The sequence below is a fragment of the Rhineura floridana genome, chromosome 2, assembly GCF_030035675.1.
Source record: "Rhineura floridana isolate rRhiFlo1 chromosome 2, rRhiFlo1.hap2, whole genome shotgun sequence".
Lineage (NCBI taxonomy): Eukaryota > Metazoa > Chordata > Lepidosauria > Squamata > Rhineuridae > Rhineura > Rhineura floridana.
In genome coordinates this window covers 74,144,189-74,270,464 of record NC_084481.1, presented here as the reverse complement: position 1 = coordinate 74,270,464, position 126,276 = coordinate 74,144,189, and the positions used below count along the sequence as shown (strand labels likewise).

General features: G+C 41.0%; 1 protein-coding gene across 11 annotated transcripts; it reads left to right on the top strand.

The window, feature by feature from the left end:
• Window positions 1-6,566: 6,566 nt before the first annotated feature.
• Window positions 6,567-65,420, top strand: SLC35F5 (solute carrier family 35 member F5). Of its 11 annotated transcripts, none has more exons than XM_061608955.1 (18): window positions 6,569-6,783; window positions 10,285-10,352; window positions 11,894-11,955; window positions 12,686-12,767; window positions 19,068-19,209; window positions 24,286-24,429; window positions 31,680-31,742; window positions 37,682-37,763; window positions 39,370-39,560; window positions 41,261-41,342; window positions 44,560-44,647; window positions 45,563-45,627; window positions 49,350-49,454; window positions 56,105-56,264; window positions 58,447-58,537; window positions 63,079-63,233; window positions 64,075-64,166; window positions 64,800-65,420. In XM_061608955.1, the coding sequence occupies exons 5-17, from the start codon at window positions 19,075-19,077 to the stop codon at window positions 64,157-64,159; spliced, it is 1,446 nt and encodes a 481-aa protein (XP_061464939.1). In that variant the 5' UTR covers window positions 6,569-6,783; window positions 10,285-10,352; window positions 11,894-11,955; window positions 12,686-12,767; window positions 19,068-19,074; the 3' UTR covers window positions 64,160-64,166; window positions 64,800-65,420. The 11 variants fall into 11 exon arrangements, 9 of the variants coding, with proteins under 9 accessions (XP_061464946.1, XP_061464942.1, XP_061464944.1 ...); XM_061608957.1 differs by lacking the exon at window positions 10,285-10,352 and adding an exon at window positions 10,057-10,165; XM_061608954.1 differs by lacking the exon at window positions 10,285-10,352.
• Window positions 65,421-126,276: the final 60,856 nt, after the last annotated feature.

Here is a 126,276-nt window from a genome sequence, read left to right as displayed (position 1 = left end):
TTGCGTTTTTCCTGTCAAATGCATGAATGTGCTTGTTGAGATGTTGTTCCTCCCAGATACTTGGTCAGTTTTCCCCTAACACTACCAACCACTGCAAATGGCATATATCTCCCGGAGCAAGGAGACTGGGGACAGAACTATCTCACCTCTCCATACCCCTTCGGAAGCACAAGCACATAGCCTTCTGTCCCTCATTTCTCTGTGCTGACAGAGATGCTATAATGTTTGTAAACATTCCAGAACACCATAGCAGTATCACCAGTGGTTGAAGGAGTGCTCATTTCAATTAAATGAAGCCAAAGCACTATCTAGCAGCCCTGCACTGTAGGTTTGACACCACAGCAGTTCAGCCAATGACTCAGGAGAGTTTGGAGACTGCTACTGTAATAGCCAGCTTGTATGTTTTTTCACATTTTGAGACCTCATTCATATTACTTAGTGCTGATGTAATGCTCATAGTCTTCAAACTAGTTATGATATCCAAAGTGCTATGGACCTGAATGCTTCATTCTACTCTCTCTCCCCCTGGATGAGCCTTGGGCACATGTATTCCTCCACTCCTTTTCCAGGATGTCTGCAAGGAAGGGATTGGAAGCATTCGCTTTCTTATTTAAGTAACTGTGCCTTAGCACCATGCCCAAACCTGGACAACTCTGGTTAGTCTTAAATATGGTTTGCTAGAAGAAGACTTCAATGCTTGGTTTATGAAACTGATTTGTTTCAATAAACCATAGCTAAGATTAGCCATAGTCAGGATTCAGATGTAACATCCAGTCTCCTCATGGCCACACCAGGAGTGAGGGGAGGGGAAAGCACATGAGTCCAAGACTTATTCATGTAAAGAAAAAACATAGTTTATTGTTTCATTCAAATGCAGTCACTATATATGTTATCTAGCATTCTGTTCTGTGTCTCATGAGAAAACTGTGCTTCAATTAGAGCTAGAACTAAGTAACTACTAGATTTTATATTTTCAAAAATGGGGAAACAACCATTATGGCTTGATAGTCCTGGGGTTCATCTTTCACATCTGTGTAACTCCTCCTGCATTCCCATCTTGTCAGAAACTACAGACTTTGCGCTACAGCTCAACTTTATATTTCTCTCTCCCCCCCCCCTTTTTTGTTTAATATACCAGACTGATGAAAAGATTCAGAGAACTTGAAAGCTTCGTTGACTTGGTAATATTTTGAACATTCTTAATGAAGATACTACCACACTGTGGTTTTTGGATTCCTAGTTCTATGGGTTGTATCCAATAAAGTCATAACTCAGAGTATACCCACCAAAATCAATGGGCATGACTAGTCCATTGATTTTAATGGGTCTTCTCTGAATTATGACTTAGTTGGATACAGTCCTATATCTTTCACACTCTTTTTGAGTGTACCTGTGCAATCTTAACCATGTTTACTCATATGTCCCAATGAGTTCAGTGGGACTTCCTTCCTAGAAATTGTATTTAGAATACATACTTAAGAATAACAGGTTTCCAATTTCAGGATGTCAGTTGGTGGAAGTTTGGAGAACAGGGTTACTAGTGAAAGGATCAGGGCACTGTGAGTCATAGATTTTATGCTCAGTGTTTAACTTTGTTCTTCACTTGCTATCCAACCTTGGTTTACACACATTCAAATGTTCAGTGACTCAATACAGGCTTTTGAAAGTAAAACTAAATGTACTCAAGATCTAATTTTAAAAGTTGTTTCACCTAACCCTGTGCAGTTTGTTTTCTGATAACTTACCCTATATTACTTTCAAATCTTTGACATTTCTCTAAAGTTTATTTTGGAGGGGAATTTTCAACCGTATAATCAACTGGTGTCCATGATCCTATTTTACAGCTATTGGTTTAAAATCTCCTTTAAGCATTTTTGGGTCTTTGTTAAAAAGTATTGTAATATAAATGAAGACAGCTATTTCTTAACATAATGATCATGAGCACCAATGTGGTGTAGTGGTTAAAGTGGCAGACCAGGACTGGGGAGACCCAGGTTGAAATCCCTGCTCAACCATGAAACTCACAGGATGACCTTGGGTCTGTCAGTCTCTCAGCTTAACCAAGCTCACAGGGATGTTGTGACGATAAAATAGGGAGAGGGAGAACCATGTACAGTATGTTAACTTAAGCTCCATGGAAGAAAGGTGGGATATAAACACACAGTAATAACTTAGTTAACGAAGTAAATGCGTTCCTGGACATTACTACTTTAACAGAAATTTTGGTACCAGAGGTAGGAATAACATGGAAAGAATAGGGATAGGTTCCTACACCATAAAAAAGACTAGTCCAACATGCTTCAGCAAACGTTTTATTCAAAACTAACAGTACACAAGTCTGAAATGAAACAACCAGGTCAAGTAAGCCTTGCGTACAGGCCACTTGAAGGCTTCTCCAAAATGCATCCAAGGATACCTTCCTTGCCTTTTTTCTTTTATCATGTAGTCTAAAGCTTTGAACACTGTTCTCTCCGTACACTTGAGCAGGCAGGCAAGGGGCAGATGCCACCCTACCCTGTGCTTGGTCTCTCTGTCTCTCTCTACCATCCCCTACACTCAAGCAGATGTGTCTACAGTAAACAGTGCTTCCAGGGCACCCAAAGCACTGTTTACTCCAGAGGTGCCTGCGCCACCTGGCAAGGAACACTATTTCAGCCATGCATGAGAGAGCTGCCTATAGCAGCCGCAATCCAGTAGACAAGGAACCACATTCTGACTATGTCAGAGTGTGCACCCCCAAGCCCCCAAAAACTTTGTTAAAAGGAGCTTCTTTCCTGGAGGATTTGTTAACTGAGGTATTACTGTAATAATAAATACAAATATAATTTGCAGTCTGATCCTACACATTTACTCAGAATTAAGTACCACGTAGTTCAAAAAGGACAAGCAGAAGGACGAGTACGAAAGCAATCTGAGTGTGCAAAGACAGTGTCAGGAAGGCTAAAGTCCAGAATGAGCTAAGGCTTGCATGGGGAAAAGAGGACGACTTTGTCTATGTTCAGAGCAAGAAGAACAAAGAAGAGGCAGGCTTGTTGTCTGTGTAAAATGGTTAAGTGACAAAGAGAAGGAGGGACTACTCAACTTCTGTTTGGCCATTGTGTTCTGCCACAAGAATTGTGCCTAACCTGGGAAAAGTAGAACAAATGATATGAGGGATTTGCAGCCCAAGATAGGTAAGGTGGTCAGAGAACATCTTGCTACTTTAAATGAGTACAAGTCCCCAGAGCTAGATGAATTGCATCATAGGGTGCTGAAGGAGTTTGCTAGTGTTATTTCAGCTGCTAACTGTGATCTCTTGAGAATTCTTGAAGAACAGATGAGGTGCCAGAAGCCTGGAGATGGGCAAATGTCTCTGTCACCAAAAAGAGGAAAGGGGGATCCAAGAAACTACACACCAGCTTGATGTTGATACCTGGCAAAACTACAGAACAGATTATTAAGTGGTCTGCAAGCATCTGGAAAAGGATAAACTGATTACAATGAGCCACATGGGTTTATCAGCAATAAGTCATGCCAGACCAATCTTTTCTTTCTAGAGTTACTAGTCTGGTAGATCACGGGAATGCCACGGACATGGTGTTTATTAATTGCAGTAAAGCATTTGTCAACATCCATATTTACAAGATTGTTAAGATGTGGGCTGGATAAAACTGCTGTTAGGTGAATCTACAACTGGTTGAACAGCCATATCCAGTGTTCGTTAATGGCTCTGCATTCATGTGGAGGGAGGTCTTAAAAGAAGTGCTACAGAGCTCATAAGTCCTGCACTGTTCAACATTTGTATAAATTATTTGGATGACAGCATACAGGGGATATTTATCAAATTTGCAGACAACATGGAGCTTAGGAAACAATTAACAGAATGGTACAATCAATATTCAAAATTATTTTGACAGTTTGGGACACTTGAACAAAACCAACAATATGAAATTCAACAGATTAATATAAAATCTTGCATTTAGCTACTCAGGAATAAAGACAAATACAGGACTACAAACTTTGGTTTGTAGCAGTCCATGTGAAAAGGATCTTGGTGTCTTAGCCTGCAATCCTATACACCCTTACTGAGATTAAGTCACACTGAACTCAATGGGGCTTACCTCTGAGTAGACATACATAGTGTACTGCATGTTGCTCATAAAATGAACATGAGCCAGCAGTGCAAGATCACAAGATGCAGCTGCTTAAAAAAAGGAAATGCAATCTTAGGCTGTATTAATAGAAGTGCAATGTTCAAATCACAAGTGATAGTTCCACTCTATTTTGTGCTTCTTCATATTCATCTGGAATACTGTGTCCAATAGTGGGTACCACATTTTAAGAACATTACGGACACTAGCAAACTAGAGCACTTCCAGAGGATGACCAGGATAGCAAGGGGTCTGAAAACCCAGGAATGGTTGAAAAAGCTGGATATGTGGCATTTAGCCCCATCTGCACTATATACTTAAAGCCTTATCGTACCACTGTAAACAGTCATGGCTTCCCCCAAAGAATCCTGGGAACTGTAGTGTGTTAAGGGTACTGAGAGTTGTTAGTATACTCCAGTTCCCAGGAATCTTTGGGAGAAGCCATGCCTGTTTAAAGTGGTATGATACTACTTAGGGCTGTGCACACCCCTCCCAATCCACACCGTGGCCTCGATGTGAGGGCCCCGAGGACCAAACTGCCATCCCGAAGATGGGACCACCCACCCTGCCCCATATCCATCCCCTTTGGAGATGGGGCTAATGAGGTTTTTTGAATTAAAAATATGGTTGGGGGACAAGGAGACACTACATCTCCTCCCCCCCCAAAGCAGGTGGGTGCAACCAGTATCAGAAACAAGAACTACTTCATACCCAGCGCGGGCACATTTATGGGGTGGCATGCAACCCCAGGAGCAATGGGAAGGAGATTTCTCCTCCCGCCTATACTTGCTCTCACGGGATCGCTAGTGATCTCAGGTTATCCCAAGTCAAGGCCAAGCCTTAGGCCTAGGCCTGCCTGAAACTGGCCTCATCCTTTGCCTGCTACCTTTGGGAGGACATGTGAACTGTCACTGAGCCAAGAAAGAGGTTTGTATTGGTTAGGGGGATCTCTGGCAGCTGCTTGGTGGCCTCCTCCCTCCAGAGGCTGGTGCCCTGTGTTAGATATTGCCACTCACCTTTCCCACGCCCCGCCCCGATAGTCCTGGATTACTCTGGGCTACCATGCCTGACCCATAGTGATCTGGGGCTATCTGAACTCGACTCAGCAGAGGCACAGAAGCCTCCAAAGAGGCCTGATTCAGCTCAGGCAAATATGGAGCGCAGCCCTTACTGCTTTAAATGTATAGTGCAGAGGGGGCCTTAGTCTGGAGAAGATGAAAGAAGTCAAGATCTTCAAATATCTGGGCAATCCAGATGGAGCAGATTTGTTATCTGTCTCATCAGCAGGCAAGATTACAAGTAATCTTGGGTGGACACTGCAAAGAAGTAGATTTTGGCTATGGCAAGGGCTGTTCAATAATAGAACAGACTGCTGCTGAAGGTGGTGGTCGTTCTTTTCCTAGACATTTTAAACCTGAGGCTTGATAGTCATCTGTTAAGGATGCTGTGGTTGCAAGATTCCTTCACTGAGCAGAGGACTGGACCAGATGACCTCCAATTCAACTTTTGAGCCCCTTTCAGCTCAGAAATTCTACGATTCAATTCAATTTTTCCCAAAAACATGCATAGGATTGCAATTTTACAGTGTAATCCTAGTCAGGTTGATTTGTATTTAACATTGCCAATATTCACAGAATTGAAGCCTTGCATCTTAAGGCTGCAATCCAGCTCACACTTGGAAAAATGAAATGGACTGCCTTCAAGTCGATCCCCACTTATGGCTACCCTATGAATAGGGTTTTCATGGTAAGCAGTATTCAGAGGAGGTTTACCATTGCCTCCCTCTGAGGCTAGTCCTCCCCAGCTGGCTAGGGCCTGCTCAGCTTGCCACAGCTGCACAAGCCAGCCCCTTCCTTGTCCGCAACTACCAGCTGGGGGGGGCAACTGGGCTACTTGGGACTATGCAGCTTGCCCATGGCTGCACAGGTGGCAGGGCACATAATCCCTGAGACACTCGCTGTGGGGGTGATTTTTAGCTGGCCCTTTGCACACAACCAAGAAACACGAGCCGGGATTTGAACTCACAAACTCTGGGCTCCCAGCCAGGCTCTCCTCCCACTGTGCTATACCAGCTGTTAGTTCACACTTACATGGGAGTAATTCCCAATGGAGCTTACTTCTGAGGAAACATGTATGGGATTGCCTATATGCATTTACCCAGAAATAAGTCCCAATATGTGGCCTTATTTTTTAAAGTTTGTACAGTGAGGCGGGCAATTGCAGCCTGAAACATCTCTCCCCCTTCCAATCAATTTCAATCATTATCGGTTTGGGGAAGTTTAGACTTTACATCAAAGGCAGAAACCCCCGTTCCCTTGCTACCTCCACTTCTACCGACCACTTGCTCCAGCCCCCACATCATGCCCCTTCCCTTCCTGAAACCTCTACGCCGGCGTGCGGAGGGGAAAGGAAGTATAAAGGTCGCCTGTTTGAAAGCCGCAGAAGGGAAGCGGCAAAAGTTTAGGACAGCGAATGGAGCCCTGAGTGTATCGATGACGAACCGTGAGCGTGTTTTCTTTCGGCGATCGATTCACTTCGGCCCTGGCAAGCGGACTCTCGAGCCGAGTCAGCTGTGACTGTGAAAGCGGACGGGGCTCGCCACCATCTTTGAGATAGGGGGCTGCGGTCACGCGCAGGCTGGGGCTTGGCGCAGGTACTTTTATCTTTCCTTTTCCCCCCATCCTGTGCAAAACTCGGGCTGTTCGGGCAGCTTGACCGGGGAGCGGGAGGAGCACCGAGGGGGGCGCTCGCGCTTTTCAAACAGCTGTCTATCAAGCTCTCACCAGTAGCCTCTGACCCAGTGCTGTGGCAGGGTAGCCTCCTTTTGCTGCTGCGGCTGGAGGCTCGGTAAAGCTGGGTCGGGTGGAGGGCAGAAGAGAAGCGGACCCGTCCCCGAATAGGGAGGCATAGCCTCTTCTTCTCGCCCCCGTGGTCCGCGAGCTATGCAAATAAACTTTAATTGCGCCACTTAATTAGTATTATGATCCCACCCTCGGGCACGCCACACATACGCTCGCTACTTGTGGTCGTGGAGATGACTAATCTGCTCGCACTCTCCCCACCCTACACGCACACACACTTGAGGGTCAGCGAGTAACTAGGTTTGACGCGTGTTTATATAAAATCTTGCACTTCCTTCTTGGCCGCGAAGGCTTTGTAGGTCGGAAGAGCCACGCTTTCCTTCCTCGTGTTTAGGTGTGTTAAAAACAGCCTGGCTCGCTTTCTTTCCCGACCCTCTCCTTCTTTTGCGTTTGTGGGTTAAACGTCCTCTTCTCCAGTGGTCAAAGCTTCCCGCTGCCCTTTTCACCCAGAAATGGAAGGGGGGACTTCTCCCGGTCCTGTGTCTCCTTTCTTCCAATACAACATAGTTAAAGCTGTGGAATTCACTACCTCAAGATGACCGCAAGTTTAGATGGTTTAAAACGAGATTCGACAAACTCATTGCGATAGGTCTATCGATCGCTGTGTAGTCACGATGTCTATGTGAACACTCCCAATATCAGAGATAAAATACTTCTGAATGACACCAGCTGGGAAGCAGCAGTATGAAAGCATTGCTTTCCTGCTTGTTGGCTTTCCAGAGGTGTCTGCCTTGTTGGCTGCTATGAGAACAGGATGCTGATAAGTTGGGCCTTTGGTCTGATCCAGCAGAACTCTTATGATGTGTTGGCTCCCCATGCCCCCATTATTTGTTTTAAGTTTGGGGAAGGGATGGAGCTCAGTGGTAGAACATCTGCTTTGTTCAATCTCCAGCAGCTCCAAGGAGGCCTGGGAGAGACCCCTGTCTGAAATTCTGTAGAAACATTTCCAGTCAGCTTATAGATCGATGCACCAGTGGTCTGACTTTTTTATATAATGCTGCTTCCTATATTCCAGAGTTGGTCCTAAATTACTTATTTATTATTTGTTACATTTATATACCGCATGTCCTCCAAGGAGCTCAACGTGGTGTACATAGTTCTTCCCTCTCCATTTTATCCTCACAACAACCCTGTGAGGTAGATTAGGCTGAGAGACAGTGACTGGCCCAAGGTCACCCAGTGAGCTTCATGGCTGAGTGGGGGTTCGAACCCTAGTCTCCCAGGCCCTAGTCCAACACGCTAACCAGTATGCCACACTGGCTTTTTTTTTTAGGGGCAGGGGCCTGTCTTTCGTGCCTATTTAACTCAGTAAATATACTCCATAATCTACAGCTGGGCAACACCAAAGTGTCACAAAATTGTGGCCAGTTTTGGTTTTTGGTTTTGGTTTTTGGTTGGTCCTAATAAAAGTACTGCCCGTCTTTAGATTATTGTTTTATGGACCAACTTGGCTATCTTTGCTATTCAGTCAGTGTACGCTATTGTATAACTTGACAGTGCTGTGTAAGCAATAACAGGGACAAGGCTTAACTTGTACTTGTATGAAGGAGAACCATATGCACCACCTTGAGCTCCTTGGAGGAAAGGTAGGATATAAATGTAATAAATAATAAATAAATAAATAGACCACTATTGGGTCTATAGCCCAATATTGCACATTCTGACTGGCAGTTGCTTTCCAGGCTATTGTGTAGAGGTCGTTCCCTCTTACCTGAGTTTCTTTTGCAGTTAGACATGCCCAGGGGCTAAATCTACAATCTTCTACATCCAAAAGATGTGCTGTGCTGCCCTTTTCCTCAGAGTAATCCAATGCACACTCTACAGATGAATGTGTGCAGGTCTGAAATGGAGCTGGCGCAAATGTGGATGTTGGGGCTACGTAGTTTTAGCCCACATGCATTCAGGTGAATGCCTAAATAAGACTAATAGCAGTACAACTAACAAAACATAGAATAGTAGTTCACAGAATTGTGATGTACATGGATCCATGTTGGAAAGAAGCAGCACATTATATTGTGCAATGAATCTGGTGAGGGGTTTCAGGAGGTGTTTTTTGTATAATTTTGAAATTCGTCACTTAATGTAGACTGGTATTATCATGCATCTTTAGATCTTAAAAGTACAACCAGTTGTGTATTGACACATTGGTCTGCAGCTTTCTGTTTCCTTGGTAGGCATGAGCTTCTCTGCGTTGTAGTAGCACCTGCTGTTTGTTATTGATGACTCTGAAGTTGATGTGCTTTGTACAAACACAAGGACAAAGTATTTTTCAGTACAGCATTAGGAAGTTGCTCTTAGTGTCAATTGTGAAAATAAAATAAATGTCCAAGTTAGTTGGTGAGTTTTTCAGACTGGAATATGTATGGTAACTTTAGTAACTTTAGTAATGAATTAAACAAAATTATAATTCCTTTCTAATTTAAAGTACCTATAATATTCTCTTCCTATCAAAGAAAACTGGATATCTATTTATAGAGGAGCCAATTCCTAACCTTGTATAACACTCTGTCAAAGAGTCCAAAATGGGCCTCTACAGGGAAGCTAGGTTGATTCTTATTGCCTGTCGTCTCCAGAACAGCAAGGCAAGCTTAGTCCACACCCTAACTGTATCCCACGGTTCCTTTTACATTTTTCCTATATAGGTGAATGGCTCTGACTCATTGCTTTGGGGAAAATATGCTGCTGCACTGGGACAGTGTGATGGTAGTTGCAGAACCTGCTCACACTGGGTGCCTCAGTCATTGCTACCAGGGACCCTACTGGGATCCTGAATCTCCTTCATCTTTTGAAACTAGATCCAGAGTTGCAAGAGATGAGAGCAATACATTTCTTAGCTTCCCATTTAATAAGCAAATACAATGCCACTTGAGAATCAGATTGAGGAGGAGAAAAGGTGAAACTTTTAGTTCGGCAGGGGCATTCCTTTCCTTCTACTCAGGGTCAAGAGGTTATATTTGGTTTGAAGAAACAGGAGGATGGGCCTTTTGCTACCTGACGCAGTAGCTTGAATGTTAGGTTAAAGAGGGTGGGAAGTGAGATTGCCAAGAACTCTCTCTTCTTTGCAGACCAAACCTGGGTGTGCCTTTTTCCTAATGAATCACGACCATGTATACATGCAAATATATAGTGATTTAGGATCCAATCCATAAAGGCTGGATTGTACGTAACCACAACGTAAGTGTCATAATTGTAAAAGTGTGATTATGTAGTGGTAAAAAAAAGAGAAATGTGACTGAAGTTAATTTGAATGCTGAGAACTTCAAAAATAATGTCAGGTATTCTTACTTCTTTAGACAGTTGACAACTAGTTATACCAGTAGTTACAGAGTACACTTTGATGTCATGGCAATAACATATCCAGGTAAGGATCAAACAACAGAGATTTACAAAATCTGTTCATATTGTCTGAGCACACAATATTTTTAATACTCGGTACACTGTTTTGTTTAATTTTGTTTGGACAAGAACTTGAAGCTTTGGGGAAATTGTTATTTTTAAATTGTTTTAATAATGTTTAGACACTTTAAAAAGATAATGTGTGATATAGGTGGTTTACACTGCCAGTTTACAAGTCAGATCCACAGAATTGGCATTGGAAAAAATCCCTAGTGGTTGGTCACTCAGGCTGCAACCCCATACCCTCTTACCTGGTAGTATGCGCTGCTGAACTCACTCACTTCTAAGTAGGCATGTATACAATTACGGTGTTAGGTTCATAAACTGTGAAATATTTTTTCAAATATTTCAAATCCGTATCTTTACATAGAATGAATTTATTGACTTTTGTCATTAAAAGATAAAAAAGTGTGATCTTCATTTTTGGTTGAACTTTTGATGAACTATAGGAGGGAGGGGAAACAAATCCTTATTGAGCAATAGGCAGTTACTTACCTTGTCACTTTTAAGTAGCAAGGTTTTCTTTAAGCGTTGCAAATATAGAAGGCTGCAGAATTCTTGGCGGTGGCTTGACTGTGTACATTCTCCGTCTGTGAGGTCACCACGCCATCGTGAGCAGTGATTACTGGCAAAAATGAGTCAGCTTCTGCATGTTTTCAAGGTTGTGAGCCAACTTTATCAATATTTGATGTTCTATTAACTTAAGAATAGATGTTAAGATACTGATTTCAATTTTGTTAATATACAGAACGGAGTTTAAAACCTATGTGCTTAGCTGTGCTCTAACATGGTTATTTTTAGGAACCTTGGTTTACAATAATTGGCATGATTCATAACAAATTGTTACTAATTTGCTGTGTTTTATTATGCAATGAAACAGGTTATTTTTTCCTTAATTAACAATAATAAAGATATGGGAAAAAATGGAATGACATAAGACTCTGGTTGAAGTCATTACTGTACTTATTTCAGCTCTGATAAAAAAAAAGCTCCTCTGCTGAACAGACATTTTATAAACAGTGGAAAGCAAGTAAGCCATTACTGTGTCATACAAGTATATTGCTACGTCCTATACAGCCCAAGTTCATGATCTTAAAGAGTTGTTGTAGAATTGAAATACTCCCACATATTAGAATAATTATTTTTAAACCCTGGTCATCTACTGAAAAGTATCTTACATGCTTATATTAATACATCCTGGATAAAATAATCTTGTAATGAAAGAGGTGTGACAGTTAACATATCAACATCAAGAAGAGAGAGGAGTGAATTTTTGCTTTGTGATTTGTTAATGTATTTTATTGGATGTTGTAACTGCTGCTTTTTGTAAATTGTATTGTTTTTATTGATGTATTTTTATATTTGTGGTGGGGTTTTTTGTAAGCTGCCTTGAGGGCCTTTTGGCCAAAAGGTGGGATAGAAATAAACAACAGTAATAATGACATCTTATAAAATTGCTAAGCAGCACAGTTGCTGAGGACTTACTTTCTTTTGAATTTTTTGTAGAAACTGCCAAAACACAAAAATAAAAAAGGATGTTCCATAGGATATGTGTGTCTGTCCAAGAGGTAAGAAATACTGTATTGTGGCACAGTTATTTTTAAGAATGTGTTTTTACCATGCAATATTTGTCTTACAATTTTAAAAAGCAAATAATGCATTTAAAACCTGATGTTAGCATGTGGTTCTCCCCGCCATGAGTTCTGAAATTCAGTTTTATAGTTTTTCCTGCAACTCACTTTTTATTTGCTACATTACCACATTATGGGATGAGTTATAAGGGGGATATTTTATTATTAGAACATGATTTTGGGGGTTACATTCATGTTTTGTTTGTATTTATCTCATGGTTTTTTTAAAAACATGTTGATCTTTGCAAACCTCTGTAAAAATCTTAAATGTATTATTTCTGATAGCACTGTATCTTACTGTCCTAGTCCAGAATGGTCTGTAGACTTGACATATTGTACTGTGTTGTCATTGTTGTTAATAAGCTTATGCTCTGCATTTCTGCCTGAAACCAGGAGTTTACTGTCCATATATACTTCACACTCCTATCTTAACTGAGCTGCTGTTTTATGGATGGGATTTGTGTTGATTTTATTTTGTTTATATTCATGCTATGTTTACGCATAGTCAGCCTCCTGTCTAAACTGCTGACTTTCTTGAGAGAAAATATTTTGATTGCAGAATAGGTGTCTGTGTAAGGTTAAATGACGTACTTAAAGCATGATGGCAAATTAGAACAGCATAGTGTCCCTGTAGCCTTTGACACTCTTTATTTCTGTGTTTTTTCAGGAGGCAGTCTTCATCTTAACATGATGCCATGAAGCTTTTCAGAGACCAGCCATTATTTTAACTGTAAAAGGTTTTTGAGCAGGTATGGAAGCAGTTCTGTGGATAGCTGGTGATCCTTAGTTTCCTTATTCAAACATAGTGCTATCAGTTTAATAAAGCCAAAGAGAATCTGTTCACTCTCTTCTGTCAAACTAAAGCCAAACTAGTTGTGGAACAAAAGATCCATGAAGGTGTGTCCCAGTGTTTTTCTTTTCCCTTCCTAAAAAATTGCAAACTGTGGGGTGCTGCACCCAGTGGCTCTGTGTGTGTGTGCCTAAGCATGCTTTCCTCCTTCTGCTGCTCCCACAATCAAATTCAAAGATATATACTTTCTGCTCTACATTAAAGTGTGTTTTATAACTTCACAGGTCCCCTGTAACATATCTAGATTGGCCACCAAATACTTCTCTTCCTGATAATAGAAATATATTTGGGCTGCAATCCCAACTCAAGCTGCTTGAATTCTGATGATGGTAGTGTGATACAAATGATACTACCAATGTAGTATTGCAGCAGCCTTGGTGTTTTATTTTGGTGAGGTGCAAAATGGATATGTTGCATCCAGAGATTTGAACTTGGGAGTCACTAATATGCAGATAGCACCCATCTCTCTCTCTCTCTCTCTCTCTCTCTCTCTCTCTCTCTCTCTCTCTCTCTCTCTCTCTCTCTCTCTCTCTCTCTCTCTCTCTCTCTCTCTCTCTTCTCTCTCTCTCTCTCTCTCTCTCCTCTCTCTCTCTCTCTCTCTCATATATCATGGGCATACAATGAAAGCACTGAACAGCTGGATTTTACTAGATGAGAATAATCTTTCTCGAAACACGCAAGGGACTCTGTTGAGAGAGGAAAAGGTGAAAACTTGTTCCTTGTGGGGTGTACTCCCCCTTTAGCAGCAGGTTAACATTTCAGGCGTACTAGATTCTGCCCTGCTTCTGAATGACCAGGTAGCAGCAGTTGCCAGGTTTGCTTTCTACCATACTTCATCTTATGGTAACTGCACCTTTTATTGGACAAACCAATCATACCAGCTTTAGTTACTTCCAGGTTATACTGCAATAATGTATATTATGTCTATATGGGGCTCTCTCCTGAAGACAATCTGGAAGTTTAGTTGGCTCAAAACGTCCAACGTCTGTCAGACTTCTGAATGGAGAAATCCAAAAGATTATAGTATACCAATCTTGTATCTGTCTCACTGAATGCCAAATTGTGCCTGGAGCTGTGTTTGACTATTAAAGCCTAAGTAGTTTGAAACCAACATATCACAACAATAATCTTTCCATGTGGAGCCTCCCAATAACTGTGTTAAGTTCCTCCTTTGAATCTCCATGTCATTAGAAGTATTGCAGGTGGGCATCCGAGACAAGACCTCTTCAGTGGTAGCACCAAAAATGCAGAAAAACTTCCCAAGTTGCGTGGCTTACTTTGCTCCTTCACTGCTCATTTTTAAACAAGCAGGAAACATTCTTTTATTTTACCAAGCTTTTATAGATTTTCATCATTAAGATTGTTTTATGTTGCTACTAGCTTTTGTTTTGTTAGATTTTTGTTGTTTGTTTATTTTTTAAATTATTTTTTAACATAAGGCATCTTGCATATCTGTTAAGATAAATACTGGGAAATTTTAAAAAATTTCTGACTAAAATATAAGATCTTACTATAGCTACCACTCTGTACTATGGTTCACACACTAGCTAGTTAAGCAGTTATTCATTGTTCCATAGTAACAGTTGGTTTATGTTTAATTTAGTATATTAATCTATATTATATTTATTATACTATAATATATGCCCCCCTCTAGGATGCACACCTTAACATGGTGAGGGGGTTTGAGAGTGTTGAAGAAGCTGAGAGCAATGCCGTCAGGAGTCTAGACCAGGAGGCTAGACTCCTAGCAGAGAAATCCAAGGCAGAATGGTCAAAGCCGAGACACCAGACTAAGGTGCATCCAAACTCAGAGGAAGGCAATGGTAAACCACCTCTGAATATCTCTTACCACGCAAACCCTATGAACAGAGTATCCAAAATGCAACACGAGATAGTGCTGGAAGATGAGACCCCCAGGTCACTCACCTAGCTACTGGGGAAGAACAAAAGACAAGTATGAGTAGCGCTGCGAGTAATGACGCAGCTGGGTCAAAGCAGAAAGGAAGCTCAGAGGCTGATGTGCACAGATGCGAAAGGAGAGTCCGGAGTTGTACGACACACACAATAGGAACATGGAATGTCAGAAGCCTGAACCAGGGAAAGTTAGAATTTGTCAAGCAAGAAATGGAACGTATCAACATTACAATACTTGGCATGAGTGAATTAAAATGGATGGGAATGGGACATTTTCAACCAGGCAACTACAAAATATTTTATGCAGGAAATGAGGGGTTAAGAAGAAATGGGGTTGCTTTAATCGTGAGAAGTGATGTAGCAAAAGCAATTAGGAGCTATAACGCAAGGTCTGAGCAAGTGATATCAATGAGATTAAACGGGAAACCTATTAACATAACCATCCTCCAAGTCTTTGTCCAACAGCAAACGAAGAAGAGGAATTGGAGATATTTTGTGCAGAAGTACAGGAAGAAATTGATCACACACCAAAACAAGATGTGCTGATAATCATGGGGAACTGGAATGCAAAAGTAGGGAAGAGAGAAGAACTAGGAATTGTTGGGAAATGGGGGTTAGGAGACAGAAATGAAGCAGGAGAAAGATTTATTGAATTCTGTGAAGTCAATAATTTCTTTCTTGCAAACACATTTTTTGGACAACCGAAAAGACAACTGTACACATGGACATTACCAAATGGTCAATATAGGAATCAAATTGATTATATAATTAGTAGCAGAAGATGGAGAAGTTCCATACTTTCTGCAAAAACAAGACCAGGAGCAGACTGCAGTACAGATCATGAACTGGTCGTATCAAAAATCAGAGTAAAGCTAAAGAAGAACAACAAAGCAATCATAATGCCAAAATACAATTTAAATAACATCCCAGAAGAATATAAAGATCAAATAAGGAACAGATTTGAGGCTTTCAACTTAGTTGACAGAGAACCAGAACGATGGAGTGAAGTCAGAGACATTATCAGGGAAGAATGCAAAAAGACAATACCTCTAGTTAAAAAGAGAGAACGACCTCAATGGATAACTGAAAAAACTCTTAAAATGGTTAAAGAGAGAAGGAAAGCAAAAGCAAAAGGAGATAGAAATACGGTCAGAACCCTAAATGCAACAATACAGCGACTAGTACTTAGGGACAAAAAACTATTACAATAGTTATTGTATGGAAAAGGACAACAAAAAGGTAGAACAAGAGCCCTATTCCAAAAGATTAAAGAAATTAAAGAGAAATTTAAACCAAGAGTAGGGATGTTGAATAATCAACAGGGGAACACACTGACTGACCGAGATGAAATAAAAGGAAGATGAAAGCAATACATTGAAGAACTCTACAAAAGAGGTGCCAGGATGACAGAGTCATTCATGGAGGAACCGTATGATGAAGAACCAGAAATTCTAGAATGTGAGGTGAAAGCTGCTCTTAAAATACTTGGAAGAAACAAATCACCAGGAACAGATGGCATACCAATAGAGTTGCTACAAGCTGCTGAGACTGAATCTGTCCAAATTTTGACTAAAATCTGACAAGAAATATGGAAAACTAAACAATGGCCCACAGACTGGAAGCATTCCATATACATCCCAATTCCAAAGAAAGGGGATCCCAGGGAATGCAGTAATTATCGAACTATTGTCTTAATATCCCAAGCAAGTAAAGTAATGCTCAAGATTCTGCAACAAAGGCTCTTACCATTTATGGAGTGATAAATGCCAGACGTCCAAGCTGGATTTAGAAAGGGAAGAGGCACCAGGGATCATATTGCAAACATACATTGGATAATGGAATGGACCAAGGAATTTTAGAAGAAAATCACCCTGTGCTTTATAGATTACAGCAAAGCCTTTGACTGTGTAGATCAGCCTTTCCCAACCAGTGTGCCTCCAGGTGTTCTTGGACCACAACTCCCATCAGCCTCAGCCAGCATTGCCAATGGCTGAGGCTGATGGGAGTTGTGGTCCAACAACATCTGGAGGCACACCGGTTGGGAAAGGCTGGTGTAGATCATGAAGAACTATGGAATGCTTTAAAAGAAATGGGAGTGCCACAGCATCTGATTGTCCTGATGTGCAACCTATACACTGGACAAGAGGCTACTGTAACGACAGAATATGGAGAAACCGATTGGTTCCCCATTGGAAAGGGTGTGAGACGGGTGCATTTTGTCATCCTATTTATTTAATCCATACACAGAACATATCATACGGAAAGCAGGATTGGACCAAGATGAAGGAGGTGTGAAAATTGGAGGAAGAAATATCAATAATTTAAGATATGCAGATGATACCATACTACCAGCAGAAACCAGTAATGATTTAAAACGAATGCTGATGAAAGTTAAAGAGGAAAGCACAAAAGCAGGACTACAGCTGAATGTCAGAAAGATTAAAGTAATGACAACAGAAGATTTATGTAACGTTAAAGTTGGCAATGAGGGCATTGAACTTGTCAAGGATTATCAATATCTCGGCACAGTCATTAACCAAAATGGAGACAATAGTCAAGAAACCAGAAGAAGGCTAGTACTGGGGAGGGCAGCTATGAGAGAACTAGGAAAGGTCCTAAAATGCAAAGATGTATCACTGAACACTAAAGTCAGGATCATTCAGACCATGATATTCCCAATCTCTATGTATGGATGTGAAAGTTGGACAGTGAAAAAAGCAGATAAGAGAAAAATCAACTTATTTGAAATGTGGTGTTGGAGGAGAGCTTTGTGCATACCAGGGACTGCGAAAAAGACCAATAATTGGGTGTTCTAATTGTTAATTTGTTAATTGTTAATTTGTTCTAATTAAACCAAAACTACCATTAGAAGCTAAAATGATGAATCTGAGGTTATCATACTTTGGACACATCATGAGAAGACTTGATTCACTAGAAAAGACAATAAGGCTGGGAAAAACAGAAGAGAGTAGAAAAAGAGGAAGGCCAAAGAAGAGATGAGAGCCAGTGCGGTGTAGTGGTTAAGGTGTTGGACTACGACCTGGGAGACCAGGGTTCAAATCCCCACATAGCCATGAAGCTCACTGGGTGACCTTGGGCCAGTCACTGCCTCTCAGCCTCAGAGGAAGGCAATGGTAAACCCCCTCTGAATACTGCTTACCATGAAAACCATATTCATAGGGTCACCATAAGTCGGGATCGACTTGAAAGCAGTCCAACACACAAAGAAGAGATGGATTGATTCCTTAAAGGAAGCCACAGACCTGAACTTACAATATCTGAACCGAGTGGTTCACGACAGATGCTCTTGGAGGTCACTGATTCATAGGGTCGCCGTAAGTCGTAGTCGACTTGAAGGCACATAACAACAACAAAAACATATGCTATATTGTATTATACTAAAATTACATTATACGCAAACTTGTAAATTGCTGCCCTGGGCTCCTCCTGGGAAGAAGAGCAAGATATAAATTTAATAAATAAATAAAATTTAAATACTTGTTTTGTCAGATAGTTGACAAATTCCACTCTGTGACTTTATTAGCATGACACAGTAAACCAAGATATGGCTTATTGGAACTATACAAATGTACAGTCTCCTGGAGCATTGCTGCTCCCTGGTCTTTTTTATGGCCACATTGTGCTGAGGTAAGCCAGGGTTTCGTTTAGCATGTCATCCAAACCCAGGTTTGTGGTCAAGTTGTCCTCTTGCTGACCTGAAACTGCAGCCAAAAATAATCGTGTTGTGCAAACCAGGCCAGTATATTTTAATAACGTAGTTTGGAAATGTGACTTCAAAAGCCCAATTCTGTCCTTGATCTTGATATTGCTTGTACTCCTAATGCACTCAGAAGTGCACAAGCAGCTTATATTTCCTTCTCCTAAAGGAACACCTGCTCCCATATTAATCTGCCTATGTCTTTCTTCAAGTGCATATCCTATTAAAAGTGAAAATTGAAATCAACTGCTATAGCATGATATATAAATCTTCTTTTTAAAAAAAATCTCTGAGAACAAGGCCCAGTTCCTGTGGCAAAATAACATTGCCATGGATTGAATGGATTTTTAACACAAATATCAGCAGGAATAGAATTGGGCCAGTTGTAACAATCTGTTTGTGGTATAATTCCAAGTGCTTCATATTTTGAGTCATATCATGCAGACTGGCTTATTAGCTTGAATTTTAGCTGCCGTTCATTATTTGAATTTCTGTGCTTTGCGGATGTGAAGCATAAAGTTTGTTGCTACATAGATTTAAAACTGTCTTTTTTTACTGCTGTTGTAGAGTGCAAATGGTGTGGATTTTTATCATGAACCGGACGAACCTGCAGAGTAGTTCTCCCAGTCAGCGTAGACGAATGGCTCTTGGAATTGTCATTCTTCTCCTGGTTGATGTGATATGGGTTGCTTCTTCTGAACTCACTTCGGTAAGTATCTTTTATGTAATACTGTGATGTCAAAGAGTTGTGACCTTAATGTAGCAGCACTGTACACTTTTAACAGGGAACAATTAATGCTCGCTCCATTAACATGTACAGTAAGTACTTGCTTGCTAGAAGCAGATGGTTTGGTTGTGGATGAACAGCTTTTCATACCTGACTAACTACATTTCAGGTCTAGCCTGAGGCCTTTCCCAGCACTTGCTGTTGTGAATTATAATTAAATGCAATTAATCTTGCCAATCCTATTTCATAATGCCAGATCCTCTAGAAGAGTAACTTTTAAACAGCAAACCCTAACAGAACACAATTTTTCATAGATTAGCTGGTTCCAGCTTTTTAAGGCAGAAATTCCTAAAATAGAGGAAGGAGGGAACAAATTGACAATTCCAAGAACCATTCATCTACAGTAATGTGAACTTGAGTAAAATTTGTGGATAGTTGACAGTCTAGAAATGAGGACATTAGTAGATCCTTTTTGGCTGGATACAGAATAAAATAGATTAAGGCAGCAGTTCTCTATACAGATCAGCGGGACTTGCTGACTAAATCTCTGAAGGTGGGCTTAGCAAAGTTTCTAAAGTCATCCTTAGGATATATATTTTCTCTTTCATAAAGGGCAAATCTGTAGTCCTCTATAAACAATACATATTATACAGCCACGAGAGTGGCTGTATACTATAGCCAGCATGGATTTTTCACATTCCGCAATGTTAAATGGAAAATTCCCCTCATGCCATTCTGATGCTTCCCATAAACTCAGTTCAAAACAAAACCTTACAAAACGTATAGTTCTGAACTCAGAAACGCTTGCTTAACAACCCTGTCAATTTTCATGGCGATACACAAAACAGTCAGAGAGAATTGAGAGTTCAAAGTCTAAAAAGAGAGAGAAAAACCTCAGAGCCCTTTTGGACTTTTTTCTGCCAGAGTTCTCATAATCTGTTGAAATTCATTAAAAATCAGCCATGTTCACAGAGTACCTATAATCCTAATACTGACCTTGCCCCATACTCTGACCTTCATCTACTGCAGTTTAAAAGTTAAAAAAATGCCTGGTTGATTTTTAATTAATTTAAGAAATTTTGGCTGGAAGCCTATTATAACACGGGACATGCTCAGTAAAGACCAACTGTCAGTGTTCTAAAAGCCTCACAGCTGCTGGGCTTGGCTAATCAGAGGGCCACACCCACACCAGACTTGATTTCACTTGAGACAGTCATGGCTTCCCTCAAAGAATCCTGGGAAGTGTAGTTTGTGAAGGGTGCTGAGAGGAGACTCCTATTCCCCTGAGAGAATGGTTTAACAGCCACTCTGATTGAAGGTCTGTGAGAGAAACAGGGCATCTCCTAACAACTCTCAGCACCCTTCACTAACTACACTTCCCAGGATTCTTTGAGAGAAGCCATGATTGGCTTTGAGCCATGGCTTTGAGAGAAGCCATGATAAATTCTTTTAAATTGTTTTTAAAAGATGTGTTTTTAAATTTGTATATTTGTTTTTAATATTTTTAGTTATTGTAAACCGCCCAGAGAGCTTCAGCTATGGGGCGCTATATAAATAAACTAAATAAATAGATAAATAAATAATGATCGTCCAAAGTGTAATAGAGGCCTGGTGTGGATGTGGCCAGGGACAGCTTTGTTTTAAATTTGGGTGGGAGGTAGGGTTGCCAGGTTCAGGGCCTGAGACTGATCCTGTATCTTTAGGAGAAGAGAAAGTCAGCCAAGTGCAGGTGTTCTTGCAACAATGTAATGGGAAAAACCACAAGGTAGAATTCTTCCTTCCCCCTGCCCAACTTTGAAAGATACAGAAGACATCTTGGTTGCCAGGCCCAGCCTGTTCAGTTTTACCTATCGTAATCATTATTGCATAGGAGTATATCCGATTCAACTCAATAATTATACAAATGATCAGACTTACCTTTTCCCTCCTTCCCCTTTCCTCTCCCCTTCTCCTCCCTTTCTCCTCCCTTGCCCTCTTCCTTCTTCCGCCTCCCCTGCCCACTCCATCCCTCCCCCCCCGGTCAGTTTTACCTATCCTAAGCATGATTGCACGGGAGTAAATCCCACGGAACTCAATAAACATGCAAATGACCACATCTGTCCTTCTTCTCCCCTCCCCCTCCTGCCTGCTCCCATCCCAGTCCTCCCCTCTGCCTTTCCACCCCTCCCTCCTCCCCCTCCTCCCTTCCCCATCCCCTGTGGTCAGTTTCACCTATCCTAAGCATGATTGCCGTGTGTGTGTGTGTGTGTGTGTGTGTGTGTAAATCCCACTTAACTCAATAAGCATGCAAATGATCAATCAATTCTCAGCAAACTTGCGCAGGATCCCATTTCTTACCTCCCGGATTTAAAAGCAAGGAAATTCACTAATACGCAAAAACCTTGCGGTTTAAGAATGTACCTATAGCCCACAGATATTTCTACCAAACTTTAAAAAGCAGGGAAATTGGGCAGCTATAGTGAATGCACCAGGGGAGCAGGAGACCTGACCTCTTCTCTGAGATATTGGACTGCCCTACAAAGTTGTCAAAATGCAAACACAATTTGGGTTGGTCTTTCACAGTCCAATAGGCACATGTTACCAAATTCTTCCAAGCTACACAGCAAGTGGATTGGACTGTGAAAGACCAACCCAAATTGTGTTTGCATTTTGACAACTTTGTAGGGCAGTCCAATATCTCAGAGAAGAGGTCAGGTCTCCTGCTCCCCTGGTGCATCCACTATAGCTGCCCAATTTCCCTGCTTTTTAAAGTTTGGTAGAAATATCTGTTGGCTATAGGTACATTCTTAAACCGCAAGGTTTTTTGCCTATTAGTGAATTTATTGTAAACTAGCCATGTATATTGTTAGGTTGGTACTATGCAATAGGTTCCTTCTGCCAGAGGGGTCGTTTCTAGGAGAACATAAGTGATTGGGGCCTGTCTCATCTCTGTGTCGCTTTGACTATTATATTAGCTTACTGTGGATGGGAAAGTGCCAGAAAATGTCTCAAGGTGCATCCTGCTAAGGTCAAAAGAACTATGCATTAATGCATAGACTCCACAGGTGGGCAACCTGTGGCTCAGGGGCCATATATGGCCCCAAACCTCCATTTTATGTAGCCCCTTACAAACCCATTCTTCCATAAGAATTTATTTCTTCATGTTTGTTGGCTCTTTTTCCCCCCTGAATTTTTAAAATGTTTTTTCAGAACAATTGGGACAGTATTCTTTTGATTTAAAAAATTGTGGGTTTTTTACTCCTCCATAACCCAGTTGTATGGCTTGAGGAAAATGCATTGGCAGCCTTCTCTGCCTTTGCTCTGCAGCCTGATGGAATAGCTGCCAACAGATGGAAACTGTTGTTACTTTCAACACTGTCTGACAGCAGAACACATTGGTAGGGGTCTCCTCTGTGTGTGTAGAACTCTAGAGTCAGAAATAAATTGCTTTCAGTTGCCTTCCAGAACATTAGCTGTATTGATCTGCTGAACTAAAAAAAAAATCCCTGTGTACACTTAGTTGCAAATAACCTCATCAAACCCAATCGGGCTTACTTATGAGTAGGCCTGCATAAGTTAGGAATTCTAATCTGAGTGGTGAAAATTGAAGCAGGGCAGTTTTTATTCCACATTAGTTAATCCAAAGCATTTATATAGTATTCCTGGCTGTGGCTGCCACTGACATGTGGCTCTCAAGGGAATGCAGCCTTAAGAGAAAAAATGTTGCCCACCCCTGCTCCACAATATACTGATCCTTACTAGTCACATTCAATGATTTTACAAAGCACGTCTTAAACCAAAATGGTAATCTTAGGGAGCAGTTCTCAGTAACATGAATGAGGTGGACATTTCTTAGTCTTGCTGTTAGCCATTGTTGAAAGTTAAAAGCAATTTTCATCGATTGGCAGCCACTCCATCAGGCTGCAGAGCATAGGGAGAGAAGAGAGCAAATGATTTCCATCACGTCTGCTGAGAGGCTAGCTGCCTTTTGGCCTCCTTAACTGTCACCTAGCAGCAGCAGCCATTTCATCAGGCTACCTGAACTGTTTCAATCTCAGCTGGTTGTTTTGGTGACTGAGCTTGCTTCCCCCCCCTCCCCTTTTGGGTCATGGCTTTTAGATTATAAACCTGAAGGCTGGAGCTATTTTACTACTTATTTTTGTAAGCTGCTTTGGCAGCCTTATTGGCAAAAGAGGAGAGTAAAAATATTTTAATTTTTCTTACCAGAGTTTCTTAGCTTCAAACAGCTTGTGGGTTCCTCCTATCCTGAAAGAACTGTGTTCTTCCCTCCCCGGGTGAGGGAAACGTTGCAAATGGATTGTAGCTTTCCTTTGTAAGATTTGAGATTTTGGGAGCAGAACAATATTGTAAAGTCTCTTTCTGTTTAATCTCTGATGCAGTGAGGGAGGTTGCCAGCCGCCATTCCTGCCCAGGACAGCCCACTGCCCCCCTTACGTCCTCCCTTTTAAGGGGTTGATGCTGTTGACCTCAACTGCTCCACAGGAGGTTCCACCCAAGCTTTTAGACTATTTTTGCTCTCTGTCTAACATATGTGGCCATTGGAATGAGTCATCTCAGGTCTGCCCAGCCTCCTTGAATCTAACTTGCAGCAGGTAAAAGATGCAAGGACCCAGAAGCCTCATATCAGAACTGCCACGTTCTAGAACCGTTTTTTTCTTCTGTTAACTCTCTTGGCTTGTGGTCTGGGGTACTCCTGTGATACAAACCCAGGAATACCACATCATCCCTTTCCAGCAAATATAGCTGTTTCTTGTTTGGACTGCAGCTCTTCTGTGTTTGTGTGTGTGTGCGCACCCGCGCACACTGCAGGGAGCTAACCTATGGACCTGCAGATGTTGTTGGAGTCCAACTCCCATCAACCACAGCAAGGACGGCTAATGGTCAGGGATGATGAGAGCTGTAGTCCAACAATATCTGGAGAGCTGCAGGTCAGCCACTTTTGGACTACTGATAGTGATGTTTAAGACACTTCGAAGTGGTATCAAAGACTTGGTAAGTAAAACTGATAGTCATATGATGGGCCTTCATTTAACAATAGCTTTTCTTTTCTGTTTGCAGTATGTTTTTACTATGTACAATAAACCATTCTTCAGTACATTTGCAAAAACATCCATGTTTGTTCTTTACCTCTTTGGATTTATTGTTTGGAAACCGTGGAGGCAACAGTGCACACGTGGGTTTCGTGGCAGGCATGCAGCTTTTGTAAGTGTCTATTTTTCCGTTTAATAATTTTGTCATCACTTTGGCTTCAGTAAATTACACAAAATCAAAGCTTATTTTGGAGAGAAAATCCTGCATAAACCAGCTTAAGTTAACCCCCCAGATATTCAGTGAGTAAACTAATGCTTTCATTACTCTTAACATTTCAAAGTGAATTATTGCATAAACAGAAGTGGTAATTACATCAGCATTTATTTATTTATTTATTTATTGCATTTGTATACTGCCACATAGCCGAAGCTCTCTGGGTGGTTTACAACAATTAAACAGTAATGCTCCTTAGTGGAATTGAAATGGAATAAATGATATAAAATTTAATTTTTGCCTAGAATCAGGACTTGGACATGTGGTTTATCTTTTTTGCTATGTTCTGCCACTTTTCAAATGTTCTTATTAGCCTATTTAAAAAGATGTCAGTAAATGTCTTCTTGAGATCTAGTTTCCTTGAATTGTTCTACAAAAATTCTGTACAGTTTTTCCTACTGTTAAAATAAAATGGTAGTGAATGAATTCCTTCTTAAACCTAATTTTCAGTCTCAACAAGACATAACTAATTCATCACTCTTGGACCCTACCAGTGAGCTGAAACCCTTTCTCCCTCCAGTGGAGAGTGCTTTCTTGATGAATAGGGAATCATACAGCACATGGACATGGAAACCCATTGTGTTAACACTGCAATCCTTTGTGTCCTGTGATCTCTTAACAGATGACGGCAAGGAATAGGTGGGTTTTCCCCAGGTAGCGTGCCATCAAGAGGGTATTAGCACCACCTAGTGTCCAAAGGCAGGAATGCACAGGAGTCAAGACCAACTGCTCTTTCCGGTCTGATCCCATTCCATTCCTGCCTTTGTCTTAGGTTGGATCCTCCTGCCTTAGCTCTGTGAGTTTGTTCCTGTACCTCTTCTATACTGTGTTTTCATGTTTTTCTTTGACAGGCCTTTGTGTGACTTTGGTTTTTATATCGATTTTAAAAAAAATGTTTTCTCATCGATGCTATCCTGTTCTAGCTATCTCCCTGTTTGGGGTTGGCCACCCACCTAGCAGCTGTAGGACCTTCCCCCTTCGTCTCCCCCCCAGTCACTTAGAGGCTGTTGCTCCCCTCCCCCGCCACTCGATCACACCTGTGCTGATCACAGCCTGTCTGAGGTTTGCCCTGACCGCCACCACGGCTCATGGTTGTGGGCAGCCCATCAACCACTGCCTTCCCTACCAGCATTGGAGCCCACTGCCATAGCCCTGGTCACATTCTTGCGGTTGCTTCTCTCAACCACCATTTTGTTCTCTCTTTTTCCTGCAGTTGCAGTCTTCCTCTCTGCTGACCGCCATTTTGATTTTTCATGCTGTCCTCATTTTTCAAACAGTTTCTCCCTTTAGTCACATTAATTCCTTCTTGCATTTTTTTCTCTTGTATTATTTTCCTTGATGTGTGTAAAATAATACTAATAAAATTTTGATCATCTTCTCGGCTGTTCTGTATTTAGACTTTGCCTTTTTTGTGTTTTCTTCTTTTCTGCCTCTCCTCTTCTGGCAAGGCAAAAAACCCACATACCCTCTTTATTTGGCCTTTTGGCTGCATACTCAGTGCAGTTAAAATTATTCCTGACTACTTTTAGAACATTTTTGTGGCAGCAATTAGAGCTGTTCTTGGCTGCATTTAGAGTTCAAACCGCTCCCCTCTACCATGTGTGGTTATTTTTGGCCTTGCTAATCCACCGCACCCCTCTACCTGTGCATGTGTTGATTACCTAGTGCTTACCCAACTAATGCCTTGTACCACTCCCCTCTACTGTGTGCGTGTAACCATGGCTGGGACAGCCCATGCTGCTTTTATGGACATCTCAACTGAACAGCAGCACTCTGAAACGCAGCAGCAGCCATCTCAACAGCCATCAATTCCATCAATCTCACAGTCATCAAGAGTCCAAATCTCATAAGCACAAAGCCTCTAAGCCTTCTAAATGTACCAAGAAGTTGATTCTCTCAGCTAAACAGGAGTTAAGGAGAGCTCACTACGTCAAGTGTCCCTTCTTCCCAAGGCGGCTCATTGGAGGCTGTGGTGGAGGAGTGGTCCCATGGGCAGCACAGGCTGGAAGCACTATTTCACTCTCCTGTTGATTCCTCTGATGAGGAATTTGAAGGTTTCCAGCCCAGTCAGCTGGGAAGGGCTCTGCTACCCTTTCCTGCTGAACGCTCTCCAAGGCATAGCATACTGCACAAGCTTCTATACAGCTCACTGATCCACAAGCATCTCTTGATCCTCAGTCTAATTATGCTCCCTTGCAGGGTCTTTTCCTGAATCAGACCTTTGTTTTTCAATTTAGAGATGCCCTGCTTGGGTCACTTACTGCTGAGCTTCAGCTGCCTTGTCCTGTGCCTACTCCCCAAGATTGCCCTCTACATCCCTCTTAGGAACAAAGGGCATAATCCCCCAAACCCTTCATTTCCCGGGGAAGGGTCCAGCATTCTGTGAATACTATGGCTGAACCACTGGATCCCTTCATCATGCCTGCTGATGTAGAGACTGTGTGGAGTGGTGAGTTGGAAGGGGAAGATGACCTATCACATCTTCTTTTTCAGGCTTTGGATTACTGCACACTATTCTGCAAGGTCCTAGCCACCTTGGAGCTGGAAAGTTCGGAACCTGAGCTATCACTGCTCCTGTCAAGGGGGTGCCAGGGTGTTGAGAGTTCCTTAGTCCACTGTCCTTACCTTTCTGGACCCCCTGGACAGACTGGCACATGAGGAATGGGGTCATCCTCTCCAGACCTGCTGGGTGACGGCCTTTGCAAACAAATTCTATTCTTTAGCCTTCATGGATTTCCTCAAAGTTCAGATAGTGGATAGGCCCATTTCAAGTCTCATCTCCAAATCTCTTCTCCCCAAAGAAGGGGATTCTCAATTCAAGGATACTTTTGAGTTCAGGCTAGATTTTGCCCTCTGGAAGACCCTGTCCTGCCCATAGTTGAAGGACTCAGTCTCAGACGTGTCTGTGGTTTTTTTCTCTTTTCATTAAAATTATAGATACATCAAAAGTATGGTGCCTCATTAACCTAACTTCTCTTGCTTTGGCCCTAAACTAACACTGAATAAGCATACTATTACAGCACTAAGACATAGACTCAGCAACTGGGTTCCGCCCCCCCAAAAAAGCTCCCTTAAGTAGGCTTAGATTGTGCGTGCACACGCAGACGACTCCTCAGCTCAGTCTGTTGAATTTCCCGCCTCAAACACCTCCAAGCATGCGGTGAAGGTGGTTTGACCTCAGCTTCCGTCTCTGACAGAGGGGGGCTGCTAATTTATTTATTTATTTATTTTTAAAACTTATATACCGCCCGACTAGCAATAGCTCTCTGGGCGGTGAACATAGATACAATAAAATACAATATAATACAAAACATCAGTCTAAAATCAAATTTCACAATCTAAAAACAGCAAAAGCTAAAATCAAATTACACACATTACAATCATTAACAAAAAATTAAAATGCCTCGGAGTAGAGAAAGGTTTTAACCTGGCGCCGAAAGGATGATAGTGTCGGCGCCAGGCGAACCTCCTTGGGGAGACTATTCCATAGTTCGGGGGCCACCACTGAGAAGGCCCTTGATCTTGTCACTGCCCTCCGGGCCTCCCTATGAGTCGGGGCCCGGAGGAGGGCCTTCGTAGCAGACCGTAGTGTACGAGCCGGTTCATAGCGGGAGAGGCGTTCCGACAGATATTGAGGTCCCGGGCCGTATAAGGCTTTATAGGTTAATACCAACACTTTGAATTTGGCCCGGAAGCGTATTGGAAGCCGGTGCAAGCGGGCCAAAACAGGTGTTACATGGTCAGACCGCTTCGTTCTTGTTAGCAATCTGGCCGCCGCATTTTGCACCAGCTGTAGCTTCCGAACCGTCTTCAGAGGTAACCCTACGTAGAGCGCATTACAGTAATCCAAACATGAGGTTACCAGAGCATGTACTACTGATGTAAGATCCTCCTTACTCAGGTAGGGACGTAGCTGGGCTACCAATCGAAGTTGGTAGAACGCATTCCATGCCACAGAGGCTACATGAGCCTCAAGTGACAGGGAAGAGTCTAGAACGACTCCCAGACTACGAACCTGTTCCTTTAGGGGGAGTGTAACCCCATCCAGGACAGGATATGTATCCACCATCTGATTGGAAAAACCATCCACCAACAGCATCTCAGTCTTATCAGGATTGAGTCTCAGTTTGTTAGTTCTCATCCAGTCCATTGTCGCGTCCAGGCAACGGTTCAGCACATTGACCGCCTCACCTGAGGAAGATGAAAAGGAGAAGTAGAGCTGCGTGTCATCAGCGTACTGATGACAACGCACTCCAAAACTCCTGATGACCGCACCCAACAGCTTCATATAGATGTTAAAAAGCATGGGAGACAAAACCGAACCCTGCGGGACCCCACATTGGAGTACCCACGGTGTCGAGCAGTGTTCCCCAAGCACTATCTTCTGGAGACGGCCTGCCAAGTAGGAGCGGAACCACTGCCACACAGTGCCTCCAACTCCCAACTCCGCAAGCCTCTCCAGAAGGATACCATGGTCGATGGTATCAAAAGCCGCTGAGAGATCAAGGAGAATCAACAGAGTTACACTCCCTCTGTCTCTCTCCCGACATAGATCATCAAACAGGGCGACCAAGGCCGTCTCAGTGCCGAAACCGGGCCTGAAACACGATTGAAATGGATCTAGATAATCGGTTTCATCCAATAGCGCCTGGAGCTGGTCAGCAACCACTCGTTCCAAGATCTTGCCGAGATATGGAACATTTGCCACTGGTCTGTAGCTGCTGAAATCCTCTGGGTCCAGGGAAGGCTTTTTCAGGAGTGGTCTCACTGCTGCCTCCTTCAGACAGCCAGGGACCACTCCCTCTCGCAAGGAGGCATTTATCACTTCCCTGGCCCAGCCAACTGTTTCCTCCTTGCCAGTTTTTATTAGCCAATTAACTCACAGTTTGGGTGGGAGAAGCTGGACAGTGCTTGGCTGGGAAACGTCTGATATGCAAGGTTGATTCTCTGGTGGTGGCAGCGCTTCCACAGGGGGGTCAGGAACTGAGGGGTCTGACCTGTCCAAGATGGGGGCTGGGGCACCCTATGAGTCCAACCCACTATCTGCCCCCTCCCCAGGTTCCCAGTCCACGGCCTCATCCTCTGTTTCACTCTCTTCTATCCGCCCCCTCCCTGCTTGGCTCACAACATGTCCGTGATGTCTTTGTGTACATGATTTAGACGACCTGCTCTGCTTCATTGCTCAGCAGAACCTCGATGTGGTTGGTTGAGCTACTGGATGATCCTCAGTCCGATCCAGCTTGGCACTCTCTGGATGTTTGACATGCCCTCATACTCTATCCTGCCAGGACAAGGGATATCCGATTGACAGAGTCTCTGTTCATGTCCTTTCACCTGAGGACATTAGGCAAGAGGGTTACAGTTCTACCCTGTCACTGTGGCTATGAGCCCGTATCGCCCTGGTCCATGACTTACTCAAACTTTTAGTGCCTGAAAACATTACAGCCTGTTCAACTAGGTTGGCGACCACTATGGCTGCCTTTGTGACCAGTGCTCCTATTGGACATAGAAGGGCTGCTGTTCGGTCCACACCTAATTCCTTCATTAGGCACTATAAGGTAAATCGCTAAGCTTCTGCAGACGCCACCTTCGGTAGGCACATATTACAACAGGTATTGCCCTCCTCTTAGGCAGCCTGGGCCCACTCTACTGGGACTGCTTTGGTACATCCTTCCTGATGGCATGCTACCTAGGGGAAATGAACCATTGGTCTCATCTGAAAGGTGGCTTTCCCATTCCCTTCCTGCTTGGTGAGGGGGTACCTATTTGTTCTTGAATGAAGTCTGTTATGTTTTCATCTTGCAGTGTTCTAAATTGCTCTTCTGACTGTTACTAAAGCTGTTTTTCTCACACTGTTATTAAGTTGGGAGTCAAGATGGGCTACAGTTGTTTTTGCTGCTCCTTCTAACTGTTTTTTTCTTTTGAGTTCTTTTGAATTCCTGTTTGCAACCCATCTGGAATGGGCTGGGATCAGACTGGAAGCAGCTGAAGTCTTGACTCTTGTGCATTCCTGCCTTTGGACACCAGGTGGCACTAATACCCTCATGATGGCATGATACCTGGGAAAATCTCCTTTCAGGTTTGACCAATGGTCCACTCCCAGACATTTACCTGGTTCACATGACATGGTAACCCAAACTATGGCTTAATGTGACTGCATGAATGAACTTATCTCAGCCTCTTTTCTTGTCCTTTTCACTGCCAGTCTGAGCTAAGCCATGGTTTGATTTAGCATGTTGTCCAAACTGGGACTCATTCTTAAGCCCTCTCTTTGCTAACCACAAGCTGTAGCCAAGGTTTTGAAGATGAGGAAGTTACCCTTCTCTTCAGTCTCTGTCTTTGACACCTTGGATAGGGAAGATAGAGGCACAGTAATATAATATGTGCTGTGTTGTATTCTTATCCCTCTTTGCTCTGAGGTCTGGCATCTGAACAAAATAGTAAGAAGTTTATGGGTAAACAATAACTCAAAAAACTCACTTCCTCAAAAGTTCTTGTTTGCAGTTCCCAAATATTACTTGTGAGGTCTGAGGTTGCCAAGTGATGTTGTGAAAGTCTGAATGACTACTAACTAGTTCTCAAGCTGTTTGAAGAGGAACTATTCAAACAGTAATTTTAAATGTTTAAAAAACTAAATTTGCTTGCTGGAATCCAGATGGACTTGGTGGACTCAAGTTAGTTCAGGCTGCTGGGTAATTCCTGGTTAATCGTAGGAATATGTATGTATGTATGTTTGCTTGTTTTTGACTGTTCACAAGATTGGCCTCTGACTCCAGGCTGAAGCCATTCCAGAAAAGAGCATAATTGGGGAAATCAAACAGCCGATGGTTTGCAGTCAGTTTAATCAAGTGCTGCCTATCACATTGGTTTTGAAGCACTAAGCTGTTTCCCTACCCTTTCTTAGAAAAGCCTTCATGCCAAAGAGTCTTGGCTTTGAAGCTGTAGCAGCTGAAACTATCCTAGCACCAAGCCAAAGGGCAGAAAGGAGATGGATCTGTCTTTTTTGCCAGCGGGGGGAGGCAGCTTTCCTGGGTGCCATCTTACCTGAAGTTATTGATAATGCCCTATGGTATAAGCATACAGTATGTTTAATCTGTATGTGCATAGTATTGTCTCAGCTGAATTTTAAACGTTAAATCTCTGATTAGTTTGCAGATGCTGAAGGCTATTTTATGGCCTGTACAACCGACAATACTGTAAACAGTTCTTTGGTAAGCTCTCGCATTTAAGTGATAGTAATATTTTGTGTGGTAACAGATAGGGATGCAATGCTTACCATTTTAATTGTATTGTTTTAGTATTCACATGTGAGAGCCAGTGTGGCGTAGTGGTTACAGTGTTGGACTATGACCTGGGAGACCAGGGTTCAAATCCCCACACAGCCATGAAACTCACTGGGTGACCTTGGACCAGTCACTGCCCCTCAGCCTCAGAGGAAGGCAATGGTAAACCCCCTCTGAATACCGCTTACCATGAAAACCCTATTCATAGGGGCGCCATAAGTCAGAAATGACTTGAAGGCAGTTCATTTCAGTATTCACATGTTTGCTGTCCTGGGCTGCTTTGGGGGAAGGTGTGAGATATCAATCAAATAAATAATACCACCTGATCTCCCAGCAGGTAGGTTACTGCTGTTTACTGGGAGGGGAAAGGCAGCAGATAGGTCAGCACTGTGGAAAAGCACTAGCAGGAAAACTGAATTGGCTCTGCTGGTGCATTTGCACAGCAACAATCTCCCTGCCACCTTGCCCCTCCCACTCATCCTCCTGGTAAGCAGCAGAGACCCACCTGCTGGGAGGTCAGGTAAGTACCGCCACACTACTTCATTGTCCTCCACTATGTGATGGTATCCATTTGTTGTTTGGTTTTAATTAGTATTGAAAGTAAGCACTGAGATCTGTAAAAGACATAGTGCCATTTTATATAAGAACTGAACTAGGGAGGTATACTTATTCACCAATAGGCAAAAAATCTTGCAGTTTAAGAATGTACCTATAGCCAACAGATACTTCTATCAAATTTTAAAAAGCAGGGAAATTGGGCAGCTATTGTGAATGCACCAGGGGAGCAGGAGACCTGACCTCCTCTCTGAGATATTGGACTGCCCTACAAAGTTGTCAAAATGCAAACACAATTTGGGTTGGTCTTTCACAGTCCAATCCACTTCCTGTGTAGCTTGGAAGAATTTGGTAATATCTGTTGGCTATAGGTATGTGCTTAAACCGCAAGGGTTTTTTTTTTTTTGCCTATTGGTGAATTTCTCTGCTTTTTAAGAAATGGGAGGTAAGAAATGGGATCCTGTGCAAGTTTGCTGAGAACGGACTGATCATTTGCATGCTTATTAAATTCAGTGGGATTTACTCCTGTGCTATCATGCTTAGGATAGGTAAAACTGACTATGGGGGAGGAGCAGAAGGAGGGAGGGATGGAGTGGGCAGGGGAGGAGGAAGAAGGAAGAGGGGAAGGGAGGAAGAAGGGAGGAGGAAGGGTGAGGAGGGGGGAAGGAAGGGAGGGGGAGGAGAGGGGGAGGGGAAAGGAAGGTCTGATAATCTGCATGCTTGTTGCGTTCAATGGGATTTACTCCCATGCAATCATGCTTAGAATAGGCAAAACTGACCATGGAGGAGGAGGGGGAGCAGACAGGAGAGGGAAGAAGGGAGAGGAAGGAGGAGGAGGGGATTGGAAAGATAGGGGGAGGGAATGGGCAAAAGGGAGGAGATAGGAGGAGGAGAGAGCAAGTTTCATCATTTGCATGCTTTTTGAGTTCAATAGGATTTACTTATCACACTTGGGATAGGTGAAACTGACTGGAGGGAGGAGAAAGGGAGGGGAGGAGATAGGGTGGATGGGCAATGGGTAGACGTAAAGCTACATTTCACAGTCCAATCCACTTCCTGTGTAGCTTCGAAGAATTTGGTAACGTGCAGGAGGGGGAGGGGAGGAGATTGGATGGGTGGGCACTGGGCAGAGAGGAAGCCCCTTTCATTTCCAAAAAGAAGACGTGAACAGTATCATTCTTTTTCAGGGTTTCCCCCACCATTTTATTTCACAGCAGGCACATGTAGCCTCCCACCCAAATTTAAACCAAAGCTGTCCCTGGCCACATCCACACCAGACCTTTATTTCAGTTTAGACTGTCATGACTTCTCCCAAAGAATCCTGGGAAGTGTGGTTAGTGAAAGGTGCTGAGAGTTGCTAGGAGATGTCTTATTCCTCTCACAGAGCTTCAATCAGAGCAGCTGACTGTGAAACCACTCTGGCCACTGGAGCTCTGTCAGGGGAATAGGAGTCTCCTCTCAGCACCCTTCACAAACTACACTTTTGTAGATTTTTGGGGGGAAGCCATGACTGTCTCACGTGAAATAAATGTCAGGTGTGGGTGTGGCCCCCTGATTAGGCAAGCCCAGCAGCTGTGAGTCTGGCTTTTAGAACACTGACAGTTGGTTCTTACTGAGCATGCCCAACATTATCATTAAGTTCAATGCTAAATTTCTTAAATTAATTAAAAATCAGCCAGGCATTTTAACTTTTAAACAGCAGAAGATGAAGGTCAGAGTATGGGGCAAGGTCAGTAATAGGTCCTCTGTGAACATGGCTGATTTTTAATGAATTTCAACAGATTATGAGAACTCTTGACAGAAAAAAGTCCAAAAGGGGGCTGGGTTTTCTCTCTCTGTTTTTATACTTTGAACTCTCTATTCTCTTTGTTTTGTGTATTGCCATGAAAATTTACAGGGTTGTTAAGCAAGCGTTTCTTAGTTCAGGACTATAAGTTTTGTAAGGTTTTGTTTTGAAATGAGCTTATGGGAAGCATCAGAATCGCATGGGTGGTATTTTTGATTTAACATTGTGGAATGCAAAAAATCCATGCTGACTACAGTTTACAGTCACTCCTGTGGCTGTAAAATCATACGAGCAAAAATGTTTCTGATTTACAAGGTAATATCCTTAGCCTAGGGAAATATTAAAGGCATGTCATTCAAACACTTCTTCAATCATTAGTTTTCAAAATGCTGTCTCAGTTATAGTTAAATGTATTGGTGGGCTGAAATGCCAGAGCCATTGTGGTGTAATGGTGAGAGTGTTTTTTAAGTTTTTTATCTTTTATTTTTATCTTTTAAGTTCTTTTATTCTCACTCCCTCATATGCATGTATCTATGTTTGTATGGGTGTGTATGTGTATGCATAATGCATTTTATGTATTTTAATTTACTGTAATGTTTGTGTTTCAATTGTGTATTCTATTATATATGTGTGCAATTTTATTGTAGCCGCCTTGAGTGCCCTATTGTAGGGTAAAAGGGCGGGAAATAAATATTTTAAATAAATAAATAAAGTGTTGGACCTAGGAAACCAGGGTTCGAATTCCCACTCAGTCATGGAACTCACTGGGTGACCTTGGGCCAGTCACTGTCTTCCAGCCTAACCTAGTCCCAAGATTGGGCACCAGCCTTCCCCTGGACCACGGCACTGAAGGCCAACATCCTCTCCCAGTACAGGCTGTGTGGGGATATTAAGCCAGCCCATGAACCCCACATACCTCTCACATCAGCGTACATGGCATGTGCATGTAGTTTGCACACCTGCATCAACCAAGATGGGGGGGGGGATTTAAACTTACAGGAAGCCAGATTTCAACTGAACATCAGGAAAAGCTTCCTGACTGTTAGAGCGGTATGACAATGGAACGAATTATTTAGGGAGGGTGGTGGGCTCTGCAATGCTGGAGGCATTCAAGAGGCAGCTGGACAGCCACCTGTTGGGTATTGTCATGGAAATCCACCATAGACTTTGGAGACTGGGTCATGCAAGAAACTTTTATTATAAACAGAGATACAAGCATGCAGGGAGGGAATGGAAATGACAGTTAGCAACCCAGACTGTCACCACCAGCTCTCTGCCTGCTGAAGTTAAAAACATCTTTTAGAGGTATATGATTTGTATAGAAACAAGCAAACTTTCCCTATATTATAGGCAATGGAAAGTTACAAAAACATGTGTTTCAGTAAGCAGGGCACCTTGCAGTTACAGCAGTTAGGCAGTTTAAATATCACAGAAGTTCTGTGGTCTTTTGTTTTTCTCACTTTTTGCACCTGGTACATATAGGTCAGAGCAGAACAAAGATGGAAGCTCTGAAGCATAGGGTCAATGAAAATGATTCCACAGTATGCTTTAATTTGGATTCCTGCATTGAGCAGGGGGTTGGACTCGATGGCCTGATAGGCCTCTTCCAACTCTACAATTCTATGATTCTACTTGCACTTGTGTTTATATTTTTTCTGAATTCAGTAATCATTAATCTAGCCAACATTAATATTGCTATCTATATACAGTTTAATTCATTCTACTCAAGTGAGTGGGCTTTAAATGAGGAGGTGAAAAAAAATAAGATTTATAATTCTGTCAAACTTCTTCATTTGGATGAATACTATTGATATCAGAGCTAGTAAAGATCAGAGCTAGTAGCCAGAACCTGTATAAGGGACATCTTATATTGCCACTTATATCCAAAGAAGTGTAAGCAGAATGAGTTCACTTATTGCTGTTCTGTGAACATTTGATCACTCAACTACATGTCTGTATCTGGGGCATATGCAGTTTCCCATTGCGGTGCAGGACCCTAATATTTGCATTTCCCCATTGGAAAACACTTGCAGCAATTGCTTGTAAACATGGTCTTTTTAAGCCCCAGCTGCAACTGTACAAAGAAAAGAAGATTTCTGATTTTATTTCAGTTTTCTTGTTCAGTGCTCTACCACTGGGTCAGAAACAGTTCTTCTGTATGCAGAAGATACTTCTTGCCTGAGGAAGGCCATCATTGAATCCAAGCCACTGAACAATAAATGCATGCTGAGTTGGCAGTTTTAACAGGAAGATGTAGTTGGGGCTCCATGGGCCTGAAAAGCAAGCTAGACATATTTTAATCAATGAAATGGTTACTATTATCTTACCAATTTAAAGTTGTGGAAGGTTTCTAATGAAGGATACCCATCACTATATAGGGAAATATATGAAATATTATATTGGGGAGTGGGGAAAGGGCAAGTATGTTGAAAAGTAAATTCTCCTTGGCCAGGAACAATAACTCAATATTGTTGATTACAAATAGATCACCTTTAGTAACTTTTTTAGGATGACCTTGAATGCATGCCAAAAAAAAGGTCTGTCACTGGCAAAGATGTAAATTTTAAAAGGGAAGAAATTATATATTTCAGTGGGTTGTATTCAGTGCACCTCTGCTCACAGAATCCCATGGTCCCTGAAAAGCTGCTCCTGAGGGCTGCAAGCACGTAGGTGGATCAGCAAAAATCTGGTGGCTTGCCTTGCATGTGCAGAAGCATTTTTTGCTAGTGTAAAGCAGAATTTGATATAACCCAATATTTGTAAACTGTTATATTTGTAAACATTTATTTTAATTCAAAGAATAAAATTTTTACCCTGAGATGTAATTCCCATTTTTTGCCCAAAATGGCAAAAATCAATATTTAGCAGTTAAAGATCAGTCCCGTGTTTAGCTGCTGCTGCTGCTGCTGTTTTTGGCATGTTTGTAGCTATAAAAGATTCATGAGAAGATTGTTGCTATGTGCATAAAGTACTTCCGTGCACATGTGGAAGTCTTTCATTTTTCCTTCAAGCTACAATCCTTTGTCTTGTGTCTGGTGCAATACCAGGGCATCCCATTATCACTTTGGGGGAAGGAGCTTGCAGGAGACTGCTGTAGAGAGCAGAAGCCTTAAAAGCCCAGGGCCATAGGAACAACCTTATGGTTCTTTGAATCATGGCCTCTCTGTTAACATGTTTACAATGTGAGATATAGCATAAAACAGGGTAAAGATTTATGCTTCTAGTTTTTGAACTAGAAAAAGAAGTTTGGTAAATTCAGTTCATTTTATTGAGATTTTGTTTTCTGCATTTGGTTAATAGATTTATTGCAAGTTAGCAAGCTGTGCTTGCATTCCTATACACATTTCCCTAGCATTTAGTTCAACTGAACACAGTGGAACTTAATTTTGTTTGTTTAAACAATTTATATCTCTGCTTATACTTCTGAGTAAATACTGCACTGAAAGAATTGTACTGTTAGTACATTTTATTTTATGATTTTGGTAACTATGATACATAATTGGAAACTTGTTATACTGCATTTCAGAGTGAACCTTTATATGTTCCTGTAAAGTTTCATGACTTGCCAAGTGAAAAATGTAGCAGCACTAATGGTGATTCTGAAAAAAGTGAGTGAATACTTCAAAATACTTGCTATCTAACATCTTATATGTTCATTTAATGTTAAAATGTTAATGTTAAATCTGTTGATACCTAAAAACTTGGGTTTGGGGTGCCCTTATGTTCTGAAATACAATATTGTCCAAAATATGATCTTGTGATAATTAGGTCAGGGGTTCCCAAACTGTGGTCCATGGGTTTCATTCAGGTGGTCCACAGCATGACTATAAAAATACAATTAAAAATCATACAACTGAACTAGGTAAAGATACTAAATACTAAAATATGGATATTCTGTTAAATCAAAAAATAAAGTAAAAGCTTCTAATCTGAGAATTAACAGATTGCATCAATGTTTGGATTTCATGCAGAAGGCAAATACTGAAACAAGCAATTGACCAGCACCGTGTTGAAGTAGGGAGCATGCAAAGGATATCTTAACATCAGAAGTTTCATATGGTTTCACAAAGTTTAGTGAAATTTTTGCGAGATTCTAAGAAAATACAGCTTGCTATTTTTGCACGCTACCACAAATAGGCAGCATCTGCATGTTATGGTAAACCTTAGTTAATGGTTTAGCATGGACACACAAAAGGCTCCTGCTTCACTTCTCCTCCTGGTTAATGGGAACAACAAACCACAATTCCAGGCTTTAGTGCTACATCTGAGCTGGTGGTTTTGGTTTGTTTCGCTCAAAACAAACCATGATACAAAGCCAAAGTTTGTTCTTGGTTACTTACTATTCATGTCTTGTTTGAGCAAAACAAACCACAATCCCCTATTGCGATGTAACAAAATAGTTTCCCTTTACGTTCAACCTGGGCCTCATTCTCTTGGTGCAGAATTTGATCTTGTACTTACAAAGGGTTGGTCATCTTACAATAATGTGAACATTCCATGACTTGACAAATTCAGCCATTTGCTGCCAGACACTTTACTGCAGTGTATAAAACAAAATACAATAGTGCATTGCAATATAGATTCTAAACTTAGTCTTCAGATTCTGTTGGTCCCTTTTACGTGTGTTTATCTGTATTTGAGGAATGAAAGTTGAATAGTGCAATGTATACTTGACGCCTAAGAACTCTTCATTGCTATAGCCTAATATCTCTCGGAAACAGGTGTGTAGGAGTAGAAATAGACTAATAGTTTTTGTTACTTGGCGTAGCCAGTGGCTGATCTAAGCCTTCTATTGGTTTAACCACAAGATGGTATAGTAGCTTTACTTAAACTATCTTCAGGACAAATTTTTAATATTAAATCCCTAACTTTGCTTTTCTTCTAAGAACAAGTTCATTAAAGGTGTGTACTTGAAAATACAAGTAGCTGCCCCAAAATTGAGGAAGTCTTGTGTTTTCCTTAAATATAATGAATGTGTTCAGTGGAGATGGAAACTCTGAAGGCGCAACTTTTAATTACAGCTCTTTTTTTGCACCAAATGGGTAGTCCATAAACACAAACCATTTTGCTCTAGTAAAACTAATTGTGCAAGTAGTTAAACATGGGTTTAGTCTCTGAATTGTAATTTGGAAGTCTTGGCCTTATACTGTGGATTATTTTTCTGTTCCAGTCTACTACGTATAATGACCTGCACTACTCTTTCCCCCCCTTAAGCTCCCAAAAAGCCTCGTGTAAGGTTCAGTAATATTATGGAGATTCGACAACTCCCATCAAGCCATGCATTGGAAGCAAAGCTGTCTCGTATGTCTTATCCAACACTTAAGGAACAGGATTCAATATTAAAAGCTGTAGGGAAGCTTACTGCATCTCAAGTAGCCAAAATCAGCTTTTTCTTTTGCTTTGTGGTATGTCACCTATTCTTTTTTAAATATTGTTTTTAAATATATAAAACTGGAAAGTCAGTTATTTTGTATTCTTTTTGCCCTATTTAGTTTTTTTAAAGCTTGTCTAAAAATAGAGTAGATAATTTGGGTGTTGACCTAGTCATTTAATTTATTCATGCCATTTCAAGAGAGGGATAATTATGGGGCTGTCCATTAATTAATTGCCTTTTAACTGATTGAACTGAAATGTGGTTGTTTACACAAACTTCACCATAGGTGACTTATTAAAGGCAGAGTGAGAGAACTTACAATATTATAAACAAAAGCTGTCATTCATTATTAGAAGGAAAGGCCATCTTTAATGTTTTCATTCTCTGTTACAATAATTCACCAGAATGAAAAGAGCTTTAAAAATGTGCTTTTAATTTTCAGCTCCATTTATCTACACTGATTAAAATTGGCTGGATCCAATCAGAGAATTAAAGTTGCAGTTGTAATATTTTATCTAGCCACGTTTTAAAATTAAATGCAAAACTGCCATCTAGAGTATAAGATGCAGTAGATTTTTTACTATATAAAGGCGACACTGAAGTGTATATTTTCCATTTCGCTACTAGCACAACAGTGTCTAAAATCCATTATAATTTGTACAGATTCTAGCATTATAGATAGATGGGACAGGCTTATATGACCTTTTGGGTCAGAAGGAGTGTTGCATTTAGTTTTGAAGTGTATTGTACCTTTATATATGAGTACATTTAGTTGACACGTAGTGGTATTTAGAATTTGGGTATATAATTGCAGACTTGATGAATTGCTGTTGCTTAACCCATCTTGTATGACTGTATCTAGTAATATTGGGAAATGTGTCTAGCAGTTTCCAAAGAGGAACTAGAGAGCCATAGATCGTTATTTCTTTCATTGTTTTCGACAAATAGTGTGTGATGCAATGTATGTGGTTTTTCCCCCAGTTATAGAGAGATTCAGCTTTCCAGCAAAATACATTTCTTTCAAGCTATAGAGAGATATAGTGGCATCAATACAGAGAAAGTTAGTTGCTCAAGTTAATCATGTTTTAACTTGTCCCGTGAGACTTAAGTCCAATTGAAATGAATCAACTTTAAGCATAATTACCTCTCTCTTTTTTGGAGCCAATATGTTTGTATTTGATAGTTCTAAACTTTTTATAACTATGTGTGCATGTGTGTGAAAAATCATTGTTGCTTCCAGAATATTCCTCTGATTTTTTTAAACAGCTGCAAAACATTAGGGCAAAATTCAATGTCATACAGATATATCTCCACTTGTGCAACAGGACTTCCTCTCCTTCACCCATGTCTCCCATCTGCTTTGGAGGATTGGTGATCCTCCGGAATAGATTTGTCAGGGAGAGATGATGGGTGAATTCCCATTGCATGAGTGGAAGTCCATTCTGCTTGTGCACTGACACCATTAGATTTCACACTTTGTATATAAATGCCCTAAATTATTTTGTTTTCTGGTTGCCTAATTCTTTTATTTCCTCTTAATATAAATTGATTCCCTCCATTCCCCTGAGCATGCTCTCATTATAGCCTAAAACTAGATTAACCTTTTATGTTTATTTTTTTAATGGTTTATGAGTTTCTTCTAACTTTTTGAAACACAAAATGGAAACTAAAATTCACAGGAATGAAAACAAGAAACGTGTTTATACTAATACATGTTGTTTAATATCCTAGTGGTTCTTGGCAAATTTTTCTTATCAAGAAGCACTCTCGGACACCCAAGTGGCCATTGTTAATATTCTGTCTTCAACATCTGGTAAGAAATGAAACATATATTCAAAAACTGTTGACACACTTAACTTTAGCACCTACAATATTATCTCATTCATTGCATGTTTTAAGAAAATTATTCTGTATTTTTGTGTCAAACTATACCTGATGATTGGCTTTCTTTTCTCCCCATCTCCCCCTTTTTACTGGAATTTCTGTCTTCTATTATTTACTTATTTAGTTATTATTTTATTTATATCCTGCTCTTCATCTCAGCAGGAGCCCCCCAAAAATATACCCATGCCCCATCCCCAGATTGTATTGCTGCAAGCCCTGATCAAATAAGCAGAATTACCTCTAGCAATTTATCTTAGTGACATTGTTTAAAAGCTGCCCTGAATATTTTCTAGAAAGTTGGGATATACAGTGCCTTGCAAAAGTAATCAGACCCCTGACCAGTGCTCTCATATTGCTGAATTACAAATGGTACATTGTAATTTTGTTCTGTATCTTTTATTTTGAAACACTGAAACTCAAAATCAATTATTGTAAGGTGACATTGGTTTTATGTTGGGAAATGTTTGTAAGAAACATAAAAAACTGAAACATGTTGGTTGCATAAGTATTCAACCCCGGTGCTGTAGAAACTCCCAGTTTACACAGATGAAAGAAATTGCCCTATCGAGGATGCATTTACCTTACAATTGGCCTCCACCTGTGAACCATCAAAGTTGCTGTCACATGGTCAGGATAAAAACACCACTATTGAAGGATCATTGGTCAGGCTGTGGATCTGAAGGAAAATGAAGACCGAAGAGCAGAAGTTAAAGATAATGTAATACAAATGCATTGATGAGGAAAAGGGAACAAACTAATATCCAAGTGTTTGGATATCCCAGTGAGCACAGTTGGATCAATAAACAGGAAGTGGAAGCTGCATCATACCACCCAGGCACTGCCAAGAAAAGGCCGTCCCTCAAAACTCAGTACTCAGACAAGGAGGAGACTTGTGAGAGAAGCCACCGAGAGGCCAACAATCACTTTGAAGGACTGTTCAGTGGCCGGGAGTGGAGTAATGGTGCACCAGTCAACCATATCAAGAGGTCTGCATAACACTAGCCTGTATGGGAGGGTGGCAAGGAAGAAGCCATTACTCAAAAAGTACCATCTGAAAGCATGTCTGAAGTTTGCCAGAAGCATGAGAGTGCCCCAGCTGCGATGAGGGAAAAGGTTTTGTGGTCAGATGAGACCAAGATAGAGCTTTTGGCCCAAACTCAAAGCTCTATGTGTGGTGCAAACCTAACACTGCCCATGCCTCAGGACACACCATCCCTACAGTGAAGTATGGTGGTGGCAGCATCATGTTGTGAGGATGCTTCTCATCAGCAGAGACTGGGCATCTTGTTCAAATTAAGGAAGAATGGATGGACTAAATTACAGGGAAATACTGCAAGAGAACCTGCTTCAGTTCACTGAAAAACTGAAGCTTGTGAGGAAATTCACTTTTCAGCAGGATAATGATCCCAAGCACAAGGCCAAAGCAACATTGGAGTGGCTCAAGAACAAAAAGGTGAATGTTCTACAGTGGCCCAGTCAAAGTCCTGATCTCAATCCCATTGAGAATCTGTGACGCTATTTGAAAATTGCAGTCCACAAGCGACGTCCAACCAACTTGAACAACCTGCAGTGAATCTGCCAAGAAGAATGGGCCAAAATCCCTCCAACGCAGTGTGCAAAGCTGGTACATACCTACCCCAAAAGACTTAAAGCTGCTATTGCAGCGAAAGGTGGCTCTACCAAATATTAACGTGTGGTAGCTGAATACTTATGCAAGCAACATGTTTCAGTTTTTTATGTTTCTTACAAACATTTTCCAACATTTCTTACCAACATTTCCAAACATTTCCCTACATATTTATCTTGTTCTAAATAAATAAACATAAAACCAATGCCACCTTACAATAATTGATTTTGAGTTTGTGTTTCAAAATAAGATATCATACAGAACGAAATTACAATGTACCATTTGTAATTCAGTAATATGAGAGCCTTGGTCAGGGGTCTGATTACTTTTGCAAGGCACTGTAAATTTTGATAATAAAAAATGAGTTTGATGGACTGCTAGTTACATTCAAAACAGTCTCTCCCCGTCCACTTCACTAACTTACTGTTGTCTCAGCATGAAAGGACAACATGAACAAAAAGACTTCAATAACAAAGCATTTTTATTGTACATAATTATGAACCTAGAAGGAGCTAAAGGATTAAATACTTTTTAGAAAACCATCTGATATGGTCAATCTACATTAAAGAATTAATTGTTTTAATAGGATAAGTATTATTAAATTATACAGGCACAAGAGTGGCTGTATACTATAGCCAGAATGGATGTTTTGCATTCCACCATGTTAAATTGAAAATACCCCCAGTCACATTCTGCTGCTTCCCATAAGCTCATTTTCAAAACAAAATCTTAGAAAACATAGTCCTGAACTCAGAAACACTTGCTTAACAACCCTCTAAGTTTTCATGGTGATACACAAAATACACAAAACACTCAGAATCCACAGTTTAAAGTATCAAATAAGACACTTAGTTGATAAACAAGTCTTAAACAAATCCAGAACTCTGTTGGACTTTTTGTTCAGTGGTCTCATAATTTATTGGAAATAATTAAAAATCAGACACACACACAGAGTACCTCTAATCCTATTACTGACCTTGGTCCATATTCTGACCTTCATCTTCTGCAGTTTAAACGTTTTTTTAAAAAAATGCATGGCTGATTTTTTAATTAATTTAAGAAAAATAATCTTGGAGTCTATGATAGCACAGGACATGCTCAGTAAAAAACAAAGTGTTGGTGTTCTAAAAACTGAACTAACAGCTGTTTCACTTTGCTAATCAGCGTCAACTTTGGTTTAAATTTGGTTGGGAGACCACATGTCTGCAATCCTAACCTCACATATGTGGAACTAAGTCCCATTGAACTTCATAGGACTTCTGAGTACATCTGTTTAGGATTGTGCTGTAACAGCTAGAGCCTACTGAAATCAGTGAAACTTCAATTGATTAGGACTAACTTTTTCATATTAATTTCAATGGGTCCTACGTGAGACTAATTTATTCTGCATCCCACCCTTTCTTTCTTTGATTGTTATATTTTTCAATTTAGTAGGTTTTCATCTGATAAGGCATTGGAGTACTTCTTTGCACTGTGTATTAAATAATTTTTTAAAAGTTTAAATTCTCTCTTTGTGCAGGATTATTCACCTTAATCCTAGCTGCAGTGTTTCCAAGTAACAGTGGAGACAGGTTTACCCTGTCAAAATTGTTAGCGGTCATTTTAAGGTAAGAATATAGACTCCTTAATCTCCAATTTTCTTCTCTCCCACAGGCTTGAATTTTCTTACATTCTTTTAGATAGCTGGATTTAGTAGTGAAGGCTTTGTCACTATTTTTAGATGCAGTAGATCGTGTACAGCTGTAGGGGGGGGAAGTTTCAGAATGCCTGCTAAGGTATTGCTCTTGTTCTGACAGTTGTTTTGTCCATGGTTCCATTTTACTATAAGCAATTCATGACTAGAATTGTCATCCAGTCCTAATCTGAGCTACTTAAGTTAATAATGCCAAGCAAACATTGTTAAATCACTGTGTGACATGGAAATGGAAATGGCCTGCCTTCAGGTCGATCTCGACTTATGGCGACCCTATGAATAGGATTTTCATGGTAAGCAGTATTCAGAGGTGGTTTACCATTGCCTTCCTTTGAGGCTGAGAGGCAGTGACTGGCCCAAGGTCACCCAGTGAGCTTCATGGCTGTGTGGGGATTCGAACCCTTGTCTCCCAGGTCGTAGTCCAGCACTCTAACCACTACGCCGGCTCTCATTATCAAAGGTTAAATTTTCTATAGACTATTTTGATTGCCTTGTGTACTTAGTGACCAAAACCATATATTAAAATGGCTTAGACTTTATGCTTAGGGCTTCTTCACATATTATTTATATATCTGTGTATACTTCCCATAAACAAACTTAAAAGAGTTCTCCTTGAACTTGATTTATCTGAGCCATTAAGATGGTTTGCCTTTCAAAGTATTGTTAATCCTGGTTTGTCTATTTTTGAGCAGTATAGTAAAGAAAGAAAACAAAATATTATTTTAAATAATCCATATTTGTAAATAGTCACACAATACATCTGAGTGATTTCTATACAGAATGTCTTACTAAACTTAACTTGAACATAATAACTTTATTTCTTAAATAGCATTGGCGGCGTTGTCCTTGTGAATCTGTCTGGGTCTGAGAAATCTGCTGGAAGAGATACAATAGGTACATTTTCCCAACAATTTGATAACTGTTTTATTAAGATGCCTGAGTACATACTGTATAGATTGTAGTGCACTGCAATTTTAGAAGACTTAGTGTTTTCTTTAATAAAGTTCACTAATAGGCAAAAAAAACATTTGCGGTTTAAGAATATACCTATAGCCAACAGATAATTCTGTCAAACATAAAAAGCAGGAAAATTGGGCAGCTATAGTGAATGCACCAGGGGAGCAGGAAACCTGACCTCCTCTCTGAGATATTGTACTGCCCTACAAATGTGTAAAAATGCAAACACAATTTGGATTGGTCTTTCACAGTCCAATCCACTTCCTGTGTAGCTTGGAAGAATTTGGTAACGTGCCTCTGAGCATATGGTGAGTGGTGGCAACACCTGCAGTGAGGAACTGCATTTCCAAAGATGGACAATTACATTTTTTGTATGTTTCTTGGTGTTCTTCTTACTTTGCTTCCTTCCTGTGTTACTACTGTTTCTACAGAGTCTAACCTAGAAAATTATATTTCTCTCATTCATCCTAGAAATCTGTATCAAATTTATTTTTATTAGTTTCAAAGCCTTTTTATTGATTAATGTCATATGATGGTGAAGACAGCCCTTTGTGTTTCAAACTGGAGGTTATGTTCTATTTTGGGTGCATTAACAGTTGAATTTGAAACTGCAGTTTGATGTAAAATCAGACTGATTACAATTTATTGATACTTAAGCAATGACTCTAGCTGTTGGAAAAAACAAAGTTGGTCTGCCCAAGATGCATGTTTTCAGCCTGCTATGCTTAAGCTACTCCACTTAAGGAAGGATGCGCATGGTCAATTAAAAACATAGAGCACACCTAGAAATTTGCTAGAATATATTTCACCTCCCGCTGTTTTATCTTGTGCAAACTGAGACACTCCTCATGTCCATTTGATACTATTCTGCAGAATAGTCAGTGCCATTATTCCACAATTGTTAGTGGTTAAGGTGTTTGACTATGACCTGGGAGACCAGGGTTTAAATCCTCACACAGCCATGAAGTGCACTGGGTGACCTTGGGCCAGTCACTGCCTCTCAGCCTCATGAAAACTCTATTCATAGGGTCGCCATAAGTTGGAATCGACTTGAAGGCAGTACATTTACATTTAGTGTAAATTATGCAAAGAGTTGCTGTACTTCACATATTTACAGAAACAGGAGCAAAAGAAAATGATTTACTATAGAAAACTTCTCTAAAATTGCAAACTAAATCAAACATATATAAAGTGACTATCTGAACTGTATCATCTGCCTTAATGCTTCCTCCCTGCTAAAGCAAGATCAGCACAGCACGTGTCTTGTTTCTGTTATTTGGGCTGACTGCAGGTTTTGCTGCCACTCACCATCTGCTCAGAGGCATATGTTACCAAATTCTTCCAAGCTACACAGGAAGTGGATTCCACTGTGAAAAACCAACCCAAATTGTGTTTGCATTTTTACAAATTTGTAGGGCAGTACAATATCTCAGAGAGGAGGTCAGGTCTCCTGCTCCCCTAGTGCATTCATTATAGCTGCCCAGTTTTCCTGCTTTTTAAAGTTTGAGAGAAATATCTGTTGGCTATAGGTACATTCTTAATCTGCAAGGTTTTTTTTTTGCCTATTAGTGAATTTCTCTGCTTTTTTTAATTCGGGAGGTAAGAAATGGGATCCTGTGCAAGTTTGCTGAGAATGGATTGATCATATGCATGCTTACTGAGTTCAATGGGATTTACTCCCCTGCAATCATGCTTAGGATAGGTGAAACTGACCACGGGGGAAGGGAGGGGGAGGAGAAAAGGGAGCAGGCAGGAAGGGAGGAAGAGGGCAGGTTTAATCATTTGCATGCTTATTGAGTTCAGTGGGATTTACTCCTGTGCAGTCACGCTTTGGATAGGTAAAACTGACCATGGGGGAGGAGGAGAAGAGGGAAGGAGGTCTGGAATGGTCAGGGGAGGAGGGAGAGGGAGAGGGGAGGCAGAAGGAGAGGAGGAGGGAGGAGAGGAGGTGGGGGAGAGAGGGGAAAGGAGGGGAGGGAAGAGGCAGGTCTGATCATTTGCATACTTATTGAGTTCATTAGGATTTACTGCCATGCAGTCATGCTTAGGATAGGTGAAACTGACGATGGGAAGGAGGAAGAGGAGGGGAGAGGAGAGGGAGGGAAGGGGCAGGAGGGGTGATGGAAGGGGCAAGAGAGAGGAGGGAGGAGAATGAGTGGGCAGGTTTGATCATTTGCATGCTTTTTGGGTTCAGTGGAATTTACTCCTGTACAATCATGTTTAGGATAGGTGTAAGTGACCTGAGGAAGGGGAAGGGGAGGAAATTGCGAGGGTGGGCACTGGGCAGACGGAAAGCTCCTTTCATTTCCAAAAGAAAAACATTGTGAACAGTATCATTTTTTTCTGGGTTTCCCTCATTGTCTTATTCTACAAGAGACGTATGTAGTCTCCCACCCAGATTTAAACCAAAGCTGTCCCTGGCCACATCCACACTAGACCTTTATTCCACTTTAAACAATCATGGCATTCCTCAAAGAATCTTGGGAAGTGTAGTTTGTGAAGGGTGCTGAGAGTTGCTAGGAGACACCCTGTTCCTCTCACAGAGCCACAATCCCCAGAAGAGGAACTGACTGTTAAACCATTCTGGCCACTGGAGCTCTGTCAGGGGACTAGGAGTCTTCTAACAACTCTCAGGACCCTTTTTAAACTACACTTCCCAGAATTATTTGGGAGAAGCCATGACTGTTTCGAGTGGAATAAATGTCTGGCGTGGGTGTGGCCCCTTGACTAGCCAAACCAAACAGCTGTGGGTCTGGCTTTAAAACACTGACAGTTGGTTCTTACTGACCATGCCTGTGCTATCATAGAGACCAGTGTTAAATTTCTTAAATTAATTAAAGATCAGCCATGCATTTTTTTTAACAAACTGCAGAAGATGAAAGTCAGAGTATGGGGCAAGGTCAGTAATAGGATTACAAGTACTCTGTGAACATGGCTGATTTTTAATTAATTTCAACAAATTATGAGACTACTGACAGAAAAAAAGACCAACAGAGATCTGGATTTTTTTTTCTCGTTTTACACTTTGAACTGTAGATTCTCTCTGACTGTTTTGTGTATTGCCATGAAAACTTAGAGGGTTGTTAAGCAAACATTTCTGAGTTCAGGACTATAAGTTTTGTAAGATTTTGTTTTGAAATGAGCTTATGGGAAGGAGCAGAATGTCATGTGGGGGTATTTTCAGTTTAACATTGTGGAATGTGAAAAATCCATGCTGGCTATAGTATACAGCCACTCTCGTGGCTGTATAATACTTTTGATGATATCCAGCATCATGTTAGGAAACTCCTATGAGTGGAATGAGACTTCACCTTCTCCTCTCATTTATAGCCACTTGCATGTCCTCCACAATGTGTTTTGGAGAGTCCCCTAACACTCGAGATCAGATTACTTTTGTGTGTGTGTGTGTGCTTGGGGGAAAGTACATAGAGGAAGGGGAAGGTCTACTTTGCTCGTGATCAGACAAAAGGTCTGCTTTGCTCGTGGACAGCCCATTTTTATGTGATTTTGCATGTTTTTCCTTTTTGCTCCATATGATTTGTTTGAGTATAAATAAAACATCTTAACAGTATGTTAACTTGTAAGAAATTCAGTCCATAGTAGAGTGATGAATACCTTTATTTTAACACAACTTGTGGGGCTTTTTCCCCCATTTGCAGGGTCGCTGTGGTCTCTTGTGGGAGCTATGCTCTATGCAATCTACATAGTTATGATAAAACGAAAAGTAGACAGAGAAGACAAACTTGATATACCAATGTTTTTTGGTAAGAACAGAACGTGAAAAAATACTTACTTGTGGGGGTGGGGGAATTAGGTCTTGCTTATCCAGGTTTGCAAAACTGTAAGGAGAAATCTGAACAGGATCTTGAATTCTATGAACTTATATGAAATATTTATACAGCTCCTCTGGGCCAGGTATCCATCTGCCCATCACAGAAAGGATACACTACCCATCAGTTTCCTCCCACCTTCTCTCCCCCTATCCCCACTGCTCCTAGCCGTTGCTCAAAGAAAGCACCTCTAAGATGGTGCTGGGAATGTACATTACACAGAGACTTATTTAGAGAGGTTGCTCTAGACTTGTGCTGTGCCCATCACCATCTTCTCCCATGATACCACTGCCCCAGAGGTTAAAACATGAAATTTGAGCAGCTTGGGCAGCGTATTTTAGGCTAAATTTATGTACATACACAATATATATAAATCCGTCGTGCAACCACCCTTGGAATACTGTGTACAGTTCAGGTAGTTGCACGTCAAAAGGGATATTGTAGAGCTGGGAAATGGTTCAGAAAAGGGCAGCTGAAGCATCTCCCCTGTGGGAAAAGATGTCAACATTTGGAGTGTTTTGCTTAGAAGAAAGGTGAGTAAGGAGGGGACATGATAGTACTGCATAAAATGATGCATGGTGTGGAGAAAGTGGATAGAAACGTTTTCTCTCTTTTGTTGTACTACTAGAACCTGAAACTATCTCATGAAGCTGAATGCAGAAAGATTCAGCAAGTACTTCTTCATACAGCATAGAGTTAAATTATGGGATTCACTACCACAAGATGTAGTAATGGCTGCCATCTTGGATAGCTTTAAAAGGGGGGTAAACAAATTCATGGAAGATAAGACTATGAATGGCTACTAGCCATTATGGCTGTGCTGCCTCCGGTATACTTCCAGATGAATACCATTTGATTGGGTAGCAGAAGTGAAAAGAGTGCTATTGTGCTCATGTTCTGCTTGTGGGCTTTCTGTAGGCATCTGGTTGGCGACTGAGAATAGGATGCTGGTCTAGATGAACCTTTGGTCGGTTCCAACAGGGCTGCTCTTAGGCAATTCAGATTTGCTGCCTGAGGCTGAAATTCAGTTGTTTTATGACTAGGCTGTCTTTGCTGCAGACCACAATATCTGCATGTTCCTCATGACTAGTTTCATTATGCTGAGAGTGGGATCTTAGGGGAAGAAAAGCTACCCTGGGCTCTCCACAGACTCTTCCCAGGCTCTGGTATAGCTCTAAGCCTCAGGTGTCAGAGGGACAGCATGGGAAGCTGCAGTGTTCGTGCAGAATTTAGTGACTGCATGTCCTGTTATTGCCCTTAGTTAAACCAAACCATTGTAAGCACTGTTTCATTCTGGTTCTAGGCCTGGGTTTGGCACTGGAACTTCCTTGGTTGATGACCTGTGCAAGAGGAAGGGCAGGGAAAATACAATGCTATTAATTCTGGGACCTTGCAGCACTTTTTGATACCATTGACCATGGTATCCTTCTGGACAGGCTATAAGGATTTGGTATACATGCTATAGTGTTGCTTTGGTTCCTTCCTATCTGCAGAGAGACAACTCCAGAAGGTGATGCAGAGAGATTATTATTAGCCTTCGCCCTATGGCATTTCTGCTATGATTCCACAGTTCCACTGTAACACAGTGCCCCCAATTCCCATTCCACGGAGCCGGTCCAGTAGGATACCATGGTCAATGGTATCAAAGGCTGTAGAGAGATGAAGAAGCAGGAGCAAGATCTTACTTTGCTTCCAAGGGAACTTGCCTGGTGCCAGATGAAAACCTTTTAAAAAAAAAACTTCCCCAGGCTTTTCAGCATGTATTGAGTTTCATTGCTTCTGCCTTTGTTACTGAATTGTTATTTTTGTTTAGATGATGTTTATTTTTATTGTAAACAACCATGCAGAACTTGCCAGGTGGTGTGGAGCTGCAACACTAATATCCCAGGAGGCATGTTGCATCTGCTTACCAAAAGGAGGAGGGGTGAGGGGGCAGGGAAGTTAGTGCAGAACAAAATACCTTAACTGTCAAAGGCCAGGGCAAAGAGGTGTTCCTTCAGCACACTGCAAAATCTATACCTTGAAGATGCTAGACATACCTCTGTTGAGAGGGAATTCCACAGTTATGACTGATGATGGGCACTGGTACAGCAGGAAGGAGAATTGAGGCTTCAGTCCATGCACATTTACCTGGGAGTCTCATTGAACTGAATGCTATTTACTTCTGAGCAGATGCATCTAGGATTGTCTTCTGAATGGATGTGTAGATGTTGCCTTTCTTTAGAAGCCTCCTGTCAGTTCTTTGTATACTATATAACTGTATCCACACATCATCTTAAGAGGTCATGCATCTTGTGCCATTGCCACCTGAGGTATAGGAGGTGGCTACATAGGACAGGGCCTTTTCAAGAAAATGGAATACCATTGGTAGGGAGGCCTGCCTTGATCTCTCACTATTGTTTAAGTGCAAAGGAAGCACTTTTTGAGCAAGCATTTAGGCCTGCTTGATTATTTACACCTTATTTTATGCTGCTGCCCACCATTTACGTATTTTGAAGCTGTACTGTGCTTCTGTTATATTGTAATCCTGAGCACACTTATTAGGAAGTCATACCCACTGAACACAGTGGGACTTACTTATGAGTAAGCATTAGGGTTGCCAGATCAGAAGCATGCCAAACCCTGAGATTTCAGGGCCATGACCTAATGATGATATGGGAGCATACCCTAGTGATGCCATAGGGGGTGGGCCCTAGTGATGTCATTAAACATGATACATTAAGCAACAACCACAGTTGCTTGGAGCATACAACTCAAACAAAAAAAATTCTCTGATTGCAAATTAAGATAGATACCTTAGCTAAATGAGGATGTTTCCAGGTCCAGCTGAAGTGATGGGATCATACCTTCTCACGTGTTTAGAGAGCTTGGGTAAGGAACATTGGATCTCACCTACTTGCTTCTGCCCTCAGACCAGGCCAGTCACCAGAAATCCATTGTAGGAAGAATGTTGTAGAGATGTTAGATGGGAGCACTCACGAGTAAAGATGGATGCACCTGAAGGCTGCACTTCTAACCATGGGACTAAGCCCCATAGAACTTAACAGGACTTACTTCTGAGTAGATATTGTTAGGATTGTGCTGTTGGTAAGGCTTGACTAAGGATCCTCTGCAACAATATTGCTATCCAAGCAGGGTTGGCAACCCCCTGCCTGCCTTTGAACGTGGTTGCTCCAAACGTCTTTACAGACTTGACCCTTCACTGCACAGAGAGGTTTGAGAAATGAGCAAGAGTTAAAAAGATTCTCTACTCTGTCCTGCCTACTCTATGGGCTGCTATAAACTCACTTTGACAGCAACCCAATTTCAGTGAGTAATAATTGACAGAGAAAAAGCACACATGGTTCGGTCTACCTTCACAGGTAGTAGCTTGGGAACAACAGCAGTTAAAGCCGCGCTGCCCAGTATGTGAATTCTCTTTTACCACTATTGGGCAAGAACCAAACCATCATGCAAATAACAAGGTGCATCATCAGTGGGTTTAAGGGGGTTGAGCTCACCACATGCAACCACTGTTGTTGCTTCTATGGATATAAGGGAGTAAGGTCGGAGGTAAATGAAATGCAAATAGGAAAAGAAAAAGAAAAGACAGTGATGATTTCCTAAATGCAATACAATACCATCTACAACAAGATTCCTATGAGTAAGGCAGAAAACAGCATCACACAACCAGTCAGTGTTCCAACCAAAACTAAAAAAAAATCCTGGCAGCCAGTCAGCCAAGGTCACAGAAATCCCCATGCAGCACAACCTGACCCAGGGGCTGCAGTTAGTGCAGAATGCTGTGGCACAGTTGCTGATATGAGTGAGACCCTATCATCACATAATACCTGTGCTCTGAAATCTGCACTGGTTACCGGTTTGCTACCAGGCCAAGTTCAAGGTGTGTTTTCCATTTTACGGGTTCCACATAGTACTTGTTCTGCTCTTGTAACAAATCAATCCTTTAGTGTAGCAGTACCTACACATTGCAACTCCCTGCCTATTTCCATTCAGCAGGGGCCTTCATTGTACTCATTTTGGCACCTGCTAAAAACATTTTTGTTTAGGCAAGCCCACCCAGACATGTAGAAGCTATTATGTTTTTAATCTCTTTTTAACTCATTGTTGATTTTATTATTTTGAAAGTTTTTAAATGCCTGTCTTTAACTGTTTTTGCCAATAATCTTATTGTTTTAATTCCTTCTGTAAACCGCTTTGAGATTTTTTTACAATAAAGTGCTATATAAATGTTGTAAATAAAATACATAAATAAATGTTGGCGTCGCTGTGGCCCTTGAGTCTCTTCCCTCTTTTATACCAAGCCAGGCCATTTGGTATCATCTAGCACAGTACTGATGACATGGACTAGCATTGGCTCTCCAGGATTCCATGCAGTAGTCTCTTCCAGAGATTGAATTTTGGACCTTTGCATGCAAAGCATATGCCTTACCACTGAGCTACAGCCCTGTTTGAAAAAGTATCTTTTAAAATTGTTCGTTTCAAGTCACTAATGAATACACAGCATACTAGGGCAGATCCACACCATGCATTTAAAGCACATTCAACATAAATTTGAAGCACATGAATCCTACTACAGAATCCTGGGAAGTGTAGTTTGTTAAGGGTGGTGGGAACTATAACTGTGAGGGGGAAAACTATACTTCCCAGGATTCTTATGCGGAAGTCATGCACTTTAAATTCGAGTTGGATGTGCTTTAAATGTATTGTGTGGATCTGCATTACTTCATAAACTTTGCCTGCATATAGATAATTTTAATTAAATTTTAAAATGGAAATAAGCCTCAAAGTTGACTAGGTGACCCTGGGCTATGCACCATTCTCAGCTTAATCTGCCCCCAGAGTGAAAATAATGGAGGGGAATCATGAGCACCTTAAGGAAAAAGGGCACACTTAAAATGTAGAGGAAATAATGATTTGTAAACAATAATTTACCAGCACTGTATGAAATCAGATACATATCAAGACATGGTCTGGAGAAATATTTATATAAGCATGAATGGCAAAGATGTTTATTATTTACACAACTTGTAAAGATATTTATAGTGCAATCCTATGCATGTTTACTCAGAAGCAAGTCCCAGTGTATTCAGTGGGGCTTACTCAAACAAGGAAGCATGCACGGGACTGCAGTTCTCCCAATCCAAAATTCATGCCACTTTAAGATGTTTTGCAACTGTTTTATACTTGTTTTATGGCTATTAGATTTCAAATGGCTTTATTTCTTGTTGAGAGCTGCCTTGGTTTCCAACCCTACCTCACAGGGTTGTTGGAAATATTCCATATACATGCACACCATGGAGATGTAAAAATACATACACCCTATATAATAGTTTATTGTCAAAACCAGTTAGCCATTGCAGAACATATTTTTTTAAAGATAAGTATGAGTTTCCTGCCAAATAAAAGCAGTGACACCTAAGTAAGCCCTGCCTAACTGCTTAAAAAAAAAGGTTTTGAGGAGGAAAGATTTACAACACAGTCCGTTTCTATGTTCACTCAACAGTCCCATTGATTTTCAGCACAATCCTAACCATGTCTACTCAAAAGTAAGTTCTACTGAATCCAGTGGGATTAACTCCCAGGTATGCGGAATTAGCATTTCAGCTTTACTCCCAGAAAAGCTTCATATTGGGAAGGTTTTCAAAACAGGTTATGAATAAGACAAATAAACTGCCCTCTTCAACAGTCCAGTAAAACTTAAACTTGCTTGACTCCTTAATTAGAAAAGTATAACACTGCAGAATGTATACTTTTTAAAACTTCTGTTCAAAAGGTATTTGAAAGATAAAATGTATACCATTTTTTGCAAGTAATTAAAAAACCAGCATGTGCACTTCTACGCCAACTATGATCCTACTGTTATCTTCTGTTGTAATGCAATCCTATGCATGTTTACTCAGAAGCAATCCTGTACAGAGAAAGTAGTTTATGCTGCTGAAAGTTATATATTTACTGAATTCCTGATATGAGACAAGCAGAAAATGGAAACTGTTCTCAGAACTTGAAATGGGGTTTAGCTATTGCCTGGGGGTCAACAAATCTTGTCAATCACAACCCTGACTTCACTTATTGGCTAAAAACCTGAAAAAGGCAGGGTTTAAAGCAGCCAGTACTAACTAAAACTTGCAGGGGGGGGTGGCATTTTGGTTTCTATCTTGTGACCCAGACCACCCGGAAACTTAATTTTTTAAAAAAAGAGTCTGGAGATTAAGGTGACTCACCCAGAGCCCCAGAGAGGTCTCCCAAAAACCGGAGTCTCCGGGCAAAAACTGGAGACCTGGAAACCCTACTAAGCATGCATATGATTGCGCTGCTAGTGATTTGGTTTAATTAAACAGATAAATAAAATATCTAATACCAGTTTAGAGAAATCTTAACAATAAGACTTGTTTTTAATTTCTGAAATTAATCCTGTTAATTCGATGTGAAGATTATCTCTCAAATAGAACCTATCATAAATAAATACTGGAGTACTATGAAGTTCAAGAGAAGTTCACCATTACAGAGATACAGTCAATTATTTTTGTATTATTGCTGAAACTTTTATTATTCTGTTTGGGGTTTTTGTTTGTTTTTGACAGGCTTTGTTGGTTTGTTTAATTTGCTGCTGCTTTGGCCAGGATTCTTCCTGCTCCATTATACTGGATTTGAGGCCTTTGAATTTCCCAGTAAATTAGTCCTTATGTGTATCGTCATCAATGGCCTTGTTGGAACTGTTCTGTCTGAATTCCTCTGGCTGTGGTATGTGCATTGCTCTGGTTATTCTTTATTAATAATGAGTAGCTACGAAGGGGTCAACAAATAAGACTGTATTTTACTGAAGGAGCTAAGGCTATTTTTACAGAGCCCAGGTTATTGTAAAATACTGTGGTCAATCATAATCTCTTGTCATCAACAAGAAAAAACAGCATTGTTCATTAAATGGAAGAAAAACTATGTATGCAATGCTAAGCCAAAATTCCTTGCTTAATAAGCTGTGATATGCAGCACAAGCCCCATTCCCCTGCCTTCACTTCTCCTTTCACATGAATTGCAAAGCAAGCAAGGAGTTGGCATATAAACATAGCTTCCCATGGCATGCAATTTGGGAACTATGGTTAAGATCTTGCAACAAATCAAGATTAAAAGCTAGCTTTAAACCAGAGTTTAAAGTTGATGTATAAATTCTGGCTTTGCAAGTATTTAATTTTCCAGTTTGCAGTTCGTGCAAAGCTACGTGTAAGAGCCAGGTCCTCACTTGTTTTGCCACTTACAAAATCGGAGGATCAAAGGCAGGTACACACTGCTATTGCATATATTGGCTTAATATGGCAGAGGTTTTCACAGTGCAGGGTGGGCAATCTATAGTCCTCCAGATGTGGATTCCAAATCCCATCAGCCCTAGCCAGCATAGTCAAGGATGATGCGAACTGTAGTCTAGCAAGATCTGAAGGGCCGCAGGCTCCCAGTTCTGGCTTAGTGTTATGGGCAAATCAGGATGGTATATGTATGTTTTGGGTTTGATTTTTAGGACTGCCAGAATTCCCCAGAAGATGTTAGGAGGCTCCTAGCACAGTACTATGAAATGTACACTCTTTCTGTCTTATAGCCATAAGAAGCCAATTAAGAAGAGCACTATGAAATAAGCCCATATGTGGCAGTGCTATCACAACAGCATATGTGGTTCAGTTCTCATTCTTTTGGCAGTTCTCATTGCCAAGGCTTTTCCATTCTTGGCTGGGAATAGATGGTAGCAAAAGAAGGGAGGGAGATCTTCATGGAGAGATAGTCAGAAGGAAACTCTCTGTTGATACTCTATATGCATGTGCAGCTTTAAATCTTAGCCATTCTATGTACACGCTACACTGTATTGTGTAATGTTCCTATGATAATAACACATTATTGCTTCTTAAGTATGTTTTTCATTAGCTAAAAATGATTCATTTGAATCAAATTATGAATGTTCAATTGGAGGATCAAGGTCTCACTGTAAATATTATCTTCCATGCCTATACACAGTTTCCTGGGAGTAAGCACTATTGTACTCCATGTGGCTTCCTTTTGAGTAGACGTGTTTAGGATTGTACTCTGTTAGTCTCTCACTACTTGATTAATCACTTGATAATTGCCACCCTGGGCTCCTACTAGAAGAGAGGGCGGGATACAAAACTAATAAATAAATAAATCATAGCCATATATATGAATTGTCTATACTAAAGATTGGACTTGGATCATCATGTTGCATTCCAAGAGTCCAGTGAAAGTCTTTCCTATAGGACTAGTGTTTTATAGGAAATATGTTACACATATTAACACCATTTACAGTTGTGTCAGGCCATAGCTCAGAAGTGTCTTAGTTTTTTGTTTTTAATTTATGATTTCATAAATTCAATTTATGATTTCAAATGTGTGAAAACTAGGGGTTGTATCCAACGTAGAACTATGTGATTTCTGCTTGCAGAATGGAACCTTCACACTCACAACCCCTAAATCTGTTTTAGGAGTTTTCTCTATTGGAGCAGATATGTAGAGGGGGACAAGAGGGAGAAAGTCCTGTTGTGCAAGTGGAAATCCATGCACTGACAGGATGTGTTAGTTGAATACTGCCCTAAAACTCATTAGCTTAATCTTGACAACCATGAGATTTGAGAGAGGGTATGTGTGAAGCCATTGAACTGGTCTTTTTCTGTTTGTTTTCTGATGTTGGTGCAGTATGTGTTCTCAGCTATATCTCCTCAACTAAGTAAGGCTAGAAATATTTAGATTTGTAAGAGTTTCTTTTTATTTGTTTCCTAAACACTTTCAGCTTAAAAATGTGTTTAACAGGCCACAACAAGCCCACAAATTATGCTTATACATGATATGTACACACATGAAAATTGTTTCTGCACTTCACCTGTTGAGTTTCAAAACTAAAGTGTTTTATATTTTAATATTTTCTTAGGGGCTGCTTTCTTACCTCATCACTGATAGGAACACTTGCCCTGAGCCTTACGATACCTCTGTCCATAATAGCTGATATGTGCATGCAAAAGGTAATGTAATTTTTAAAAATTGATGCCAGTTGTTAGAACAGCGAAGAGTCTTAAACAGGGCAATGTCACATAACCAGGAAGAGACAGAGTAGTTGTGACAAGAGAAATAATTTGCCCTTAATTGCAGATAACTACTTTTGCTTCAACAATATCATTTAATGCTCACTTTCTTAAATGGATCCTTCTCTTTTTATGAGAAATATCTTGGTGGCAGTTTTGAAAAATGAAGGAAAAAACATAATGGGTGCAGTCTTTGTAGGTTCAGGGCTCGCATATGGTGGGATCACCATAGAACATGACAGAACTCCCTTCCTTCCCTCCCTCCCCACATATCTTGGCTCATATGAATGCCAGCACCACACTAGGACAATCTGGGAAAGGAGAGGTCTGTGCATACCTCCCATAATCCTCCAGGCTCATATTCCTAGACTGAGCAAGAGGATGGGCTGTGTAAGAATGTGGGAGGGATACACATCCCATTTTCCAGACTTCCTGGTGCCCATGCTTGCTGAGCAAGGGAAAAAGATCTATTGTCCTTTCCTGGATGTATGTACACAAGGACGTTGAACCTTCATGGGAATGATCAAGCTCTTGAGATATGTGTGCCGAAGGTATAACGTTTCATAGAAAACTCAAGAAAGTTGGTGGTTCTAGTTGGGATGACAGGAGTTAAAGTACATTAAGGGTTCTTTAAATAGAAGTAAGGTGAACATGGCCTTTGACTGTTACATTCCCATTGCAACGTGTCTCCATCACACTCAAATCGCCATGTCATTGTAAAGGATGTGCACATGCTTTCTCTTCTAGTTGCCAGTGAAAACTTTATTGCAAGCATACCTTGGCTTTCTCCTTCATTGCTGAAAGCTTTATGTGCCCTGAATAAGAAATGGGGCTATAGTAGGTATAATTATTTGTCCACAAGTTGCCATTGAGTTAGACTGCCAGCTATCATATAATTAAAATTACTTTCAAATATAGTTTGGGTTTTCTTCTGCAGTGGGAAGGATTTTATTGAATTCAGATTTTTTTTCTTAATAGAGGTGCAGAGATCATAAAGGAACATGGGTATTTCGAGAAGTGAAAATACTATATCAGTGTGTCAGGGACTCTGCAGGAAAACTATTTAAACAAATCACCTGAGAAACATGTAAATTGCTTGATGAGTGAAGCATGCAGTGGGATGTATCTTAGCCTGTCACAATGAAAGTGTTGTCCCTTTTTGATATTCATTTTTAATGCTGGTAGATTTTGCCCTTATTGTGACACTTCCATTCTAAAGTGAGACATTTCAGATATAGTGTGAGATTAGCATTTGATGTAGCTACCAGCCAGCTGTCAACAATAGTATGGATTGATGTCCAAGTAACCTGCACAATTCAGACCCACAAATTAAATAATTCACACTTCTTTCTGCTATATCCATTGCTAAAATGCTTCTCCCTAGTATTAGGGTTTTTTTCCTTTGGACTTAATCCTTCTCCTCCCCACTGGGTTTAGGGTCCACAAACCACAAAACAGATTTTTCCACTTATGGCTGTAGGGACCTAAGTAGCAGTAGCAAAGGTTGGCATTTTAAAATGTACCTGGCCAGGAGGAAGCACCAACAAAGAAGAATGTGGAAAACTGGCACAAGAAGAATGCTTTCTTGTCCATAGTGGCTGTTGGACATAACAATGAAATACAGTTTGTTGTTCCAGGAATGAGCTGCAGCAAGCCTGAGGCTTGCATACACTCTTTATTCACTGCTCCAGCAGGACCATGGAGAAGAGATTGGAATGGACTATGAAGCTGGCTTGTTTCAACAATCATAGTTATAATTAACCAACGTTTAGGGTTTCAAAGCAACAATAAACTGTGGTTAATCAAAATTGGAAGCAAATGCTTCCGACCTCCTTATTGCCATACAAGAGAGAGGAGCATGTGGCCTCAATACCTGGTCCAGCTCATTCCTGCAATGATAAACTCTTGTTTATTAAATCTGCACACAACCACTGTTCGCTTATTTTTTCCATTTATGACGTCATTTGGTAAAAATAATTGTCAAAGGTACAATAAAAACAGGAAAGCAGAGCAGAAAGAGAATTAAAAACCAAATAAAATAACACAAAAACAAAATTATAGAATGGGGAAGGCTTCACCTTAGCATTTGCAAGTCCAGTGGAATCAGTTGATGGGTAATAGCTGTTGAAGGGTATGGTATGGCAAAAATAATATTTTTCTTGAGGGAGACGGAGCTCCTTCTGGGAGGAAGGGAGGGATATACATTTAATAAATAAAATAATAATTCTGCTGGGGCAAAGAGTGAGGCATAATGGTGGGTGAACCACCAAATCTAAAGCTCTTCCAGACTCACACTGGGAGGGCAGAATGAGGCAGGAGTTTTAATCTTCCATTCGGAGCCTGTTGATCCGAATGGAAGGGCAAATACATGCGCTTGCCCCAGAGAATTCATACTTTCCCCACCCCACCCACAAGTTTTGGTGGTGTGTCCACTCAATCCAAAATGTCCCCTGATCTGTCCTGGGAATTGTTCCTTTTTGCCCTCTCTGCTGGCAGAGAAACAGCAGCTACTACTGCAGCAAGAAGTCCTCTGCGATTGGGCCCCTGTACCCAATCTCTGGGGAGAGAGGTCCACACAATTGCATGGCACCTGAGACATCCTCAAGGGGATAATAGGATTAAAGCCTGATTAATTTTATGCATTTCTATAATTTTTTCTGGAGACTTGATATGGAATGTAAATGGAGGCATGCCCTTTTGATGTTCATTCTGTGTTGCCCTCTTTCAGTTCCCTGCTCTGTTTCCCTTCCACCATAACAGCTCTGCTCTTTTCATGCTGCTCTCTTTAATCAAGTTCTTAGCGCATTCTCTCTCCTTACCTCAGGGCAAGTTGGTGCATCAGAACCCCTGGAGATGCAGTTAAGGGAACAACAACTGGGACAACTAAGTTAGAGTAGGTTAGTAGACCTCCTGCGCAACCAGTCTTTCACATCCCCTCCTTCCCCCTTCAGCACCTCCAATATCCTGTATTGAGGTTCAGAGGACTCTCATGACCACCTTGTGCTATGTCACAAGGGGCTGCAGTGGGAAGAGGAATTCCCAAAACCAGTTGGAGGAACCTTGCATGAGCAGAACTGAGATGTGGAGTGATCCCTACTCCAACTGTAGCTCCCTGTGACATAACCCCAACCCAAGCTGTTGAGAAGGGACCACTAATCCTTGATAGAAGCTTTTGGTGGGCTCCAGAGAAGAGGAGGAAAAAATGGTTATGTGAAACAGCTTTCCATCCTTTGGGATGAGCCCCATTTTTAAAATGGATGATTCCAACTTGTAATCAAATCTCATGTCAAGCTTGGTGATCTCTCTTCATCAATGATAGCCACAATGGTGCCCTCCAGATGTTGTTGACTACAATTCCCATCATCCCTGATCATTTGCCACGCTGGCTGGGGCTGATGGGAACAGTAGTCCAAAACATCTGAAGGGCAACCACACTTTGGCTACCCCTGCTCTACATCATTTCCTCTGGAGAGGAGTTCTCTCCTTCTACTGAACCTCCTGCTCTTTGGAAAAAGTCACTGAATAATCACTGTGTGTACCAACTTTCTGTAACCACTCTGCATTTAGAGTGGTTTAGAATCTACCCTCAGGTCTGTGAGGTGCTAAATTAACTGAAGAATAAAATAAAAAATAGGAAGCAATTCCAGGATATTGCAAATCCACAATGTGGCTATGTTTAATAGACGCCTCTTGGAAATACCTAGGATGTTCAGAGAACCAGGGAGATGCTTTCAGTATCAAACTATTAGATAGCTATACATATCTTTACCACTATTCAGTCTAAAGCACAACAGTGTATTAGTGTGAAACCACACTATGTTTTTATTTTAATATGCCTAAATTTGAGGGGGGGGGTCTGTTTCTTTTTTAAAAAATAATTTTTAAAAGTTTTGATTTGGCAATTTGGAAATTCTGGGTTGTATCTAACGAACGTGTCCCATTCGCTCAAGGGCTTCTACTTGCACAATGGAATTTCCCCTACCGCTTCTCCCCTCAGGCCCCACAAATCTGTTCTAGAGGATTCCCCAATCCTCCAGAGCAGATGCAGGGGAGCTATGAGGAGAGGGAAGGGAAGCTCTGTTGCTCAAGCAGAAGTCCTTGCACAAACAGAACAATTTTGTTGGATACAACTATGTGTCCTAAACCCATTTAAGGTTCACCATGGCTTGTTCTATACTATGTAGACAGTATTAGGATGATGATGGTTTGGTTGGAACATTTGCCAGATTTTGTGAAGTTTGGCTTCTGATTTTGTAAACAAGGTATCTTCATTTGCTTTTATATAAATATGTGGTAAACATTGGCAGCTGTTTGTTTTTTGAAACTTTACACAGATCTATCCCTTTTAAGGAAGTGTTTCTAAAGATTTATATAATATCCAAATGTGAGAGCTTTCTTTTTCCTTTACTCCACTTTTACTCTGCATGAAATAGCAAACTGATTTTTTAAAAAACAAAATACAATCCTTGTTCTAATTTCAGGTCCAGTTTTCTTGGTTATTTTTTGCAGGGGCAATCCCTGTGTTTTTTTCATTTTTCATTGCAACTCTCTTATGTCACTACAACAACTGGGATCCAGTGATGGTGGGGATTAGAAGAGTTTTTGTATTCATCTGCAGAAAACATCGTATTCAGAGGTGGGATTGTTTCTTTGCAGTTCTATTTCCATTCCTACCTGGACTCCTTTGATGTACATTTTTATTAATCCTAAACTTTGCCACAGACAATTCTGGTAGCCAAGTGAAAAAGAAGGTACTAGCAGTATAGCGCAAGCTACATCTGCTGAAATCCCCTTTTCTGCACAGCTACTAAAGGTGCAGGTGCCCTGTCTTCTTTTTCATTTGGCCACCCTATAGGTGGCTTCCATGAGACCACATCTACAAGGCTTTGTGTTGTTTGAATGATCTGGTTTGAAACTGCCTGAAATACTGCATATGCTCTCCTTGGACCTTGCTCTAAACACTCTTATTCCAATACTCTCCGGCAGTGTTCTCACTTGGGAAAACATTATTTCACTGACCTTCTGTATATTGCTTATTTTTACAGACAATCAAGGCACAAATAATCCTTAATGGAAAACTTAGCAATCATAAATGGAGTTAAAGAAAAATATTCATAGTAAAGTACAAGTTAATTTTTACAATAAAATAGCTGTCAGATAATCATATATTGGAGCACTCTATTTTATTATAATAAATTAATTTGTTTTTTCTATAGACATACTTTTTAATACTTATTTTAGTTGTCAATTAATTTTGGAGCCAACAAATTTGGAATGAGAAATATGCAAGGGTAGGAGCATTCACATTTATTCTGATCTCTTGAGGGTTGTAGACACAATGCTATGCTTTATAATTTCAAATTGAAGCTCAAGAAATCTTTTCTCTTAGCACTACCAGCATTGTAGATGTGCCTTTCTACTTTTTATGATGCTGTGCATAAATTCAAATAATTTCACAACTCTGTATCATCTTGTAGAACATCAGATGAAAGTGAGCAATGTGAAAGTCTCATTGCAATGCACAGTGTTTCTCAAGAAGGTGCAGAAAGTGGCTGTTCTTAGACAACAGGTATGTATAATTGTAAAAAGATTTGGCTTATACCTAAGCTATAAAAAAGAATAGCGTACATTATATTACCAACATGAAATTATTCCCATCACCTTGCTTCCTATCTTTTGTTAATAATCACTGAGCTTATAGAGTAGGCTGTACATGCCAGCTGATGGCCACAATTGCTACAATACAACTTCAGAGAATCTGTGGACATGTTTTGACATAAGTTTCTAAGGTTGTATTTATTTATTTGAAAGCATTTACCACTTAATATTTCAAAATCTGTATGTGGTATACAGTCTAAAAAACAAACACTGCATCAAAACATTACAACAAAATTATATGATTTTAATAATTTGATAACCATGAGAAAATACTTATTTATGTGCTAACTGCAGTTAACTAAGTTTCATAATCACACTGCCAAATAAGGTATAAGTGCAAGCATGTAATTAAAAGTACCTTCATTTCCTAAGAATTCATCCACTTCTTCCCTTTGTGTGCCAAAATGCTGAACAAACTGCTATGCAGACATATCCTTAGGATTATTTAATCTTCAGTAATATGATTAGCTAATATAGATTATAAAGTTTAGTCAAATATTCATGGATGGTAGTACTAATAATGCCTTTCACCATTTCTTCATAGTCCAAGATGGAATGATAGCGAAGAGACAATCTCCTGGAAAGTCCTTATGGAATCATGTTTGCAGTGCCTCTTCTGAATCTTTAAATGTTTCAGTTCTTTTGAAACTTAAAAATACACTCTCACTTTCTCAATTCCAATCTTGAATCGGTTTTATTAAAGAGCTACCTTCCTGCAGGAAATCCTGGTCCTTTTAAGAAACCAGCCTGCCTTATAGAACTCAGTTGGTGAAATTACTTGATACAATCAATGAAGTGAATGCTGTTATAGTGATTTTTTTAAACTTTCATATTTTGTTAAGTGCTAGGCAGTATTTTTACAAATACTTTTCTGTAAGTCTCTGTGGACCATAATTTTGTATAAACTTTCATGGAAAAAGTAAAATACAACAGTTACCTGTAATAGGTATGTATTATCATTGTATGATGAGAAAGCTCTACTTGAATAACAACAAAAGAGCAGAAAACTATTTTAATTTATTGAATCACTTCATTATTTTAGAAGCTATTATGGCTATTCAACAATACGTAATATACTCTCTTATGCATATGAGAGACCTTGAAATAGTTTGGGTACCTTGTGTTTTAAATATCTGTGCCCTAATAAATTCAAGATTTTGAAGAACTCTTTATGTAAAAAGGTAAAATTTGTACAAACACGAGCTGCAAAAAGTAATCTAAAGAATTTTAATTCAATACCAGTTGCTACGACACTTTAAAAATGTGTCAAACCAAATACACAAACTGAAAAGAATAGAATGTTCTGGATTCAAGTACTAATAGTGGGAAAAGGAAAAAAAGTTTCTAAACTTGCATACATGGAATGTGGCTGAACTATGATTCTCCCTTTTTTTAAAAAAAAAAACCCATGACCAGTGGGAAAGAGGGCTGCTTAACTTCTTTTCCCTTTCTTGTTACTTATTTTCTCAAAAATACCTTGCTTCCAGAAGATGCTTTCCCACCTAAGGAGGAAAAGACACAGGATCTGATTAAACAAAAACCAAAAGGAGTTATCATAGAACTGCCTGCCACATGTAATTGTGGACTAGAGAATTATACTTCAAGTACTTTGGAGCATTTGATGCAAGGTTTTCTTCCTCAAACAAAAGTCCCCTGGCTACATAACAGATGAGTTTTGAAATATGGGATATTTAAAAGTTGATTGTAATGGGAGGAGACTCTTTGGAACAGGGAAAGGACGAAATACAACTATTTATGAAACAATTGTCTGCTTGCTCCTAAAGAGGCTTTTCTGGAATAACAAGTTTGATTTGTTGAAAATGGAAACTCATCATACACCATCACGTAGGGATAAATTGCAGGAGTGGATAAGGTTCTATCTGTAAATAATGGGTGGTATTCAATGCTAGTCCTACTCAGAGTAGACCTATTAAATTAATGGATATGACTAACAAGTTTATTAATTTCAGTGGGTCTGCTCTGAAGAGGACTTCACTGAATACACCCCAATATGCTGCTATGCTGTATGTTTTTTAAAGTTTAAATAATCCTATACTATTGGCAATGATTTTGAGTTCTCTTACAGGGAATTCTAATACATAGGAACAATGCATATCCATATCTTTCGGTAAGGGAAAAGACAGAGGATTTAAATTGTGGGAAAAGGTTGGTTCTAGAGATTTGCTAGTAGAAGAGGTTCTGTTAGTACTGCTGTGAGCTATTGTACAAAAGCTAGCTGAAGATACTGCGTGAACTTTAAATGGAAGCATACCTGGATTTCAGTTCTTATCATCCAAGGAACCTGTACTAAGTCAGGAAAAAGCTATTCAGATCTCTGAAAAGGCGTAGAAGGCGACTTCTAGATCCTACCTTTACACTGCAATCCTATACATATTTGCTTAGGGAATATATAAAATGATGGTGCTAAAACGATACAGTGCAACCCAGTAAATCTTTTCAGAATCACCAAGCAATGACATTTCATGTATTAATTTAACACTATTGGTTTAAAACACACACACACAATGGGGAGTATCAAATATTAGTCATATATCAGAGTGGACCCACTGAAATTAATAGATATAGCTAACGGAGGTTCATTAATTTTCATGGGTCTATTTAATAACTTTGTTGGATAAAACCTAATGTTTCAAAGTTAAGAAACTAGAAAGTGAATATTATGAGCCTTATCATGTATTGCACTGAAAATGGCATGCTCAAAATAACATCTTGTGGTTCAAATCTTCCATATGTTTCTACTCTAAATGGCACTGTGAACTTCAAATTCTACTCTTAGACTACATTGGAGAATAGCTTGGATCCTGAGTTGCCCTTCCACAAAAGCAAGGGACACTTGCTGGTGGGAGCAGGTTTTCACAATTCACCCTGTATGCCCAGTGTCAGTTCCCATGTTGGTGCAAATGATCTACCAACAAGTGCAGATTTGAAGGAGATATTCATGAAAATTGCTCCTCTTTTACAGGCAGGAACATCCCCTGAGCAGAATACTAGTGGAAAGTTAACATCTAAGCCAATATCTTTGTAGGAGAAATTACTTTAGGCTGTTAATGCCCATGCATATAGGACAATAACAAAACTTTACAACTGTGTCAATTCACCAAGATCCTTGACTGAATTTTTTTTGTGCACTAAGTAAACTATTTTTCAGAATCATAGTATATATTTCTACTTATGACTGGTAACCATAGAGCATACATAACTTTCCAAGCTTTTTGTGCACAGTGAATGTACAACACTACTACTCCCATTGTATGTGGGTAGCTCTCAGTCAGTGTTAAACCATTGAGAGAATTGTAAGCAGTTGGATATCCATTTGATTTCTGACCTCCAACTGACTTGACATTGGATAAAGTTCTGACCATTGGCAGGAGCAAGATTTATGTCCAATAAGATGACTAAGTTGCTTTAGGAAGGTGAATTTGCTTGAAAAGATTCTGGCCTTAAGCCTCTCTGGAACTGAAAAACTGAAGCTATTAATGCATCAGACAGTAGAGAAAGTAAACAGAAATAATGATTTGCTCATTCACATTCTACTTTTTGGTTGAGAGCGTCAGTCAAACTTGGTTAGTAAAAGCTGACCACTAAATTATGTTTTCATAGCTACTGATGCAGTAAATTTGGTGGTATATACAGTAATGACTCTCCTGTGACTGATTCTGCTTTCAGATAAGTGAGTTGTGATATTTATGGCAGGGTGAACAAGTGCAATTTCTACATTCATGGCAAGAAATCTAGTATTCACCTATAACTATTGGCAGGAAGCTGTCCTTACCTTTCCCCCACATAACCTGGCTTTAAACACCATGATGAGAGAATATTTCTTTTTTTAAAACAATACATCATAATAATAGGATGAATACACTTGTAATACACCCTTTATTTTGCTCCACATTTCCTATATGTCCAGTTATACTGCTAAACCATACGTGTTTAGTTTGTCCTGTCTGGGCCTGGCATCCTCTCATTACATTGTTTAAATGTGCTCAGTAAAGCTAGTGTGTAAACAAAATATTAAGATTTTGGATTATTTTTCTTACTGTTATTTAGCACTTTGGAGTACATTATAAAGTAAAATCTCAGGGGGAAACACTAATTTTTAAGGTTTTAAAATGTACCTGTTACAGTACATTGCATGCACATTATATACAGTATGACATTGGACCTGCATTTAATAAAATGTGATAAGATTTTTTCTACACAAAATTGTGTTTTTCCCCCCAAAGCAATAATAATGATGTCTACAGTCTTACTTCTAGGACAAATGTTTAATCTCAACATGCAGTCGTCTATTTTATATTCTGTTTAGTATCTCATCAGGATCAACTTATTGTGTATAGCAATTGTGTGACTGTACCTTCACTCTGGAAAAGCAGTAATTTATCATTTTATGTTTTCATACAAGTATCTTTTATTCTTAATTACCTCTGGATCCAATCCAATATGTTCAAGACTGAAACTAATACGCAGCACCTCTCAGTGGCACATTGGGATCATTTTTAATTATTTAACTTGTATACAGAGGTAAAGTAACTTTGTAAAATGCCATATAGATTTTATAGAAGAGTAAGGAACTCAAAATGTTTTGTGGGCCACCTTTTTAGGTTGAAGCCCATCTCAAGTATTTAATATTGGTCTTTCCCTAGGTTAAAAAAGATCAAAGTGTAGAAAAAATAGACTGCCAAACGAGATGCTGGGCATTAGATTTGGAGTCTTGTCCTGAACATAATGGCTGTGCTGTGTTGCTTCAGAAATCTGCTTCTCCTAACTGTACCTGTAATTTGGTTGGGAGTATATGTATTTATTACAGGTACTTTTATATTTCCTACAGTGTTTACATGTTAATGTTGACTGGATATCTGATAATGTACTCCCTTGATGATTTACTCGTTTCCCATTATTCCTGCAGAAAAAGCTTCCTAATCAGCTGTTTCATCTATATTATTTGCCTGTTCCTTTCTGCTTTGTTTTATTCATGATATGGTTGCCCCTGGAGAGTGTCCCTAGAATATGACCTTGGTTGCAATACAAGCCTCTATCTCTGGGTTTGCATTTTTGATTAAGGTGGTTGACTTCCCCCAAGGCTGGAACTTCGGAAGGTGTTGCAATTAACATTAGTAACAGCACCTGAGACAAGAGCAAAAACTCCACTATAAGTAGATGTCTGTCTGTGGAGAGATTTGGAAGATAACAGTTAGAAGGAACATCTGTCTCCTGCATTTTCTAAGGCATAGGAATAGCTCACATTGGTCTTTAGCTTTGTGCTAAATTGACATAGAACTAGCAGAAATTACAGAAAACAATGAGGATTACTCTTTTTTAATGACCCCAATAAGTAATCATAAAATACAAGTATCACTTTAAAGAAATGGACAAGTCAATCAAAAGCAAGGTGGGGACTCTAAAACTAGGCAACATGTTTATCCAATTAATGTAAGTTTACTTTCTACATTTGTATATATAGTGCTGTGGGGGGGAATCTGATGAAACAGTTCTATTGGCACAAGGGCTTTTAGCTGCACAATGGAACTTCCCCACTCTCTTCTCACCCCCCCCCGAAATCTGTTCCAAGGTTTTCTCCAATCCTCCAGAGCTGATTTACAAAGGGCACGGGGAGAAGAGAGGGTGGGGAAGTTCCACTGCACAGCTAAAAGTCTTTGTGCTCACGAAACTGTTTAGCTAGATACTGCCCATCACCTGTGGCAAAACTGCTCTGCCTCCCTGTGTGCAGAAGGAAATGTGGCTGTAACATAATGGTAGCTCTTGAATCACCTTGTTTAGTTAATGACCAATAGTTACTGATTTCTGATTTTAAATTTTTACATGGTTTTATCGTGTATTTATATATGTTGTAAACTGCTTTCATTTTTTTTAATGAATGAATAGTGGCATATCAATATTTTTATAAATAAAAATAAATATTTGAGAGAGTGCAGCATTTGTATGCTGTTTGGCCATGCAAAGCAAAATCAGATCACAGCCTCCTTGAACAGTGGACTACTTTGTCTACCTAGGTAGTTGAAGTCTGCATACTGGTATGTTTGAATAGTTTTATTGCTGAGAAACAATTTGGGAAATCTTTTTCAGCAGAAAGTTGCTATGTTCCTCTGCTCAAGGGATATTTAAGATAGCAAACCTGAAGTAAGGTGTCGCACTTAAAGCCTGCAATCCAATACATGCTTACCTGGGAGTAAGTCCCACTAGACCCAATGGCGCTTACTTTTGAGTAGACATTTATTTATTTATTTATTTATTTTATTCAGCTTATATCCCGCCCGACTAGCAAACAGCTCTCTGGGCGGCGAACATAGAAACATGTACAAACATGTGCATTGGATTGCACTGTAAATTGCAGAGATAATGAAATGAGAGAGAGATTCTAATATTTCATGGATTAGTGTTTTTGGTTTGAACAGTGTAGATGCTTCTTGACAATGCCTTTTAAAAAAATGAGTAATCTCAAATCTATGCAGCAGTTTTCATGCCAGTTAAAGTCTAGATGCACATTTATGGACCTGAATAATTACTTGCTGTTCACTGCTAACCATGACAAATATTTTGAAACAGGATCAATGTGCCTAATGTGTACCTTAGAGCTGAGAAAATCTGTTTAAAAAACTAGGGCACACAACATAATGGCTAAATCCTCTATTTGCTGCATGCTCCTGGAGTCAGCTCATACTTTACATGGCGCAAATGTTGGCTACATGTGCACAATGAACTTCCTTGTGAACCTGGTATAATATGAATGGAAGAGACTCATTATTATTTATCTAACACCACTATAGTGCATGGTGTTTTACAAAGTACAAAGTTACTGTTCCAAAGAGCTTTCGAAATTTGACAAATGGGAAACAATGGAAGAGATGAGAGGTGGATTCAGGGGGAGAAACATGATGTTTCAGTTGCATGTGCTTAGGCTTAGGGTCATATCCAGTACTGAATGTGTGGAGTTCCACTTGCACAACAGGACTCCCTCTGCTCTCTGCACACCCTCAAAATCTGCTCTAGAGAATCCTCCAATTGGGAGGGATTGCTCAGGAATTTGCAAGGGAGAGGAGGGGAACGTTCCATTGTACAAGGGGAAGTCTGCTGCACCAACACAACAGCAGCATTGGATATGAAATTTATAGCAGAGTATGGGGATTAGGGGATTGTGCTAAAGGCTACAAAGAGAAGGTGAGTTTTCAGGAGGGATTGAAAGAAAAGATGGCATCACACTAGCATTCTAGAGAAAAGTTGTAAGTAGGAATGGGGGAGAACCTTGATTCAGTTCACATTTAGAGGCAAACCTACCTATTCACATTTTTCCAAAATGATACAAAACCCAAAACTTGGCCGTTCTTCAAAATTTGCAATTCTCTGAATGTTTCCATGCAATTCTCCAGTTAAGTGACGTATATAAAAATGCATATATAGGAGTAAAGTATACAAAAATATTTTAGTGAAAACACAAAAATGCATTGTATTGGGGGAAATTGTTCTGCAAAAATGTTATTAGGTAAAACTGCATGCAGACATGTATATTAGGAGAAATTCACACTAGAATGCTGATTAATTTTCTTGAAACCTTTTAAAAATAATTTGCAAAGCGATATGTAACTGCAGAGAAGTGAACTTAAGATTGGAAAAATGATATGCTCCTAATGAAGATAAAACAAGGTTTTATACTGGACTTACGGAAAAACTATCAGAGTTTGCATATGATCATTGGTGTGTCATGGGTGATTGGAATGGGGTAATTTCACCAAAAATGGATAGACTTTCTGAGAAAAATATTAAAGAGACACAGGGCAAATTGCCGAAGATCTGTTTCGAATTGATGGAAAATTTAGAATTGGTGGATGCTTGGAGATATATAAATGACAATGCAAAGGAATTTACTTACTTTTCAGAAAGACATAAAACATTTTCGAGGATTGATATGATTTGGATGTCTAAAAATTTAGTGAAAGATATTTCCAAGTTGGATGTGTTACCAAAAACCTTTTCGGATCATAATCCAGTGATATTGACTTTAAAAAAAAAAATCTTGGATTTAGATGGAGACTAAATGAATCTTTATTACAGAATGATAAAATAGTGCAGGAATGTAAGAAGAAATTAAAAGAGTTTTTTTAACACAATTTACATAAAGGAACAGATGAAAATATTGTTTGGGATACAAGTAAAGCATTTATGAGGGGATATTTTATTAAACATAATTCTGAATTAAAAAAGAAGAAACAACAGAAAATGCAATTGATCTTGGAAGAAATAAAACAAAAAGAGGAAGAATTGAAAAAGAATCCAACTAAAGCTTCTACTGTAAATCAAATTAAAATGTTACAGAAACAAGTGTCAATGTTGACAGTTAGAGAAATTGAAAGGAAATTAAATTTTGCTAAACAAAGGACTTTTGAATTTGCAAATAAACCGGGGAAATTGCTAGCATATAAATTAAGAAAAGGACGACAAAAAAATCTTATTTTAAAGATACAAGAAGGAGATGAGATGTTGACAGACAATTTAAAAATCCAAAGGGTTTTCCATCAATATTATTCAACTTTGTACAAGTGTCAGGAAATTCCCTCTGAAAAAATAGAAGAGTATATATCCAAACAGAATTTGCCCAAAATTACAGATCTTCAGAGACAAGCTATTAATGGTCCTATTACGTCAAGAGAAATATCTGAGGCTATAAGTAAAATTAAATTAGGAAAGGCGCCAGGACCGGATGGACTATCAGCAATGTATTACAAATGCTTGGAGGAGGAACTTTTACTACCTTTACAGTATACAATGAATTCTATTTTACAAGAGGGGAAGATACCGGATAGTTGGAAAAATGCCAATATAACATTAATACCTAAAGAGGAGCAGGATTTAACTAAAACAAAAAATTATCGGCCAATATCTTTACTGAATAATGACTATAAAATTTTTACAATGATTTTGGCTGAAAGAATGAAAATAATATTGCAACAATTTATTCAGGAAGATCAAGCGGGGTTTTTACCTAAAAGACAATTACGTGATAACGTCAGGAATGTTTTGAATGTGTTGGAATATCTAGAACAACGAAATGACATACAAGCTGCTTTGATTTTCTTGGATGCTGAGAAAGCATTTGATAATTTGAATTGGAAATTTATGTTTAAGGTTCTAGAGCAAATGGACTTTGGAGATAATTTTATAAAATGGATCAGATCGATTTATACATCACAGAAGGCACAGATAATTGTCAATGGGGATTTAACGGACTCATGTGAAATACAAAAGGGTACAAGACAGGGATGTCCATTGTCCCCCCTTCTATTTATTCTGGTTTTAGAAGTGCTGCTTAGAGACATAAGGCAAGACAAAAGGATTTCGGGAATAAAGATAAAAAAAGAGGAATATAAATTGAGAGCATTTGCTGATGACTTGATAATTGTATTAGAAAATCCCTTGGAAGGAATCAAAGTATTGATGGATAAATTAGAAGAATTTGGACCATTAGCAGGATTTAAGATCAACAATCAAAAAAAAAGATGCTGGTGAAAAATTTAAGAGATCAAAAAGAGTTAATGGAGAAGATAGATTTTAAAATAGAAGAAAAGGTGAAATATTTAGGTATCATGACAAATAAAAATTCAAAGTTGTTTCATAATAATTATGAAAAACTATGGACAGAGATTAAGAAAGATTTGTTAAGATGAGATAAATTACAGTTGTCATTAATGGGTAGAATATCTGTAATAAAAATGAATGTATTGCCGAGAATGATGTTTCTATTTCAAACAATACCTGTCATATCCTCTGATCTACCTTTCAAACAATGGCAAAAAGATATTTCTAAATTTGTTTGGCATGGGAAAAAACCAAGAGTTAAATTTAAATTATTACAAGACGCCAAAGAAAGAGGAGGGCTGGGATTACCAAATTTGAGACTTTATTTTGCTGCTTGTTGCTTAGTCTGGATAAAGGAATGGATTCTATTGAGGAATAAAAGATTATTGGATTTGGAGGGTCACAACCTGAAGTGGGGATGGCATGGATATCTATGGTATGATAAAGTAAAAGTTAATGTGGATTTTAATAATCATTTTATAAGACGTCCTTTGTTGAATATATGGAATAAATACAAAAGGTTTTTTTCGAAAATACCACTATGTGTTTCAAGTCAAGAAGCATTTTATAGAAGAGAAATGGCTGGAAAAGAGAAATGGTTAACTTACCAAGAACTATTAGAAAATGTGCATGGTGAATATATAATGAAAGAGAGAGAACAACTAATAAAGGAAGGATATAGTTCACAATGGTTTGCCTATTTACAATTGTTAGAAAGATTTAAAACGGACAAGAAAATGTATGGGTTTGAAATAAATAAATCTGATTTTGAAATAGGTTTGTGTACAAATGATGAATGCATAATTGCAAAAATGTATAAATTTTTATTAAAAATGGACATGGAAGAAGAACAAGTAAAAGAGTGTATGGTTAAGTGGGCAAAAAAATTTGGTTATAATATACAAATGGATCAATGGGAAAATATGTGGAAAAAAGGTTTGAAATTTACATTATGCTATAATCTTAAAGAAATTTTTTATAAAATGATGTATCGTTGGTATATGACTCCAGAAAAGTTGTCAAAAATGTATAGTAATGTTTCTAATGTATGTTGGAAATGTAAACAACAAGAAGGATCTTTTTATCATATGTGGTGGTTGTGTAAACAGGCAAAATTATTTTGGACACAGATAGGTAGGATGATGCAAAAAATCTTAAAGATAAATATTCAGTCAAAACCAGATTTTTTTTTATTGGGTTTTATGGATAAACAAAAGGAAAAGAAATATGGAAGAATAATATTATATATGATCACGGCAGCAAGATTACTATATGCACAAAAGTGGAAAATGGAATCGATACCAACAATGGAAGAATGGCTATTGAAATTAATGGACTTAGTTGAGATGGACAAACTGACATGTCTTATTAGAGAAAAAACGACAGATACATTTCTTAAGGAATGGAAGCCTCTTTTGGACTTTTTATTGAAAGAAAAAAATGAAATGATGATAATGGGATTTGACGATTAATTAAGATAGACTTTGGAAAAAAGTGAATTTCGTATGTTCTAGGAGACAGGTTTGATATATATTATATACTTATAGCTGATCTGTAACAAATCGGAAGTCAAGTTTTTCTTTTTCTTTTATTTTTTTCTGTTGTATTGTTTTTGTTGTATTTGTATTTGTTTTTATAAAAATTTGAATAATAAAAAAATTATTATAAAAAAAAAGATTGGAAAAATGAGAAACAGAGAACCTAAAATTCACCTATTTGCCCATTCTTAGCTATGGGACAGCAATGGAGAAAGGGCTGTATCTTTTGAAATAGAGGACAAGACATCTGAAGGTGGGGGAATCAGAAGAGCAGAAATGCCCCAGATAGTCATTACTTCCTGGCATATTTCCATCATACTCAAATGAGCACATTTGACTCCATTGTGCTTTATGATGACCACAATGTCAAAGGCTTGTGTACATGCTGCAAATTCATCTACCACACGTAATGTGCATATCTGCTCTCCAGTCAATTGGAGTTAATGAATCTAACCATAGAAATCTGTGCAGTATTGCAACCACTTAATCTAGCATGGAGTTAACATTACATTTTGTTAGACTAATATTTCTTCAAATACTTCCCTCATTCAACTCTTACCATTGCCCATGTTAAGAACTCTACCATTAAATGTTTCAACCTACTGATGTTTAATTAACGCTGACTCTTACGCTGAATCTGTCAGGGTGAATGGTCTCAAATAATATGATGAGTTTATCAATTAGGTTCAGCAGTATGAATTGAAGATTAATTACCAGCCACCTGCCATTGCACTTAAGCATTCAACACTGGATGGGTTTTAATAGTCTATTTCATTGTATTAAGAAGCATTTTCTCCAATCCTTTATGATTTTGTAGGCATGAAAGCAGAATCCAGCTCACAGCTTGATACTGATATACTCTATTAATTTTAATCTGTCATAGTTTTGCTGTATATTTTAATTGTATTAAATTAACAGTACTCTTGCATTGCTGATCTGGGGGGGGGAATCCCTTCAAGGTCAAATGGGAAGATTTGTGTTTATGTAAGTTGCACCCTTCAAGGAGATAAGCAGAGATGTACCATAATTATATTACTATGGCTAAAAATAATTTCTGAAATGGCAATCATACTAGACAGTCATTCAAAGGCAACAGAGCTCTGTCATAGGATCTCATTTTGCAACATTCTAACTGATCCTATTTATTTATATTATTATTTATATATCTCCCAATAAGAAAGGTTCTCTAGGAAATTTACAAGTAAAAGTCACACTATGGTATTGATTCAAAGCAATGCAGTTTAGTGAGAGATTTTCCATTTATATTGGGGAAAATGTGGATGCACACAATTATGGTGTTTTGTCTCTTGGATGTTTATTATTTCATCAATATGTGATTGTGCCAATCTTTAGACCCATGGTTCAAAACCACATACATCAGGTATAGCATCTGTGGCTGCACAACCTTCCCCCTTGATGAAACTAGTCCTTACATTATTATTTACCAATGCAGGATACATTTGCATTTGTATAACACTCAATATTGAATTCTTGGCAAACTATTTGTACAAGGGGAGAAATGCAACATTTATTCGGATTTTCCATTCTGTAATGGAGACATGCATACAGAGAATAACATGTTAATCATGATGTCCTGTGAATGAAGCATTTTTTTCAAAACAAGGAAACAGCAGGATAGCTCTAGCAATTTTGAAGTAAATGCACAGGTCTCCTTGGGAACAATACTGGCCTCTTCTTATTTATTTATTTAATTGCATTTCTAAACCGCCCTATAGCTAACAGCTAACAGCTTCTTCATATCCTCCCACCTTTTGTCTATGCTCTGTGCTCCATTCCTTTTAATATAAACTTGAAACGATTTGGAACTGACTCTTAAAACAGTATTAGCTTTCACATGAAATTGTTTAATGTCATCTTTCATTAATTTTCATAGTGACTTCAGTTCAGAAAAGAATAAAGAAATGATTTAGTTCAGAACAAAAAGGACAAGGTAATTGATTGCGCGTTTTATGCTGAGATCATGCACACACACTCTCATATCCTGGTTATAATTGCATGTTTGGGATACTTATTTGCACTTGGCTTTTGTGCAAGCAGAACAGTGGATGCTACATGGTAGGTAGCCATGTGTTTGGGAGGGGGTTGATAGGCCAGCTGAAACAGGCCCTTCATCTGTCTCAGTCTCCTGGAATATGAGTATCTTTGGGCCAAGCTTTCTAAAAATGAGTTAGCTGATGACACTGGCAACTTGATTCAATATGGTGTCCAATTGTATCCAAACATAGACAGAAAACTGCTCCTTGATCTCAGGAACCATCATGCAAAATATTTTTATGATATCTTAAGGTGTCGAAATGCACAGTGAACAAATAAACAACTTTCCAAAATATGCAGTCGATAATCAGTTCTCAAAAAGGAATAATAGGCAAGTCATTCCAAAGCTTGTCTTTTCTATTTACAACACTCCCTGAGGGATGTGTGTGTTTAAAAGTGACAACATGCCAAGTTTAGCATAGTATAACACACTGTAACTCGTGCAGGACTAAGTTTACACCCTAGTATACTATTCTCTTTGCCGATACCAATATACTTATTTTGGGTTGTATTCACCTAACTCCTAAGAGTAGACCCACTGAAGTAATGGACCTAACTATGTCACGACCTAATTTCAGTAGATCTACTCTGAATAGGATTAGCACTGAAAACCACCCTTTGTGATGTAACTGTGCTTTGTGTTTTAAATTAAGAAGGAAAATATTCTCCAAGATCACATTTTTAAATATTTATCAATAGATATCAGTTAAATTTTGGCACATTTTTATAAACTTATTTGTGTTCTCCAAACTATCATTAAAATAAAAGCAGAGAGGAGAAGATTTGAGTAAGACACAGAGATACTAATTTGGATTTTCAATTCTGAGCTGTGAATGAACAGTATTGTTACTGATTAATCCTGCATAGAATGCAGTGATACATTGAGAGATGTAAAGGAAGAATTTAACTCTGTTAACTGGGAGTATTTGTTATCTGGTGAAATATGGCAAAGCAAGGTGTTTGGTTAAGAATACATTTTTGATACATTCCTAGCTTTTCCTGTTACTTTTAGGAAACTGCCTTTTTTCTTTTGATGCATTCAATATGAACATTCATTCATCCATTCATTTAGTGTTTGTATTTTATGAGTCAAGTCACCTCATAAGATAAATTCGCTTGTGTATGTAAAATATGTATAGGTTGGATCCAGAATTCTGTGAGTGGAATTCCACTTAGGGTACAGGATACTCTCAGCTCTTACAAATAAAAGGCAGCAGCCATTTTCCTCATGCCCCTCCCCAAAACCTGCTCAAAGGGATGGAAGATCTTCTTGATCAGCTTGGAAGGTGATAACATCCTAAAGGTTGAAAGAGTGTCAGACCAAATGAAGCCAGTAGTTGCAGGAAGAGTGTGTGTGTGTGTGCTGCCTAAAGTAGAGGCCAAATGGTATTCCCCAATGCTGTAGGGCCATACATTTTTTAAACAAAACACTCTTTGCACCATTTCAGCAATTCCTGCCTTCATCTATTTCACGGGCACTTCGATCAGCTGATTGATTATGCCTGCAAAACCCACTTTGCCACACACTTGACATCAGGTATAGGGCAGGTGGGCATGGCTTTAAAATTGTATTGTGGTTCAAAAGGGGGAGGTCTGCCAGGCCTAATTAATTCATGGGCTGATGGTTGCCCATCACTGGTGTAAAGAGATGGTGTCAGACACACCTCTGTGGGGAAAGAGTTCCACATTCTTGGGATCAATGCTGAGAAAACCCTCTCACAAGCCAGCACCACCCCAAAACTCTGAGACTGATGGAACCACCAGGAGGGCCACTGAACTTAACCATGGTCTGTAGGGAAGAGGTGTTCTTTCAGTTACAAGGTCCCACAGGGTTCCAGTTTTTCACCCATGCCTTTTCTCTATCTGTATACTCCCAATATAGCTAAGTTCTCTGAGGGGTTTACAGAGACCTATCTATATGAAGCTGCCAAGTGTGGTCATCAAGGGATTTTGGGTGAAGTATCACCAGTATTCCAGAGACACTTAGCCCTACTTCTCCACAGCATCTGAGTCAGTTGAGGTTGTTGAAGTGCTGGATTGGTGTCAACAGGCAGTATCCAACACCTGTGTGTTGTTAGCACAAGGATTTATGCTTGTGTAACAGAACCTCCTCTCCCCAAATGCTATTGGAGGTTGCTGATTCATAGGGTCACCATAAGTCGTAATCAACTGGAAGGCACACAACACACACACCAGAACTCCCTACCCCTTTCCTTCCCCATGTATGCCCAGTGCCCTCTCCAAATCTGTTCTGGAAGGTTGTGCAAACCCCCTGAACAGATTTAGGGGGCACACAGGGGCAGGAGCTGGGGGGAAAGTTCCATTGCACAAGCGTAAAACCATGTGCTAATGGAATGAGAGACTTAGTACTATGGATACAAGCCATTGTTTGGTAAAGGGCTAGATGGCAGCTAATAAACTTAGGGTGCAATCCAATACATGTCTACTCAGAAGTAATCTCCATTGGGTTCAATGGGACTTACTCCCAGGTAAGTGTGTATTCAGAGCTTGGAAGTAACTAGTTACAAATAGGGTTGCCAGATCCATGGTCTCAGACTGATCCTGTATCTTTAGGAGAAGAGAAAGTCAGCCAAGTGCAGATGTTCTTGCAACACTGTAATGAGAAAAACCACAAGGTGGAATTCTCCCTTCCCCCTGCACAACTTTTAAAGATACAGAAGATCTCTTGGAGGCTGGGCCTGGCAACCAAAAGGTCTTCTGTATCTTTAAAAGTTGTGGAGGGGGAAGGGACAGTTCCACCCTGTGGTTTTTCCCATTATAGGGTTGCAAGAACACCTGCACTTGGCTGACTTTCTTTTCTCCTAAAGATACAGGATCAGTCTCAGGCCATGAACCTGGCAACCATAGTTACAAATAATGAGTTACTTGTTGAACCCAATAAAGCTTACTTCTGAGTAGACACATATTGGATTGCAGCCTTAGTTTCCGTGTCCCCCCCATTTTAATTCTCCGATTGGTAGCCCAGCTACGTCCCTATGTGGACAGTGATGACCTCACCTCAGTCGTTCATGCTCTGGTAACTTCTAGATTGGACTACTGCAATGCGCTCTACGTTGGGCTGCCCTTGAAGATAGTTCGGAAACTACAGTTAGTCCAGAATGCAGCGGCCAGATTGTTGACGCAGACCAGAAGGTCCGCTCATATAACACCTGTTTTGGCCCGTCTGCACTGGCTTCCTATTTGTTTCCGGGCTAAATTCAAAGTGCTGGTTTTGACCTATAAAGCCTTACATGGCATGGGACCGCAATACCTGGTGGAGCACCTCTCCCAATATGAAACTACCCGTACACTGCGCTCAACATCTAAGGCCCTCCTCCGAGTACCATCCCATCAAGAAGCTCGGAGGATGGTGACTAGAAATAGGGCCTTTTCGGTTGTGGCTCCCGAACTGTGGAATGGCCTCCCCGATGAGGTGCGCCTGGCGCCGACGCTGCTATCTTTTCGGTGCCAGGTGAAAACCTTTTTATACTCCCAGGCATTTTAAAGTGTATTTTTACAGTATTTTATTACTATGTTGTATTCTGGATGTTGTTTGGTTCTCGTATTGTTTGTGTGTTTTTGTTTTTTGAGTTATTATATTTATTGTATTTATATATTGTGCCTGCTTTTACCTTTTATGTACACCGCCCAGACAGCCTTCGGGCTTAGGGCGGTATATAAATTAAATTAAATAAATAAATAAATAAATAAATTCTGACTTTTGTATCTTCACAACACCCTGTGAGGTAGCTTAACCTGAGAGTTAGGGATGAGCCCAAGGCAATAAATAAGCAATAATGAGGAGTAAAAATTTAAAATGTGCAAATGCTCATGCTCAGAGTATTTTTGTCGCTCTTTCTCAAGGCTTTGTGTGTGGGTTTTTATGTCTACTGTCTCATAAATTCTTTTTGCCTGAGAATGTCGTATTTCATACTATTACAGATGTTCTTTTTTTTAAAAAATTGCCAAACGTCTGTGGGGTTTTTTTTTAACTTGAGTTCTTTGCATGGTTCAGGGGTGGCATTTCAGGAGATCAGACTATAATGGACAGCTGTGGGGCAGGTAGAATTTAAATGGAGTAAGGCTTTTTTGTATGGAAATACAATTATGGGGACAGCTTCACCTGTTAACATTCTGTCTGTCAGACATCTTATTAATTGTGTGTACCCCCCTCCCCAGACTTATTTTTGATTTGTGAATGCCATGACCATTGTCATTCCCTCCCCCCATTTATCTTTGCAACAACCCTGTGAGGTAGCTTAGGCTGAGACAATATATGTACATAAGCGGTAGTTGGTAGTTGTAGTTGGTACAGCATTAATCAAGCATAGCCCCTGAAGTGTATTCTGGTAGAGTCCAGTCCTATATATGTCTACTCCAAATTAAGTCTCATTGAGTTAAATGGATAGGTGTACAGGATTGCAGATTAATTTTTACTTCTGAAAGGAACGCACTGTCAGACATAGAATTTAAGAGACATACTTTTCTGCATGTGTTTGAAATAGATAGGTAGGTTAGAAGGGAGTTGGGTCTTCAACATAGTGCCCTCCAGATTAGGGTTGCCAGGTTCATGGCCTGAGACTGATCCTGTATCTTTAGGAGAAGAAAAAGTCAGCCAAGTGCAGGTTGCCAGGCCTGGCCTCCAAGAGGTCTTCTGTATCTTTAAAAGTTGTGCAGGGGGAAGGGAGAATTCCACCTTGTGGTTTTTCTCATTACAGTGTTGCAAGAACACCTGCACTTGGCTGACTTTCTCTTCTCCTAAGGTACAGGATCAGTTTCAGGCCATGAACCTGGCAACCCTACTCCAGATGTTGTTGGACTACAACTCCCATCAGTCTCAGGTAACATAATGAAACTGAAGTTGGTTCCTAGTTCCCAGTTCCAAGTTCACAGCTACAGTAACTCCAAGCCAAAGTTAACATGTCTCTGAACCCCAAAATATATGTTAGGGTACTCCGTATCATATATCGCTGTGATCTGGGGACTCTTCCCATCAAGAATAACAACAAATTTATTCAATCAAAATGATCAGGCTTCTGAAATGCTCATAAATGCATAATGATGTCATAAAATCATAAAAATAAGTAACTGGGTGTGCCCACCCCACAGTGTGTTCTGGGCCAGGACAAGTCATACACCATACAGGGAAGGGGAGGGTGTTCTTTACAAGATGCCAGTGTGTCCCACCTGGCCCAGAGTTTTTCTGGGTGCAGGGCAGGGCAGGGATAAGGGCATCTATGAACAACCCAAAGTGACAAAAATATGCAGAAAACAATAAGAAACTGAGGGTGCACACCCAAAAATCTGCAGTGTGCCAGGCAGTAGTGTAGTGGCAAATTCAGAAGTGCAGAGTCCCTTCATGATAGTCTCAGCCACAGCCAGACCCCCCTCTCCCCTTATTTTGCTCCTGGGTTGAGAATGAGGTCCTTGTTAGTATTAGCTACTGACAAGAGTCTTCTCAGTGGGTGACCCACCTCTATTCACTCTGATTGGCTCCAATCAGCAGTAAAGGACTAGGAAGCATATTAGAAGACTCTTCTCAGTGTCTAACACACTCCCCTTTCATGCCGATAAGCTCATATGATGCTGGAGAAATAGGGATCCTGCTCCCAAAAAAGTAAGGGATACAGGACTCCCTGAGCCCCTGGACAACTACACCCCTGCTGCCAGGACAAATCATACATCCCACGAAGGGGGAGGATGGCCTCTACAAGACGCCAGTACTTCCCACCTGGTTAATCGTTTCTGCTGGGCACAGGGCACTCATAAGCTCATCTGTGCAGAACTCAAATAATGAAGAGTTCAGAACATGAAACATGAAACATTATTAACCTGAGCAAAGGAGAAAGTGTCCTCAACGAGATGCCACTGCATCCTGCCTGGAATGAATTTTCATTTCATGGACACACAAAACAGATATCTGCATCTATGCACAACAAGCAATGTAGAACGTATATAAGGAAATGAGGGTTCCCCCCCCCAAAACATGCTTTGGGCACTACAAGTCAACATCTATGCATGCAGGAGAGGGTTCCCACCCAGTTCAGAGCAGAGCTTGGAAGTAACTCGTTATTTTTAACGAGTTACTTTTAATTCGTTACAATTTTAAATAACAAGTGGGTAATTCCATTACATTTGGCAAGTAACGGAACAAATAGTAATTTCCCTACTTTTCAGCTTCAACTTTAACGTTTCCACGTTAGGTTGGATGTTACTTGGGGGCGGGAACAAGGGGAAGTCAGCTCCTGGCTGTGATTGGTTAACACAAGACATGTGCCTCACACTGATTGGACCTCTGCGCAGACTGTCTCTTCCCTCGTGATCTGTGTTAGGAGGCACGATAGAAGAGATGAATAGGCAGGGGGAGCCTGCTAGCGTCTGACTCTGAGAGGAAAAAATGGACGCCGGAGGAAAAAGCCAGGGCAAGGAAGGCAGAATGGCGAAGAGCTGTGGAGGTGAGTGACGATGATTTGTGTGTGTGTGTGCCCCGGTGTGTGTGTTTTCGGCTGGAGTCTCTGGTTTTTGGGGGGGGCTCCGGCTCTCTGGCTACCACCCCTTACTCTCTGGACTCTCCGCTTCAATTTTAAAAAAAAAGTTTCTAGGTGGTCTAATTCCCGAGATATACACCAAAACGTAAAACCCCCCTGCACAACTTTTTTTTAAACAGATCATGCTCTAGCTACAACTCCCATCAGCCCAATCCAGTGGCCATGCTGGCTGGGGCTGATGGGAGTTGTAGTTTAAAGTAACTTTTCAAAGCTCTGGCTGCAACCCCACCCTTTCATGATTGTGAGTAAAGTGCAGACTTGTGTTTGTGTTGTAAATCTCTCTCCCTCCAACCCTATTTTTAAAGAAATTAGGCAGGGTTTATCACAGTTTTTATTATGTAGGAAACTAATACTCATTTTTTTAAAAAATGAAAAGTTTATTTATTTATTATTATTATTTTATTTATATCCCACCCTTCCTCCCAGTAGGCGCCCAGGGCAGCAAACAAAAGCACTAAAAACACTTTAAGAATCATAAAAACAGACTTTAAAATATATTAAAACAAAACATCTTTAAAAACATTTTTAAAAGCTTTAAAAACATTTTTTTTAAGAAAAAATTTAAAAACATATTAAAAAGCAATTTCAACACAGACACAGACTGGGATAAGCTCTCAACTTAAAGGACTTGTTAAAAGAACAAGTTCCTTATCACTTGAGGCTGCAGTTTTCCCTGGTTGAGTAAGCCCCATTGAATACATTGGGACTTGCTTCTGAGTAAACAAACATAGGATTGCACTATAAATATCTTTACAGGTTATATAAATAAACATTTGATAGTCATGCTTATATAAATATTTTCATAGAATCATAGAATAGTAGAGTTGGAAGGGGCCCATAAGGCCATCAAGTCCAACCCCCTGCTCAATGCAGGAATCCAAATCAAAGCATTCCCGACAGATGGCTGTCCAGCTGCCTCTTGAATGCCTCCAGTGTCGGAGATCCCACTATCTCTCTAGTAATTAGTTCCATTGTTGTATGGCTCTAACAGTTAGGAAGCTTTTCCTGATGTCCAGTCGAAATCTGGCTTCTTGCAACTTGAGCCCATTATTCTGTGTCCTGCACTCTGGGATCATTGAGAAGAGATCCCGGCCCTCCTCTGTGTGGCAACCTTTCAAATACTTGAAGAGTGCTATCATATCTCCCCTCAGTCTTCTCTTCTCCAGGTTAAATATGCCCAGTTCCTTCAGTCTCTCCTCATAGGGCGTTGTTTCCAGTCCCCTGATCATCCTTGTTGCCCTCTTTTGAACCTGTTCCAGTTTGTCTGCATCCTTCTTGAAGTGCAGAGACCAGAACTGGACACAGCACTCAAGATGAGGCCTAACCAGTGCTGAATAGAGGGGAACTAATACTTCACATGATTTGGAAACTATACTTCTGTTAATGCAGCCTGATATAGCATTTGCCTTTTTTGCAGCCACATCACACTGTTGGCTCATATTCAGCTTGTGATCAACAACAATTCCAAGATCCTTCTTGCATGTCGTACTGCTGAGCCAAGTATCCCCCATCTTATAACTGTGCATTTGGTTTCTTTTTCCTAAGTGTAGAACTTTTACTTCCACCCAGTTTTGTCATGCTGTGTCCCTATAAGTATCCAATTGCATATTATGGTTGTACAATACTTCCTTTACATTTTAAGTATGCCTTGGGGTAGTCATGGTTCTCCATTGTTTTCATCCTGAGGGGCAGATAGGCTGAGAAATGGTGAGTAGCCCATGGTCACCCACTACACTTTATAGCTTATTTTCATTTTGAAAAATTAATTAAAACAATTTACATGCAGGCAAAATTTATTAAGCGGATTCACACAATATGTGTAAAGCACATCCAACTCGCATTTAAAGCGCATGACTTCCCCTAAAGAATTCTGGGAAGTGTCATTTCCCCCTCACAGTTATAGTTCTCACCACTCTTAACAAACTGCAGTTCCCATGATTCTGTGGTGGGATTCATGTGCTTCAAATGGGTGTTGAATGTGCTTTAAAGGAATGGTGTGGATCTGCCCTAGGTATGATGTTCATTCAAGAGTGAATTGAAAAGAACAATTTTAAAAGATACTTCTTACTCTTACTCATTTTTCAGACCTCTTTCTGAAGTAATGGGTCAAATCTGTAAAAACATTTGGAGCAGCCACATTAAAAGATAAGGGCAGGGTATTCCAGGCAGGGGGTTGCCAACCCTGCTTGGATATGGATGTCTTTGCAGAAGAACCCTAGTCAAGGTTTACCAACAGCGCAGTCCAAACTATATCTACTTAGAAGTCAGTCCTGTTGAGTTCTATGGGGCTTAATCCCTTAGTAAGTGTGTTTAGAATTGCAGCCTTCAGGAGCCTCCATCTTTACTCCCCAAAGCTCCCATCTAACATCTCCACAACACTAGGCTCCTTTGTCTCTGCTGTGGCCTTCTGGTGACTGCCCTAGCCTGAAGGCACTTAACCCTTCTTGCTGAAAGCAAGTAGGCCAGATTAAATGTTCCCTACCCAGGCTCATATATATAAAATATAAACGGCATTTTGTCAAAAGTATTCTTGTCTACATTTTATACCTCATCCTTGGTTTTCCAAGCTTGGCATGGAATGCTTCTCATACAGAATTAATTTGAAATGCTGCATATTTATTATCATAATCATCATATTCAAAATAAAAAATATATGTACCGCCTTCAAGTTGATTCCAACTTATGGTGACCCTATGAATAGGGTTTTCATGAGGCTGAGAGGCAGTGACTGGCCCAAGGTCACTCAGTGAGCTTCATGGCTATGTGGGGATTTGAACCCTAGTCTCATTTTGTTCTCACAACAACCCTGTGAGATAGTAGGTTATAGGATCCCTTTTAATTGTGCTATCGACCTGCTTACTTCCACTCTGACTGGGGGATCTTGCAGCATGGGGAAGAGATGGGGGCACATCACAGCTGAAGTTCACCCATGTTGCAGGTTTTGCTGCTGAGAGCAGCAGTCAGTTAGTGCGGCCACTTGAGTCACAGCTTGTTGATCCTGAGGAGGCAAAACTAGAAAGTGAGGTTCAGAAAGGAGGCGCTGTGCACGAGGAGGAGGAGGGCATGAAGCAGTGCCAGTTGCCCACAGCCACATCTGCAGAACAGCAAGTACCATGGTTTGGCTTTGAGAAAGCTTGTACATTTGTGAGCCAGAGTAGGAAAAATGTTGTTGTACGATGCAATTACTGCCTTCCAAGGATCAAAAATCTGAGATCAGCTGTTTCCCCCTCATCCAATGTGAAGAAACATTTTGAGGTAAGCCTTTGTCATGCTGGTCCTCAAAGAGTGTCCATTGTCTATTTATGTTTAAATTATGAAGTTCCTCTTCCATTTTTTGTTGGACTCATGCTTTGTTCTTCTTCCTCAGAGGGCACACCCTGAGAAGCTGAGAGCAATTGAAGAAGCAATAAAGGCAAGGAGACATGGCCTTCCTGAACCAATGCATGACACCCCTCCTCCCAAAATGCTGAAGCAGCAGCAGACAACCCTTGAGATGTGGGGATCTGGCAGGGATCTGCTTCTTCTGGCAGCCTGCCTACACCCTCGCTTCAAACTAGATCGGCTGGAATCGTGTCAGGCCACCACCCATACCAACAAGTAAGAACATTAGGGAAGCCCTTTGGGTGGATTACTCCAAGGGAAATGTTGTCTCAAGGGAGGCATCAGAGGGCTTAAGGTGGTAGGCAGGGGCTGGTTCCTTTTCTTCCTGGGGCTCCTCATCACAACCTTGGGTTGCTGCAGGTAATCCTTAAGGGTCTGCTGTGCTGCCCCATGAGTGTGGTGACTTGGTCACCTTCCTACCTTCCATGTCATCATCCACAGGCTCAGGCTGGACCCTGAACCAGGGGACATGACAAGCATCAGGAAATGAAGAGCAGATGATGGTTTCCTAACATATATGTGTTAACATATCCTCTCTCTTTCTTAGATACACAATGGAAGCCTTGTTGAAAGCTGAAATAAAGATGGGTGTACTTAATGAGGACAGTGATCAGTCTTCAGATAAAGACCAGGAAGGAGATGACTTAGAAGATGACTTCTTTAACTTTCTGCCCCAGGGCAAGAAGTCAGCAGTGGACACTGCTGTGGAGGAACTGGTGAGGTACCTGAGGTCTCCCAGCAGGGAAGTGTCATCACTCCATGGCTTTCCACGTGTGCTGCGGTGTTTTTTGCAGCACAACACAGGCATGCCTTCAAGCGCCGCAGTAGAACGCCTGTTCAGTACTGGTGGCAACGTAATGACTGTAAAAAGACATTCCTTGTCTGACATGCTCTTTGAGCATCTTGTTCTTTTGAGACATAACAGAAACATATTATAAAAGCATTTCAAGTGTAAAATTTGATTTCAAGAGTTGGGGTATCTTCATTGCTTGGGGGGATGTGAGATTCTGTTATGCCATTATGTTAATCTTATGGATAAAATTCTTTATTCTACTACCCCCTGTGTGTGTGTGTTTATTTTTAATATTGTTTTAGGCTTCTTAGATGTGCAGCAGCCAAGGCCAGCACCTTGTAGGAGTTTTTTTAAAAAAGTAACTGAAATGTAATTGTAGTGATTACTTTTGAGAAAAAGTAAAGCAATCAGTTACTTTCAGAGCAATTGTAATTGTAACGGTAATTACTACTTTTTTGGGCCAAGTAATTGTAACTGTAATTTATTACTTTTTAAAAGTAATCTTCCAAGCTCTGGTTCAGAGCTTGTTTTGTATGTATGGTACAGAAAAGGGCATATATGTATTAGAAAAATAGCGAATATGTAGAGGAAAGAAAATAAGAAACTGGCGTGCCCATCCTCAAAGATGATTTGGGGCACCACATATCATACTTCCAAGCATCTGGGAGAAAGTGTTCTATGAGATGCCATCCAAGCACACTTTAGAGTGTCATCTATGAAATTACATCTTCTTCAAGAAATCACTGTGTGGTGACCCTGCCAGAAGTCCTGTCACCAACATCAATGGCTTTAAAAAATAATAATAATTGAGCTATAACAAAGTAAGTAACAGGGAAGACCAATACATTTTTTTTAAAAATCCACATAGATTATAAGCACTGGCCGTAAGCACTGGCATAGCATAGAGGACACCCTATCATTTTCTGAGGTGTCTGATTTGTCTTGGCCCAGAGAAGATTTTGTGGTGAACACCCCCGGATATTTATTCTTTGCTTTGCTTTTTGTCTCTTTGGTTGTGCAAAGATGCCTTTATACATGCTCTGAATCCAACAGAAACTCTGGGTCAGGTGGGAAGCATTGCCATCTTGTAGAAGATATCTTCCCCTTTCCTTGGGTGTATGATTTGTCCTGGCCCAGAGCAGATTGTGGGGTGGGCACCCTCAGTTTCTTATTCTTTTCTGCATCTTTTTTCAATTTTGTTTGTGCATAGATGCCCTTATCCCTGCCCTGCACCCAGCAGAAGTTGTGGGCCAGGCAGGATGTACTGGCATCTCGTAGAGGACACCCTCCTCTTTCCTGGGGTGTATGATTTGTCCCGGCCCAGAGCAGATTTCGTTTGACATGCTCTTTGAGCATCCTGTTCTTTTGAGACATAACAGAAATATATTGTAAACTCAGCATTTCAAGTGTAACATTTGATTTCAAGTGAATTATATGTGTGTTGGGGTATCATCATTGCTTGGGGGTGGAGTGGGGGGATGTGAGATTTTGTTACGCCATTCTGTTAATCTTACAGATAATAAAAATCATTCTACTACCCTCTCTGTGTGTGTTATTTTTAATGTTGTTTTAGGCTACTTAGATGTGCAGCAGCCAAGGCCAGCACCTTGTAGGCATTTTTTAAAAAAAAGTAATTAAAATGTAATTGTAGTGATTACTTTGGAGGAAAAGTAATCAGTTACTTTCAGAGCTATTGTAATTGTAATGGTAATTGCTACTTTTTGGGCCATGTAACTGTAACTGTAATTTATTACTTTTTAAAAGTAATCTTCCAAACTCTGTGTGTATTGGAGTGCAGTGTGTATTGGATTAATCTCTCTTCTCACAAAGAGGTAGTGTGAATGGCTGGTTCTTGTAGTTGACAATATTCAGCCAGTTCCGAATGGCATTGCACTTCCCTAAAAGTGCTGGTTTAAATCTCGGGGTTCTCCTGGGTCTAGCACTGTCCTCTGAGGCCACAAAAGCCTCTTTGGCTTGGTGTGTCTTTTACCAGCTTTAGCTGGCTTGCCAACTGCAATTACTTTTAGACAGGGATCATCTTGCCACTGTTATTCATTCTCTAGGAACCTCCCAGTTGTGTCATGCAAGGGGCTACTTTTGAAGTTACTTTTTATTCAGATTACTTTCTCCACTGTTAAAAGAGGTTAACAAGTTGCCTATTCAATTCTAGGTGGGCGCTTAAGTTCAAAGCTCTAAGTCAGAAGTGGGGAACCTGTGGCCCTCCAGATGTTGCCCCAACCATTATCCATGCTCACTGAGGTTGATGGCAGTTGGAGCCCAACATCATTTGGAAGGCCACAGGTTTCCTACCCCTGTTCTAAATGGCTTAGTACGAAAGCAACTTTGTTGCTTATAGCGAAGAGCAAGAGGAGGATATTCCATTTACAAAAATCAACAGAAATGGCAGCTGAATCTAACACTGGTGATGGGACAGCTTCCTTCACCACACCTGAGAACAGCAGGCTAACTTAGGGAGCAGAGGGAAGGTTACAGAGCACATCTAGCAATAGCCTCCAATACCTCATAGTTGCTCTCTGTCTTCCAGCATCTGCCATCTGCACTACTTTACCTCACTCTGCCTAATGGTAGAGCCGGCCTTACACAAGTACCTGCAGGAACACTGACTCCTATACCGATGTATCTGTATTCTAAGATCATCTCTAAGTGTTCTCTCCATCCAAGTTGTATAGATGTCAATGAATGAATGGGTGCTTCCATTATGGAATGCTGTCTCCAAGAAGGCTTGTCTGGTCCCAGCAATATTATATTTTAGGCACCAGACAACGCCAGTTTTATTCACCCAGGAATTTTGAGTTCTGCTCTTTTAGAAAAGGAGGAGGAGGAAGAGAAGGATCTGTTATTGGTATGGTTTAGTGTGTTGTATTTTAATCTTGTGCTTTTATATTGAGGTAAAATTGCCATGGAATCCATTTTAATGAAGGGTGCTGGTATATAAATATTTTAAATGAAATTTTAAGATGTGACTGCTATAGATTTTTATCCCAGTAATGCTGTATTTGTGTTTGGTTTTAGTATGTGTTAAATTTGATTGAATGTAAGGTTATATTGTTAGTTTTATGCTTTGTAAGCTGCCATGTGGAGTTTTTAGCATCATGATGGCAGGATATAGACTGAAAACTGAAAATCTACATAAGTCAAAGACTGAAGCTGAAACGTAATACAATTAACGTATGACTGATTAATCAATGTTTTCTCTTATTTTTGATCATAATGTTTGTGTCTGAATTTGTTTCTCAGAATCCCAGGAGGGGGGAGCTACCTGTTAAAACAGATTACCAGTCCTAGATTTGATAGCTATTCCTTTTGTCATCTATAATTAATTTTCCAGTTTGATTTTATGGTTACCCATTCCTCCTTTTGGGAAGCTACAAAAATATTTCTAGTTGATTAGCTTGTCTTGAACTCAAAACACCTGAGGCAACCTGTCAACAGTAGGAGCTAATGGAAAAGATATAGACACAAGTGAGAGATTGAATTTGCACTAAATTCAAAGCCAAAAAGGTAGAGGTTTTTAATTCCTCATGTCCTTTCTTCTTCTCCCCCCCCCTTGTTTCATGTCAACTTAATTTTCTCTTGATTTGGCCAGCAGAGGGGGCTGCTGTAATATATATCTGCTATTGCAGTCTGCCATCCAAAATGACATTAGCCATACAAAAGAGCATGAGTCATCTGTCCCCCTGACCTTGGTTCTAGAGTTAATCAGCACAGTGGGCTGACCTTTGGGCATAAATCTGAATGTTCAGTGTGATTTTAAATTATTTGTTAAAAGTCCTTAGCAGATTGCAGACCCATTCCAAAGGTCTCAGCAACAGAGGCGTATGTCAAAACACACACGTAGCCTAGGACAGAACTGAGGAAAGGGTGATACAGCTGTGTTTCTGCAGTTTATTGAGGTTGAAATTGTTAATTTCACATTAATTGTGGCCTTGGTGAAGCTTTTCAAAAGGGCAAGGGACAAAAATGAGCTGTTGCCTATTTGACTGCAATTTTCCCAGATGCCTTTCTGAGGAGCATCAGCTTTTTTTTATTACTGATTCTTCAGCAGTACTTTTCTACTTTTCAGAGGACAGCCCTCTATCGAAAGGGCTATCTGGCCCAAACCACTTTAAAGGTTAAACCGTAAGAAGGGGCTTGAAGTTGCCCACTAGCAATCATCACCTGGATAGCAGCCTGGGCAAGGACACAAGTCACCTGGTTACAGCCTTCACCAAATGTATTCAACTTCTATTTAAATTCTAGTAATGATTCCTGAACTTGCATCTATGCACACAAATTAGCATATGCACATTTTATGCAGGTGTCTATCATCCGTTTTTTGATCATGCATTTCCTCTTTTCAACCAATACAAAAGTGGCCACTTGCAGAGGAGGGGGAAGTTGTATCTTTAGTGAGGCTTGTGAGCCACATTGTTCCTTTTAGACACATAACTGCTGTCCTGCAGTATGTCTCAAGCCCAGGAAAGCTCCAGCTTTTAAAAGTAGCTAATGGGCAATAAGACTGTCCTTCTTTCTCCCTGCCCCACTGCAACACTCTGCAGGCCTGCATAGTCTTTCCATTTTAATGAACATATTGCTTTTTAAAAAAATTATTCCTACTACTTCGCAACCTGTGCACTCCTCTACTTCAGTGCCAGAGCACGTCTTTAAAAGCTGTAAACAGATGCAGGTACCCTGCAGCAAGGCTATGTGAGATGCGACTGGTACTGGATATGATCTAACTTAATTATTGTGCAAAGGCAGGAGTGCAAGAAGGGGGGGAGGGATGGAAGCTGGAAATGCCCTAAATGGACATGATTGATGATGTCAGATGAATGGGTTGTGCATTAGCATCTATTCACAGATTCGTATAATCACGAAAGAGAAGTAATCTGTTGCATCACTCACATCATGGACAGTTTGGATTCTTTCAACAGTGATGCTTCTCATTTTGGTAAACACTGATGATTTCGTACCTTCGTTATGCTTCACATCTTTATCTCCTTCCTGCAGTAGCATATACTGGGTTGTAACCACATTTTACTCAAAGCAGACCTAATGAAGTTAAAGGAGCTACGTGAGGCTGCAATCCTAACTCTGGATGGGTGGTGGTGGCAAAGCCAACACTGCATCCACAGCCCCCCTCCACTCACACTAGGTCGGGTGGAAGACTGGGGGTGGGGTCAGTAAAAAAATGTCCCTTTGCTGCACCAGCTCCCAGGATGGCACAGTGCAGGGGCCTGGATGTGGCCCACTGCCATCACATGACAGCAGCAGAGCCAGCTCAAGATCTAGCAGACTCTGTGCTGGCTCCACACCCTTTGCAAAAGCCCTGTTCTGGAGTCTCCACTGGCCACCACAGGCGAGGATACCACTGGCAGTAGCTTTTGCCTACCTGCTGTTTGGGTGGGGGCTCCTCGTCAGTAGGGTTTCTTCCACCAGTGGCGGCGTTCCTACACCAGTGGAGGCTGGCGAAGCAAGGCAGGGCTGAGCAGGTGACATCTCTGCTCCATCCAAGCTCCCTCCAGTGAGGCAGATTGGGGCTTGGATTACTCTGCCAGTATGTCCATTAATTTCAATGGATTTGCTGAGCTCTGACTATCACTGGGTGCAACCCACTGTCTATTTTGCAGCTCTCCTCATTTTAAAAACTAGGGCTGCTGTTCTGCCTCTGAGAAGCCAGGTGTGACGACCTTCCCTGGTTCTCCCTGTCAGGTTCCCACCTGCTTGTGGCTACTGCCTTTCACTAGGCACCACCAGGGACACCACCAGTCAGGACCGTCCTTTATATGGTTTCTCACTCCGCTCTAGCACAGATCTCACTAGATCCCACTGCTAGGCAGCACCACCAGTCACGTCCTGTAACCAATACTCCCAGAGACTTTGCCTGAGTCTCTCTCTAGCTGGTTACTTTTGTGACTACGTGCTTATGCTGTTCCCAACCCCCTTGTATCTTTATATATAAAGCATAGAACTCTGGGTTGCTCTGGATACTTGACTTGTTACAATTTCTCCCTTCACCGCTGCCACCATTAGATACTGCTTCTGTTCAGCCTTGGTAATTACCTTACCCTCCCTTCTGGTCTGTATATTTCCCAGCCAAGGATCAGGCCTTTGGTAAACCAAATAAGTATTTATTTACCAATAACAGGAAATAACAAGATTACTTTAGGAATGTTTCACGAGCGTATGGTTTCATATATGGTTACTCTTTATGTTTCTGTTCATATATATCCTCTTTAAATATCAGCCAAATCCAATCCAAACTTCCCTCAGAACTCTGCCAACCAACTCATCAACCTCTCTCCCACCGACTCTCCAACTCTCTCCTCTCATCACTCACAAACCTCCATTTATACCTTCAGCCAACCAGCCACTCAGCCAATCATCATCCAGCACACTTCAACTTCTCACCCATGTACTCCCCCTTTCTCTCTCAGTCAATTACCATACATCACCCAATAGACCCGCACTTACCATATTTACAGATGCTAACTTACAGGAACATCACACCAGGCTTCTGGGTTCTGTTTGCAACAAGCACATATGGTGTTCACAGCAATGTTTCTCATTGGAAGTTTTACTTCCCAATTTTTTTTTTAATTCAGCATGCATGGGAAAATTACCCAGAAGACAGCCTGGTTAATTTTTAGCAAGACCTTAATTATAGAAGAATGCAGCATTTATATTGATTGAAATAATTGTTACAACACCCTTAGAACAATTTTAAGCTACCATAATCAATTTAGAGTGATCATTTTGTTTTCTTCTAAAAGAAGCTTTTAAGTAACTTTAACAATAAAAGGAAAGAATAGCCAGAGAGGAGTAACTAGAAATTCCCTTTTTCACCATTGTAGTGTCAGTGGATAGCAATTTTCCTGTGACATGATAGCACTTCCATCAATGCTGATTAATTACTTGATAGGGGAGAGGTGTTGTTTGGGAGCCTAATGATGCTGCATCATTTGCTATGCATATTTTTCTTAATTACTATAATCAAAGTGTTACAAGTGAAGAGTATAACCCACTGTTATATGGAACAAATGTTTTAAAAATTGTTTACACAGCATAAGGGAAACATCAGTAACTTGACAACGTACTAGGAGCTCTCTCTGAAAAGGAATACCAAACATTCGTCCAATGAAAGTTCAGGTGTGTATTTTTTTTCTAAAAGCACAAAATAAAAATTCTTTTCATCTCTCAATATCTTCCAGATTAGTGTTTCCAATATCATTCCAATCTTCAAAAATCAACCCATCTGAAATAAAGATGGTTGTACCAGTTCCATTTTCATTTTGTTTTTACTCTAATGCAGGTATGAGAAACTTTTGGCGCTCTACATAATGCTGAACTACAGTTCCCTTCACCCTGGCAATTGGCCATGATTGTTGGGGCTGATGGGAGTTGTAGTTCAGCAATATCTGGAGGGCCAAAGGTTCCCCTCACCTGCCATTATGGCTGTGTTGTACAACCAAATTCTTTAGTACGGCATCCTGCTTGAATATTGTTCAGAGTACTCGGTAATTTTGCAACTATTTCTAACCTACCGTTTCAGAACTGCTGCTCTGGGGATATTGCAGTACACCAGTGTTTCTGTGCGCCAGGGTTTCATGAAAGTTATTGTTTCATACATCTTTTTTTATGCTATATCTCGTGCATCAGACATAACAGGTGATGGAAAGTCAGGCTCATAAGAATGGCCACTTGATATTTGGCCTGAATTGCCATCTTTGTTTCCAACAATGTGTAGTAGGTCAAAATATGTAGCAGCAGTAGTACAACATTATACAGGGCTTTTCTGTGTGTACTCCTATCAATCTTTGTGTACAAAAACAAAACACCCACAAAAGAATTTATCTTGTTTACATGTGCACACCCACACCGCATGCAATATGAGCATAGATAATTTTATTTATCCTTTGTTATCATTAGGAAATAGAACTATGTTGCAAAATGGCTGGACAAATCCTATTATCCAAGCAGGTCAGAGTCATTCACAGCTTCAGAGACACACACTTATAGGCTTGGTTGCAAAGGTTCCCAACTGAGCAGAAACACACTTCTGCTCATCCAAGGAGAACCTAGTTGTTGCTGATTCCTCCTTTCTGCTGCGGCTTCTTGGATTACAATATCCCATACTGTTCTGGAGGGTCCCCAACCTTGATGAGCAGATGTGATGGGGTGCAGAGCACTGGAGCAAGAGAACGGGAGTGAAAAAGCCACATTCAGTGAGCGAAGCTCCACTTACAGAAGTCAGGATCCAAGCCATAGTTTAGTATGGTATATATAATAACCATTCTGGGGGGCAGGGAGAACAATGAGAATTTGTCTGGTGTCCTTGGCATGATGGTAACAGGAAACTTTCACCTAGGAAAGGGGCCTCCTCATCTCTGCTGGGTACGTGTGTTCTGGACACCTAGTTCAGGGATGGGGAAGCTGTTGCTCTTCACATGTTGTTGGACTCCAACTCCTATCAGTCCCAACCAGCTTGTTCAATGGATGATTCGGCTTGCAGTTCAGCAATATCAAGAGGGCCCTAGGTTTCCCTTTCATCAGTTCTAGTTGATGGTACAGTGTAGAAGAGCACACAGACTTTTTGTGAGGCTATATGCTAAGGTCACATCCACACCATGCATTGAAAGCACATGCCTTTCTTCAAAGAATCCTGGCAACTGTAGTTTATCCCTCACAGAGCTACAATTCCAAGCACCCTTAGTAAGCTACAGTTCCCAGGATTCTTTGAAACAAGCTGTGTGCTTTAAATGTCTGATAAATGTGCTTTATATGTACCATATAGGCAAGACTGTTGACTGTCAAAGAACCTCTCTCACTGGGAGAATGCAGTGTGCATGTTACTGTGACCACCTCTTAGTTTCGCAGATAATCCAGAACTGCCATTTATCAGCAAATCCATGAGTAATAATGCCATACCCCTGTCTTTGCTAGAAGGACCTAATTTCCAATCCTCACACCAACAAAATCCATTGGCCAGAGATAGAGTAGCTGTGGGGAGCTTCCCCCCCTCCCGCCGCCAGAAAGATCACTTGGCTCCAACTGCCCTTGGACTGCTGACGTAAGGGAAAAGGAAGCACACCCTGGTCTCGCAACTGACCAGGGACTAAGGAATGCTGGGGTGTGTGTGAATGCTTAATTAAAGCAGGGAGGCTCACTTGTCTTGATCTAATTATATTGCTAAGATTATAGGGTTTTTCACATGTTACATGCAACGACTAAAGGGTCTGTGTATGAAATAGTTGAGTAGTACAAATTAATAAGTGTACATTTCCATACAAACACTTATGCATGCCTAGTAGTAATGGCTTTCACTTCAGTGTAAATTTGTGAACAAGCCTAAAAAGGTCTTCAAGAGTTGGTGCTTGAATTTGCTCGCGTTCCTCTTCCTTCCTTGTTCCTTTTCCATTTTATATCCTGTATATTAGACTGTGAGCCTGTGGCCAAAGACTGTGATTTTTTCAGCCCTTAGCACATGTTAGGTATTTTAAGAGTGGTGATGGTGGTGGCGATGATTTAGCCAAAGGTCAGTCCAATCTATTGGATAAGATTATAGCTTTTATGTTTACTTCAGCCATTTTAAGGCTCAAAAGCCCCATCCAATTACAAATACGCCAATCCTACACTGATGATGGATTTTTGCCTGGCTGACACAACTGAAGACGGTCTTGTTGAGCCAAATTTCACTGGGTTTCCTAATGCAGGAAGGAGGCCACTTTATCAGAGAGGAAAGGAATCGGTTTGAGATCGACATGTGAAAAGCACAGGTGGAAAGCTATTCATTATTATGCTCTCAGAGGATGTTAATGAAGCTTGAAGATGGCTTTCTGGCCAAGCTGCCTTCAGCTGGGCCCATTTCTGCTCCCTTTCTTGCTTTGTATTCTGCGACTCTGCTCGTCTTACTCTGCCTCTATTGCGCAGGCAAGCTGCCTGCTTCCCTAAGTTTTTAATGAGTCCCAATTGGTGATACCAAGAGTAATGCATCTCCACTCTTATGGCTGGGCCAGGCCCTTTAATATTGATATCTCTCTAGTGGCCACGACAATAATTTGCTATCTCCCAAAAAGGTAAGTCTTTAGTTATTTAGATTCAGGGCAGCTTTTTTCCAATAATTCAAGACTGGAACGTACGTGTGGTGTTTCTCTTCTCCCCTCCCCCTCCCCCTCCCCCTCCCTGCAAATACAACAAAAGGTAGTTTATCTTCATTGCTGTCTCTGCAGAGCCACGTTGGTATCAAAGGATGCATCCCGGCAGAAGCAAATATAACTCAGCGCGGGTGCCTCTGGCTGGGTCTCAAAATGCACTGAAGAACTGGCTGCTTGCCTGTAAGCTGCAGGTGAAGATGATCAAAATGAGGACTTGAAATTCATAAGCAGCAGCAAAAGAGAATGGAGGACATCATATGTGCCTGAACAAACTACACAATTAACGTAAGAACAATAAGGTCTTCCTCCTGGGAAGGGCAGAAGCCATGTTTCCAGAACTTAGGCAAATGGGAATTAAATATCCTGTGTGTATCCTCATCTTTTATTTTTTTATTTTTTTAAAAAAACTCTCTTATTTGTAGGCTGAAGAATAACCTTGCAGGTTGTGATTTAAAAAATAGCTTCAGCTCTGGCTTTTGTACCTGGGCTAACCTCTTGCCAGCTGCCTGTGGACCCTAAAGGTTGGTTCAACAGCTGGAGATCTTTCAAGCCTAACAGCATAAAACCATCTTGCCCTTCCCTCCGGTGATATCCTCAGTCCTAACGTCGTTGCAGCAGCCTGATGTCCCTATGTGAGACTATTTCATAACTGGGAGAACTTTGGAAGAGGTGGTACCGCCTGCTGCTCTGGGCCAGATTTGCAACAGTGGAATCATTGTCAATGGCATTAAGCTTTTTGAAGGAAGAAGCCTCAATAAATACATGATGATAGGATGTGGAGCCATTGTAAAAGGAAAGCATTTGCCTTTTAAAAATATGAAATGCATATTCTTTTAAGTCCAGCTCCATGTTCATCTGAGATCTCAACACATTTTCAAAATGGTGAAAAAGGGGAGGACTTAAATGATCTGCCTCAGAGCTGTTGTTATGATACAGAGTCATGGAGAATATACAATATTGTGTTCCTCTGGGGGAAGACTCAAAAGTCTCTTTGTCAAGCAGGCAAGCTGGCCTGAGGTTGCATGTCCAATGAAACAGGGAAACAGTTTCCAAACTGGAAATGCAAATCAGTGATGTGACAGCCACATATCAAGTTTGGGTACTTGTTAAAGCAGACCTGTGCTAAAGTACTAGGATCACTAAAAGCTATTTATAGTGCAATCCTGTGAACATTTACTCTGAACTAGGTTGTATTGATTTCTATGGGATTTACTCCCAAGATTGCAGACTTAATTAATAACATTTTCAAAATATGCTTTCAGTATATATATATTAGGTGCAGAAACAGAATCTATGAGGATTTGTAAATTCCTGACATTTGGTATGAAGTTGTAGCTTAATTATAGGAAGTCTTATTTTTCTTACATTACTCAGACATCTGCTGGTTTGGTTGTAGTGATATAATAATTTGTTGGTATGCATCTCCTACCTTCCTGACAGATGAGAAGTTCCAGGTGTGGTGCTACAGGGTTTAATTTCTTTTCAATGAGAGAGTACTATCTTGTTTACAAAACATACAAGCCAACTGATACTTGTATAGCAAGTGGAAAAATCTGCTACACCAGCAGAGTCCCTGAACGAGCTTCTCAGCCTTAGGTATTTCACCTGCAGACAATGCACAGCTCCCAAACTTGTTCTGATTAAATTTAAATTGAAAGCTGGGTAAAAATTACTACCTTATACTTGCTGGAAGATGTCACCTTTCCAAATTCTGATGGGCTATTACATTCCAGAAGCTGGAGAGAGATTCCTAGCTATCAGGGGCACATCTTCTAGCATTAGTTGCCATTGATGAAACATCACTCGAGAATCCTGGATCACTAGAAATCCCAGGCCCAATGCTAGTAGTTGGTCAGGCTGAGCACTGGCTGAGGGCCTCAGGGCTACAGAAGGCCCCTCATTGGCCTGGCTGAGTTATGCCACAACTCACTGCACTCTGCACAAGTCTTCATTTGAGCTGTTGGTGGGTTGTAGTGCCACTCTGGAATGGGAACCAAATTCTCTTGCCATCCACAGTGGCAGCCCACTGTCATGATTTACCCAAAATGCAATGCCCCAGCCTATAAATCTATGAAATTAGGTTGGGGTGGTGGCACTACTTGCTCAACACTAAGATGCTGCCCTGAAGCCTGGTGAGTGGTGAATAGTGTTGTCGCTGCTGCCTCCTTGGCAGCAGCAGGGGGGAAAAGAACTACATGGCCAAATTATGTGTGTAGGGGGAGGGAGGGAGGGCCCATTAATGGCACCATGTTGAGAACCTCCTGAAGCCTGGCACCAGCCCTGAGTAAGCCATCAGCCTAATAAAATTAAGTCTTCAAGCATCCATGCCATAATATTTGTCAATGAGTTTTCATTTCAAGTAATGGGAATGTCAAATCTGATATTTTATCCATCATCTGCTTCAGAGGATTTCAGGCTTACAGCACACCCATATTTACACTAGGTCCAGATGGTGACTGAACCCATCCAGGGTGTGTCCTGTCTCCACCAGTTGCCTAGGAAGTAGACAAGAGTGTTTGCCCCCACTACTGACTTCAGTCTTTCAGTCTTGTTGTGTGGCTCTCCTGCTTGTCACTCTTAGTGCCTTAGGGGTCCCATTCACTCTTTTGTGTTGTTGTTGCAGTCCATGGCTCGCTGGCTTCAATGAATGAATGCCTCCTGTGCTTTTGGTGGTGGTGGCATAGCATAGCTGCAGCAGTGGACCACTAGGGCTTGGTGGGTGAGGAGGAAAAGAAGGAAGGTGACGGGAAGAGGAAGTATAGGTGACAGGAAAAAAGCAGGAAGGGACTGTTATTGCTGCTGCCATGTGAGAAAGACATCACCTCACACACCACCTCTTCCCTTTGTCCTTCTGGGCCTTAGCCCCCCGGCTGCTCATCACGATCACTGTCATTGTCCTTGGTGGCTGCAGTCATTTCCTCCTCCTGCTGGTCCCATCCCAACTTGCTGCCAACATCAGTCCTGCCAGCTGCCATACAAAATGGTTCCTGGAGGCTGGGCCTACCAGAAGAAGCAGGAGGAGGAAGAGCCTCTCTTTGTCATCCTCCTCCTCCTCCTCAAAGCTGTCACCCCTTGGTAGGCCACAGATCTCTTCTTCTTTCTTCCATCTGCTACTCTTCCATGTCCCTTCTGCTCCAGCTGTGGGCCTCTCGTCTGGCTCTCCCACATCAGGCAGTGGCACTGCCATCACCTTTCCCTTCAGGGCCCACACCATAGTGATGGCAGCAGTGGAAGAGCTCACTTGTGGACTGGGGTCATCATGGCAGTGATGACAGCACCTTCTGCCCTCTCTGGCCAGGCATAACCTTCTTGCCACCTTCCTTGTTGATGGATCTCTGAAAGGCAGCAGGTGATGAAGTTAATGACAATAAGATGCTGAGCATTAGCCATGACTTGCTGATCATAGGCTGTAGGCCAGCACTATAATACCTCTGTAATAGGGTTGCCAGGTCAGAAGCATCCCAAAACCTGAGATTTTAGGGGTGGGCCCGAGTGATGTCACAGGCAGGCCCGAGTGATGTCACGGGGCACGCCCAAGTGACGTCATTAAGCATGATACATTAAGCATCAATCACAGTTGCTTGGAGCATACAATTAAAAAAAATATCTGACTGGAAATTAAGTTAGACATCTTAGTTAGAAGATGAAGCCTGGGTAGGGAACATTTAATCTAGCCTACTTGCTTTTGGCAAGAAGGGTTTAAGTGCCTTCAGGCCAGGCCAGTCACCAGAAGGCTGCTGTAGGAAGAAAGGAGCCTAGTGTTGTGGAGATGTTAAATGGGAGCATTCGGGAGTAAAGATGGATGCCCCTGAAGGCTGCAATTCTAAACACACGTACTAAGGGACTAAGCCCCCATAGAACTCAACAGGACTTACTTCTGAGTAGATATAGTTTGGATTGTGCTGTTGGTAAAGCTTGACTAGGGATCCTCTGCAAAGACATCCATATCCAAGCAGGGTTGGCAACCCCCTGCCTGGAATGCCCTGCCCTTATCTTTTAATGTGGCTGCTCTAAACTTCTTTACAGATTTGACCCTTCACTTCAGAAAGAGGTCTGAGAAATGAGTAAGAGTAAGAAGATTCTCTACCCTTTCTGTCTGCATTGATGCCCTCATCCTTCCCCTGCCCCAGCAGAAGCTCTGGGCCAGGCGGGATGCAGTGGCATCTCATAGAGGACACCCTCCCCTTTCATGGAGTGTATGATTTGTCCTGGCCCACAGCAGATTTTGGGGTGGGCACCCCCAATTACTTATTTTTCCTGTATGTCTTTTTCTGCTTTGATTGCGTATAAATGCCTTCTTCTGTGCCCTGCGCCCAGCAGAAGCTCTGGGCCAGGTGGGACGCAGTGGCATCTCATAGAGGACACCCTCCCCTTTCCTGGGGTATATGATTTGTGCTGTCCCAGAGCAGATTTCGGGGTGGATAACCCAGTTACTTATTTTTTTCTATGTGTTTTTGTCCATTTTGATTTTGCATTGATGCACCTGTGCATGCCCGGTGCCCAGAAGAAGCTCTGGGCCAGACGGGATGCACTGGCATCTCATAGAGGACACCCTCCCCTTTCCTGGGGTATATGATTTGTCCTGGGCCAGAGCAGAATTTGGGGTGGGCAGCCCCAGTTACTTATTTTTTCCTGTATGTTTTAGTCTGCTTTGATTTTGCATAGATGGTCTGCTCTGTGCCCTGCGCCCAGCAGAAGCTCTGGGCCAGGTAGCATCTTGTAGAGGACACCCTCCCCTTTCCTGGGGTATATGATTTGTCCTGGCCCAGAACAGAGTTTGGGGTGGGCACCCCCAGTTACTTATTTTTATGATTTTATGACATCATTATGCATTTATGAGCATTTCAGAAGCCTGATCATTTTGATTGAATGAATTTGTTGTTATTCTTGACAGGGAGAGTCCCCAGATCACAGTGACATATGATACAGGGTACCCCAACATATATTTTGGGGTTCAGAGACATGTTAACTTTGGGTTGGAGTTACTGTAGTTGTGAACTTGGAACTAGGAACCAACTTAAGTGTCATTATGTTATCTGAGACTGATGGGAGTTGTAGTCCAACAACATCTGGAGTAGGGTTGCCAGGTTCATGGCCTGAAACTGATCCTGTACCTTAGGAGAAGAGAAAGTCAGACAAGTGCAGGTGTTCTTGCAACACTGTAATGAGAAAAACCACAAGGTGGAATTCTCCCTTCCCCCTGCACAACTTTTAAAGTTGTTATTCTTGACAGGGAGAGTCCCCAGATCACAGTGACATATGATACAGGGTACCCCAACATATATTTTGGGGTTCAGAGACATGTTAACTTTGGGTTGGAGTTACTGTAGTTGTGAACTTGGAACTAGGAACCAACTTAAGTGTCATTATGTTATCTGAGACTAACTAGAGTTGTAGTCCAGCAACATCTGGTGTAGGGTTGCCAGGTTCATGGCCTGAAACTGATTCTGTACTTTAGGAGAAGAGAAAGTCAGCCAAGTGCAGGTGTTCTTGCAACACTGTAATGAGAAAAACCACAAGGTGGAATTCTCCCTTCCCCCTTCACAACTTTTAAAGATACAGAAGACCTCTTGGAGGCTGTACAACCCACCTAATAAAAGATAAAAAAATGTTTTTAAAAACTTTACACAGGAAATAAAAACTGCCTCTGGAGATACATTGCATTCTCAAGGAATAGGCATTGTCCAACTGCTTTGCAAAACACCAGAAGGTGAAAGACATCTTGAACTTAAAAACTGCCTCTATGTTCCAGATTTTAAAGACAACTTAATAAGTGCTACTAAGATAATGGAATTGGGTGTGTGTGTGAACTTTGTATGAGTGGAGAATTTTGTCACCTTCTAGATGGAGAAATATGTTGCAGTGAGAAATTGAAAGATGGACTTTTACATTTAGAATACCTTGAAGCTATGCATGCAAATATGATCAAGGAAAAATGTAATTCTGAATGTTTGTATATTTTGCATAGAAGAATGGGACATGCCAGCATAGCCAGAGTAAGTGCTCTAGAGAAAGAGAATTTGGCTAGAGGCATTAAAATGACACAATGCAAATGTACAGAAAGATGTGAGTGCTGTAGAAAGACAAAGAGTGTGAAACCAAAATTTCCTAAGTAAAGTGAGAGGAAAACCAAAAAGCCTCTGGAATTAATTCACACTGATCTTTGTGGGCCAGTGAAGGTGCCATCCCAAGGTGGAAATTTATACATGCTGACATTTATAGATGACTGCTCGAGGTATACTACGATGTACCTGCTAAAAGAGAAAAGTCAAGTACTTCAAAAATTGAAGGACTATGTGAGTATTGTGTCCAACAAATTTGGCAGAAAGCCACAGATCATAAGATCTGGCAATGGAGGAGAATATGTATGCAAGACTTTCTCCGTGAGGAAGGCATAGAGCACCAAACTACAGTTGTTTACAGTCCGGAACAGAACGGGGTCGTGGAATGCATGAACCAGACCCTTGGACAGATGATTTGTTCCTTGTTGGAAGATGCACAGTTACCACAAAAGTACTGGGGAGAAGCTGTGGTTACTGCCACCTACCTGCAGAATCATCTTCCTGCATCTGCAACCAACAAAACGCCATTTGAACTATGGCATGATAGGACACCAAGCGTGTCTCACCTTCGTGTATTCGGGTGCAAGGCCTTTGTGCACATCCCAAAACATGTGCTTGAAACAGATGGGTAGGTGGGAAGGGAGCTGGGTCTTCAACATAGTGCCCTCCAGATTAGGGATGCCAGGTTCATGGCCTGAGACTGATCCTGTATCTTTAGGAGAAGAGAAAGTCAGCCAAGTGCAGGTTGCCAGGCCCGGCCTCCAAGAGGTCTTCTGTATCTTTAAAAGTTGTGCAGGGGGAAGGGAGAATTCCACCTTGTGGTTTTTCTCATTACAGTGTTGCAAGAACACCTGCACTTGTCTGACTTTCTCTTCTCCTAAGGTACAGGATCAGTTTCAGGCCATGAACCTGGCAACCCTACTCCAGATGTTGTTGGACTACAACTCCCATCAGTCTCAGATAACATAATGACACTTAAGTTGGTTCCTAGTTCCCAGTTCCAAGTTCACAGCTACAGTAACTCCAAGCCAAAGTTAACATGTCTCTGAACCCCAAAATATATGTTAGGGTACCCCATATCATATATCGCTGTGATCTGGGGACTCTTCCCATCAAGAATAACAACAAATTTATTCAATCAAAATGATCAGGCTTCTGAAATGCTCATAAATGCATAATGATGTCATAAAATCATAAAAATAAGTAACTGGGTGTGCCCACCCCACAGTGTGTTCTGGGCCAGGACAAGTCATACACCATACAGGGAAGGGGAGGGTGTCCTCTACAAGATGCCAGTGCATCCCACCTGGCCCAGAGCTTTTGCTGGATGCAGGGCAGGGATAAGGGCATCTATGCATAACCCAAGTGACAAAAATATGCAGAAAACAATAAGAAACTGAGGGTGCATACCCAAAAATCTGCAGTGTGTCAGGCAGTAGTGTAGTGGCGAATTCAGAAGTGCAGGGTCCCTTCATGATAGCCTCAGCCACAGCCAGACCCCCCCTGTTCCCTTATTTTGCTCCTGGGTTGAGAATGAGGTCCTTGTTAATGCCTTTTCCCACAACAACTGATGTCCATAGGAGATGATCAGTATGAAAGTGGAGAGTATTAGCTACTGAAAAGAGTATTCTCAGTGGGTGACTCACCTCCATTCACTCTGATTGGCTCCAATCAGCAGTAAAGGACTAGGAAGCATATTAGAAGACTCTTCTCAGTGGCTAACACACTCCCCTTTCATGCCGATAAGCTCATATGATGCTGGAGAAATAGGGATCCTGCTCCCAAAAAAGTAAGGGGTCTAGGACTCCCTGAGCCCCTGGACAACTACACCCCTGCTGCCAGGACAAATCATACATCCCAGGAAGGGGGAGGGTGGCCTCTACAAGATGCCAGTACTTCCCACCTGGTTAATCATTTCTGCTGGGCGCAGGGCACTCATAAGCTCATCTGTGCAGAACTAAAATAATGAAGAGTAAGTAGATAAAAATATGTAATTTGGGCTGACCACTCCAAAATCTGCTGTGGGCCATGAAAAATTATTCACCTGAGCAAAGGGGAACGTGTCCTCAATGAGATGCCACTGCATCCTGCCTGGAATGAATTTTCATTTCGTGGACACACAAAACAGATATCTGCATCTATGCACAACAAGCAATGTAGAATGTATATAAGGAACTGAGGGTTCCCACCCCAAAACATGCTTTGGGCACTACAAGTCAACATCTATGCATGCAGGAGAGTGTTCCCACCCAGTTCAGAGCTTGTTTTGTATGTATGGTACAGAAAAGGGCATATATGTATTAGAAAAATAGCGAATATGTAGAGGAAAGAAAATAAGAAACTGGCGTGCCCATCCTCAAAGATGATTTGGGGCACCACATATCATACTTCCATGCTTCTGGGAGAAAGTGTTCTATGAGATGCCATCCAAGCACACTTTAGAGTGTCATCTATGAAATTACATCTTCTTCAAGAAATCATTGTTTGTTGACAAGTCCTGTCATAATAATAATAAAAATAATAATAATTGAACTATAACAAAGTAAGTAACAGGAAAGACAAATACAATTTTTTTGTGTTGGCCCAGAGAAGATTTTGTGGTGAACACCCCCGGATATTTATTCTTTGCTTTGCTTTTTGTCTCTTTTGGTTGTGCATAGATGCCCTTATACATGCCCTGAATCCAACAGAAACTCTGGGCCAGGTGGGAAGCATTGCCATCTTGTAGAAGATATCCTCCCCTTTCCTTGGGTGTATGATTTGTCCTGGCCCAGAGCAGATAATGGCGTGGGCACCCTCAGTTTCTTATTTTTTTCTGCATGTTTTTGTCAGTTTTGGTTGTGCATAGATGCCCTTATCCCTGCCCTGCACCCAGCAGAAGTCGTGGGCCAGGTGGGATGTACTGGCATCTCATAGAGGACATCCTCTTTCCTGGGGTGTATGATTTGTCCCAGCCCAGAGCAGATTTTGAGCATCCTGTTCTTTTGAGACATAACAGAAATGTGTTGTAAAAGCAGCATTTCAAGTGTAAAATTCAAGGACCTTGCCCAGGAATGGAACATTTGGTACTGGCCTATAGTTATTAAGATTTTCTGGGTCCAAGGAGGGTCTCTTCACGAGTGGTCTCACTACTGCCTCTTTCAGGCAGCCAGGCAATTTTTTTAAAAAAGTAACTAAAATATAATTATAGTGATTACTTTTGAGTAAAAGTAAAGTAATCAGTTACTTTCAGCACAATTGTAATTGTAAAGGTAAGTACTACTTTTTGGGGCCATGTAACTGTAACTGTAATTTATTACTTTTTAAAAGTAATCTTCCAAGTTCTGGTCAATCCATTATATTCCATAGTCTGCTTGCCAAACTTCTGGTTTTGCCCTCAACTGCTGAGAGGAACTTAGTGGTTAAAAACAGCCATTGCAAAAATGCTGTGTTTTTGCATTGTTAACTGAGGACCAGATGAATGCGACCACAAAATGTCTGAACAGTTTTCAAATACTACAATCAATAATACACTTTAAAAAAAGTCTAAGACAATGTGCAGTTGTGTCTTGTAGTAGTATTTTGTTCCATATAGCACCAATGTTTTAAAATGTAAGTGGCATTTTTCAAAGATATAATCACGAGAAAAAAGAGTTCACTGTTTGCCACTTTCTCTACAAGCAACATCTTTCATTATACACACCAAAAAAACAAAGCACAAAACCAATAATGTCCAAATGTATTTTTACTCATAGCTTTTCAGAAAGGATGAGAGTGAAAAATCTGCACCAGCTGAAATATTTGTAGGTGATTATTTTTCCCCATGCTGCTATTCTTGTTTCTTTGATGTTAGTTCTGATATAGGGGTTTGGAATTTGTAGGAGGAGAAGCACAACCAATATCTATTCCCTTATTCCCATGTAAGAAAAAATGAAGCACATCTATCATTCTGCTTGATCCCTGGGCAATATATGTGTGTATATATAGGCCCACCCTTAGCATGTGCAGGGCCCGGGGCAAAAGCATAGTTGCCCCCCCCACATTCTTTCTATATATATATTGAGAGAGAGAGAGAGAGAGAGAGAGAGAGAGATTTTATTTACGAATATATGTAATTATAATATTTACATATGAGGCTAACAACCTATTAAATACAAATATGATTACCTTCACTTCAGGGAATAGGCATCTAGTCAACCTGTTCCATGCATATCCATTTCTTCACTGGTCTCTTGACATCTGTCTTCCCTTTGTTGATATCTGCTAAATATGGCAGTCTATTTCTAGGCATATTTTCCCATCTTTATCTTCCTAACTAAACAATTGAAAACACTTTGTGCAGAACCATTGTTTTAAATATCGAGGATGACAGGGAAGCCACTGACTCAGTCACGCAGCCGAAGAGCATGCAGGGGATTTAAACCTCCTGCCTAAAATTAGCTGGCTAAGCGCCGCACACCTACTTCACAGCTGATGAGCGGTGGCAGCACAAGGAAGCCACTGACTCAGGCACGCAGCCGAAAAGCAGGCAGGGGATTCAAACCTCCCGCCTAAAATCAGCTCGGGAAGTGGCTGGTGAGACGGCCACTGCACGGCTGAAGAGAGAGGAAAAACCCCTCCGCAGCCCAGCTTCTCAGATTGCCAAGCGCGGCCCACCCAAAGCACGGGACCCGGGGCAACTGCCCCGCTTCCCGGTGCCTAGGGGCGGCTCTGTATATATACATACATATATATATATATAAAGAAATATTTTCATGTACTACAAGAGCAAAAGCTAACCACAAGAAAAAGAAAAACAGGAGATTCAAAAGAGTTACTCCAAAAACTTCCACATGTATAACAAGATCACCTGATATAACTTACAGAAATGACTCCACAACAATAATAGATCTCACTGCAGGCAAAATGTCACCTAATGAAATTAGGCTTCTATCCAAAGGCCTCAACTTCTGCCCAACACCTAGAGAGCACAATATAGCACAGATGAAATGTGACATCAAAGCATTTGAAAGGAGATGTAGATTGGCTGAATTTTTTTATGATGACTCTAAGAACAACATAGACCTCTACAATAGAGATCCTCTGCTACAGCTTCTGCCACCTAAAACTTGGACACCGAACATTAACAGGAATCCAGTCCTAGAAACCTTTCTCTTATCAATAAACAGAGTCATCACCAACCACACACCAACTCCTACTCACGACAACCTTTCAAAAGAAGAAAGAATAGCCCTAAGGAACCGTCAGATGAGAAGATATATTGTCATCAAGCCTGCAGATAAGGGTGGTGCTGTTGTGGTACTTAACACTACAGTCTATATAGCAGAAGGTCAAAGACAACTAAAGGATGAAACAACATATACATTTCTTGAGAAAGACATCACCACAGATCTCAATACTTGTATGATTACATCTATACAAAACCTTACAAGTAGGAAACTTCTTAAAGAGGAAACTGCTGATCTCCTAGTTAATCCAAATCCCACCCCTGGAAGGTTTTACATGCTGCCTAAAATCCACAAAGCCAACAATCCTGGTCGCCCAATTGTCTCAGGTAACAACACAGCTACTGAAAGGATTTCATTGACTTAAATTTACAAAACTTGGTGCAAAACCTCCCATCGTATATCAAAGACACCAAGGACTTCTTGCTTAAAATTGAGTCTTTAAACAAGCAGTATCAATATACTGTATTGTGTTATTTTTATTGTATTTTTAATGTTCACCGCCCAGAGAGCTGTTGCTAGTCGGGCGGTATATAAGCTTAATAAAATAAAAAAATAAATAAATAAAATTGCACAACAATACTATACTAGTTACTTTAGATGTCACATCTCTTTACACCAATATACCACATAATGATGGGATTCAGGCTTTAAATGAGTTCCTTAACACCAGAGATATGAACAATCCTCCAACAGAGGTTCTCACAACTTTAGCTACGCTAGTCCTGACTTGGAACAACTTTACATTCAATGGAGAACACTACCTGCAACTACAAGGCACAGCTATGGGGACTCACATGGCTCCATCATATGCAAATCTCTTTATGGGAAAACTGGAACAGGAGATCCTCAAAAAGGCCATCAACAAACCACTTATATGGTGGCAATACATTGACGACATCTTTATGGTCTGGACGAATGGTAAAGAGAGTTTGGAACAATTTAAAAATTACATCAACTCTATCCATCCCTCTATTAAGTTTACATTTAATAGTACAAATGACAATCCGCACATTCCTTTTCTGGATGTCCTTCTTACCATTGAAAACAACAAAATAGCCACTGATCTCTACAGCAAACCCACTGATGCCCACACCTATTTAAACTGGAAATCCTGCCATCCTAGGCATATAAAGAAGAACATTGTGTATAGCTTAGCTCTGAGAATCAAACTTATTTACAACACTGAAGATAAATACCAGAGAAGGATCAGTGAACTTAAAGAACACCTTCTTCAAAGAGGATATTCTCCACATATTATCAATTGCAACATCCACTGAGCCTCCATTCTGTCCAGGGAAAACCTCCTCCATCATACTGAGGTGTCAAAGAGCAGAGAGCAACGGATTTCATTTGTGGTAGATTTCCATCCAGCATCTCCTAACTATCACCGAGCAATCAAGGAGAGCTACCCATTGCTGGCAAACTCTGTACATCTTACCAGAGCCATCAGCAGGCCTCCTGTTATAGCATTTCTCCAACTTCCTAATTTGCACAGACTGTTGGTGAGAGCTGTGCTTAAGCCACCTATCACCAATCCAGGGTCTCATCCTTATCACTCCAAACGCTGTATCACCTGTGTGTACCTCAGGGAGACAGCCACTTTTACAAGCACTAGGACAGGCAGGACATATTACATCAAACAGAACATCACCTGCAGGTCCTGCAATACAGTTAACATCATCGAGTGCAAAAGACCAGGATGTCATATCCAATACGTAGGAAAGACCACAACTGACCTACGCACGCGCTTCAGGAACCACAAGTCAGCAATTTTGACAAAAAAAGTGGAGCAACCAGTTGCAAAGCATTTTAACATCGAGGGTCACAGCCTGTTGGACTTTTCCATTACAGTGATAGAGATGCCAGCAGATCCAGCAGCATTGACCAAAAGGGAGAACTTTTGGATTTACTCTCTGGACACATTGGCCCCACATGGCCTGAACCTGGAGGACAGTACCACCACTACTTAGCTTCTGCAAATGAAGCCCCTCTGAGCATTCCATCCTCAAAGCTGCCACCTTGGTAACAGCATTTGTATGTTGGCAGCTGATGAAGGCGAAAGCTGAAACGTTTTGTTAATATAATAAAAACCTCTGTTTGGTTAATCACAATTACACAGAGCTTGGAAAAGTTACTTTTTTGAACTACAACTCCCATCAGCCCAATACAGTGGCCATGATGGCTGGGGCTCATGGGAGTTGTAGTTCAAAAAAGTAACTTTTCCAAGCTCTGCTGAATTACGTATATGTAGAACAAACTGAGCATGCTCAGTTGTCAGGTAACGAGAGGGAGTGGGAATATTAAATTAGAGGATGTGGTCTTTAGGAAACTGTGTGATGCTCCCCCTCAAGTGTGACTGGAAAGCACCATGTGTGCAGCTGGCATTCATCCATTATTGTAGACGGTGCACACAGAAAAAGGAGGTGACAACAGCATCTTTAGCACAAAGTTATGTTCTCATGTGGATAAGCCCTTAGAGTCTAATGTCATCTAGAGGGCCACAAGTTCCCCATCTCTGCTATAAGGCATGATTACGCCCATGTGCCTTGCGTTTGACAGTCCAGTTTAGGCTAGTTTACAAAAAACCCTTGTTATGCTGCTACTACTACATGGCTATTGCATATGTCATAAAGCTTTCATACATTCTCCCTAGAATCCAGACTAGGACATTGCAACCATCATCATAACCTTTCTTAATAACAACTTGTTCTGTTGATGTATACATTGAGACTTACTAGCTGACATGTGCTTTATTTTCTTCAAGTACTCCTCCAAGACAGCCATACCTCATAAGCGGAAAAAGATATTGGCTGAGTGGCCAGTCAGTTTTGAAGTTATGTCTGCAGTGAATAACCCAGTGTCATAAATCTAATACTTTATCTTTAACTAGGTGGTATTTATTTATAGACTCCTGTAATAGCCAGAGATGCAATGGAAAAAAATATTTGTACATAGAACCCAAGATATAATAGATGTAAGAACACTGTTCATTTTTTTAGAACTTTTTTTTTTTACTCCTTTAGAGACATTGGTATTTCATGCCTTTACCAGAAGCTAAAACTAGCAGCTTCACAATTTGAAACCTGAGCACTTCAGAATCCTGTCACAACATTACTTCCCCTTCCCTTTGCAGACAAATTGAGTCATATGCATCAGGACACAATAAGTGTTTGTACAGGCACAATTGTGTGGGCTCAGCAATTGGGGCAGGGAAAATAACAGTCTGGTAGGAAAGATTAGTACTAAACAAGTGAGTGACAAAACTAAAATAAAAACAAATCTATTTTCTTGAGGGAAACCAGTGTTGCTTTCTTATCTAGGCTACAAAAATGTTAATAATTTGTGTTTCAAATATCTCTGTGTTGAAGTGACTGCTGGGGTCCCATTATGTTGATCCACTCCTTTCAGTCAGAACATTAAGTAAATAACAGCATGTTCCTACACGTGTCTAGTCACAAGTAAGTCCTGCTGAATTCAGTGGGGCTTAACTCCAGGTTAGTGGACTTGATTGCAGCTAAATAACTTGGGGAGGGGGCAGTTACTGAACAAATCTGGTTTGTTTTTAAATATATTAGGCAAATAACTTTTTATGTACTTTTTTCATCTGAAATAATTTAAGCATGCAAAATTTCAACATTTGTCATGATGGCAAATCACACACCACTCCTATCAGTGTCTTGTATGTTTTTGTAGCAGTTCATTCACCCCGCAGTCCTATGGTCCATGGGAGTGTGTGTCCCATCCAATGCCATCAGATGCGTCAGATCTCCCCCTCTAAGGGCTGAGAGAGAGCTCTGGAGACCTTGGAGAGGAAGATCCTCTCTAGGATTTCTACTCCCTACTGCCACAGACATTTCTGTGGCCCATGATTCAACAACTTCCCAGTCTTCCAAACCAGGAGAAAAACTATACCAGCCCAGGAGGTAACACTTATTCCTGTTTTTTCCTTTTGAAGGAAATCTCTTTTTTTTTTTTACAAACCCAGAGACAGAGGTGGATGAGACATATAAAATGCCTTCAGTTCCCCATTCCTCCCTCACTATTTTAGAATTGCATCCACCTAGACCATTTCATCATGGCTTTTTTTTTTTTTTAAGGCTACATTTGACTTTGGGTAAAAGCAGTTCTAATTTGAAGTTCCTTTTAGCCTTGATTCATTTGCTACTTTTATTGAAAGGCATTATTAACTACTCTTTATAGTTCCTTTTTTTTTGTTTAAAAAAAGGACAAACTTCCAGATACAGGTTTTGCAAGATTTCTATGCATATAGTTGTCTTAGCAAAGAATCATAATTCAAATCTCCATGACTTCATTTAAAGGGCTGAACATTTTCTAGTCATATTGCATTTTCTGCTGCTCAGCTTAGTCTGATATTTAGATTCTATCTTCATTCAGTCAGTTCATTTGGCATTTCACTTAAATTCATGGAAAATGAAGGAATAACCTTGCAAGATAGTGTGTGTGCTTCAAGAACAAGGATGCCGAGGCGCTGGGAAATGAAATTACATTTCAGCACAGTTATTTGAATACCTAAAGTTGCATGTTTTAATGCTCAGTTTCATTCAGTTGTTCTAGTGTATCAAGCACACTTTCCTTTTGGCTTGATAATATTTCAATAGCAACTTATTCTATTCAGAGATCTTAACATGATAATAGCCTGCATACAAAGAAGAAGAAGAAGTTTGAACTAGAAGCAAGTGTGTGGTCAGATTTCAGCAACTGAAGCTGTGTCGGTAGTCAACAAGGAAGAGGTTGAGTTCCAGAGGCAGTTTAGTCAGGCAGTGTCCCCTCCTCAGCGATGAGTTACATGGACTGAGAAACAAGATTTGAAGTTAGAGCTTTATGGAGCCTTATAGACAAGATATGTTTCTGTAGGCTGATCTTGCAACCTGTTCGGGCAGGGAGGGGACTTACCCCCTTGGGTAAGGAGAAAGAGGGGGCGCACAATTTCCTGACTATCTCTACCCATCATTGAATGTTTCATTTGTTTTGTCAAAAATTTGTATCTAAGCCAGGTGCCGCTGTGAGTTTAGCATCATGGCTGATATGTAATGAGAAAACAAGCTATGAATCTGCATGGTTAAAGGGTACAAGAAGACTAAAATTGGAAAAAATTGAGCAAGCTAATTTCTGTCTTTTAAGGAGACTGATTGAAGTATCTGGACCATGCCTCCTTAAGAAATTAAGCTTTGTACATCAATAAACCAGTGTTATGGGTTTGGGGTTGAGATAGATGATTTCTATGAGACCCCTTCAGCCTCTGATTTGGAACCCTGCACCTGGAAATCTGCTCTGCTAGCCAGATATCCCTTTGTTAATCTAATAGTGTGGCCTGGAAAGTAAATAGGCCTATCAAGTGTCCATTAACTGGTGAATGAGTCAGGGAGATCCTATTGTTATTGAAACTCCTCAGAAGAGCCCCCCCCCTTTCCTGAGGCCAAGGAGAGCCTTGAGTTTGGAGTGGAGTCTGAGAAAAAGGCTGGGGACTGGAGGTAGGTAGACAGGCTGGCTTTCTGCACCATGACTCTGGGGTGTCTCCTGTAAGGAAAAATGCAAGATCTATTGGACTTCTGATGCCTTGAACCCCTCCATCCTAAGCTCAGGTTGGAATGTGTGTAAATAAATAAACCATATTTCATAAAGACACCACAGACTCCGCTGACCTTCTTTCCAAGGAAACCAAACCCTGGGCAAGCACAGGGACCCCTGGAAATCTCTCACCACTCGGAGATTGGAGTGGCGTGCAACACTGGTGTTAGAAGTGGGATTGAGTTTCCTGGAAGAAGCATTGGGAGCAAGGTGTGCTTGAGTCAAAATGGAGGGAGAAACAGCAACCCTCCTGGAACAGATAAAATTGATGTTCCAGCAGCAAAGCCAGGGGGACCAGCAGCAAAGGCAACAAGAGCACCAGGAGCGCTAGCAACAAATGGGGGAGATTTTTGGAAGGTTCTTTGGAGAGGAAAAGGAGACTCCATGTGAGGAGGTGAGAGCCCTGCCTGATTAGCCAATACAAGGGGAGGAGAGTGACCTGGGAGTCCAGCTGCAGAGCACCCAGACTGGGTGGCTAAAGAGATCCAGAAAGTGGATGGGCAGCTGGAGGGCTTGGATTGTAAGGAGTTGCAGTCAGTAGCGGAAGAGGAAGAATATGCCTTGATTGTCCAGGAGCCTGCCAGGGGGGAAGGCACCAGAAAGCTGGAAGTAAACCCCCAAGAATGGAAGGAGGACAGGGTGAAAAATGAAGAGGAAGATGCCTCGGAAGAAAGTGGAGTACAGGCTGGAGAACAGATGCTGCTCATAGATTTCTCTGCTCCATGTGTGCCTGCTGTTCAAGAAGTAATGCAGGAGGTAGAAAAGGCCTTAGAGAAAGCTGGACTACAGGCTGAAAAAGAGCAGCTGATGATAGGATTCTTCACACACACACCCCGTGTGCCAGCTGTAGAAGAGAAAGTTCAGGGAAAAGTTGGAGGCATGTGTGCGAGCAGAGCTTGGAAGTAACTCGTTATTTTTAACGAGTTACTTGTAATTAGTTACAATTTTAAATAACGAGTGGGTAATTCCATTACATTTGGCAAGTAACGGAACGACTAGTAATTTCCCTACTTTTCAGCTGCAACTTTAACGTTTCCACGTTAGGTTGGACGTTACTTGGGGGTGGGAACAAGGGAAAGTCAGCTCCTGGCTGTGATTGGTTAACACAAGACATGTGCCTCACACTGATTGGACCTCTGCGCAGACTCTCTCTTCCCTCATGATCTGTGTTAGGAGGCACGAGGGAAGAGGTGAATAGGCAGTGCCTGCTAGCGTCTGAGAGGAAAAAATGGACACCGGAGGAAAAAGCCAGGGCAAGGACAACGGAGGAGAAGGCAGCAGCAGAATGGCGAAGAGCTGTGGAGGTGAGTGACGATGATTTGTGTGTGTGTGTGTGTGTGTGTGTGTGTGTGTGTGTGCCCCCTCGCGGCCCCTTCTGCCCCTCCCACTGCCTCTCCTTGCCTTGCTGCCCCCCCATCAATCACAAGGCACTTCTGAAACTTCGGCCTACTCAGAGCTTGGAAAAGTTACTTTTTTGAACTACAACTCCCATCAGCCCTAGGCAACATGGCCACTGGATTAGGCTGATGGGAGCTGTAGTTCAAAAAAGTAACTTTTCCAAGCTCTAGTTCCCCCCCTTTTTGAACTCTCCCCCTTGTTCCTATGCATACCTGTGTGCTGTATTTATCCAGACAGAGCATTCCTGCCTTTTAAAATGCCGGCTAGCTTTTTATTGTATATTTATTTGTACTCCATCTTTCTTTTTATTTGTATTTTTGTCCTGTTTAATCACAAGACTGAATTGTATGTGGGACAAAAACTGTCTCAGTAATAATCATAATAATAATAATAATAATAATAATAATAATAATAAATCATTAGGTGTATAATAAATGGCTTAAGGCTGATTTTTTTGTTCTTGGCAGAGATGAGGTGAGAAGTAGGGTCCTTGCAGCTCCTCCTCTCAGTCCCCCAGCTCTCAAACTCACGTTCTTGAGAAAGAGAGAGATTCCCAGTCCCAGAGAGAGATAGACTGTTGACAATCTCTGCTAATATCTATACAAATGTACATAACATGCATCACCTGAACTCACATGATCTAGAGTTACCTTAGATCTTGCAAGATTTGCAAATGAGAAGCAATAGGGTTTTATATTAGTTCTGATTGTCTATTGGGCTATCATAGGTTATATGTTTTTTTCATTTTCTATGGCAAAAACTCCAACTTCAGTGGAATTTATGTGATGTGTTCTAATCATTTGAATTTGGCTAATGAATGCTTTATTCTTTCATCAGAACTTTAGCAGTAGTACTAAAATATTAATAAAGAAGAAAAGGGAAAGAAAAAATACTTTACATACATCATTCAGCTGTATTGCTAATTATAGATATAGATATAAAAGATAAACGGCATTTTGTCAAAAGTATTTTTGTCTACATTTTATACCTCATCCTTGGTTTTCCAAGCTTCGCATGGAATGCTTCTCATACAGAATTAATTTGAAATGCTGCATATTTATTATCATAATCATCATATTCAAAATAAAAAATATATGTACCACCTTCAAGTTGATTCCAACTTATGGTGACCCTATGAATAAGGTTTTCATGAGGCTGAGAGGCAGTGACTGGCCCAAGGTCACCCAGTGAGCTTCATGGCTATGTGGGGATTTGAACCCTAGTCTCATTTTGTTCTCACAACAACCCTGTGAGATAGTAGGTTAGACTGGCCCAGGCAGGGTTATTCAGTGAGCCAAAATGATGCAAATAGGATCTCTTTTAATTGTGCTATCGACCTGCTTACTTCCACTCTGACTGGGGGATCTTGCAGCATGGGGAAGAGATGGGGGCACATCACAGCTGAAGTTCACCCATATAGGAGCATTATCTCTTGTTTATTACAGAGACGCCTGTTGCAGGTTTTGCTGCTGAGAGCAGCAGTCAGTTAGTGCGGCCACTTGAGTCACAGCTTGTTGATCCTGAGGAGGCAAAACTAGAAAGTGAGGTTCAGAAAGGAGGCCCTGTGCACGAGGAGGAGGAGGGCATGAAGCAGTGCCAGTTGCCCACAGCCACATCTGCAGAACAGCAAGTACCATGGTTTGGCTTTGAGAAAGCTTGTACATTTGTGAGCCAGAGTAGGAAAAATGTTGTTGTACGATGCAATTACTGCCTTCCAAGGATCAAAAATCTGAGATCAGCTGTTTCCTCCTCATCCAATGTGAAGAAACATTTTGAGGCAAGCCTTTGTCATGCTGGTCCTCAAAGAGTGTCCATTGTCTATTTATGTTTAAATTGTGAAGTTCCTCTTCCATTTTTTCTTGGATTCATGCTTTGTTCTTCTTCCTCAGAGGGCACACCCTGAGAAGCTGAGAGCAATTGAAGAAGCAATAAAGGCAAGGAGACGTGGCCTTCCTGAACCAATGCATGACACCCCTCCTCCCAAAATGCTGAAGCAGCAGCAGACAACCCTTGAGAGGTGGGGATCTGGCAGGGAGCCTGTCACCCACAGCAATCTCAACAGGAGAATCATTGATTTCATTGTAGAGGAGACATTACCACTTCAGACTGTGGACAAACCATCATTCATTAATCTGGTTTGCATTGGACTCCCCAAAGATCTCACCATCATATGTGCCAAGACTCTGAGAGACAGAATTGAGAAGAGAGCATGCCACATGAGAGAAACTCTTGCAAACCGAATGGGTGCTGTGGCATATATAGCAACCACTGCAGATTGTTGGACCAATGGCAAGAAGAGTTACTTTGGGGTAACAGCCCACTGGATCAACCCAACTACCCTGAAACGTGAGGTCGGGGCCTTGGCTTGTAAGCGTCTGAAGGGGCGCCATACATACGATGTCCTTTCAAAAGCACTGCATGATGTACATGTGCAGTACAGGATCCACAACAAAGTTATGTGCACTACTACAGACAATGGCTCCAACTTTGTGAAAGGGTTCAGAGTTTTCATGGCCAAAGAACCAGTGGAAGCTGCAGGCACCAGTGATGATGATGGTGATAACCAGGAGGAGGAGGAGGCTGAGGTGGAGTTTGTGCCTATCTGTGAGATCCTGGACACAGGACCTGAGGCAGAGGAAGAAGCTGCAGACTCAGGAGAGGATTTTGTTTTACCACCACACCAGAGATGTGCTAGCCACACCCTCAACCTTGTGGCAACACAAGACATAGAGGCCATGCTTTCTGACTCCTCCAAAAGTAGTCTTCTTGGTCCTTTCAAGAAACAGTTTCGTTCCTTGATGGGAAAGTGCAGCAAGTTGTGGTCCAAGCAGAACCAGTCAGCACAGATTGCTGAGTATATCCGTGCACAATGTGGTGTGTATCTGAAGGTACCGAATAAGACCAGGTGGAATTCCACCTTTGATGCATTGAAGCAACTACATGAGCTCCTGTCAACTGTGCCACTAAAAATGCATGCCATAATGGACCGCTGCTCCTTGTCCAGGATCACAGCTGCTGAGACTGAAGTGGTACAGGAATACACAGAGATTATGGAGCCACTAGCCCAGTCCCTAGACATCCTGCAACGGGAGAACGGCATGTTCATGGGGTATTTGCTACCAACACTCTGCAATCTGGACCGCGAGTTAGAAGGACTGGAAAACAAACCTGAGAGGTACACATACTGTTTTCAGCTGCTGAGAGGTGTGCGTGAAGCCCTAAGAAAGCGGTTTGCAGCTATCTGGGAGGACAAGAGGCTTCTTCTGGCAGCCTGCGTACACCCTCGCTTCAAACTAGATTGGCTGGAATCGTGTCAGGCCACCACCCATACCAACAAGTAAGAACATTAGGGAAGCCCTTTGGGTGGATTACTCCAAGGGAAATGTTGTCTCAAGGGAGGCATCAGAGGGCTTAAGGTGGTAGGCAGGGGCTGGTCCTTTTCTTCCTGGGGCTCCTCATCACAACCTTGGGTTGCTGCAGGTAATCCTTAAGGGTCTGCTGTGCTGCCCCATGAGTGTGGTGACTTGGTCACCTTCCTACCTTCCATGTCATCATCCACAGGCTCAGGCTGGACCCTGAACCAGGGGACATGACAAGCATCAGGAAATGAACAGCAGATGATGGTTTCCTAACATATATGTGTTAACATATCCTCTCTCTTTCTTAGATACATAATGGAAGCCTTGTTGAAAGCTGAAATAAAGATGGGTGTACTTAATGAGGACAGTGATCAGTCTTCAGATAAAGACCAGGAAGGAGATGACTTAGAAGATGACTTCTTTAACTTTCTGCCCCAGGGCAAGAAGTCAGCAGTGGACACTGCTGTGGAGGAACTGGTGAGGTACCTGAGGTCTCCCAGCAGGGAAGTGTCATCACTCCATGGCTTTCCACATGTGCTGCGGTGTTTTTTGCAGCACAACACAGGCATGCCTTCAAGCGCCGCAGTAGAACGCCTGTTCAGTACTGGTGGCAACGTAATGACTGTAAAAAGACATTCCTTGTCTGACATGCTCTTTGAGCATCTTGTTCTTTTGAGACATAACAGAAACATATTATAAAAGCATTTCAAGTGTAAAATTTGATTTCAAGAGTTGGGGTATCTTCATTGCTTGGGGGGATGTGAGATTCTGTTATGCTGTTATGTTAATCTTATGGATAAAATTTTTTATTCTACTACCCCCTGTGTGTGTGTGTTTATTTTTAATATTGTTTTAGGCTTCTTAGATGTGCAGCAGCCAAGGCCAGCACATTGTAGGAGTGTTTTTTAAAAAGTAACTGAAATGTAATTGTAGTGATTACTTTTGAGAAAAAGTAAAGCAAAGTTACTTTCAGAGCAATTTCAATTGTAACGGTAATTACTACTTTTTTGGGCCAAGTAATTGTAACTGTAATTTATTACTTTTTAAAAGTAATCTTCCAAGCTCTGTGTGCAAGAGGAGCTGCCAGCACCTGGAGGGATGGCTGTGCAAGAAAAAGTGCAGGAGGAGAAGCCTGAGGTGGGAGTGCAAGTCCAAGAGGAGCTCCCAGCACCTAGAGAGATGGGTGAGATAAAATCCCCAAGTGACTTTGCCCCTTGGGTGCCCATAATGGTCTTATAGGGTGGGATGCAGCTCCTATGATGGGTGCAGTCCCTGAGCAAATTCCCACAGTGAGAGGCACCCAGCGCCCTGAGAGCTTGGGGGGCAAGAGACACTGGGAGGGTTATCTGCCTCTGTTTGGGCCCATGATTCACACTGGAGATGGTGGGGGAGAACAGAGATTTATTTCTGCCAACCTGGGTGGGCTAGGCCAGCTAGTCCTGAAGAAGATGCCCCAGATAAAGACTTGTAGCTTGGAGCAGGAGATGAAGTGGGCTGGCTTAAAGACTTTTCCCAGGGCAGCGAGGGGGAGGAAGATGGCTACAGTCTGCCATGTGCTGATGAGAAAACAAATATGTCCCTGGAGATGTATCCCAAGTCCCTGCAGGCATCAGCAGGGATCAGCTTGGACTGGGAACTCCATGAAGCCCCAAGACAATGGCCATGCGGGCAGCCACATGGTTTGGGAGTGGGGGTTGTGTTTATGGGATCGTGTACTGATTTGCTGTAGGAATACTTCCTGACAGTTTCAGTATTGCTTTTTGGATTTGAATTTGTGCTTTTTGCATGCTTCTGGTGATATGAGCTGGTTTAATGATTTTTGGGGGGAAATTATGCTGATAGGTTTTTGCAGTAAGGTTTTGATGTTTAAGATTTACTACACTGTGTCTGTTAGATTGTGGTGTGTGTACAGATATGTGGGGGAGCAAGGGGAAAATGTGTGCATGTGGTTGAGGGCTGCTGTGCTATAGTGGCACAAGGCAGGACAAAGGAGCTCCAGCACTGAGGCTGTAATCTGGCTTAAACATGTCGGGAACTCACTTATCTTGAGCACTGCCAAGTATGAGGACTGGGTAAGCAGTTTGGATGCAGAACTGTGACTGGGAGCTCCAAGGAAGAAGAGGAAGCCTAAAGAGAGAGCAGTTAATTGAAAACTTGCTGTAAAGGGATGGACTTTTTTTGTACTTGTGTGGAAATGCGACTGTACTATGACTATGCTTTTCATTATGTGTATTTCAATGTCTTATTAACCTGTATCTGTTTTTCTTTCTAGGAAAAGCTGTTATTCTGTTGTTTGTTTGCAGGTCTGGAACAGATCTTTGTCAGGGAAGGGGGTACAGTAGGGCCTCGCTTTACAACACTTTGCTTTACAGCGATTCACTAATGCGGCGGCTTTCAGTTAGGGAAAGTCCCCGCATTAAGGCTCTTGTTCCGGTTTTACGGCAGTTTTTTTCCATCGTGCGCCATTTTGATGTCATTTTCATGCGACGCGCCCCATTATTGTCAATGGGTTCCGCTTTACGACGATTTCTGCTTTACGGCGGCAGTCTGGAACGGAACCTGCTGTATAAGCAGGGCCCGCCTGTAGTGTTATGGGTTTAGGGTTGTGATAGATGATTTCTATCAATCCCCTTCAGCCTCTGATTTGGAACCTTGCACCTGGAGGTGAGAAATCTGCTCTGCTAGCCAGATCTCCCTTTGTTAGTCTAACAGAGTGGCCAGGTGAGTTAATAGACCTATTGTACCCATTAACTGGTGAATGAGTCAGGGAGATCCTATTGTTACTGAAACTCTTCAGGAGAGCTCCCCCGTCCTGAGGCCAAGGAGAGGCTTTAGTTTGGAGTGGACCCTGAGAAAAACACTGGGGACTGGAGGTAGGCAGAGAGGCTAGCTCTCTGCACCATGACTCTGGGGTGTCTCCTGTAAGGAAAAATGCAAGATCTATTGGACTTCTAATGCCTTGAACCCCTCCATCCTAAGCTCAGGTTGGAATGTGTGTAAATAAATAAACCATATTTCATAAAGAAACCACAGACTCTGCTGACCTTCTTTCCAAGGAAACCAAACCCTGGTTAAGCTCAGGGACCCCTGGAAATCTCTCACTGCTCGGAGACTGGGGTGGTGTGCAACACCAGTGTATTCCTTTCAATTACAACTCTTGAGTCTGTGGTTTTTCATTGGTCAACTTTACTCCCTGTTCCACTGGATTGCTGCTGAGCAAAATGAACCATGACTGAAGGATTCAGTGAGGGTTGATGTGTGGGCCAAAATTTGGCATGTTGTATCTGCATGAGCCCTGATTGGATCTCTTGATTAACAAAACCAGCGCGGAGCACAGAGCTTAGGGCTAAGATAGACATGATGTCACTTTGTTCAGCTTTGCATGGGTGTTAAAAAAAAACTAGGACGGGGGGCTGAGCTGGATAAGGCTTGGGGGGAGGGTTTTTTTTTAACCCTCTGCATCCATCCATCCATCTCAAACAATCTAGGGTAGAAGGCACAATAGATATTTGCAGTGGGAGGAATGCTCCCATAGGTGCCAAGGTGAGCTTTCCTCCCAATAGCAGGCAATCAGGAGCACAGCATGGACAAAGAATTAAAGCCCCAGTCGCCCCATGTCATGTACCCAATCCTGCTCTCTTACACACATCCTGCACCAACTACTAGATTTACAAAAACACACATATACAATGCCAAACTACATGATGAACATCATGTGTAGTTTGGCTTATAATCTGCCAAATTTGTAGTGGAAACAGCATACAGAAGGAAAGGTGTTAGAGTCTGACTGCTGGGACCCTATCTCTGACACTGATGCATGTATGAGAACACACACACACACACACACACACACACACACACACACACACTTTGCAACAGTTGGCAATTGTGTTATTGCTGTGAAATCCTAGTAGTTTTAATGCCCTCAGAGCACAAGCCTACGCTTGTCTTTCATCAGTGCTGGTGATGTGTTATGGTTCTAATATATCCTGTCTGATTCAGGGAATTGGAGGCCTGGCTTATCACAGAGACAACAGAACACTTTTCTTTTTATTTTCTTAGTTTGCTGCTTTTTCAAAAATGATGCTTGAGACTTACCCATATACTGAGACACTCTAGAATTCTGATGTGTCCCCTGAAGGCCTCTGATAGTTCTCACTTTTGTCTAGTCTTCTTGGCATCTGAAATGCAGACCGGGCAAAAAAATTGCGTTCACTGACTTTGGGGTATATTTGTATCCCAATGAGATTTCCAGTGGAAGTATGTGGTAACCTTGTCCCCCAGAGACCATTTTGGTCTGTGTTGTCAGCACAAGCGTGCTTGACAGTACCAAAGAACCTTGAGTCACAAAACACTTATTCAGAGGAGGTAGATTTTTTCTGAGCTGGCTCCTTCCCCATGCATACTGAGTAAACAACACCCCCAGGGCTTTTTGCTGGGGTATGTTTGGCCCCCAAAGATTTTTAGTTTCCAGAAGGAAAATGGTAAGTGGTAAATGGCTGCAATTTGAAGATGTTGTATAGGTGATAGTTTGTGATAATGTCTTAGAAGGACAACCCTGTAGGTCTACTCATGTGTAAATTACACAATAAAAGACAAAATTTGCCCCCCAGGGCTTTTTTGTTGGACCCTAGTGGTTTTTAAACGGTAAGTGCTAACTGACTGAAATTTAGGGATGTTGTACAAATTAAAATTTGTGACAATGCCCTAGAAGGACATCCCTGTAGGTCTACATATGTGTAAATTACTCAGTGAAAAGGGCCCCTGGGGTCAAAAAGTACCCCACAAGTCTGCATGAGGGTTTTTAAATAGTCTCTCCAGAGGGAATGATGGATGACCACCCAGCTTCATGGGAGTGGAAAGAGCTAAATCACAAGCCCGGATTCAGACAGCACATTAAACCAAACCATGGCTTAGCTCTGCACATGTCGTGCCCGGGTTGGGACTCAAGAACAGAATCACTTGATGAAAGCAAATCAGTTTTTATTAGAGTAATTTCCAGACATAGGCTTCTCCGCCTCATGAACTCTTAACATGAACCAAAACCCGCGACATGGAAGAGAGTTGATAGAACAGAGTATCAAACATTCCCTGTCCCTTATCAAGGGGCCTTTCGGGCACGAATTCTCTCACTCCGCCTCAAACTGCCCACATCTACGCCCCTTCCCTCCTCTTTTCTTTGGCGCCTCTTTAACTGTCTTCGGGTGCGGGGCGATGGGGGGGCGGCTGCCTCCTCCCCTTCTGATTCAGAAAGGATGGTAGGGAGTGGGGGGGGGTTGGCCCAACACTTCAGGCGATTTCTCTCTACCCTTCTCTGCAGCCGAAAGGCCTTGGTCTCCCTCCTCCTCCCCCTCTGTGTGTAACTGCTTCACATTCCTAGGGGGGGAGTGCGTGAGAAACGAGTCTGTTGCCTGTTCAAGGTTTTCCCCCTCTATCTGGGAAGCCTCCTCCTCCCCTCCAGACGACTCAGCCCAACTGCCCCCCTCTCCTAGCTCATTCTCAGAACCATCAGAATCCCAACCATACATCCTGACAGCACAGCAGTAAAGTGACCAGGGAAGAGCAAAGCATCTGTAATTGTATTTCCGGGAGCCCACTTTGCCAGAACTATCTATGCCAAATTTTACCTTTTATCACCAATCATGTTCTCTAGAAGGCAGCTGAATACCCAGGATGACGACTGAATTAATGTCATATAGACTTTTATTAGAGTATTTAGTGTACCTTCTAATGCAAAATGTATTATTCTGTATGAAAACCATGACATCCCAAAAAGAAATGTGTCAAATATGAATGACAAATCGAACATAATGTGGCCACTGACTGTACTGATATAGCTGCAGAAAATCTTGTTACAAAAAGCCTTCTGTAAACAAAATGAACATATCATCTATTAACACCCATAGTACTGAAAAGATTTGAAAAATGGATTGATGGTAAAATTCCAAATTGTTATTTGTACCAACCTGGCCATATACAAATCTGGCTATATTAAGTGCAACACCATTCACTGGAAAATAAAATTATTGATTCAGAGCAAAAATATTTTTTCTCCAAAAGAAGATTCAACAAAAAATGTGTAGGTGGCTCAGCAATATCTCATTTATTAAGAACAAATCTAACCATTATTCTAGTGCAGCCTTCTCCAACCTAATGCCCTCCAGGTGCTATTATACTACATTTCCTATCATCTCTGACCATTGGTCATGCTGGCTGGGGCTGATGGAAGTTGGCCCAACAACCTCTGGAGGGTGCCTACCTGGAGAAGGCTTATCTAGCATCTTCATGGGGTATGGGTGTATAGAAATAATTTACTTCCATAGCTACT

Bases quoted from the DNA above. Each gene is read 5' to 3' on its own strand.
- SLC35F5 (XM_061608954.1), top strand. From the start codon at position 19,075: ATGGTGTGGATTTTTATCATGAACCGGACGAACCTGCAGAGTAGTTCT. The intron at 44,648-45,562 runs GTAAGAATATAG...TTTCTTAAATAG, and splicing joins TTGTTAGCGGTCATTTTAAG to CATTGGCGGCGTTGTCCTTG. The intron at 63,234-64,074 runs GTGGGATTGTTT...ATCATCTTGTAG, and splicing joins AGAAAACATCGTATTCAGAG to AACATCAGATGAAAGTGAGC.